The sequence below is a fragment of the Triticum urartu genome, chromosome 6 (assembly GCF_003073215.2).
Source record: "Triticum urartu cultivar G1812 chromosome 6, Tu2.1, whole genome shotgun sequence".
Taxonomy (NCBI): Eukaryota; Viridiplantae; Streptophyta; class Magnoliopsida; order Poales; family Poaceae; genus Triticum; species Triticum urartu.
In genome coordinates this window covers 339,090,838-339,235,016 of record NC_053027.1, presented here as the reverse complement: position 1 = coordinate 339,235,016, position 144,179 = coordinate 339,090,838, and the positions used below count along the sequence as shown (strand labels likewise).

Sequence of the window (144,179 nt, the reverse complement as noted above, 5' to 3'; positions counted from 1 at the left end):
GATGTTGTTGGAGATGGTGGAGTAGTTGCAGGAGGTGGCACTGAAGCTGTTGCTGCTGGTGTAGATGAAGTAGCTCTTGTATCTGACACTGGCACTGCAGCTGACCTCTGACCTCTTGGCACTCGCTGAAAAGCATCCATAGTTGCTTTCCCTCTCTTCTCCTCTGCTTCCTCCTGGAGCTGCTCGACTGTAGTCTGTATCTCAATCACTTTCAGGTCAAGATCATAAAACTTTGTCTCAACGATCCTCTCCAAGCTCTCCTGATTCTGAGTCAGGGTGGCCAAGCCCTTCTCAATCCTCAAAGTTGCTTGAATTAGACAACCTAGCTGATCTTGTTTGCTCTTCAAGTACACCTGATATGCTTCCTCAACACTTGGCATCCTTGCAGCCTTTTCTGCCTTTGCCTTTGCCTTTGCCCTCTTCTCTTGTGCTTGCACCGATGAAGGATCATCCTCATTCATCACAACTGTGTTATCCTTAAATTCTGGGTGCAAAGGTAAGTGCTCCTTGTCCAACAAGTAAGTGCATGTTCCCATCTTGGAGTTGATGAGCACCTGAATGTGTGGAGCATACCCACAAGATCTTTTTTGATCTGCAGCAGTCCTCTTGATTGTCTCAACAATCAGACTCATGACCTTGAATTTTTGAGGAATATCAAGTATCTGCATGTAACACCCTAGATGTGATTTACCTAATATGTACTCCCACTCTTACCGTTTCCGGCGTTAAGTTATTTTATTTCCTCGGGTTCGAGTTTTTGTCTCCGTGTGTTGTTGTCGTTGTCATGCATCTCTTATCATGTCATCATGTGCATTGCATTTGCATATGTGTTCGTCTCATGCATCTGAGATTTTTCTCTGTTGTCTGTTTTGCATTCTGGCGCTCCGTTCTCCTCCGGTGGTCATTTCTACCTTCTTTTCGTGTGTGGGGATTAAACATTTCCGGATTGGACCGAGACTTGCCAAGCGGTCTTGGTTTACTACCGGTAGACCACCTGTCAAGTTTCGTACCATTTGGACTTCGTTTGATGCTCCAACGGTTAACCGAGGGACCAAAAAGGGCTCGTGTGTGTTGCAGCCCAAAACCCCTCCAATTTGGCCCAAAACCCACCAAAACCCTCTCCATCTTCTAGAGCGTTCGATCACTATCGCGTGGCCGAAAACCGCACCTCATTTGGACACTCCTAGCTCCCTCTATGCCTATAAATAGCCCCCCTCCGAAATTCACGTCTCCTTCTTCCCCCGAAACCCTAGATCCACTCCATCCGCCGCCGCCGGACGAAATTCCGCAGGCCGGACGTGTCCGGTTTCACCCCGCCGCCACGTGTCACGCCCCCATTCGCCGCGCCGCCGCCCCACTTCGTCGCCGCCACCGGCCCACGAGGGCCCGAAGCTGGCCCTCCACCGCTCCCGCCTGGGCCAGAGTCGCGCCGCCCGGTTTCTTCCCCGCGCCCGGCCGCCACTCCGCCGCCCGGCGCTGCCCCGCCGCCTCACCACTCCGCCGCGCCGCTCCTTCCGTCGGCCGCCGCCCCTCCATGCCGGCGACCGCGCCGCGGCCACCGCCCTCTCCGGCCACCTCGCCGGCCGGCCTCGTCCCCCTCCTCCTCCGACCGGCTTCTCTCCGGCGAGCTCGAGCTCCAAGTCCGGCGAGCCTCGGTTCCCGCGCATGAACAGTACCCAGATCTAGATCTGAGACGGTTGTTTCTCCTCCCGAAACCCAAATTATTTTGCTATGTTCATCGTGCCGTAACTTTGCATCCGTAGATCCGTTTTGGGCGTGTAGCATATCAAAATGTTTGCCTCAAAGAGCACATCATTTCATCTCATTGCATCATTTTCATTTGAGCTCATCTTGATGCCCGAAATGCTGTTGGAAGAGTGCTATTTGAGTTAATTGTCAGATCTGCTGCACCAAATAGCTTTTTGTCATTTTTGCCATGATTAATGTGTGCATGATATGCCCCTGAGCTCTACATGTGTTTTGTTATATGATTTGCTATCTTTCTAGAGGTGCCATCCATGTATTTTTGTGATGTGTGGGGTGACTAGAACAAGCTTGCAAAGTGGTGCATTCGTTAATGCTGATTTCAGGGACTTAGCAATTCCACTAAGTCCTTGGTTTGTTTTTATCAATATGCCATATGTTCATGTTGTTTCCTAGTGATCCATGCCTCTTTTGAGGATAATCAGTAAGGATGATTTGTTAATCTTGTAGTGCTCTATCCATCCGTGTCTTTGTTTGCAATTATGGAGCACCCTAGCTTGAGTCAATCAAGCTCTACTTTTGCTATTTTGTGAATCTGGGCAGATTGTCTACTTGTTAGCGATTTTGCCGAGGATGTTGTAGTTGATCCGTGCATGCTATGTTGTTGTTCCTACCATGTCTAGCTTATACAATGTGTATTCTTGATGGGTGCATGCTTATATTGTCATGCCTTGCTCTGTAGTGAGTGCATCGAGCTCGTAAACATGCCTACTTGATATCTGATTTGCATGCTCCAGTTTTTCACTAAGTCTGAGATCTGATTATGTTTTTGCCATGTTCACACGCTTGCAATTGTATTTTCGGATCCCTTTTGGCTCAAGGTCACTAAGGGACTTTTGTTAAGCTCTTTGAGTAGCTCCATTCCATGCCTTGCTTTTCCATGTTAAGTCCCTGTAGCATATAGTTTTCTTGCTCCAAAGTGTGCTACCTGATCTGAAATTCCAGACAAGTGTTAATTTCACTAAGTCTAAAACCTGTTTACCAATTGCATTTTTGCCATGCTTGTTTGAACCTGTTAATTGATGAATTGGCCGTAGCTCAGTGTTCATGTTTTGTTAAGCATTATGAGTGGATCCCTGCCATATATTTTGTTGCCATGTTTGAGTACTGTAGCATATTAATCTTGTTGCATTTAGATGGCTACTTGCTGTTTATCGCAGACCGGTGCCATATTTGAATTGCTTGCCATTTCCAAGCCGTGCCTCCGATTCCGGTGATCTTTACATCGATTTCAACCGAAATCACCTCACCTTTCCAGTGGCACTCTTGGATTTCCAAGTTGAGGCCAGGTTCTTTCATCCCTTGTCAAATCTTGCATATGCATCACATATCGCATCCCGCATAGCATACCATGTTGCATCATGTTGTTTGAGCTTTGCACGTGGTTGATTGTGTTCTTGTTGCTTGTTTGTCTTGTTTGGGTAGAGCCGGGAGACGAGTTCGCTAACGAGGAGCCCGTTGAGTTTGCTTTCGAGGATCCAGTCAACTCTGACAACTTTGCAGGCAAGATGATCATACCCTCGAAATCACTTCTATCTTTGCTTTGCTAGATGCTCGCTCTTTTGCTATGCCTATGCTACGATGCCTACCACTTGCTTATCATGCCTCCCAAATTGCCATGTCAAACCTCTAACCCACCATGTCCTAGCAAACCGTTGATTGGCTATATTACCGCTTTGCTCAGCCCTCTTATAGCGTTGCTAGTTGCAGGTGAAGATTGGAGACCGTTCCTTGTTGGAACATTATTTTTCTTGTTGGGATATCATTATATTGCCTTGTTATCTTAATGCATCTATACACTTGGTAAAGGGTGGAAGGCTCGGTCTTTTGCCTAGTGTTTTGTTCCACTCTTGCCGCCCTAGTTTTCCGTCATATCGGTGTTATGTTCCCGGATTTTTGCGTTCCTTACGCGGTTGGGTAATAATGGGAACCCCTTGACAGTTCGCCTTGAATAAAACTCTTCCAGCAATGCCCAACTTTGGTTTTACCATTTGCCACCTAGCCTCTTTTTCCCTTGGGTTTCCGGAGCCCGAGGGTCATCTTATTTAAACCCCCCCTCCCCCCCGGGGCCAGTGCTCCTCTGAGTGTTGGTCCAACCTGTCAGCTGCCGGTGGCCACCAGGGGCAACTCTAGGATGGCCTACCCGTACCTTGGACAATCTGAGTGTGCCCTGAGAACGAGATATGTGCAGCTCCTATCGGGATTTGTCGGCACATTCGGGCGGTGTTGCTGGATTTGTTTTAACTTGTCGAAGTGTCTTGTAGAACCGGGATACCGAGTCTGATCGGAATGTCTCGGGAGAAGGTATATCCTTCGTTGACCGTGAGAGCTTGTCATGGGCTAAGTTGGGACTCCCCTGCAGGGATTTGAACTTTCGAAAGCCGTGCCCGCGGTTATGGGCAGATGGGAATTTGTTAATGTCCGGTTGTAGATAACTTGAACCTTAACTTAATTAAAATGAATCAACTGTGTGTGTTACCGTGATGGTCTCTTCTCGGCGGAGTCCGGGAAGTGAACACGGTGTTGGAGTAATGCTTGCGCAGGTTGTTCTCTAGTTATTCGTTTGTGCTTTGCCTTCTCTTCTCGCTCTCTTTTGCGAACAGGTTAGCCACCATATATGCTAGTCGCTTGCTGCAGCTCCACATAATTACCTTGCCTTACCTATAAGCTTAAATAGTCTTGACCGTGAGGGTGCGAGATTGCTGAGTCCCTGTGGCTCACAGATTACTTCCAAACCAGATGCAGGGCCTGATGACTCTGTTCCAGATGATGCGCTTGAGCTCAAGTGGGAGTTCGACGAGGACTCACGCCGTTACTATGTGTCTTTCCCTGATGATCAATAGTGGTGCCCAGTTGGGGCGATCGGGACCATGTCGCATGTTGGGTTGATCTTTTATTTTGGCACCGTAGTTGGGCCATGAGTGATTGGATGATGTAATGCTATTTATGTACTTTGTTTGACGTGGCGAGTGTAAGCCAACTATGTACCTTCCCTTTTTATTATCTATTTACATGGGATGTTGTGAAGATTGCCTTACTTGCGACATTGCTTTCAATGCGGTTATGCCTCTAAGTCGTGCTTCGACACATGGGAGATATAGCCGCATCGAGGGCGTTACACTACAGCAAGTTGATCAAATGTACTCTTATCATCTTGTGATCTCCAGATTTGGGTAATAGAGTATGCCTCAGGATTGGGTTGATTGTAGGCAGACCTGACAACAAATAATGCATAGATCCAAGCTTGTGTGTCTTCAAAGCTTTGTCTGGGATCTCCTTGTACATGTTTTCCATAGAGTTGTGGTCTTTCTTTTTCTTGGCATACACATCCAAATCATCCTCATGATCTTCTGGGGCATTGATCAACTTGGCCCACTCATCAACAGTTGATTGGTACCTTGTACCCTTAGACATCCATATAATCTACCATCTGGATAGAAATGAGCTGTAGAATAGAACTGCATAATGAGCTGATCATTCCATTTGGTAAGCTTATGTCCCACAAACTTGTCAACACCACAAGCTTTGAAGCTTTCATGCACTCCTGGGAAATAGTCTTCATTCTCATCAATGAATTCCCAATTAACCCATTTCATATCATAGACTATAGGCTTCTTGTCCAGCAGAATGGTCTCATAGAAATCCTGTTGTTCCTTGGTGTGGAACCTATAGTCCACTGCAGTCCTCCTCCTCATAGCATATGGATCAGACAGTCTCCAAAGTCTCAATCCTGCATCCTTCCTGATGTTCATGTCCTCATCCACTGGATGAGTGTCATTGTGTTCTGGAATATTTGGTTTCGGTTTCCTCGACACTTGGGCTTCTGCATCTTCTTCTTCAACTTCAGGCACTGGGGCCTTGTTCTTCCCTTCAGCTGGGATGTTCCTGGTGCTTCTCTTGGGCTTAGAAGCTTTTTGAGCTTGAGTTGTAGCCCTGGGGGTAGTCTTGGGCTTTGAAGTGGCAGCCCCTGACTTAATGGCATCCCCCATAAGCTTCTGGGACTTGGGTACTGGTGCAGCATCCTCTTCCTCTTCCTCTTCTTCTGGATCGCTCATTATAGAGGATTTGCCAATGACTCTGGCAATGGTCTTCTTGACCCTCTCTTTCATTTTCTTTCCCTCTCCAGCAGCCTCTTTAGTTGGCTTAGGGATTTCAGTAGTTGAGGCTCTGGCCTTCAAGGTTGGCACCCTCTTGGCAGGGGTCTTCTTATGTAGTCCAGGCTTTACTATTGAGGCATTGCCATATTCCTTCTTTAGTACTTTCTTTCTGGAGATCACTTCTTCCTCAACAGCCACATAGTTCTCATCTTCAAAATCTAAGGTTTTCTTCTTCCTTGTTCTGGTGGTTGCCTTGGGCAAGTTACTAGGAGTGCTCCTGCTACCCTCATCATAGCTGCTTGAGGGACTAGTGCCCTCACTCATGTGCACTTGCTCTTCTGACTTGTTCTGACTATCACTTTGGTTAGACATCCTGGCAATCAAACAGACAGCAAACCCTGTGAATAGATATAGATGAGGTAGAATAGATGAGCATCACAAAGTGAAGAGTTTTGCAAAACAAATGAGTCAAAAACTTAGTTTTAGTTCTCCACAGAAATCATTTCGGAGCTACCGATTTGTCAAACTCGGTGATAGCGAAGAAACTGTTGGAGGCTAAACTAGTGAACTCGGTCAGACCGAGTCATAGTTTGGTGGCTCCGAGATTGCTAGGGTTTCACAGAGAGTCGAATTCGGTCGCGCTGATTTGCAATTTTCGGTCACACCGAGAAGCGCATGTGCAATGGCCTAAGCCGAATCGGTGGGACCGATTTCTACAACTCGGTCGGTCCGAGATGAGCTCGGCGGAGACCTAAACCTAAATTTTCGAATCAAACCTAACCTAAAGGGAGTTTTCTCTAGATAGATTGATTTCATACGTGGTAATGATCATGGAAAAGCAATGTGCTAAGAATCGGAGTAAGGAATTAGCACACAAGATCAAACTCATACCCTAGTTCGGCAGGAGTTCTCTACGGCGACAACGGCGGGGCAGAATCCCATTGATGGCGATGGAAACCAGTGGCGGGAGGTTGCTAGCGACGAGGAGACGATCCAGAGACCTGAGGCGGCAGAGCAGGACACGCGCGGGCTGAGGAGGTTTGAAGAAATTTCCAAAATATCACCCGTGGCACCGAGATGCAGAATCGCAAGCGGTTATTGCAACTTTGATGCAGAGCATCCTATGGACATCATCATGTCAAGAGTCTGTTTGGTTCACATACATAAAGGTGAATCAACTCCTTTACACGTGCTCACTTGACCCCTTCGAGGATGGTATACTACTTGACACTTCTCCCGTGTGCATGCATAGGTATTGTCGGAGCTTCACGGATGTTGAGGAGGAATGCAAGACAAGGAACAACTACACCATTCACAAGGGAAGCCTAGAAGCAACGATGGAAGAAGACGAAGTTGCTGAAGCTACATCGGCCAGACATCCGGGCCAGAGGCCGGACATCCGGCGCCTGTGCAGCCTCCAAGGAGATGCACCAAAAAACGGCTAAAGCATCAGCGGCCGGACATCTGGCCCGTGTGCCCGGACATCCAGCGCCTCAGCAACGCGCGGACATCCGGCATCCCTCCCGGAAATCCGGCATCCCCTATCTAGAGAAGGACTCAAACTGCAACTTCATCCTGGACATCCGGCCCGTGACCCAGACATCCGGCCTCCCGCGAACGGCCAGACATCCGGACCCCAGCCCGGACATACGGCGCCTGCTTGCGCGCAGAGTCGGGCCAGAGGCCCATGTATCCCTTTCCCACTTACCCCTTCGTGTATTAGACTATATATACTACTCCCCCTCCTCCTAGTTAGGGTTAGCAAAGTAGTAGCTCATTTAGAGATAGAGCTTTGCTCATCCATTACGGATCTACTCCACGAGACAGACCGCGACCCCTCTTTGGAGAAGATCCACCTTGGATTCAAGACCCCTCACGGGAAGATCCCCTCGTGGATTCAAGACCTCCTCATGGAGATGAACCTTACCTTGTATCTTTCCCTTTGTTGTTCATGTACCTTGTGGATCTTGTGTGTTTGATTTTCTAGTGGATGTGTGATTGGGCTTCTTCTTGAGTGTTCCCCCTTGTGATTTCTCTCCGTTCTTCCCCGTGTTCTTCGTGTTCTTAGTTGAGATCCGCTCCTTTTGTGAAAGATCGGTGCTACCTCTTGAGCTTGCGTTGGTTTTCCCTTGAAGAGGGAAGGGTGATGCAGCACAGTAGCGTAAGTATTTCCCTCAGTTTTGAGAACCAAGGTATCAATCAAGTAGGAGATAACACACAAGTCACCTAGTACCTGCACAAACAAACAAGAACCTCGCAACCAACGCGATAAAGGGGTTGTCAATCCCTTCACGGTCACTTACGAGAGTGAGATCTGGTAGAGATAATAAGATAAATATTTTTGGTATTTTTATTGTATAGATTGGAAAATAAATATTGCAAAATAGAAATAACAAATTGATAGGAAAACAATATGATGGAAGATAAACCCGGGGGCATAGGTTTCACTAGTGGCTTCTCTCAAGATAGCAATTTCTACGATGGGTGAACAAATTACTATCGAGCAATTGATAGAAAAGTGCATAGTTATGAGAATATCTAGGCATGATCATGTATATAGGCATCACGTCCGCGACAAGTAGACCGAAACGATTCTGCATCTACTACTATTACTCCACACATCGACCGCTATCCAGCATGCATCTAGAGTATTAAGTTCATAAGAACAGAGTAACGCATTAGGCAAGATGACATGATGTAGAGGGATAAACTCAAGCAATATGATATAAACCCCATCTTTTTATCCTCGATGGCAACAATACAATACGTGCCTTGCTGCCCCTGCTGTCACTGGGAAAGGACACCGCAAGATTGAACCCAAAGCTAAGCACTTCTCCCATTGCAAGAACCATCAATCTAATAGGGCAAACCAAGCTGATAATTCGAAGAGACTTGCAAAGATATTTAAATCATGCATAAAAGATTTCAAAGAAGAATCAAATATTGTTCATAGATAATCTTGATCATAAAGCCAGAATTCATCGGATCTCGACAAACACACCGCAAAAAGAATTACATCGAATAGATATCCAAGAGAATCGAGGAGAACTTTGTATTGAGATCCAAAGAGAGAGAAGAAGCCATCTAGCTAATAACTATGGACCCGAAGGTCTGTGGTCAGCTACTCACACATCATCGCAGAGGCTATTGTGTTGATGTAGAAGCCCTCTGTGATTGATTCCCCCTTCGACGAAGCGCCAGAAAAGGCCCCAAGATGGGATATCACGAGTACAGAAGGTTGCGGGGTGGAAATAGGGTTTTGTGGTGCTCCCGGATGTTTTCAGGGTATATGGACATATATAGGCGAAAGAAGTCGACCAGGGGAGCCATGAGGGGCCCACGAGGGTGGGGGGCGCGCCCAGGGGCAGGCGTGCCTTCCTGCCTTGTGGCCACCTTGAAGCTTCCTTGACTTCAACTCCAAGTTTCCTCGATCATGTTCGTTCCAAAAATCACGCCCCCGAAGGTTTCATTCGGTTTGGACTCATTTGATATTCCTTTTCTGCAAAACACTGAACAAGGAAAAAACAGAAACTGGCACTGGGCTCTGGATTAATAGGTTAGTCCCAAAAATAATAATAGTGTATAATAAAGCCCATAAACATCCAAAACAGATAATATAATAGCATGGAACAATAAAAAATTATAGATACGTTGGAGACGTATCAAGCATCCCCAAGCTTAATTCTTGCTCGTCCTCGAGTAGGTAAATGATAAAAACGGAATTTTTGATGTGGAATGCTACCTAACATATTTATCAATGTAATCTTCTTTATTGTGGCAAGAATATTCAGATCCATAAGATTCAATACAAAAGTTTAATATTGACATAAAAATAATAATACTTCAAGCATACTAACTAAGCAATTATGTCTTCTCAAAATAACATGGCCAAAGAAAGCTATCCCTACAAAATCATACAGTGTGGCTATGCTCTATCTTCATCACACAAAGTATTTAATCATGCACAACCCCGATGACAAGCCAAGCAATTGTTTCATACTTTTGATGTTCTCAAACTTTTTCAATCTTCACGCAATACATGAGATGAGCCATGGATATAGCATTATAGGTGGAATAGAATGGTGGTTATGGAGAAGACAAAAAGGAGAAGATAGTCTCACATCAACTAGGCGTATCAAACGGCTATGGAGATGCCCGTCAATAGATATCAATGTGAGTGAGTAGGAATTGCCATGCAACGGATGCACTAGAGCTATAAGTGTATGAAAGCTCAACAAAAGAAACTAAGTGGGTGTGCATCCAACTCGCTTGCTCATGAAGACCTAGGGCATTTTGAGGAAGCCCATCATTGGAATATACAAGCCAAGTTCTATAATGAAAGATTCCCACTGGTATATGAAAGTGACAACATAGGAGAATCTCTATCATGAAGATCATGGTGCTACTTTGAAGCACAAGTGTGGTAAAAGGATAGTAGCATTGTCCCTTCTCTCTTTTCTCTCATTTTATTATTTTTATTATTTTATTTTTATTTGGGCCTTTTGTCCCTTTTTTTGGCCTCTTTTTTTCTTTTCTTTATTTTATTTTTCGTCGGAGTCTCATCCCGACTTGTGGGGGAATCATAGTCTCCATCATCTTTCCTCACCGGGACAATGCTCTAATAATGATGATCATCACACTTTTATTTACTTACAACTCAAGAATTACAACTCGATACTTAGAACAAAATATGACTCTATGTGAATGCCTCCGGCGGTGTACCGGGATGTGCAATGACTCATGAGACATGTATGAAAGAATTATGAAGGTGGCTTTGCCACAAATACGATGTCAACTACATGATCATGCAAAGCAATATGACAATGATGAAGCATGTCATAATAAATGGAACGGTGGTAGGTTGCATGGCAATATATCTCGGAATGGCTATGGAAATGCCATAATAGGTAGGTATGGTGGCTGTTTTGAGGAAAGTATATGGTGTGAGAGGCTAGCAATGGTGGAAAGGTGAGAGTGTGTATAATCCATGGACTCAACATTAGTCATAAAGAACTCACATACTTATTGCAAAAATCTATTAGTTATTGAAACAAAGTACTATGCGCATGCTCCTAGGGGGATAGATTGGTAGGAAAAGACCATTGCTCGTCCCCGACCGTGACTCATAAGGAAGACAGTCAATAAATAAATCTTGCTCCGACTTCATCACATAACGGTTCACCATACGTGCATGCTACGTGAATCACAAACTTTGACACAAGTATTTCTCAAATTCACAACTACTCAATTAGCATGACTCTAATATCACCATCTTCATATCTCAAAACAATCATCAAGTATCAAACTTCTCATAGTATTCGATGCACTTTTTATGATAGTTTTTATTATACCCATCCTGGATGCCTATCACATTAGGACTAATTTTATAACCAAAGAAAATTACCATGCTGTTCTAAAGTACTCTCAAAATAATATGAGTGAATCATGAGAGAATAATTTCTATAAAATAAAACCACCACCGTGCTCTAAAAAGATATAAGTGAAGCACTAGAGCAAAATTATCTAGCTCAAAAGATATAAGTGAAGCACATAGAGTATTCTAATAAATTCCGATTCATGTGTGTCTCTCCCAAAAGGTGTGTACAGCAAGTATGATTGTCTTAAACTAAAAATCAAAGACTCAAATCATACAAGACGCTCCAAGCAAGACACATATCACGTGGTGAATAAAAATATAGCCTCAAGTAAAGTTACCGATGGACGAAGACGAAAGAGGGGATGCCTTTCGGGGCATCCCCAAGCTTAGGCTTTTGGTTGTCCTTGAATTTTACCTTGGGGTGCCTTGGGAATCCCCAAGCTTAGGCTCTTGCAACTCGCTGTTCCAAAATCCATCAAATCTTTACCCAAAACTTGAAAACTTCACAACAGAAAACTTCAACAGAAAATCTCATGAGCTCCGTTAGTACAAGAAAACAAACCACCACTTCAAGGTACTATAATGAACTCATTCTTTATTTATATTTGTGTTAAACCTACTATATACCAACTTCTCTATGGTTCATACCCCCCGATACTAGCCATAGATTCATCAAAATAAGCAAACAACACACGAAAAACAGAATCTATCAAAAATAGAACGGTCTGTAGTAATCTGTAGGTTTCGAATACTTATGTAACCTCAAAAATTCTGAAATAAATTGGTGGACGTGAGAAATTTGTCTATTAATCATCTTCAAAAAGAATCAACCTAATTGCACTCCCCAGTAAAAAAGGCAGCAAATCTCGTGAGTGCTAAAGTTTCTGTTTTTTACAGCAAGATCACATAAACTTCCCCCAAGTCTTCCCAAATGTTCTACTTGGCACAAACACTAATTAAAAGCATAAAATCACATCTAAACAGAATCTAGATGAATTGTTTATTACTAAACAGAAACAAAAATAAAATTGGGTTGCCTCCCAACAAGCGCTATCATTTAACGCCCCTAGCTAGGCATAAAAACAAGAATAGATCTATGTATTGTCATCTTTGGTATGCAATCCATAAGTGGATCTCATAATAGATTCATAAGGTAATTTAATTTCCTTTCTAGGAAAGTGTTCCATGCCTTTTCTTAATGGAAATTGGAATCTAATATTTCCTTCTTTCATATCAATAATTGCACCAATCATTCTAAGGAAATGTCTACCAAGAATAATGGGACATGTAGGATTGCAATCTATATCAAGAACAATGAAATCTACGGGCACATAATTCCTATTTGCAACAATAAGAACATCATTAATCCTTCCCATAGGTTTCTTAATAGTGGAATCCGTGAGGTGCAAATTTAAAGAACAATCATCAAATTCACGGAAACCTAACACATAACACAAAGTTTTTGGAATCGTGGAAACACTAGAACCCAAATCACATAAAGCATAGCATTCATGATCTTTAATTTTAATTTTAGTAGTAGGTTCCCACTCATCATAAAGTTTTCTAGGGATAGAAACTTCTATTTCAAGCTTTTCTTCATAAGATTTCATTAAAGCATCAACGATATGTTTGGTAAAAGCTTTATTTTGACTATAAGCATGAGGAGAATTTAGCACGGATTGCAACAAGGAAATACAATCTATCAAAGAGCAATTATCATAATTAAATTCCTTGAAATCCAAAATAGTGGGTTCATTGCTATGTTAATTTTTGACCTCATCAATCCCACTTTTACCAATTTTTGCATCAAGATCTAAAAACTCTGAATCATTGGGACGCCTTCTAGCTAAAGTTGACTCATCTCCAGTCCCATCATTATCAAGATTCATATTGCAAAACAAAGATTTAATAGGAGACACATCAATCACTTTTAGATCTTCATCCTTACTATCATGGAAACTAGAAGAACACGCTTTTATAAAGCAATCTTTTTTAGCACGCATCCTAGCGGTTCTTTCTTTGCACTCATCAATGGAAATTCTCATGGCTTTGAGAGACTCGTTGATATCATGCTTAGGTGGAATAGATCTAAGTTTCAAAGAATTGAGATCAAGAGAAATTCTATCCACGTTCCTAGCCAACACATCAATCTTAGGCAATTTTTCTTCAAGCAAAGCATTGAAATTCTTTTGCGAAATCATAAATCCTTTAACACTAGTTTCAAAACCAAAGGGCATCTTATTAAAATTTCTGTAAGAGTTGTTGTAGGAATTACCATAATTATTAGAGGAATTACTAGGAAACGGCCTAGGATTAAAGTTTCCTCTATACACGTTGTTACCAAAATTGTTCCTACCAACAAAATTCATATCCATAGATTCATTATTATTCTAAATCAAGCTAGACAAAGACATATCATTAGGATCATAAGAAACACTCTTATTAGCAAACAATTTCATAAGTTCATCCATCTTTCCACTCAAAACATTAATTTCTTCTATAGCATGAACCTTTTTACTAGTAGATCTTTTGGTGTGCCATTGAGAATAATTAACCATAATATTATCTTGGAGTTTAGTAGCTTCTCCTAAAGTGATTTCCATAGAAGTGCCCCTCGTGGCCGAATCTAAAAGATTTCTAGAAGCAAAATTCAACCCAGCATAAAAAAAATTGTATGGTCATCCACAAATTAAAACCATGTGTAGGGCAATTATGTATCATTAATTTCATACTCTCCCAAGCTTGTGCAACATGCTCATGATCAAGTTGCTTAAAATTCATGATATCGTTTCTAAGAGAGATGATCTTAGTGGGAGGAAAATACTTAGATATAAAAGCATCTTTGCACTTATTCCATGAATCAATACTATTTTTAGGCAAAGACGAAAACCAAGTTTTAGCACGATCTCTAAGCAAAAACGGAAATAGCTTCAATTTAACAATATAATTATCCACATCTTTCTTCTTTTGCGTATCACACAAATCAACAAAGCTGTTTAGATGGGTAGCGGCATCTTCACTAGGAAGGCCAGAAAACGGATCTTTCATGACAAGATTTAGCAAAGCAGTATTAATTTCACAAGATTCAGCATCGGTAATAGGATCAATCGGAGTGCTAATAAAGTTATTATTGTTGGTATTGGAAAAGTCACACAATTTAGTATTATCTTGAGCCATCATGACAAACAATCCAACACACAAGCAAGCAAGAGGCAAGCAAAAAGAGGCGAGCGAAAAAGAGGCGAGCGGAAAAGAGGGCGAATAAAATGGCAAGGGTGAAGTGGGGGAGAGGAAAACGAGAGGCAAATGGCAAATAATGTAATGCGAGGGATAAGAGTTTGTGATGGGTACTTGGTATGTCTTGACTTGTGCATAGATCTTCCCGACAATGGCGCCACAAATCCTTCTTGCTACCTCTTGAGCTTGCGTTGGTTTTCCCTTAAAGAGGAAAGGGTGATGCAGCACAGTAACGTAAGTATTTCTCTCAGTTTTGAGAACCAAGGTATCAATCCAGTAGGAGATAGCACACAAGTTACCTAGTACCTGCACAAACAAACAAGAACCTCGCAACCAACGCGAAAAGGGGTTGTCAATCCCTTCAGGGTCACTTACGAGAGTGAGATCTGATAGAGATAATAAGATAAATATTTTTGGTATTTTTATTGTATCGATTGTAAAATAAAGATTGCAAAATAGAAATAAAAAATTGATAGGAAAATAATATGATGGAAGATAGACCCGGGGGGGCATAGGTTTCACTAGTGGCTTCTCTCAAGATAGCAATTTCTACGGTGGGTGAACAAAATTACTGTCGAGCAATTGATAGAAAAGTGCATAGTTATGAGAATATCTAGGCATGATCATGTATATAGGCATCATGTCCGTGACAAGTAGACCGAAATGATTCTGCATCTACTACTATTACTCCACACATCGACCGCTATCCAGCATGCATCTAGAGTATTAAGTTCATAAGAACAGAGTAACGCATTAGGCAATATGACATGATGTAGAGGGATAAACTCAAGCAATATGATATAAACCCCATCTTTTTATACTCGATGGCAACAGTACAATATGTGCCTTGCTGCCCCTGCTGTCATTGGGAAAGGACACCGCAAGATTGAACCCAAAGCTAAGCACTTCTCCCATTGCAAGAATGATCAATCTAGTAGGCCAAACCAAACTGATAATTCGAAGAGACTTGCAAAGATATTTAAATCATGCATGAAATATTTCAGAGAAGAATCAAATATTGTTCATAGATAATCTTGATCATAAACCCACAATTCATCGGATCTCGACAAACACACCGCAAAAAGAATTACATCGAAAAGATCTCCAAGAGAATCGAGGAGAACTTTGTATTGAGATCTAAAGAGAGAGAGAAGAAGCCATCTAGCTAATAACTATGGACCCGAAGGTCTGTGGTAAACTACTCACCAATCATGGGAGAGGCTATGGTGTTGATGTAGAAGCCCTCCGTGATTGATTCCCCCTCCGGTGGAGCGCCGAAAAAGGCCCCAAGATGGGATCTCACGGGTACAGAAGGTTGTGGCGGTGGAAATAGGGTTTCGTGGTGCTCCCGGATGTTTTCGGGGTATATAGATATATATATAGGAGGAAGAAGTACGTCGGTGGAGCTGCAAGGGGCCCACGAGGGTGGGGGCGTGCCTGCCCCCTGCCTCGTGGCCTCCTCGCTTCTTTCTTGACGACCACTCCAAGTCTCCTAGATCATGTTTTTCCAAAAATAAATCTCCCGAAGGATTTGATATGTCTCCAACGTATCTATAATTTTTGATTGTTCCATGCTATTATATTATCTGTTTTGGGTGTTTATGGGCCTTATTATACACTATTATATTATTTTTGGGACTAACCTATTAACCCAGAGCCCAGTGCTAGTTTCTGTTTTCCCTTGTTTCAGTTTTTCGCAGAAAAGGAATATCAAACGGAGTCCAAACGGAATGAAACCTTCGGGAGCATGATTTTTGGAACGAACGTGATCCAGGAGACTTGGAGTTGAAGTCAAGGAAGCTTCGAGGTGGCCACGAGGCAGGGAAGCGCGCCTGCCCCCCTGGGCGCGTCCCCACCCTCGTGGGCCCCTCGTGGCTCCCCTGACCGACTTCTTTCGCCTATATATGTCCATATACCCTAAAAACATTAGGGAGCAGAATAGATCGGGAGTTCCACCATGAGAAGCCTCTGTAGCCACAGAAAACCAATCGGGGCCCGCCCATGAACCTATGCATAGGGGTTGGCACAGGTTTTCGTCTTGACTCTCCGGTAGAAACTTTGGGGCACTCTTTGAGGTTCTATGTGTTGGTTGAATAGATGAATCTGAGATTGTGGATGCATATCGTATAGTCATACCCACGGATACTTGAGGTGACATTGGAGTATCTAGGTGACATTAGGGTTTTGGTTGATTTGTATCTTAAGGTGTTATTCTAGTACGAACTCTTGAATAGATCGATCCGAAAGAATAACTTTGAGGTGGTTTCGTACCCTACCATAATCTCTTCGTTTGTTCTCCGCTATTAGTGACTTTAGAGTGAATCTTTGTTGCATGTTGAGGGATAGTTATATGATCCGATTATGTTATTATTGTTGAGAGAACTTGCACTAGTGAAAGTATGAACCCTAGGCCTTGTTTCCTAGCATTGCAATACCGTTTGTGCTCACTTTTATCATTAGTTACCTTGCTATTTTATATTTTTCAGATTACAAATACCTTTATCTGCCATCCATATTGCACCTGTATCACCATCTCTTCACTGAACTAGTGCACCTATACAATTTACCATTGTATTGGGTGTGTTGGGGACACAAGAGACTCTTTGCTATTTGGTTGAAGGGTTGTTTGAGAGAGAGAATCTTCATCCTATGGCTCCCACGGATTGATAAACCTTAGGTCATCCACTTGAGGGAAATTTGCTACTGTCCTACAAACCTCTGCACTTGGAGGCCCAACAATGTCTACAAGAAGAAGGTTGTGTAGTAGACATCAATCTCTTTTCTGGCGCCGTTGCCGGGGAGGTGAGTGCTTGAAGGTATATCTTTAGATATTGCAATCGATTCTTTTTGTTTCTTGTTTTATCACTAGTTTAGTCTATAAAAGAAAACTACAAAAAATGGAATTGAGTTTGTCTCATACGCTTCATCTTTTTAATATCTTTCGTGAGAATGATGGAAAGTAAAATTGTGCTCAAGTACTAGGAGAAGAAATCTATAAAATGTTTGGCACTAGATCTCCGAATGATGAGCATGATTACAATGTTGTTAGTATGAACTCTTTGAATATCCATAGTACTAATGATGATTGCACTAGTCATGATGAAAATGTCTCTTATAAGCATGTCAATTTTTGTGGAGTGCATTGGGTTTGCAAGTACACACCAAATAGGGAAGGTAAATATTGCAAGAGGCATAAGCATTTAGAAACTAAATTGTTGCAACAAAGGCTAGATGTTTGTGATGAAAATTTAAATTTTCTTAGCCATACTTGTGAACTTTGCAATGAACGGGGTCATTTAACTATCCGATGCAAATTGTTTCATGATCTAATCGTGTCCAAAAATTGTGATGACTTGATTTCCCTTGCACATTATAATGAACTTAGTTTGCTTATGGGTTACAAAGAAATGAAACGTATAACTAAGCATCTTCCAGAATTGTCCCGTTATAAACTTCTTGATTTTGATCCAGGGAAAATTTATATGTATTGTGCGGTGAATTGCATTGAAAATCCTTATATTACCAATTACATAAAGACAAGAAAACAAATAGAAGATGAAGAGAATACTAATGAAAGGGGAGAGACTTCCCAATATCCTCCTATTATTTCTTATGATGAATCAGGTAACGAGGAGGAGCCTTCTATTCAACCAATCTCATTAATAAGGAGCTCCAAAAAGAGGATTGAACCCACACATGATGTGGTGAAGAAGAAGAAAAGAAAAAGGAAGAGAGGTAAAAAGATATCTCTCCCAAATAATGTTGCTCCTATTATTGTTGTGCCTCATGAAAATGAATCAAAAACAATTGTGGAAGATGATGCACTTGATGCTGATCTCGTTATGCCTATTGCTTGTTGTGATGATTATGATTGGTAAGATAATGATACTTCTTATGATCTTGAAAATCTTTTTGGCACCTGCTTGGAAGAATATGATAATTGCTATACTATTGGTGTTATCCATACTATTAATGATGAGAGTGATTATGCTTATGATATGAAAAGGCCCAAGCTTGGGGATGCTATGTTTGATGAAGATGATGTTTTTGAGAATATATTTGTTGCAATTAATGTTTGTCCCCATCTTGGGGATGCTACGCTTAATGAAGATGATATTTTTAGTCTCCCAAGTTTTGATATGCAAAGTTATAATGATGATAGCATGCCTCTCACTTATGATGATTATATTGATGAAAGTGGGTTTGGAAGAGTGTCAACTTTAGGAAGTAATGATCCCACTATTTTGAAGGATGTTGAATCTTATTGTGATAATTATGAAAGTGGACTTGGAGAGGTCATGACTTTATTTAGTAATGATTCCACTATCTTGGAAGAGGTTTCAATTGATTATGATGAGAACAAAGTTGCTACCTATGATGATTATTGTGATGATACTTATGCTATAAAGAGTAGTGATGATTATATTTACAAAACTTGTCATGATTATGATTACCCTTTTCCTAACATTACTCTTTTAATGTGGAAACAATTTATAGTATTCGAGTCTCTTATGATACTCTGTAACGCCCCGAGACCGTTGTGCCAGGTGTCGTTCAGTTATTCGCTGTTGTTGCCTTGTCATTTGCTTGCGTATTGCATCTTTCCACGTCATCATGTGCATTGCATCATCATATTTTCAAAACTTGCATTAGTTCGGGTCTCCCAGTTCCGTCCATTGTCCGTTCTCAGCCCAGACACACTTGCACGCGTCCGCGACATGTCCGTAATATTATTTTATAAGTGGCCGGAAAATGTTCTCGGTTTGGGTTGAAAGTTGGCGTGCGGTCTTATTATAGTGTGGATATACCGCCTGTCAAGTTTCATCGCATTCGGAGTTCGTTTGATAGCCCAACCGTTAAACTATAGCGGCATTATAGCCGGTCTAACGTCGGACGTTTTTGGTCTCCGGAAACAGTCGTCGGGGCTCTCTCTCTTCTCTTCTCTCATCTCGAGACCGTCTATACAGTCCACTACTCACTGCCAGACCCTACCTAACCTCTCTCCTCAGCCCGCGACCCTCCTCACGCGCGCGCCCGAAAGCTGTCCCGGACCCGACTCAGGCTGTCGCTACCATTGTGTCCGGATCATCCCCGAACATCTACAAAACGTCTCCGTTTTCCTATTTGAACTCCCTACCTTTTTTCAGAACATCCGATTATGATCGGAGGGACCTAACCGCCCTAAACTGGTATGTTTTGCTATATATAGCTCCCCCTAGTCCATTTCTAGACAAACCCTAATTTCTAGGCAGTTTGTCCCATCCCGCCACCGCTAGCATCTCCCACCTCGGGATCCTTCTCCACCCAATCCCACCACCGCCTCCATTTTCCGTGCCCGACCAACCTCCTTTGGTTGCAGTCCCGCGTCTCCACGCTCGTGCCCGAGCAGGAGCCCCTCAAGACGGAGCTCAATCGCAGCAGGACCCTTGCCTCCCTCGATCCACCTCGTCCCCGTGCGCGAGATCCACTCCTCCCGATCCATCCACCATGGTCGTCGCCCCGCTTCTTCGAGACCAGCCGCTGGTGATCTGCATCCATGCCGCCTCCCACCGCCGACTGCAAGCCAAGGAGCCTCCCCGTGCTACTCCACCTTGCCTCATCGTCCGGCAACCGGCGCTGCCGCCGGCGACCCCGAGATAAGCACCGCTGGCCTTCTCCTACTCCTGTTGTGTCCCTGCTTTCCTCGCCTCACCTCCCTGTCTCTCTGTATCTGTTCAAACAGGAGCACCATGGCTATCGGTCCCCATCAAGCACCGCGCCCGGACCTCCTCGTTGAACCTCGCCGGAGTTCCTCCATGATGCCAGTAGGAGACCCCTATCTCGTCGTCTCTCTCTTCTTCCTTCCCCTATTCCCTCTCTGAATCTCTCTCTCCTTTCTTCAGGCAACAGCAGCAGCCACTGCAGCCTCTCGCCGGCGAGCCGCCGCCTTCCTCCACGCCTCCTCGTCGGCCTCCTCCACCTTCCCATCGCGCCAGCAGCTCCAGCCGCTCAAGTCCCAACCTCGAGTTGCGCCCCTGCCTCGCCATGGTCGCCGGCCTCGTTGTTTCCTTACTGTGAGAAACTTCCATCTTAACCGAATCTTATTTATTTTCCTAGATCCGTTCTGGCATGTATAGTTTATTTACAATTGCCACTCTGTTTCTCCACGAGCTCAGTAGTAGCCCGACTGGTAAAAGTTCCTTTGTCCCTCCAAGAGGTGTTCGGATCGAGTCCCAGGCGCCTTAGGTTTTTCTTCTATTTTGTTTTTGTCAATGCTGTCACACGCGCTTGGGCCTAATCCGCTGGTGGTCTGCTCTGACCTTCTCAATCCGGCCCAGTTTTGTTATTTTCTCTCCTCAACGGTTTTTCCATTTGTCCAGGAAAACTGTTTTACAGATTAGTCCCTAAAGTCATGCATCTAATAACTTTTCACCCATGCATCGGAATTAAACAAACTATATATGTAAAATGCTTAGAATTTCATCTAGTTTAATAATATGCAACTTTCATCCATGTTAAAAATGTTTAAACTGCTGTTTGTGCCTATGTCATGTTAAAATGCTTTATTTCATAACTAAATAATCGTAGCTCCAAACCTAACAAACTTTATATGTAAATGGGGTAGAAAAATGCCTAGTTTAACATGATGCACTCATCTAGCATGTTTAACAACTCTAAAATTATGTTTAGGGCAGAACAGTACCAAACCTAATATATGCATATGAGGAGTTTTCGGACTTGTTGTTTTGTTGTTCCGGCCTCATTTAAACTTGCCTATATTAGATAGTTTCATCATGCTTCACCTCTTGCCATGCTAACAACACTTAATATTGTTGGGTACATAAACAAGATCGACCTAAATAAGTCATGTGGTGTTTCGTCAATATGCAACGGAGTTGCATATTGAGCTCCACTTAATTTGTAGGGTTGTTTGTGCATTTTGCCATGCCATGCCTCATTAAACCAGACATGCATCATACTTGGTTGTGCATCATGCCATGTTTATGTGGTGGTTGTTTACTATGTTGTTTGCTTCTTTCCGGTGTTGCTTCTTCGGGTTGGTTCCGATAACGTCGTGTGTGTGAGGATCTGTTCGACTACGTTCATTTGTCTTCTTCATGGACTCGTTCTTCTTCCTTGCGGGATCTCAGGCAAGATGACCATACCCTCGAAATCACTTCTATCTTTGCTTGCTAGTTGCTCGCTCTATTGCTATGCCTATGCTGCGATACCTACCACTTGCTTATCATGCCTCCCATATTGCCATGTCAAGCCTCTAACCCACCTTGTCCTAGCAAACCATTGTTTGGCTATGTTACCGCTTTGCTTAGCCCCTCTTATAGCGTTGTTAGTTGCAGGTGAAGATTGGAGCTTGTTCCATGTTTGGAACATGGATATTTGTTGGGATATCATAATATCTCTTATTTAATTAATGCATCTATATACTTGGCAAAGGGTGGAAGGCTCGGCCTTATGCCTAGTGTTTTGTTCCACTCTTGCCGCCCTAGTTTCCATCATATCGGTGTTATGTTCCCGGATTTTGCGTTCCTTACATGGTTGGGTTATAATGGGAACCCCTTGACAGTTCGCTTTGAATAAAACTCCTCCAGCAAGGCCCAACCTTGGTTCTACCATTCGCCACCTAGCCTTTTTCCTTGGGAGTCGCGCATCCCGAGGGTCATCTTTATTTTAACCCCCCCCCCCCGGGGCCAGTGCTTGTCTAAGTGTTGGTCCGAACCAGAGCCACTTGTGGCGCCACCTCGGGGAAACTTGAGGGCTGGTTTTAGCTGTACGTAGTGTTCATCCGGTGTTGCCCTGAGAACGAGATATGTGCAGCTCCTATCAGGATGTCGGCGCATCAGGCGGTCTTGCTGGATTTGTTTTACCATTGTCGAGGATGTCTTGTAACCGGGATGCCGAGTCTGATCGGATTGTCTTGGAAGAAGGAATATCCTTTGTTGACCGTGAGAGCTTGTGATGGGCTAAGTTGGGACACCCCTACAGGGTTTTGAACTTTCAAAGCCGTGCCTGCGGTTATGGGCAGATGGGAATTTGTTAATGTCCGGTTGTAGAAAACCTGAAACTTAACTTAATTAAAATGCATCAACCACGTGTGTTACCATGACGGTCTCTTCTTGGCGGGGTCCGGGAAGTGAACACGGTGTTGGAGTTATGTTTGGACGTAGGTTGTTTTAGGATCACTTCTTGATCATAGTTTGACGACCGTGCTTTTGCCTTCTCTTCTCGCTCTCATTTGCGTATGTTAGCCACCATATAAGCTAGTCGCTTGCTGCAGCTCCACCTCATACCTTTTACCCTACCTATAAGCTTAAATAGTCTTGATCGCGAGGGTGTGAGATTGCTGAGTCCCCGTGACTCACATATACTTCCAAAACTAGTTTGCAGGTGCCGATGATATCGTGCAGGTGACGCAATCGAGCTCAAGGAGGAGCTCGATGAAGATCTCGTTCATTTTGTTGTTTTGTTTCAGTTGATCAGTAGTGGAGCCCAGTTGGGACGATCGGGGATCTGTGTAGCATTTGGGGTAGTCTTCTTTTATTTTGGTTCCGTAGTCGAACCTTGATTGTATCTGGATGATGTAATGCTTTATTCATGTTTTGTGTGAAGTGGCGAATGTAAGCCAACTATGTATCTCTTACCCTTTATGTATTACATGGGTTGTTTGCGAAGATTACCTCACTTGCGACATTGCTTTCAATGCGGTTATGCCTCTAAGTCGTGTTTCGACATGTGGGAGATATAGCCGCATCGAGGGCATTACAAGTTGGTAATCAGAGCCTTCCCCGACTTTAGGAGCCCCCTGCTTGATCGAATCGCTGGCGTTGTTGAGTCCAGAAAAATGTTTTGAGTCATTTAGGAATTATATATATCGGAGAGTAGGACTTCTTTTTACTCCTCAGTCCCTTCGTCGCTCTGGTGAGGCATCCTGACGTAGAGTTTTGACTTTTCTCTTCTTGAATTTCACTAAAAAAATGTAGGATCACGCGGGTATCTTGGAATCGTTCCGATGGTTTTGTGACGAGAACATTGTTCTTGGTGCCTCCTGACATTTAGGGGTTGTGGCAGTGTCCCGGGGAGTTGAGCTCCGAGGTGTTGTCGTCACAATTTTATCGTTGTAGTTCTGGAATACCTGAGTTTCGCAGACATCGAAAATCTCTTTTATGTAGTTGTTGGTGAGATAACCTCGACGCCACCCAGTACTGGGGCGGGAGTTCGGGAGTATTACCATAACTCGTATAACCGATGCTCTTCGAAGGTTGAGGTAAATGATTTCCGTAGGTTTCTTGGTTATGTGTTGAAGGATGGATACAGCTCGATGTAGGATTTGCTAGTTTTGGGTGAGATATTATGCTTCCCCTGTATCCCCAACACCTGATTGCATAACCGGAAAGTTTCGGGAGTTTATAAGTGGGAATTCAAGTAGCTCTTAGGATATCTTCCCGACAAATGTATGATATGAAATTGGGGTTCGACGTCTAGTGGTCCGCCTATTCATGGTTGGTTTTACAGTGGTCTCGTTGTGTCTTAAAGAGTCCTTGGCTATGCCGACTCGGGGACGCTTCAGATGTCATGTGCACTGCCTTGTACATGATGGTATTGTACAATCGAGCCCGTGTAGGCCCCACCACAAAAACTTCGGAGAAATCTCTATCATATGTTTGTTCCGGCTTATTCTGCAAGCCAATCCTTTGTTTTGTTTTGAGTTGTGGTATTCGAGTTGCTTCGAAGTCAAATGTTGATTCCATATTTTCCCTAAGCGGTGTTCTCATACTCCGATGTGAACACTAATCCTTCATGATAATCAAGATTGCCATGTCAATCCTTTTTCAACCGACGTGTCTCTCTTCAAGTGGATCCGATCATTTCAACATTCACAAGATCCAATCTCAGTTTTTCATCAATGTTGTTCGTTTCATCCGTCTTCAAGTTGACTTTGTTTTCCCTCCCACCCTTTTTCTTCAAGGACTCATATATCTTAATAAAGTATCCATTTTATTCATGTGAAGACTCTTCATTCATGTCTTTGAATGTTCTTATTCGGTGATTCTCATGAAGATTCTAACAGAGCCTCAAGTTCATCTTTCTTCATTCTTTTCATCTCTGGTGGTTTCAAGTCAAGCTTTGTTGATCATATCCTTTTTCCTTGTTTCAAATACCTTCTCATGCTGGTGCACCTCTTAATCATCCACTTCTCACTATTCAATTGTTCCGGAGTGCTCAAGATATCTCAAGATTCGTGTTTCCACTCTACATTCGTTCAAGCTACTTCGAGATTGTTATCGCATTCAAGCCATTTAATTCAACCGGTGCAACCTCTATTTTAAATATTGTAACGGTGTATCTTTTGAGTGGGCCCTAACCCACAGGTCTTTTCCCAGGATCTTACCTGACTCTTCTTATTTTCCCGGAGCTGTCCTCAAATTTCTTTTCGAAGTTTGACGTAAGAGCGATTTATCATCAGTCAAATGCCTTTCTCCAAGATCTTTCAATTCTTTTCATCGTTGGTTCAACTTTTCCATTCTTCTTTATTCCGGAGTGTCTCAACAATTTGGTGGTGTGTCTCATCGTCATTCTCGACATTTGAAGACCGAAGAAGAATTTTCCTCCATATCTTGCTCCATTCTCTTCAAAATTCGTGATTCTAGCTGGATGCCATCCTCTCATAGTTATTTTCGATTGTGGGAATTCTTTTCACCTATCCGGAGCAATTCAAGATTCTGTTCAGTTTGATTATCCGGAGCCCATCATCTAAGATTTATTCATTCTTAGCTTTCAGCTATGGTTCTCCAAATCTTACCGGTGCTTCGTTCAAGTGATCTCTAATCAGTTCGTGATCCCTTCGTTCTCGTGTATCTAGATTGTCTCAAGTATCTTCGTTCATTTCACAATTCTTACCCGGTGATTCATCCCTTTACTTCGTTCATTTTCAATTCTACCGGTGGTTCGTTCAAGATTTCTCTTCCTTTGTTATCGTATCAATTCATTCGTTGTTCACAAATCCTAAGGGTGGTTCGTTGAAGACCTTCCCAAGTTTGCGCTATATCTATCTAAATCATTTCTACGAGAATAAGTAGTGTGCCAAATCCATTGCTTGTCATCAATTTAATTGGTGAAGGATACGCATAACATAATTCTTATTCTTGTTCATCCAAGTAAATTCAATTCCTGCTTTCCGGAGTGGTTCATCATATCACATTCTCGGTTCGAGGTGCTTTATCTTTTCCTTCCCGGAGTTCCAAGATCACAAAATTATATAATCACGAAGATCCATCTAATCATTGCAAGTCTCCACCTTGTGTTTTCAACTTCTCTTTCTTTTTGTTATCCTTTTGTTTACCGGAGTTCTTCATGGAGGCTCTACATGATGGTTCATCAAGAATTTAATTCCTTCTCCAAGTTTTCATCGAGATTCTTTTCAGAGGGGATCAAATATTCTTCATCTTGCTATCCAGAGTGCAATTCTTTTTACCTTATATTTTGAGGTGGTGTTATGTCATGGTTGACAATTTCCCTTCATGTTTCATGATTCAAAAGTTGCCAGGAATGAGATATTTAAACCCATCAATCTCTTCTTTGGAATTATCTTGGGTTATTTTTCACCTAAAGCTTTCCCTAAGGATTGTTGCTAATTATGGTGCTTATTAACGACCCTAGTTCTTCATTTATCCTCCCGGTGAAATAAGTTTCTCGTCTTCTTGTTGATATCAATCCAATCTATTGTTTCCGTTAGTGGCAGAATTTCACCTCAAGTTCTTGAGATGTTTTCCATAAGCCCTCAACAAGCCTGTTCTTTTCGTTGTTGATTTCCCAACAACTCCGTTAAATCCTTCTTTTTAAGGATGCTCTCTCAAATTCATTTGAGGTAGAACATGTTGTTTTCTTCTCCGTTCTTTTCATTGCATTATTTCATTTGTTCCGGAGGCATTGTGATGCTGCTCTCTTCGACCCATCATCTTGTTTTGTCAAGATCATGTCCAATTCCTTCCATTTACAGGCGGAGTGCTGTCCAAATTATATCATTCTTATTCCTTCCCTATCTTGTTTTAACCGTAGTATTGTGCCCCTTTGCTCAAGTTCTTTTCGCCTTATCAAGCTTTGCATCTCTTTTCAACCGGAGTGTTGTCCGAATTTGTTTCTTCCTTATTACTCTTCCCTACCGGAGTGCTTTCAACATTGTTCTTCCTCGTTCCTCTTTCCTAACGGAGTGCTTTCAACTTCGCTCATCTCCGTTGTATTTTTTTCTCAAAATGGCTTAACCTTTTCAAGGTTCTTTGGTTTCACTCATTTGTCAAAGAAGCAACTTAGTTTTACCTCTTCTCGTTCTCTTCCGTTTTTCCCTCCGGTGTCATTCTAGATCTCAGGACGAGATCCTCTCATAGTGGTGGAGTGTTGTAACGCCCCGAGACCGTTGCGCCAGGTGTCGTCCAGTTATTCGCTGTTGTTGCCTTGTCATTTGCTTGCGTGTTGCATCTTGCCACGTCATCATGTGCATTGCATCATCATATTTTCAAAACTTGCATTAGTCCGGGCCTCCCAGTTCCGTCCATTGTCCGTTCTCAGCTCAAACACACTTGCACGCGCCCGCGACATGTCCGTAATATTATTTTATAAGTGGCCGGAAAATGTTCTCGGTTTGGGTTGAAAGTTGGCGTGCGGTCTTATTATAGTGTAGATAGACCGCCTGTCAAGTTTCATCGTATTCGGGTTCGTTTGATAGCCCAACCGTTAAACTATAGCGGCATTATAGCCGGTCTAACGTCGGACGTTTTCGGTCTCCGGAAACAGTCGACGGGGCGCTCTCTCTTCTCTTCTCTCAGCTCAAGACCGTCTATACAGTCCACTACTCACTGCCAAACCCTACCTAACCTCTCTCGTCAGCCCGCGACCCTCCTCGCGCGCGCGCCCGAAAGCTGTCCTGGACCCGACTTGGGCTGTCACTACCGTTGTGTCCGGATCATCCCCGAACATCTACAAAACGTCTCCGTTTTCCTATTTGAACTCCCTACCTTTTTTCGGAACGTCCGATTATGATCGGAGGGACCTAACCGCCCTAAACTGGTATGTTTTGCTATATATAGCTCCCCTAGTCCATTTCTAGATAAACCCTAATTTCTAGGCAGTTTGTCCCATCCCGCTGCCGCCAGCATCTCCCACCTCGGGATCTGTCTCCACCCAATCCCACCGCCGCCTCCATTTTCCGTGCCCGACCAACCTCCTTTGGTCGCAGCCCCGCGTCTCCACGCTCGTGCCCGAGCAGGAGCCCCTCAAGACGGAACTCAATCGCAGCAGGACCCTTGCCTCCCTCGATCCACCTCGTCCCCGTGCGCGAGATCCACTCCTCCCGATCCATCCACCATGGTCATCGCCCCGCTTCTTCGAGACCAGCCGCTGGTGATCTGCATCCATGCCGCCTCCCACCGTCGACAGCAAGCCAAGGATCCTCCCCGTGCTCCTCCACCTCGCCTCATCGTCCAGGAACCGGCACTGCCGCTGGCGACCCCAAGATAAGCACCGGTGGCCTTCTCCTGCTCCTGTTGTGTCCCTGCTTTCCTCGCCTCACCTCCATGTCTCTCTTTCTCTGTTCAAACAGGAGCACCATGGCTATCGGTCCCCATCAAGCTCCACGCCCGGACCTCCTCGTTGAACCTCGTTGGAGTTCCTCCATGATGCCAGAAGGAGACCCCTATCCCGTTGTCTCTCTCTTCTTCCTTCCCCTGTTCCCTCTCTGAATCTCTCTCTCCTTTCTTCAGGCAATAGTAGCAGCCGCTGCAGCCTCTCGCCGGCAAGCCGCTGCCTTCCTCCACGCCTCCTCGTCGGCCTCCTCCACCTTCCCATCGCGCCAGCAGCTCCAGCCGCTCAAGTCCCAACCTCGAGTTGCGCCCCTGCCTCGCCATGGTCGCCGGCCTCGTTGTTTCCTTGCTGTGAGAAACTTCCATCTTAACCGAATCTTCTTTATTTTCCTACTAGATCCGTTCTGGCGTGTATAGTTTGTTTACAATTGCCACTCTGTTTCTCCACGAGCTCAGTAGTAGCCCGACTGGTAAAAGTTCCTTTGTCCCTCCAAGAGGTGTTGGGATCGAGTCCCAAGCGCCTTAGGTTTTTCTTCTATTTTGTTTTTGTCAACGCTGTCACACGCACTTGGGCCTAATCCGCCAGTGGTCTGCTCTGACCTTCTCAATCCGGCCCAGTTTTGTTTTTTTCTCTGCTCAACGGTTTTTCCATTTGTCCAGGAAAACTGTTTTACAGATTAGTCCCTAAAGTCATGCATCTGATAACTTTTCACCCATGCATCGGAATTAAACAAACTATATATGTAAAATGCTTAGAATTTCATCTAGTTTAATAATATGCAACTTTCATCCATGTTAAAAATGTTTAAACTGCTGTTTGTGCCTATGTCATGTTAAAATGCTTTATTTCATAACTAAATAACCGTAGCTCCAAACCTAACAAACTTTATATGTAAATGGGGTAGAAAAATGCCTAGTTTAACATGATGCACTCATCTAGCATGTTTAACAACTCTAAAATTATGTTTAGGGCAGAACAGTACCAAACCTAATATATGCATATGAGGAGTTTCCGGACTTGTTGTTTTGTTGTTCCGGCCTCATTTAAACTTGCCTATATTTGATAGTTTCATCATGCTTCACCTCTTGCCATGCTAACAACACTTAATATTGTTGGGTACATAAACAAGATCGACCTAAATAAGTCATGTGGTGTTTCGTCAATATGCAACGGAGTTGCATATTGAGCTCCACTTAATTTGTAGGGTTGTTTGTGCATTTTGCCATGCCATGCCTCATTAAACCGGACATGCATCATACTTGGTTGTGCATCATGCCATGTTTATGTGGTGGTTGTTTACTATGTTGTTTGCTTCTTTCCGGTGTTGCTTCTTCGGGTTGGTTCCGATAACGCGTGTGTGTGAGGATCTGTTCGACTACGTTCATTTGTCTTCTTCATGGACTCGTTCTTCTTCCTTGCGGGATCTCAGGCAAGATGACCATACCCTCGAAATCACTTCTATCTTTGCTTGCTAGTTGCTCGCTCTATTGCTATGCCTATGCTGCGATACCTACCACTTGCTTATCATGCCTCCCATATTGCCATGTCAAGCCTCTAACCCACCTTGTCCTAGCAAACCATTGTTTGGCTATGTTACCGCTTTGCTTAGCCCCTCTTATAGCGTTGTTAGTTGCAGGTGAAGATTGGAGCTTGTTCCATGTTTGGAACATGGATATTTGTTGGGATATCATAATATCTCTTATTTAATTAATGCATCTATATACTTGGCAAAGGGTGGAAGGCTCGGCCTTATGCCTAGTGTTTTGTTCCACTCTTGCCGCCCTAGTTTCCGTCATATCGGTGTTATGTTCCCGGATTTTGCGTTCCTTACACGGTTGGGTTATAATGGGAACCCCTTGACAGTTCGCTTTGAATAAAACTCCTCCAGCAAGGCCCAACATTGGTTTTACCATTCGCCACCTAGCCTTTTTCCCTTGGGAGTCACGCATCTCGAGGGTCATCTTTATTTTAACCCCCCCGGGCCAGTGCTTGTCTAAGTGTTGGTCCGAACCAGAGCCACTTGCGACGCCACCTTGGGGAAACTTGAGGGCTGGTTTTAGCTGTACGTAGTGTTCATCCGGTGTTGCCTTGAGAACGAGATATGTGCAGCTCCTATCAGGATGTCGGCGCATCGGGCGATCTTGCTGGATTTGTTTTACCATTGTCGAGGATGTCTTGTAACCGGGATGCCGAGTCTGATCGGATTGTCTTGGGAGAAGGAATATCCTTAGTTGACCGTGAGAGCTTGTGATGGGCTAAGTTGGGACACCCCTGCAGGGTTTTGAACTTTCGAAAGCCGTGCCCGCAGTTATGGGCAGATGGGAATTTGTTAATGTCCGGTTGTAGAAAACCTGAAACTTAACTTAATTAAAATGCATCAACCGCGTGTGTTACCGTGACGGTCTCTTCTCGGCGGGGTCCGGGAAGTGAACATGGTGTTGGAGTTATGTTTGGACGTAGGTTGTTTTAGGATCACTTCTTGATCATAGTTTGACGACCGTGCTTTTGCCTTCTCTTCTCGCTCTCATTTGCTTATGTTAGCCACCATATAAGCTAGTCGCTTGCTGCAGCTCCACCTCATACCTTTTACCCTACCTATAAGCTTAAATAGTCTTGATCGCGAGGGTGTGAGATTGCTGAGTCCCCGTGACTCACATATACTTCCAGAACCAGTTTGCAGGTGCCGATGATATCGTGCAGGTGACGCAACCAAGCTCAAGGAGGAGCTCGATGAAGATCTCGTTCATTTTGTTGTTTCGTTTCAGTTGATCAGTAGTGGAGCCCAGTTGGGACCATCGGGGATCTGTGTAGCATTTGGGGTAGTCTTCTTTTATTTTGGTTCCGTAGTCGGACCTTGATTGTATCTGGATGATGTAATGCTTTATTCATGTTTTGTGTGAAGTGGCGAATGTAAGCCAACTATGTATCTCTTACCCTTTATGTATTAAATGGGTTGTCTGCGAAGATTACCTCACTTGCGACATTGCTTTCAATGTGGTTATGCCTCTAAGTCGTGCTTCGACACGTGGGAGATATAGCCGCATCGAGGGCGTTACATACTCCCACTATTCTGAATGAGAAGAATTTTGCTTACGTGGAGAGTAATAAAATTTATATGCTTGTAGGTCATGAAAATAATGCTTTAGGTGCTGGCTATATTGTTGAATTCATTCATGATGCTACTGAAAATTATTATGAGGTAGGAACATATGCTTGTAGCAATTGCAATAATATCAAGTTTCCTCTCTATGTGCGTAAAATCTTGAAGTTGTGCTTGTTTTGCCCTCCTATGCTAGTTGATTATTGTTCCCATGTTGTTTGCTCACAAAATCCCTATGGATAGGAAGTGGGTTAGACTTAAATGTGCTAATCATATTCTTCATGATGCTTTCTTTATGTTTTAATTCTATTCTTTTATGTGAGCATCATTGAAATCATCATGCCTAGCTAGGGGCGTTAAACGTTAGCGCTTGTTGGGAGGCAACCCAATTTTATTTTTGTTCCTTGCTTTTTGTTCCTGTTTAGTAATAAATAATTCATCTAGCCTCTGGTTAGATGTGATTTTATGTTTTAATTACTGTTTGTGTCAAGTAGAACCTTTGGGAAGACTTGGGGAAAGTCTTTGCGATCATGCTGTAAAAAACAGAAACTTTAGCGCTCACGACATTAGCCACAACTTTTTTCTGGAGAGTGCTATTTAGTTGATCGTTTTTGAAGATGATTAATAGATAAATTCCTCGCGTCCATCAATTTATTTTAGAATTTTTGGGGTTCCAGAAGTATACGTTTGATACAGATTACTACAGACTGTTCTGTTTTTGACATATTCTGTTTTCTATGTGTTGTTTCCTTATTTTGATGAATATATGAGTAGTATCGGAAGGTATGAACCATAGAGAAGTTGGAATACAGTAGATATTACATAAAGATAAATAAAGAATGAGTTCATTACAGTACCTTATGATGGTGATTTGCTTTCTTACACTAACAGAGCTTACGAGTTTTCTGTTAAGTTTTGTGTTGTGAAGTTTTCAAGTTTTGGGTAAAGATTCGATGGGCTATGGAATAAGGAGTGGCAAGAGCCTAAGATTGGGGATGCCCATGGCACCCCCAAGGTAATATTCAAGGACAACCAAAAGCCTAAGCTTGGGGATGCCCCGGAAGGCATCCCCTCTTCCGTCTCCGTTCATCGGTAACTTTACTTGGAGCTATATTTTTATTCACCACATGACATGTGTTTTGCTTGGAGCGTCATTTTATTTTTTTTGTTTTGCTTGTTGTTTGAATATTATACCAAGATCTTAAATTCTTGAATGTTAGAGAGTCTTCACATAGTTACACAATTATTTAGCTACTCATTGATCTTCACTTATATCTTTCGGAGTAGTTTGTTGTTTGCTCTAGTACTTCACTTATATCTTTTGAGAGCACGGCGGTGGTTTTATTTTGAAGAAATAGATGAACTCTCGTGCTTCACTTATATTATTTTGAGAGTCTTTAGAACAGCATGGTAGTTTGCTTTGGTCATGAAACTAGTCCTAATATGATGGGCATCCAAGATGGGTATAATAAAAACTTTCATATAAAGTGCATTGAATACTATGAGAAGTTTGATACTTGATGATTGTTTTGAGATATGGAGATGGTGATATTAGAGTCATGCTAGTTGAGTAGTTGTGAATATGAGAGATACTTGTGTTGAAGTTTGTGATTCCCATAGCATGCACGTATGGCGAACCGTTATGTGATGAAGTCGGAGCATGATTTATTTATTGATTGCCTTCCTTATGAGTGGCGGTCGGGGATGAGCGATGGTCTTTTCCTACCAATCTATCCCCCTAGGAGCATGCACGTAGTACTTTGTTTCGATAACTAATAGATTTTTGCAATAAGTATGTGAGTTCTTTATGACTAATGTTGAGTCCATGGATTATACACACTCTCATCCTTCCACCATTGCTAGCCTCTCTAGTACCGCGCAACTTTCGCCGGTACCATAAACCACCATATATCTTACTCAAAACAGCCACCATACCTACCTATTATGGCATTTCCATAGCCATTCCGAGATATATTGCCATGCAACTTTCCACCGTTCCATTATTATGACACGCTTCATCATTGTCATATTGCTATGCATGATCATGTAGTTGACATTGTATTTGTGGCAAAGCCTCCGTTCATAATTCTTCCATACATGTCACTCTTGAGTCATTGCACATCCCGGTACACTGCCAGAGGCATTCATATAGATTCATATTTTGTTCTAAGAATCGAGTTGTAATTCTTGAGTTGTAACTAAATAAAAGTGTGATGATCATCATTATTAGAGCATTGTCCCGGTGAGGAAAGGATGATGGAGACTATGATTCCCCCACAAGTCGGGATGAGACTCCGGACGAAAAATAAAATAAAGAAAAGAAAAAAAGAGGCCAAAAAAAGGGACAAAAGGCCCAAATAAAAAATAAAATAATAAAAATAATAAAATGAGAGAAAAAGAGAGAAGGGACAATGCTACTATCCTTTTACCACACTTGTGCTTCAAAGTAGCACCATGATCTTCATGATAGAGATTCTCCTATGTTGTCACTTTCATATACCAGTGGGAATCTTTCATTATAGAACTTGGCTTGTATATTCCAATGATGGGCTTCCTCAAAATGCCCTAGGTCTTCATGAGCAAGCGAGTTGGATGCACACCCACTTAGTTTCTTTTGTTGAGCTTTCATACACTTATAGCTCTAGTGCATCCGTTGCATGGCAATTCCTACTCACTCACATTGATATCTATTGACGGGCATCTCCATAGCCGTTTGATACGCCTAGTTGATGTGAGACTATCTTCTCCTTTTTGTCTTCTCCATAACCACCATTCTATTCCACCTATAATGCTATATCCATGGCTCATCTCATGTATTGCGTGAAGATTGAAAAAGTTTGAGAACATCAAAAGTATGAAACAATTGCTTGGCTTGTCATCGGGGTTGTGCATGATTAAATACTTTGTGTGATGAAGATAGAGCATAGCCACACTGTATGATTTTGTAGGGATAGCTTTCTTTGGCCATGTTATTTTGAGAAGACATAATTGCTTAGTTAGTATGCTTGAAGTATTATTATTTTTATGTCAATATTAAACTTTTGTATTGAATCTTATGGATCTGAATATTCTTGCCACAATAAAGAAGATTACATTGATAAATATGTTAGGTAGCATTCCACATCAAAAATTCCGTTTTTATCATTTACCTACTCGAGGACGAGCAAGAATTAAGCTTGGGGATGCTGATACGTCTCCAACGTATCTATAATTTTTTATTGTTCCATGCTATTATATTATCTGTTTTGGATGTTTATGGGCTTTATTATACACTATTATATTATTTTTGGGACTAACCTATTAATCCAGAGCCCAGTGCCAGTTTCTGTTTTTTCCTTGTTTCAGTGTTTTGCAGAAAAGGAATATCAAATGGAGTCCAAACCGAATGAAACCTTCGGGGGCGTGATTTTTGGAACGAACATGATCGAGGAAACTTGGAGTTGAAGTCAAGGAAGCTTCAAGGTGGCCACAAGGCAGGAAGGCACGCCTGCCCCCCTGGGCGCGCCCCCCACCCTCGTGGGCCCCTCATGGCTCCCCTGGTCGACTTCTTTCGCCTATATATGTCCATATACCCTAAAAACATCAGGGAGCAGAATAGATCGGGAGTTCCGCCGCCAGAAGCCTCCATAGCCACAGAAAACCAATTGGGACCCTATTCCGGCACCCTGCCGAAGCGGGGATCCCTCACCGGTGGCCATCTTCATCATCCCGGCGCTCTCCATGACGAGGAGGGAGTAGTCCACCCTCGGGGTTGAGGGTATGTACCAGTAGCTATGTGTTTGATCTCTCTCTCGTGTTCTTGAGGTGATACGATCTTGATGTATCGCGAGCTTTGCTATTATAGTTGGATCTTATGATGTTTCTCCCCCTCTACTCTCTTGTAATGGATTGAGTTTTCCCTTTGAAGTTATCTTATCGGATTGAGTCTTTAAGGATTTGAGAACACTTGATGTATGTCTTGTCGTGCTTATCTATGGTAACAATGGGATATTCATGTGATCCACTCCATGTATATTTTGGTGATCAACTTGCGGGTTCCGCCCATGAACCTATGCATAGGGGTTGGCATAGGTTTTCGTCTTGACTCTCCGGTAGAAACTTTGGGGCACTCTTTGAGGTTCTATGTGTTGGTTGAATAGATGAATCTGAGATTCTGTGATGCATATCGTATAATCATACCCACAGATACTTGAGGTGACATTGGAGTATCTAGGTGACATTAGGGTTTTGGTTGATTTGTATCTTAAGGTGTTATTCTAGTACTAACTCTTGAATAGATCGATCCGAAAGAATAACTTTGAGGTGGTTTCATACCCTACCATAATCTCTTCGTTTGTTCTCCGCTATTAGTGACTTTGGAGTGAATCTTTGTTGCATGTTGAGGGATAGTTATATGATCCGATTATGTTATTATTGTTGAGAGAACTTGCACTAGTGAAAGTATGAACCCTAGGCCTTGTTTCCTAGCATTGCAATACCGTTTGTGCTCACTTTTATCATTAGTTACCTTTCTGTTTTTATATTTTCAGATTACAAATACCTTTATCTACCATCCATATTGCACATGTATCACCATCTCTTCGCCGAACTAGTGCACCTATACAATTTACCATTGTATTGGGTGTGTTGGGGACACAAGAGACTCTTTGCTATTTGGTTGCAGGGTTGTTTGAGAGAGACCATCTTCATCCTACGCCTCCCACGGATTGATAAAGCTTAGCTCATCCACTTGAGGGAAATTTTCTACTGTCCTACAAACCTCTGCACTTGGAGGCCCAACAATGTCTACAAGAAGAAGGTTGTGTAGTAGACATCAGGATTCATTCTGTTTGGATTCCATTTGATATTCCTTTTCTGCGAAACACTGAAATAGGCAAAAAAACAGCACTTTGCACTGGGCCTTTGGTTAGTAGGTTAGTCCCAAAAATAATATAAAAAGGTAAATTAAAGCCAATTAAACATCCAAAATAGATAATATAATAGCATGGAACAATCGAAAATTATAGATACGTTGGAGACGTATCAATCGGCCGTATAGGGTTCCATCCTACATCATCTTGGTATCATGAGCCACGTTGATCACGATTTCGGAGCCTCCCCTCTTTCTTTTCTAGCCTAATTTTGTTGATTTCGTCCTAAATCTGAAAATTCCCCACCAAAAATAGCCCCAATTTTTTTGTGATTTGTTGGTTTTGATGATATTTTGTTGATTTTGGTCCATGGATTCATTGTATCTTGAGTAGATCTATCTTTTCCCAAGTTTCCCCACTTCCCATCCACAAAATCCGTTAAATTTTGCCCTTGGAATCATCAATTTCCGCCCCCAATTCGAAAATTTCCGCCCCAAACGAGATCTGGAATCGTCAGGCCGGACATCCGGGCCCCAAGCCGGACATCCGACTCTTGGAGCACCAAATCTGCACGGTTCTGGACACTGACCCCCGGATATCCGGCCCCTGGCATTTTAGCCTTTCCCATTTCACCGTTTTGACCATAACTAATTCATCCGGAGTCCAATTTTCGCGTTCTTTAGCTCGTTTTGCCTAGGGCTTCCACCACATCCCCCGCTACACCACCACCAACTTCTGCAACCTAACCCATGTTGATCCCCATAGCATTTGAGGTTGTTTGAGTTGTGATTTGAGTCTCCTAAGGTGTTTAGGCTACTTAGGGACGATTGCTTCTTCATCAACCATCACCATAACTTCTGCATAGGCTTACCCACCATACACTTCCGCCACCCCAACTTAACCCAATTTGGTTTATGTTGTGAGTTGTGTCTCCTAAGGTGTTTCGGCTACTTAGGGATCGTGCTTCCAACTACGACACCGTGTATAGTCCACCACCTTACCCTCCACTTCCGCATTGCATCTCAAAACCCACCATTGCATTCCCCAATCCCATTTAGCTTCCGCAAAACCACCACCGCTTTCCCGCTACCACCATTTGACATTTGAGATTTTGAGTTCGCGGTTTTTCCATTTCCTAAGGTGTTTCGGCTACTTAGGGATGAGTCACCGTCATCCTGGTATCTCCATCAAGATCACCGCCACTCATCATCGCCTCGAGTTCGTCATCAACATTAACCACTTCACCACCATCCGTCCGTGGCTTACAAACGACAAAGCCTTGACGGTAACCTCCATATCATCTCGGTATCGTGGTATCCATCCATTGTATATTCTCCGTGCCATTACATTGTTAACCCCTAGCCCATTTTGCATCACTTGCCTATCGAGACTAGCCATTTGAGTATTGCTGGCAACGTTACTTGTGCACATTAGTGATCTACACCTTCCATTGCATACATACCATATCATATTAGTATCATATCATCCCTTGTGTCACAAGATTGTTCCCATATATACACAATTGCTATCTTGGTTTGTGCATTTCGCTTTGTGGCCATACCAAAAAAAGGAATAAGCTTTTAAGCAAAGAAAAAGAGAGAGCAAAGAAGCTTGTAAGCAATAGCCATAGCATCATACCACATTGCATATAAGATTCTCATATCCGATCATCTTGGATCATACCACCGAAAACATCATACACATAGCATACTTGGGATAGAAAGTTTATCTATTTTGCATCTTATAGGTTGTGCACAAGTGTCATATCCGCCTATTGAGCAATCATGCTAGCATCTCTCTAGAGTTGTGCAACAAGAGCATTTTCTGTGGATTCCACATTTTGAGCTCATTCCTTGGTTGCACGACCCAATTTATCTATCCGTGTGTGTGTGTGTGTTTACGTGTGCCACATATTGCTATTGGTCTACTTGTTTTACTTGCGAATTTCTGAATCTCTTTCAACATTATTGACTCTTGTTAACATTTTACATTAAATTTGTGTGCCACTATCCTCACCGAGCTACTCCATAAGCTTTAGTTTGTAGGTGTGAGTGAACAAGTCCGGTACCAATTCCACTATTCTTTCATCTCACATTGAGTGAAATGGGATACGTCCTCAACTTTGGGAAAAGGTAACTTGATATTGTTTATCTTATTTCCTACTCACCTCTACTTGAGTCTTGTGATGGATAGGCAAGGCATTTCACCTTCGGTCTACAACAAAAACGACGAGTTCGATGCCACGAATAACTCTACCGACACCAAGATGCAAGCTCAAATGGAGAGGACGCTCAAGTACACATGCTTCCAAGCTACCATCTCCGGCAAGGTCACATCGGCATCGACACCATCACCACCACGAATGTGAAGGTCAAGAGCTCAACACCAACAACCGCTCAACGACTTCACCATCTCCCTTGGCATCTTCGCCAAGTGACTTCAAGGCATCTTTTCCTTCGGATATACGGCATCTTCACAAACAAGCACCTCAAGACTACGCTCAAGAGAAGCTCCCCGAGCTCAAGTCCGCGACTTCCACAAGCTACCAAGACCTCGACATTGACCATGAGATTCCTTTCTATGGAACTCTGAACTTGAGGAGTATCTCGAGTGGGAACGTTTGATGGACGACTACCTCAAGCTACATCAAGTTCCTCCGAAGATCAAGTGAAGTGCGCCACAAGAAACTTCCACGGCTACACGTACACATGGTGGCTTCACACACCTTCAAAAAGCTACGACATGAGTTGGCCCAAGACGAAGAGAGCTTTGGATCGAGAGTTCGTGCCTCCAACCTACACGGAACAACTTCAAAGCCAATTGGAGAACACCATCCAAAGATCTAAGTCCATCGGCGAGTACTTCAAGGAGATGAAGATTGCCTTGCGACGAGCCGGCATGGAAGACCCCATTTCAATGAAGTTCCACTTAATGATGGGATTGCACAACGACATCTCCAAGACGATCTTCCTCAAGAAATACAAGTCCCTCGACTACAACTACATTGGTGCTCTCAAGGCGAACAAGAACTCATGAAGGCCAAAGCTTCTCCACCCCAAACTCACTTCGCGGCGACCAAGCTCCATGAGAATGAGCATGAGGCTAGTACCACCACGATGTCCAAGCCCGACAAGCTCCAAGACGATGCTCCCAAGTTCGACTTCACCGCCATCCCTCTTTGTGGCATTAATGATGCCGAGTCTACTTCGACTCTTTTTCAAGATGGTGCGGCGATGACTACAACTACGGAGACCATCAAGGACCAAGCTTTGGAGGCGAGCGACATGGTGACGAGCAAGGATGATGCTTCCATCTTAGGAGGCGAGAGTGATGATGTGCCATCTTCGGCCTTCATCCATGGCGACGACGATGAGATGGTTGAGCATGAGATTTTCCCTTAGACCACGGCGACGTATGATGACTTGATTGACTTTTGCCACCATATTGAGAGTGAGAGTGACTTCACCACTAGCCCCATATATGATGTGTTGCCCCAATTCCTATGTGAGGAGAGCCACAACCCCCACCACTTGAGTGAGATGAGTGACTCCACCATACGTGAGATTGAGCGCATCTACCTTGAGGGAGTGAGTGAACCACCACATAGAGAGAGTGTGATAGTTGATAGGGCATGTGAGGTCATTTGCATTTCTAACGACTTGACCTCTACCTCTATTGTGTCTTCTCATTTGGTGCTAGGTCCCATATATGATGATGTGCCGATTCGCGGCGACTATGTCCTACCTTTGGACAAGACGATGGCCATGGTGGAATATGATGCACCCCCCACATGGTTCCATCACGATGAAGATGAACACCATTTGGTCTTTGCCACCTCACCTACACCACATGAGTGGAATGAAAATGGTAACATAGGTGGCGGTGATGCTCTAGTCCCACTAGTGGACATTCTTGACATTGATTGCTTGCATGATGTTGATCAACCTATTACCATGCTTCATGCTAGTGCGACTTCCCCATGCGATGATTTACCCATTTATGATGAGTATGATGATTGCCATGTGGAGTCTATTAGTTGTGATGCCACGTTACATAGGATTTCTTATGACAATTCTTTAGGTCACATCATGTTTGACAATCCGCTTGACTTGTCATATGCTATGCATGAGATTAATCATATGTCATATTTGCAATCTCATCGTAGTGACTATGCATATGTCATTAAAATAAACCCAATTTGCACTTATGGCATAGATGACAAGCCCATGTTATTGGCATTTGTCTTGTGATGATATTGATATGCTCCCTTTGCATCATTTATCTCATATGCCATGCCATGACCACCTAGCATCGGACATGCATTGTTTTGGATGTTGTCCATTTTCTCCATGTGATGTTTCCAATATTGCTCATGAGGAGACCCCCATAGTTTCCTCATACATTTTAGGAGATTTTGATTCATCCCATTCATTGCATGATCCCAACACTTGTGTGCACCATATGCTCCCCATGAATAAAAATGCTATTGTTGTGCCTTATACTTGTATGCTCAATTTGCATCCCCATCGTGTTATACACAATAACTATTATTTCATGATGGATGACATGTTCCTATACCATGCATCAAATTTCTTTGAGCGATGCTTATCTTGTGCTAACTCTCATGTGCACATACACATCATGATGGATGATGTGTACATTTACCACACACACAATTTCTTTCACTTGTGTCTCTTTTGTGTAGGTACCCATGAATACTTGTCAACCTCACAATCCCATGAGTTGACAAAACGTGCTCTAAAGAGCAACAATGACTTGGGATTCCATGGATTGTCTTTCCCACCGCTCTCTTCGCGCAAAGACTTCGCGCATTCATTCTACATGGTCCTCACATGGTTATGGGTTATTGTCCATTACATATTATATGCCCATCTTGCCATGTTCACTTTGCATGATATGCTCATTACTATGCCTTTGCCATGCATTCGTAACCCATGCTTTGCATTACACATGATGATTGATTCTCATACTTGTATGTGTATTTGCAAGCTTGGTGGAGATATCACTTGTTATTGCCATATTTGCTTTGTGCCCCATGCCTATGATGATACTACGATCTTGCTTTGTGTCGTGCTTGCGATATGTCATGTGCATTGTCTATGCCTATTATTTGCTCACATGACATGATTGCCATGATTTCCTCTAGTATGTTGCATCTTCGCACTACTAGCTTGCATGACTTGATTACTATGATTGCTTGGCTTGTTGCATCACCGATGATTCATACTTGCTCCTTTCACGCGGTTGATGACAACCACCTACATGCTTTGTACATGATTTTTATTGCTTCTTGTCATATATCTCCATGTGTTGCCTCTCTCATGCTAGATGATTTTCCATGTATTGAGTGCAACTATGCCTTTAGTCTTGATAATGAGTTTGCCCCCATAACATTCTCGCATATATTTGGAGATTTTGACATATTTCTTGTGAAGCATGCTTGTCTTGCCTCTTTGCACCATATACCTAGTGCCATGAATATAGCCATTATTGCATCATATTCATGCACTTGTGCTACTAATGGTTATGTGCAAGAGCGGAGAACCATCATGATGGATGATGTGTTTATCTACCATGCACATACGTTCTTTGTTTTGTTGTGTGCATGTGTAGGATACTTGGACTTCGTCTCGACTTCCACTTCACGTGAGTTGACCGTTCGAGCTCTTGAGAGCGAACCACCTTCTACCACGACGATTCTACATTGCACTTGCTTGTGCTTCGGCATTGTGAAGAATGCACAAGGACATGCCTTCAAGGTGACATCTTTCTTGAGCATGGATATTGAGGATCATACTACTTGTGTTGCTTGCACCATGAGACTTATTGTTCATCTTGGACCACTTGATTGCACACATGTTAGAGATCTTGCTTCGACTTGTCACTTTAGCCATTCCATGCATCATGATATATATGCCTTGTGTGTTGCATCCAATTCTTGGATTACTTGCTCCTCTCATATGTTTGGTTGCAACAATGTCATCACTTAACATATGCCATGACCCATTGATTGCTACATGCTTGCCTTGATTGCCTCACACATGATGAACAATTGCTCTTTCCATTGTGTTGAGTGCCACACGATATTCACTACACCCCATGCACATTATGCTTGGATTTTCTTGCACTTGACCAATGTGTTTAGACACTTCATTTTATTTGGTGTTGTGAATGTTTCCTATGCCTACCATAGACCTTTCATTGAGCAATTTGTGAATGCTTGCTATGAACTTGAGGTAGATGCTTCTTCTCTTGTCACACATATTTGCATCACTGCCTCACATTCACATGCTTGTCCCCATGATTTCTTTGCTTGTGCTCGATTGATATGCTTACCTGCCATGTCACAATCCTTTGTCACACCATATGCTTTGCGTGATGACGACACTTGTTTGGTGAATAACCTCTTGAATGCTTGGTTTTGCACTAACTCTAACCACATTTGTTTTTCCAAGTGTTTGTTGTCCTTACTCCTTTTGAAGGAATCACAAGACGGTGCGACATTGGAGAGTGCCCATTTCGAGCTTCAAGATGACAAGTACTTGGTGAACATCCACTTCTACACGGTGAAGCCATCTCTTTCACATGGTGATTTGGTTTTCGATCCGAGGTCGGATCTTTCCCAAGGGAGGGGAGATGATGCGAAGCATCCTATGGACATCACCATGTCAAGAGTCCGTTTTGCAAGTGACACGTGCGACATCTACTTCACATACATAAAGGTGAATCATCTCCTTTACACGTGCTCACTTGACCCCTTCGAGGATGGTATACTACTTGACACTTCTCCCGTGTGCATGCATATGTATTATCAGAGCTTCACAGATGTTGAGGAGGAGTGCAAGCGCCAAGGAACAACTACACCATCCGCGAGGGAAGCCTGGAAGCGACGACGAAAGAAGACGGGGCTGCTGAAGCTACAGCGGCCGGACATCCAGGCCAGAGGCCGGACATCCGGCGCCTGTGCAGCTTCCAAGGAGCTGCACCAACAGACGGCCGAAGCATCAGCGGCCAGACATCCGGCCCGTGTGCCCGGGCATCCAGCATCCCTCCCGAAAACCCGGCATCCCCTATCCAGAGAAGGACTCGAACTGCCACTTTAGCCCGGACATACGGCCCATGCCCCGGACATCCAGCCTCCCGCGAACGGCCGAACATCCGGCCCCTAGCCTGGACATCCGGCGCCTGCCTGCGGGCAGAGTTGGGCCAGAGGCTCATCTATCCCTTTCCCACTTACCCATTCGTGGCTTAGACTATATATACTACTCCCCCTCATCATAGTTAGGGTTAGCAAAGTTGTAGCTCATTTAGAGATAGAGCTTTGCTCATCCATTACAGATCTACTCCACGAGAGAGACCGTGGCCCCTCTTCGGAGAAGATCCACCTTGGATTCAAGACCCCTCACGGGAAGATCCCTCGTGGATTCAAGACCTCCTCATCGAGATGAACCTTACCTTGTATCTTTCCCTTTGTTGTTCATGTACCTTGTGGATCTTGTGTGTTTGATTGTCTAGTGGATGTGTGATTGGACTTGTTCTTGAGTCTTTCCCCTTGTGATTTCTCTCCGTTCTTCCCCATGTTCTTCGTGTTCTTAGTTGGGATCCACTCCTTTCGTGAAAGATCGGCCGTATAGGGTTCCACCCTACATCAAACTCGGTGTGATCGAAAAGTTCAAATCGGTTGCACCGAGATTGAAAACCAAGATCAACTCAGTGAACTCAGTGTGACCGAAATGGATGGATCGATCAGACCGAAATGCACAGAGAGGTTTTGGAAGTTTAAGTCTATGACGAATCGGGGACTCCGAGTGCTCCTCACACAGAGTGGTTCGAATCTGACTTGATCAAACTTTGTGATGTAGCATGAATATAGTTTGAGACGAGAAAAGCATAGATAGCTAGAGGAGGTTCTTAGGCATTCTTGTCCATCCACTTGGCAAAAGAGAAAGTGTCAAACAATCAAAACAACAAGTGGATGTCCTCTAATGAGTAAAATATGCAATCAACATGCTCACACAATAAAACGGCAAATGAAATATGTGGCAAAGCATGCACAAACACTCTAGCATCTATCAAGCAATTGGCGATGACTAGGTCATCTATATATGAGTATATTAACTTAGGAGTCAAATGTGAACATTTGATCATAGGTCATACTCATCGTTTAAGCACAAGCGGGGTTACCACTTTTACATAAAGCATTGTTGTGTTCACACCATTAGAGTTGCTTTAGCTCAATTGATTAGAGTAAAGCTCCCCCTAGATGTGATATCCCCCCTAAGAGGGATGAACTAACCTTGGGTTTTGTCGATGATGACTTCATGTAGGTGTTGAAGATGTGGATGCTCAATGTTGATGTAGATCATTTGGAGCAATCCATTGGAGTGAGTTGCACTTTCAATACCTACACGGGTTAGTCCCACAAGGAACAAACAAGGATATCCATAAACATAGAGTGATGTTCACACAAGATGATGTCCATGAAGGCAATAGGTTACCTTGTCCCTTGTCTTACCAATAAGAGGGTTTGTGACTCCTTGAAGTAGTGCAAGATGTGGAAGTTGTTTGCACTTGTCCTTGCCAAAATGATGAGTGAAGTATGTTGGCGGAGTCACCCTCAAGAACTCTCTAGTTCTTCTTCTTCGGGATCCACATCGTCTTGATGGGAATCCTTGGATTTGTAGTCGTACTTGATGAAGTAGAACTTGATGTAGTCTTAGGAACCCACTTGACCAAGGCCTTAGGAGCTTCTTCAAATGCATCAATCTCCTCTTGAAGCTTGTCCTTGCCTTTTTATTTGTGGTCTTGTGGTGGAAGATCATCTTGAGCTTGTGTCCCTTGGAAAGAAGTAGGATCATACTTCTCTTGTTGAGGAACAAACTTTGTCTTGGGGTATTGATCTTCTTCCCACTCAACTCAATTGGCATTGAACTTTCATTTAAAACCAATACCTTGATTCTTCCGGTGCCTTCCTTGCTTGCGTACAATTTCCTCAAATTGCTTACTCCCGGCAAGGCTCTTGTAAACACCTTTCTCTATAATTCCCTTCAATAAGCTATTTTCTTGCTCAAGTGTAACTTGGCTAAGAGAATCATTAGTGGAATCAAGAGAACTACTAGAAGCAACAACATTGGATTTAACATGATTATTGTTACTACTAGAAGAAGAATCTTTCTTACTCTTGTTGCTAGATTTAACTTGTGGCATGTAAGTAGACAAGAGTAAACGCTTGGCAATGTAAGAAGAACTTTTCTTGCGAAGATCACCATTGATTACTTTTAAGAACCCATGCTCTTGCTCAAGGTTGAGCTTTTCAAAGCGTAACTTCTCATGAGTCTTTAAAAGCTCTCGATGATTTTCCAAGGTAGTTTCATGAGCTAACTTAAGAGTGTTTAGCTCTTTAGTTAGACGCTCAATCTCCTTCTTATCATCATCATTCGTTTTATCTTGATTAGCATGATTAATAGCAAGTCCATCATAGTTTTCATCACTAGAGTTGTCAACAAGTAAATCATCGTCACCTAGCAAATCATCTTCATCACTATTGAAATCAACATACTCGGAGTGTGATACCTTTGGGCCTTTAGCCATGAAGCATCTTCCATTTTCTTCATTTGGTGAGTCAAATATGTCGTAGGAGTTGGTTGGCACAAGTGCTAGACTGACAACACCATCATCTTGAGTATATTCGGAGTCGGAGTGATAACTTCTCCCGGAGTGATTGTCAGAGTCGGAGCCGGATACCCATTCACCAACATGAGCTTGATGTCTTCGTTTTGTGTAGCTCCTTGATGACTTGTCCTTCCTTTATGAATCCTTACTTCTCCGTGATGTTCTTCGTTCATAATGATCATCTCTACTCCTTCTCTCTCTTGGTGGTGATTCTTCTCTTCTACTTCTCCTCTTGGGTGAATCTTCTCTTCTTTTGTAGGGGGTCGTACACTCATTGGAGTAGTGTCCGGGTCTTCCACAATTGTAGCAATTTTGTTCACGACTCAAAGATCTTTTGTCATTATAGGACCTTGATTTGGAACTTCTTTCATTGCTTCTACTCTTGTAGAACTTGTTGAAGTTCTTCACCGTTAGGCTCAATTCTTCATTGAAGGCTTGTTTATCACTTGATGATGTAGGAGCATCACATGAGGCTTTGTAAGCACCACTTGACTTGTTGTGAAGCTCTTCCTTATCCTTGAGTGACATCTCATGAGCAACAATTATTCCAATGACTTCCGTTGGCTTGAGATCTTTGTAGTTGGGCATCATTTGAATCAATGTGCACACTATATCATATTTTCCATCCAAGGCTCTCAGGATCTTCTTGATGATGAATCTGTCAGTCATCTCTTCACTGTTGGGAACATAGTAATTTCAAAAAAATCCTACGCACACGCAAGATCATGGTGATGCATAGCAACGAGATGGAAGAGTATCGTCCACGTACCCTCGTATACCGTAAGCGGAAGCGTTATGAGAACGCGGTTGATGTAGTCAAACGTCTTCACGGTCCGACCGATCCAAGTACCGAACGCACGACACCTCCGAGTTTAGCACATGTTCAGCTCGATGACGTCCCACGAACTCCGATCTAGCAGAGCTTCATGGGAGAGTTCCGTCAGCACGACGGCGTGTTGACAGTGATGATGTTGCTACCGACGCAGGGCTTCGCCTAAGCACCGCTACGATATGATCGAGGTGGATTATGGTGGAGGGGGGCACCGCACACGACTAAGGGATCAATGATCAACTTGTGTGTCTAGAGGTGCCCCCTGCCCTCGTATATAAAGGAGCAAGGGGGAGGCCGGCCGGCCCTCTATGGCGCGCCAGGAGGAGGAGGAGTCCTCCTAGTAGGAGTAGGACTCCCCTCTTTCCTACTCCTACTAGGAGGGGGAAAGGAAGGGGGGAGGGAGAAGGAAAGGGGGCGCCGCCCCCCCTCTCCTAGTCCAATTCGGACCAGAGGGGGAGGGGCACGCGGCCTGCCCTAGGCCAGCCCTCTCTCTCTCTCCACTAAGGCCCATAAGGCCCATTATTTCGCCCGGGGAGGGGGGGTCCGGTAACCCTCCAGCACTCTGGTTTTCTCCGAAATCACCCGAAACACTTCCGGTGTCCGAATATAGTCGTCCAATATATCAATCTTTACGTCTCAACCATTTGGAGGTTACCACCCTTGGAGATTCTTGCCGGGATGGTCTGCGAAGCCCCAGCAAGGCTACCACCCTTGGAGGTTGAGAGCTCTGACACCATCGACAATGTCAAGACCAAGATCCAAGGGTGTCTGTGTGGTGGCATGCAGATCTTTGTGAAGACTAGAAGGCAAAGTTCCCAGCAAGGTTCTTGCCAGGGACGTTTGCGAGGCCGCGGCAAGGCTCGCACACGACAAGGTTCCGCCGCCCTGCCACCGCTCCAGCACAACGACTAGCCTGCCAGCCTGGCAAGCACCTGCATGGTGGCATGCAGATCTTCGTGAAGATCCCGCCATCGCTCCAGTGCAACGGCTAGCTAGTCAGCTTGGCATTGCATGCCTTGTCATCTTGGGTGCGTGTCAAGACGGGGTGATGCGGCGACGGACGGGACGGGCTCTATTTCCACCCCGATAAAGTTAGGGGCACGCAAATATCGCATTTAATGTGTTTGTCCTAAGACGTCAGTGATAAGCATGTACAGTGTAGCTACTTTACACCTCATGTATGCCTGTACGCCACTATGGTAGCCCCTTTGGTATAAAAGGAGGCCCAAGGCAATGCAGGAGGGGACTTTTGGACTTTCCGGCCCAGTTTGCATGTGTAGCAGCTAGCCGAAGCTCAAGAACACTCAATACACTAAAAGCAGGACTAGGGTTTTACGCTTCTCAGTGGCTCGAACATGGGTAAAAATCCCTCTTGTTGATCGTTAGGTCTACTCTTTGCGCACTCCTCTTCCCTGCCAAACCGTAGAAGGGATCCACGTGATCCCATATGTGTCATTTCCCCGACATGAACTGCTTCTGATAAAGTATGCATCGTAAACGCTGCATCACAGAATACCGTGTGCGGTAGTTGTCGTGTACGACGATGTTACGATGGTCCGATGTTTCGTAATCCTATCCAACACTCATACGACGATTAGCTAATCTTCTTAATTAGTTATCGCATACGGTTTAGGAAAAGCGAATGTGTGTGATTGTCTGCTTATCATACACGTTCTATAATAGTGAACCGTTTGTGATGGACTGCGCATCGTAAACGTAGCACCACAGAATACCGACTGCGATGGCAATGCGAGCACAAACAAGTAGGAGTACTATATCTGCATCTTGGCTCCCTATCCTCGACGGTTTCTGGGTCGTGTGGGACCCCCCTATCGCCCACACTCACTTGACGACAGTTTCAAATGTCGTCGCGGAAAGGGGTTAAAAACCGTTTGTATAGCACTAACGCGTACCAGTGGTGTCTCCTTCACCACCATCGCAGTTGCCGGTAGCCCCTCTAGCGATCAACCATATCTTTCTCACCCTCAACAAAGAGATCGCAGCTGATGCCGTCATGCGTCCAGGTCATGGAGCACCTTGCTTAATGGATAGAACGCAACGCCGACCTAAGAAAATTGTTAGCCGCTTATCAGGTGTTAATGCTAAATCGGAAGGTACAAATTTCTTTTATCTATGGGTTATCAACTGCCATTATTTTGTGCCTTTTCTTCCTCTTTTTTATGCAAATAGTGTTGTAGATCAACTACTATGTGACTTTCAATCCCGGTCTTCCAACTGCTAGCTTGGACCGTAGTTGAACTTAAGATCCTTAAAAAGGTAACATCTGAACCTCTTCTCAGCTAAACCATGCCTTCTCCTATTTTAAAACTTCTAATTAGGGTTACAAAAATTCAGCTAAATGAATATGGTTATATGCTATTGTCACAAGAGCACTGCTATATGCACGACACTGTGTGCACGATTTAGAGACGACAAGCTAATCAGTCCGTTGATGCATGGGGACAGACAGCAGCACATCCACAGATGGGCGATCGTGCAATGGTCGTGCGTAGTCTTTATCGTGTGTAGAGCACTTCCGTTGTCACAAATAGATGAAAATGAAGCCTTTGAGGATATACTGCAAGTAGTATACGGGATTGGTGATTCTCACTTCTTGACGCGGATTATAAACCTCTGTTCTTACCATTTCCATTGGTGTGAAATTAAGCTATGCTAATAAAGAATTTTGGGTGACCCCTATATGCGAAACAAGGTTAATATGATTTTGAGTAAAAATGATATCGTGCACAGTATTGTTGAAGCAGGTTTCTTCAACTTCTACTTTAGAAGTACATACTTAGAATTAAAGTCTTGGATCCAGTCATAGTTAAGATTGTTCCCTTCAACTTGAATGAGCCTTTATGTCTATGGTCGTTCAATATAGTTTTCAGTTAAATTTACAGGTTCCATGAACTTCTACCTTATAGTATATTTATAAAATCCCTAAAAAAGAAGTATATTTATAATTGAAGTCTTGGAATCAGTCATAGCTAAGTGTGTTTTCGCCGACTTCGAATCATTTCCGTTGTAGCATGCTTAGATATTAGTACAAGCTTAATGGGTGTTCTATTGTGTACATCATGCATTTAGTTTTATAGTTATCCGAATGGCCATTATGCTTGAAGGGTCAGTAACCCATATTTGCTTGTTTCGTGTTTGGTTGTATGGTTTTCATAAGATCTTTGTTGTGTGATTATCAGTAACCTAACATGTTTATCAATTTTGAAATAAGAAGCATTCCAAGTTTTGAGAAGGAATCTTTTTATCTAACTAATCAGTTTTTATTATTGACCACTATATGGATGAGTTATGCAGATTTGATTCCATTTTATTGCGTATGTATATTTACAAACATCCTGTTATTCCATCAAATAAATGGATGGGGGTGATAGTACACTCATCATAGAAATCTTGGACAAATAATCCAAGTAAAGAAACTACGAAAAATATTCTTATATAAACTTATTTTTCAATTCTTATTCTATTTGGTGTATCTTTGTTTTAGAAACCAATACAATGTCAATGGAGATAGAAGTATATCGCTTAAATTACAAAATGATGTGAGAAATGCATTATACTAAACAAATTGGAACATGTTTCTTTTCATTCTTAAATAACAATTAAACTATTGAGACAAAATGGGCGCAGCAACGCGCGCCAACAATGATCTAGTACCGTATATAATTTGGACTCAACGACCAATCACGCGGATGAACTAACGAACGAACCGAGGCAGGATGACGTAACGAGGACAGGAGGATTGCTCAATTGAATCTCGGTCGTCATGGCATCCATCTTTTATTATTAGGTAAAAATGATATGAATGAGACAAATATTACTGTGCAAGATTTTTGCATGGTTGACAATCAAATACCACCTCTGGACTTCGGACCGTCGTGCGAGGCACGGGCTTCAGGACGAACCCTTGCCCTGTTTCCTTTGCTTGCAGGAAGAGGACAACGCGGACCACATTCTTGGACACTGTGTCTACGCAAGGGAGGGTTGGCATGGGTGTTGGGACAGGCTACAGGTCAATGCTGACATCCCTAACACCATGGGCAGGTTCCAAGATTGGTGTTTCGCCAAAAAACCAAATTCTCACACAAGGCTCGACGAGGTTTCGTCTCCTTCGTGATTGATACCGCTTGGCTGACATGGAAACAACAGAATGCTAGGGTCTTCAATAGGCAACAGCAACAGCGGACGACGAGGCAATTGGTAGACTTAGTCTTAGACGAGATCAAAGAGTGGAGCGAAGCAGGACTTGGTGTTGGTGGTTTAGACCCCTTTATGAGAGAATGACTTTTTTTTTGGTGTAAGGTGGCTTCGAGCCTTTGTAGATGTTCGCATCTTCAATAGACCACTCTTATAATTAACATTCTATTTTTTATGAAAATATGGTACGCCAGTGGGGTATTGTAGAAAAAGAACAAAGTCTAAGGACATCTCCGACAGCTGTAAGATAGGTGTTGGTAAATTTGCCATTTAGGACATAACGATGATATGTCATGTAGTAAATGTAAAGAGAGAGCAAAATTGTATGTAGAATAACCAACAACCTTTGCACAAACTCCAAGGTGCAATAGAGAGAAATCACATTTATTTTCTCATCATCTATTGAATAGCTTAGATACAACCTATTGAAATAGTTGTATGATAGATTGTTGGTCGATGATATGAACATTTTATCAACAAAATTAACGTACAATCCATCGAAGATGCCTATGAGACTCCAAATCTATATGGCGACTGTTCTGGTAACGCTGGGGCAGTCTGGTAAATTCCTGCGCCGGTGGCGGCCGATGACGGTTTTGGTCTTGGTGGTCTTGGGAGCCTCGTACTCCCGTTTCTTCTTCCTCTCGCACGCGGTCGCTGCATATTCTCCCACACCCCAATTTCTGCATCTTCGTGTCCTCCGATCGCACCCAACTTCAGCAAGTTAAAGCCGTGCGTTGTCTCTACCCTACGGCCACAAACAGAGGCCTCGTCACCGGAGGGAGGCGGTGAGATCTCCCGGCGGCATGTCGTTGGATTCGGACTCCTCTTCGCAGGGCGGCGACCGCCGGAGCTTCCGGCAGATCACACGAGACCGTAACCACTCCTTTTGCTCCCCCCCCCCTCCCCCCCGCCTCTTCTGATTTTGATTTGCTTGCCTAATGTTGTCACTGGAACTGGGCCGCTGGATCTAGCTGCTTGTGGAGTTGAGAAATTGGCATGGTCGTGTAAACTTGTTGTTTAGGGCTCATAGCGGAGTAGGTTATTGTACACGTTTGTTGCCTTTAACTTTAGGTCTTCAAAATGCTTCATTACCGTTGAACTGTGAGTTGTAGTCGTATCAGCCAGTCGGGTAGCCATTTGTTTCGTTATATTTGTTGCTCGAGCATGTGCTTCTCAATATACGGAGATCATGTCTAATGGATTATGGGGCAAGCTAACACACTGGACAATCGGGACATCACATCTCTTTTTTCCCCAAGGAAACACAAAAGCTTCGCGTCTAGATGCATTGATAGAAGAAAAAGTTGACAATCCCGAGATAGGGCAATACCCTGATTATTTATAAGGTGTCCTGCTTTAGACGCGACAAGGCGCTCTGTCAGTGCCTTAGAAATATGCTCGCTTTAGGTGCCTAAGTGCCCGCTTTAGGCACGTAGGCATCAGAGCGGGTGGTGCTCGCCTTAGGTTGCTTTACCGCCTTATAAACGACGCTGATTACAATGCCACGCCCCTGCTCCTAAGTGCGAGGTGTCGATGGAAGAAGCGTCGCGAGCCACCGCCCTTGCCAACGCACCGAGACTCAGCTCGGGTAGCATTGGGCAGGCCGGTGATGTTGGGCTGCTCGCTATCAAAGATGCCCGCGTTTCTCTGCTTGAGGAGGTCTTTTTGAGTAGTAGGCAAACCATATTTCCAAATTAGAGTATTTACTTCATGTGTAATGAGGATATTATTTATGAAGAAATAGTGAGAAAATGTTTGAGCTAATATAGGTATCGAAACCCACACATTATGGGGTATGGGGAAGGAATTTCTAGGCAGCCCTTCCTAGGCAGCGCCAATACAGGTGCCGAAATCCACACATTATGGTGCACTTGGTACATATGACAGTATGGAGGAGGATCCTTCATCTGATGGTGATGAGAACAAAGCACAGATGCAGACATGGATGATAAAGACCCTAACAGGAAACGAGGTGCAGTGTCCGAGAAGCCTACCACCCTGGACGGTGTGCAGGGTGGGGCAGCATATGAAGTGGGTAATTTAGTGCATCAAGTTCAGTCCTTGGGGAATGCAGCTGCTGTTGTGCCGCCGAGCCCATCTGCAAAAAGAGATCCAAAGCATACCAACTCATCATCATCTGGAGAAACAAAGGATGACAACACATCAACCAACTCATCATCGGTGGGGCACCGCCGAGAGCAATGAGATTCTTCAGTTGGAACTGTCACGGCCCGGGCTTGCCCGCGACAGCCCCAACCGTGCTGTGTATTTTGTAAACTCAGGTGCACAAGACGCGGGTCGAAAGTTGATCTCGTGCTTTAGGTTTTGGTAATTGTTTTGTAGCCAGTAGTTCTTGTAGAAGTGGTGGATTAGGTGTGTTCTGGAACCATGATATTTAATTTAGTTTCAGTTTTTGAAGTATCACATTGACTCTTATGTTACTCTGCTGGGAATGAATACTTGGCACATGACTTGTGTGTAGGAGAGACTCAACTCGGGAGAGATATAAAACAGGGGATACTCTTCGTGACATTCAGGCGGAAAGTGACCTCCCTTTGTCATGTTGGGGAGACTTTAATGAAGTTCTCAGGCAAGATGAGCATGTTGAAGTAGGGCAAAGAACTCAGGCTCAAATAAGGGGTTTTAGGGAGGCTGTAGATGAGTGCAGCTCGTGTGATCTTGGGTATGTTGGCAGAAGCTGGACTTTTGAGAAAAAAGTTGCAGGAGGTGGCTATACGCGAGTCAGGCTGGACAGGTCCCTAGCTACTGTTGACTGCAGAAACATCTGTCGGCTGCTTCAGACCATGGTCCTATTCTGCTGTCTTTGGACCATCCCCAACACAATCAGGGACGAGCTACTCGGTAGTTCAGATTTGAGTTTATGTGGGAATCAATTGAGAATTTTAAACAGCCGTAGATAGAGCGCGGAAGGACCAGGCTACATGTTCTTCGGTTCGTGAGGGAAAAGCTTAATGGCATGGCTATGGCACTTCATTTGTGGGGCAGCACCACCTTTGGGAGTGTTAAGACAGAGATTTGGAATCTGAAAAAAATGCTTGGAAGAACTCAGAAACATTCCAATTCGCGTTGGCCGTCAAGGGAGGAGACGAAGGCCCTGAACAGGTTGATGTAATTTTATCATCGCGAGGAGACTATGTGGCGACAAGGGTCTAGAATTCAATGGTCAGCTGAAGGTGTTGTTCATGGCCAAGAGAGTCGGAGGAAATTAATAAAACGGTTTTAGTCCTGACCTCGAAGGTACATAACCAAAAGCTTCTCTCTCGGTTCCGCCCCATTAGTTAGTATAACATGTTATACTCCCTTTGGATGGGAATATAATCTCACACATGAATTTAGGTCGTCAATTTAACCAGCAAAACATGTGGCTGACTTATATTTTATGACATACAATACATTTTTGCTAATCAAATTGAAGACCTAAAAACCCGTGGCTGACTTATATCCCCATCCGGAGGGAGTAGCTAATCACATTAGGTTAATTCCACTGATTATTTCCGAGGAACAACGAGCATTTGTGCCTGGCCGGTTAATAACTGACAACATCATCACGACACGAGTGCTTACATTTTATGAAGGGTAACAAATCAGCAAAACAGCATTGTGCTTTCAAATTGGACATGATGAAAGACTGATAGAGTTGAACGACAATATGTGGAAGCTATGATAATTAAATTGGGTTTCTCTCAACAATTGGTAGGTACTGTTATGAACATGGTTTCTTCCGTATCTTTTTCAATGCTCTTTGATGGCAATAAGCTTGATGAATTTAAACCGATTCGTGGCATTTGCCAGGGGGATCCGATCTCCACACTTGTTTTTGTTAGCAGCAGAGGGCCTCACGTGCTCGTTATGAAGTCAGAATCAGTCATCACACCATGGTATTAAAGTGGCCCCTTCGGCACTTCCGGTGAATCACTTGCTCTTTGCGATGACAGCCTAGTGTTTTTCAAAGCTAGCGGTGGAGCAGCTACTTTGGTTTCCTAAGCTCTAGACAGGTATTGTCAAGCATCGGGACAAATAATAAACTTGGATAAATCCTCGATTTTGTTCAGTAAAGGGTGCCCTCAACCTATACAGGAAGAAATTAAACAAATCTGGGAAGCAAGTAATGAGTCCCTTCCTGACAAATATCTAGGAATGCCTACCAGTGTTGGTCATTCAAAGAATGGTGCCTTATCTGAAGGAAAGAGTGTGGAATAAGGTTCATGGTTGAATGGAAAAAAAATCCTTTCTTTTGGTGGCAAAGAGATTTTGATTAATTCCGTGGCACAAGCTGTCCCAATGTTTTCTATGCCATGCTGTAAGCTCCACCATGGTTTATGCCTACACATCTGAGTCTCCTGTCATATGAGGACAAGGCCAAAACACTTGGGGGTTCTCGGATTTAGAGACATTGAACTTTTTCATTTGTCTTTTTTCCCCTTGCCAAGCTGGAGACTCGTTCAAGATCCAACTGCATTAAGTGCTCACATTCTAAAGCAGTCTACTACCCTGATCATGACATTATGCCTGCAGAGGTAATCATCTGTCTCAAATTTGGCGTGCTATTATTGAGGGAAGGGCTGCATACAAAGACCCAAAGTGGTCGGACCCTTCCCCGGACCCTGCGCAAGCAGGAGCTATGTGCACCGGGCTGCCCCTTTATTATTATTGAGGGAAAGAATGTCCTTGCACAAGGGCTTATTCGAAGAACGGGAATGGTGAAAGTTCATTGGTATGGCTGCATAATTGACTTGGGATATAAGAAAGGAAATATAGCCTAACACAGACAGACTCCTAGACCAATACTAATACTCGTTAACAACGTCGATATATTTTACATTAATTGTATGTTTATTTCAGGGGTTTCCACCTTCACCGTTTATTATATTTGTGTTGCTATGGAAAAAAGGAGAATGCATTCATGATTTGTCAGAATGACAAATTATGATTCTTTCTGCTTTATCATGAATTTCCTCATGGGGGCGAGCATTCTGCATAGGAGCATTGGTAGTATGTGGAGGAAAGGATCAGCAGGGAAGGAAACACCCAATATTGGGGTGGGGGTGGGGATTACCATTCTTGCTCAGTTGCCATGGATACGGTGTTGCGACCCCCCCCCCCCCCCCCCCCCCACACACACACACACCCAACACACGCAGACAAACACTTGTTTACTGTTGATTAGGATTAGGCGAGCCTTGGTAGAATATATCTGTCAGGTGATGGTGCCCACTTTGTGCCTAGGTGGGCTACATGGCCAGCCTATTATCTCTATCCTAACCCCTGATTCCATGTCCACCTCCACCTCTGTTTGTAAGCTGCTCACATCTGCTTCTTGCCGCTCGCCTCTTCTTGTCGCTTGATTCTGCTTCCTTTTCTATTCTCTTCTTGCTGTTCTCTGCTTCAGTCGAGCGTCTAACAGAGATGATTATGGCTTCAAATGCCTAACCGGCTGCCTAGGTTGATGTTTAATACACAGATCTTGTCATTTTCCTGTGGGTGTCACGACAATAAAGGAATCATCCTCTCACGCTGTTAATAGTTGTGGGAGCCTGCAATTTTCCTGTGGATGATCACCGCTTAAATTTTTGCTATATCTTACTTTTTCTTAACTCTGATTGCTATTGCCCACAGCACACTGTATTATTTATTATTTTATCCTGATTTTGCAATTGCTGGTGCAATTTTAGAACCTGGTGCTGTGGTTCAGTTTATTTTTGTATTTATTCAAACGGTTCAAATTTCTTGATCATGCAGGATTATTATTTGAAATGCTCAGGTCGACTAGGAAGGATTCAAAATCAGCATGGAAGGTATCCTTTTCCATTGGACATGTTAACCGATCTCTGCTATGGTTTTCCTGCTATATCAAGAACTCATCCTTAGATATTTTTTCCTGATATTACAGTAGCTATACCTTACTATTTTTACTGATCATTGTAATTTGTGTACGGCTATTGTGTTAATTATGAGAAATGATTATCAGGTTTCTGATATTAGCTTGTTATGTCAAACTTTGGCCATTACTTCTTTAAATGGACGACTTCGATATAAATAATCCATTGGCAAGTTATTCTCTTATTGTGATTTAAATAGGAAAACAATAGTTAGCGCTGTCAGTTTATTAATGTCTTTGTGTGCATCAACCTCACTAGGTCTAGCCAGCTTTGCTTTAAATCCAAGGAACAGACTCTGATGAGTACGGGAAACTACACGTACAAATTTTCTATGTTGCATATCTAATGTTATATACACCTAAATGTCAAATATTGCATCGTGCAGTATTCATATGCAGTGCATGTACTGCTTATCATTTGACATTGATAATTTGCAGGTAGACAGGTGCCACATCTATGATTCCATCATATAGTCTTAGGAAACTACACATCATGCAATTTTCATAAACAGGGCATGGGCGCCATTGGCACCAAAATCATATTCCGTTGCAATTATTGATTGGCTATATACTAATTATCTTATATATATTGGTGCATATATATGAACCTTTCTAATAAGATTAAAGACACTACAAATACACTTTTAACACTTGGTTATGATCTTGAGAACATCTAATTGCTGTACCATATTTTTAATATTCACTCTAGCAAATAACCTTATAAAATTTGTATACTTTCTTTTACATAAATAATAAATATTTATGACCTCTTATAGGTTCTTATCATGGATAAGTTTACGGTCAAGATAATGTCCTACTCATGTAAGATGGCAGACATCACAGAAGAAGGGGTTTCATGTAAGTAGCCATATCTCTTTTTGGCCGTGAATTTATTTTGTGTGCAAAGACAAACATTTCTTGTACAAGTATTTCATTTTTGTGTGGAAGATCGTCATGGCTAGCTTTATTAAAATCGAGACACTGATACATCGTGTACGAGCTTACTGACGATACAGTTAGGAGGCTCATCCAACCAACTAAAAGTACGCTTATTAGAATAACTGAAATTTGCTAGCAAATGAGCTGCTTGATTATAGGAACGAAAATAATGCTTTAAAATGACCTTCTGATGTAGGTTGGAATCCTAATTGATGATCTTTTCACACTTGGAGGGGGAAAAGGAAGAAACAACAAGAATAAGAGGAATCACTCAAACAAAACCCAAGTCACACATCCACTAGAATAGTAGACATGAGATCCACAAGCATAACATGAACAATCAAGGGAAAATAGCACAAGGGTAAAGTTCTTTCCACTCCAAAGGAGATGAGGTCTTGATGATCTAGAGAGATCCTTCCCCCTTAGGAGGTCTTGATGATCCTATGATGGGGATCCTTCTCCCTTAGGAGGTCTTGATTCCCCAAGGAGGTACAAGGAGCAAAGCTCTCTCTAATGTCTCAATATACTTTGCTAGGAGGAGGGGAGGCCCTATTTATAGTCTTGGGCGAATACGAGAGGAGAGGGGCCCATGGGCCTCATGCCCGACTGTTCACGACGCGCCGGATGTCCGGGGCAAGGGCCGGATGTCCGGCCTGGATCTGCCCAACTTCTGTTGCTCTCGGACCGGATTTTTGCGTGGCGTCCGGATGTTCGGGCTGGTCGGGCCGGATGTCCGGGGCGGGGCCGGATGTCTAGCTCCTGGAGCTCTTCCAGCGCAACCTTGCTGCTGGACTTGGGCGTAGGATATCCAGGCCAGGGGCTGGATGTCTGTCCGCTGTAGCATTTCAGCGGTCTCCTTCGTCGTGCTTCTTCAACCGTGTTCTTGGGGATTTGGTCTTCATTCTGAGCGTCTCCGAGGTGGCCTTCTTCATACCTAAGCACACATAGCATTTTTGATTGAGGTAGTAGCCATGTCTCACGTGGTTCGTACGGAAGCTCGTTAAGGAGAGAAGTCACCTTTGTTTCGATAGCTCTTGCACGTGCTCGTGTCATTGGTCCAGTTGGCACTTGGAGAGACGAAGGTAGGTCGATGGGGATGACCGTAGGGTGCTCCGCATCATCTGCCCCCTTGGGAAAGATCCGTCCTCGGATCATAACTTCATCACCATGGAAGGGAGATAGATCCTTGACGTTGAAGATGTCGCTCATGTTGTACTTGTCTCGCGGGAAGTCGATCTTGTATGCATTGTTGTTGTAGCGTGCTAGCACCTTGAATGGTCCATTGGCTCGAGGTAGGAGTTTGGACTTGCGCTCATTGGGGAAGCGGTCTTTGCGTAGGTGTAGCCACACAAGATCTCCGGGGTTGAACACCATGGGGTACTTATTGATGTTGCGCTTGGTAGCGAGGCGGTGCACTTGGTACTCGATCATGCAACATGTATCTTCATGCATCTTCTTGAGGTAACTTGCTCGTGCACTCGCGTCCATGTTGAGGCGCTCTTGTAGTGGTAGCGGTACAATGTCCAATGGGGACAACGGGTTGAAGCCATAGACGACCTCGAAGGGAGACTTCTTAGAATGTCTTGCGTGATTGTAGGCGTAATCGGCGATGGGCAAGCATTCCTCCCACTCCTTGATATTCTTCTTGATCAACACTCGGAGAAGTATAGAGAGGTTCGGTTGGTGATCTCCGTTTGGCCGTCGGTTTGTGGATGGTACGATCAGAAGAGTAACTTGATGCCGAGCTTGGTGCATAACGTCTTCCAAAATTAGTTAAGGAACTTGACGTCGTGGTCCGACACAATCATCTTGGGCACTCCCTACAAAAGAGATTTGCAAGATGTGAAACATCGTCTATCTTGTTGCATAGAATAAAATGTGCCATCTTAGAGAAACGGTCCACAACGACAAATACCGAATCTTTTTCAGTTTGAGTTCTAGGCAAACCAAGAACAAAGTCCATACTAATATCTTCCCATGGTTGATACAAAATAGGAAGTGGCATATATATGCCATGGGATTGAGCGGTAGACTTAGCTTTGCGGCATATGGAGCACTGGTTGGTGTAGCGTGAGACATCGCGAAACATCTTTGGCCAAAAGTAGTTTTTGGAGAGCGTGGCGAAGGTCTTGTCGTGGTCGAAGTGTCCTGTAAGTCCTCCACCATGAGCTTCTTGCAAAAGAAACAAACGAAGAGAAGACTCGGGTATCGCAAAGTTTGTTAGTCCGCATAAGATAGCCATTCTTGAGATAATATCGCTCCCAAAAATTGTTAGCTTGACATTTGTCATAAGGAATTGCAAACGAAGTATCATGCGCATACAAGTTTTTAATGTGCTCAAATCTAATAAGATTCAATTCAAGTTGCGTAACTAACATGCACTTGCAGGAAAGAGCATCCGCTACTACATTTTCTTTACCTGAATGTACTTGATAACATAAGGAAAAGACTCAATGAATTCACTCCATTTGGCATGACGTTTATTCAACTTGGTTTGACCTTTTAAGGTACTTGTAAGCGTTTCATGATCCGTATGTAGGACAAATTCATGGGGTCGAAGATAATGTTCCCAACTATGCAAAACTCTCACCAAAGCATACAACTCTTTGTCATATATGGTATAATTAAGTTGTGCGCCGGAAAGTTTTTCACTAAAATAAGCAATGAGTCGCTTCTCTTGCATTAAGACACCACCTATGCCATTACCACTAGCGTCGCAATGCACTTCAAAAGTTTTAGGTAAGGCAAATAATGAAGCATTCGTAAGCAAATTCTTAAGCTCATCACATGCGGTAGCTTGGGAGGGTCCCCATATGAAGGATGCATTCTTCTTACTCAAAGCATGTAATGGTGATGCAATAGTGCTAAAATCTTTAACAAATCGATGATAGAAACTGGCTAGGCCAAGGAAACTATGCACTTGTTGCAAATTGGTTGGTTGTGGCCAAGTTTTAATAGCATCAATCAACTCATGAACTTGAACACCCTTAGAAGAGACAACAAAGCCCAAGAAAACAAGCTTATCAATACCAAAAGTGCATTTTTTCCATGTTAGCGTAAAGTCGCTTGTTTCTAAGAACTTGCAAGACATCTCTAAGATGTTTGACATGATCTTCAAGAGATTGACTAAACACAAGTATATCATCAAAGTATACCACAACGTAAATGCCAATATATTTGCAAAGAACATAGTGCATCACACACATAAAAGTGCTAGGTGCTTGAGATAAGCCCATAGACATGACTAACCATTCATATAGAACAATTTGGTTTTAAAAGCCGTTTCCATTCGTCACCCTCTTGCATGCGAATTTGATAGTAGCCACTTTTAAGGTTAATTTTTGAGAAAATGGTGGCACCACTAAGTTCATCTAGCATGTCATCAAGGCGTGGAATGGGGTGTCTATACCGAACGGTGATAGCATTCATGGGACGACAATCGGAACACATGCGAAAACTGCCGTCTTTCTTAGGCACAAGAATAACCGGAACAACACATGGACTTAAGCTCTCGCGTACATACCCGTTTTCCATGAGATGTTGGACTTGCCTTTGGATCTCTTTTGTCTCGTCGGGGTTGACGCGGTATGGTGCCTTAGTAGAGGTGTGTCGGAAACGAGGTCGATGCGGTGTTCGATTTCGCGAAGTGGGGGAAGTCCTGGACGTAGCTCATCGGGGAACACATCCGCGAACTCCTGCAACAAATGAGACAAACACCGAAGGTAGATGTTGTGAAGTATTAGTTCTCACCGCTTCATATTTGCACGCAATTACAAAGTGAAGAACACTCGACGGGCTCTCACTCGCATCCCTCATGTCTCTTTTCGTGGCTAAAAGCACTAAGTTTTTCTTGTTGCTCATTGTGGAGTCACTCAGTTTTTTGCTTGTGGCGCTCACTCTCTTTTTGTGGTTCATCACTCACTATTCTCTCCATGACGGGTTGAAGCTTGCTTGTCGGTGATGACTTGACTTGGCGACATGGGTCGAAGCACGTACTCCTTGCCCTTCATCTTGAAGCTATAGTGATTGGTTCGTCTATTGTGGATGATGCCGCAGTCGAATTGCCAAGGTCTTCCAAGGAGGAGATGGCATACAGACATGGGAACCACATCACACTCCAATGTGTCTTCATATACGCCAATCTTGAAGGAGACTTGAATGGTGCCGGAGTCACTTAGCCATTGGACCTTGTAGGGGCGAGGGTGCTTCTTGACCAACTGTAGCTTGGAGCATAACTCGTCGCTTGCCAAATTGTGGCAACTTCCGCCGTCGATGATGACCTTGACGGAACGTCCATTGATGCCCGCTTTGGTGTGGAAGATATGGCAACGTTGGTCTTCATCTTGTTGGTGTTGAAGTGTCAAGACCTTGGAGACAACGAGAGCGGGGCTCGAATCATTGTCACAAAAGACTTGAGCGCCTTCATCTTCATTCACTTGACGGTGATGGCCACATGCTCAAGTGCTTCCATTTCTTCTTTGCTCATGGAGTTGTAGGTGCCGTCATCATTGGCGATCATGGTGCGCCGTGTGGGACATTGTTATGTCTTGTGGCCACGGTCTTGGCAAGTGAAACATGTTGGCACAGCCCTAGCAAGTTCTAGACTACAGTGGAGAAAGAACGGAGGCAGAAGAAGCAGTAGAGAGACAGACTTTTTCCCTTGGCGACGAACGCCACCGGCTGCTCGTACAGCCCCTGGTTTTACTCAGCTCCAACTGCCTCACTACAAACATGATTACAGCCGGCTTAATAGCCCTCGGCGGCGACGCAACGCCCACGCACGCACCCTCGCTAACGGCCCCCACGTTCGGCCATGCAAACTAACTCCACCATGCACTAACAACCACGCATGGCTAGCCGAAAGCACTGGCTCTTACGCCTGCCCAGCGACACGCACGTATGCCACAGCCTAGCTATTGCCATGAGCCCACACACCCACGCCACACACGCCACGTTCCCATTGCGCCCCGCACGTCCCGCGCGCATCCGTCACGCCCGACGAGCCCGACTGCACCAGTGCGTCCCGCACGTCCCGCGCGAATCCGTCGGGCGCGCCACAGCCTAGCTATTGCCATGAGCCCACACACCCACGCCACACACGCCACGTTCCCATTGCGCCCCGCACGTCCCGCGCGCATCCGTCACGCCCGACGAGCCCGACTGCACCAGTGCGTCCCGCACGTCCCGCGCGAATCCGTCGCGCCCGACGATCCCGACCACATACGCCGTGGCTTATTCCAACACCCCCCCCCTAAGCCACGGCCTAGAGGAGTCCGTCGTCGTCGACGTTGGCGCCGGCCAAGAGAGCTTGCTCCGCCGCCGGTCCCTTTCCGCACCGAAGCTCTGTATACCAATTGTTGGCACAGCCCTAGCAAGTTCTAGACTATAGTGGAGAAAGAACAGAGGTAGAAGAAGCAGTACAGGGACAAACTTTTTCCCTTGGCGATGAACGCCACCGGCTGCTCGTACAGCCCCTGGTTTTACTCAGCTCCAACTGCCTCACTACAAACATGATTACAGCCGGCTTAATAGCCCTTGGCGGCGACGCAGCGCCCATGCTTCTAACGCCCACGTACGCACCCTCGCTAACGGCCTCCACGTTCGGCCATGCTAACTAACTCCACCATGCACTAACAACCACGCATGGCTAGCCGAAAGCACTGGCTCTTACGCCTGCCCAGTGACACACACATACGCCACAACCTAGCTATTGCCACGAGCCCACACACCCACGCCACACACGCCACGTTTCCATTGCGCCCCGCACGTCCCGCGCGCATCCGTCACGCCTGACGAGCCCGACTGCACCAGTGCGCCCTGCACGTCCCGCGCGAATCCGTCGCGCCCGACGAGCCCGACCACATACGCCGTGGCTTATTCCAACAAAACATTGAATGAAACTTGTCTTGGCAGTAGTATCTGTTGGAGTAGTTGATGATGAAGCTCTTGGCTTGTAGTTGCTTGTGGTAGGACGACTCGAAGAAGTCATTGGTTGCTTGGAACTTGACTTGTCGCATTGCTTGGTGAAGCTCGAGTATTAGTTGTTGGAGGTGCCGGGGTTGTGGAAGCTTGAGTATATGAACCATAGGTCTTGGAAGAGTACTTGAAGTTCTTGAAGTAATCTTGCACTTGTTGCTCCGCCTTGGTCGCTTGGTGCACTAGCTCGAGGAGGTTGGAGTATGGTTGGAAATCTGCAATTTTCATGATTGGATGGTTGGGTCCATTCAAGAAACGCACCATAGTGTGCTCGTCATCTTCCTTGACATTGTCTCAAATCATGGCAATCTGACTTTGTGCCTTGCTTGAGGAGTTGTAGCTTCTTGAAGAGATCACAGCTATAATGGGTAGGCACAAAACGGGCTCTCATGACATCCTTCATTTGTGTCCAAGTTGTGACGGGTTGCTCGCCTTTCTCTTGGCATCGCTCGATGACTTGCTCCCACCAAATGAGAATATAATCTTGGAATTCAAGTGATGCCATGGCTACCTTCTCTTCCTCGTCGTAGTTATGAAGACGGAATATCTTGTCCATTTTTAATGCCCAAGAGAGGTAGTCTTCGGGATCGGTGCCTCCGGAGAAGTTAGGCATGTTGAACTTGCGCTTGGCATAGCATTGCTCGTCATCATGTCGATGGTGTCGTCGCTCGTGTCTTGGAGGTGGGTCTTCAGCCTCTTGCTCTTCTTGATTAGCGTGATGCTAAGAGCAAGGGATTCGTGCTCGGTTCCTCCTTTCTTGGCGTTCCTCAACGCGAGCGGCTTCATCTTGTTGCTCTTGCCGGAGCGCTTCCTCTTGCTCACACACTTGACGGTTGTTCTCTTCGACGACGCGGTTGGCTTCTCGGAGAGCAGTTGTGCCTCAAGTGCTCGTTCCTCATGGCATTGTTGCTCTTGCTGCAGTGCGTTGCTGTCTTGGTTTTCTTGGCGTTGGCGTTGTTGAGCTTCCTCTTGGTCCATGGCATCTTGTTCTTGGCGACGATGTCGTTCGCGCTCTCGAAGGCAGTCGTGCAAACCATTGCCATGAAAGGGATTTTGTGGAGCTTGATGAGCTTGATGGTCATCGCGACGATGAGAACGAACTCATGGAAGATTTGTGTCGGAAGATGAGTTCGAAGAGTGTCGACTTGAGTGGCGCCTCTTGAAGACGAAGATGTTGAAGACGCGCAATTGACCATCATGTGTCGAAATTCTTCCATTTGGGTGGATAGCTTGGCGTCAAGATAGTCCCGATTCCTTGCTTCTGATTGGCGTAAGTCGGTGGCGAGTTGCTCGATGCGGTCACCTAAAGCTTCACTCTCTTGATGTAGAGCTCATTGAACACCGAAAAGTCGTCCTTTAGTGACGTAGTCGTGCGCTTCGTCTTGCTCCTTGAAGAGCGGGTTCGATGTGCTTGGCCTATCCATGATGATCAAGTGGAGGTAAGTAAGACATGAGAGAACAATACCAATGTTATCTTTCCTCAAGATTGTAGATGTGTCGAGTATCACTCAATATAATGCTATAACAGGAGAATTGGTACCTGGTTTGTTTCTCACACCTACAAAAGTAAAGTTTATGAAGTAGCTTGGTGAGGATAAGTGGCACAAAATTTATGTAATTGTTAGCAAGATTCAATAATTGTGAGGCGCCGGATGTCCGGGGTATCGGGCCGGATGTCCGGGGACGGCAATCTGTGGATGAATTTTGAAGATGAACTTGGGGAAAGAGAAATTTTGTGGATGTAAATGGGGAGAAATATGTGCAGAAGCTAGATCCACCCGCAACACTTCAAATTCATGGATCAAAATCAACAAAACATCATCAAACCAACAAATCACAATTTTTTTTGGTATGATTATTAATGATCTGTTCACACTTGTTGGGGGGGGGGGAAGAAACAACAAGAACAAGAAGAGGAATCACTCAAACAAAACCCAAGTCACACATCCATTAGAAGCACATATGAGACCCACAAGCATAACATGAACAATCAAGGGAAAATAGCACAAGGGTAAAGTTCTTCGCACTCCAAAGGAGGTGAGGTCTTGATGATCTAGAGAGATCCTTCTTCCTTAGCAGGTCTTGATGATCCTATGATGGGGATCCTTCTCCCTTAGGAGGCCTTGATTCCCCAAGAAGGAGGTACAAGGAGCAAAGCTCTCTCTAATGTCTCAATATACTTTGCTAACCCTAGCTAGGAGGGGAGGCCTATTTATAGTCTTGGGCGAATAAGAGAGGAGAGGGGTACATGGGCCTCATGCCCGGCTGTTCACGCATAGGTGCCGGATGTCCGGGCTGGGGCCTAGACGTCTTGTGGTTCACGACGCGCCGTATATCCGGTCTGGATCTGCCCAACTTTTGTTGCTCTCGGGTGTCCTTGGGCCGGATTTCCGAGCGGGGTCCGGATGTCCGATTTGGTATGGTCAATTTCGTCCATTCTTGCGTCGTTCTCTTGCTTGTGATTGTCGAGCTTGTGGTTGAAGTAGTCTCGTGTACGTTGCTCGGATAGTCGCAAGTCGGTGGCGAGATTGTCGATGTGTTCACCCATTGCTTGTTGCTCTTGATGCAAAGCACGTTGTGCATCAAAGAGGTGGCTGGCTCTGTGACGTAGGAGTTCATGTCGTCATCTTGCCCGATGAAGAGTGGGTTGGTAGAAATACTTGGCCTATCCATCATTCCAAGAGAAAATATGTGAGTGGAAGAAAGAGAAGAACGTATACCAAATGTACCTTGACCGAAGTTGAAGGTGGATCAATGATCACTCCAGTGTGGAACAAGGAAATAGCACAATTGGTACCAATTCTTGTCGGTTTCTCACACCTACACAAGTAAAAGCTTATGGTGGAGCTTGGTTAGGATGGTGGCACAAAATTTGATGTGAAAGTAAGCAAGACTCAATAATGTTGAAAAAGATTCACAAATTCGCAAATGTAACAAGTAGACCAATAGCAATATGTGGCACACGGGAACACAACACACGGAGAGATAAATGGGGTCGTGCAATCAAGGAATGAGCCAAAATGTGGAATCCACGAAAATGCTCTTGTTGCACAACTCTAGAGAGACGCTAGCACGATTGCACAAAAGGCGGATACGGACTTGTGCACAACCTACTAAGCAAAAATGCAACGACTTCTATCCCAAGTATGATCTATGTATGATGTGCCGATGATATGATCCAAGATGATCGAGTATGACAATCTTAATGTTGTATGATGCTATGGTTCTTGCTTATAAGCTCTTTGCTTATCCTTCCTCTTTTTGCTTAAAAGCTTGTTTGGCTCTTTTCCTTTCTGAGCTCTTTTCTCATGCAATGCTTCACGAACCAAGATAGCAATTGTGTATGCGATGACAACTTTGGGACACAAGAGATGATACCAAGATATGCACCAATAATATGTATGTATGCTATGGGAAGTATGATCACTAATGTGCACAAGTCACGTTGCCGACAATACTCACAGGCTAGTCTCGAGGGGTAAGCTACGCAAAAAGATAAGGCTATGGAGGTTGTCAATGTAATGGCAAGGGGTGGACAAAGATGTCGTCGAAGTTACCGTCCTTGCTTACGGTTGAGTGTGTCACGAAACTAAGATGAGGTTGCCGTGAAGGTCGTTGTTGACGACGCGTCCGTGGCGAAGATGAGCAGCGGTGATGTCGAAGTCGAACCGTTCCTAGTTAGCCGAAACACCCTAGGAAACGATGAACCACAACTCAAACTCTCAAAACCAAATGCGGCAAAATGTGTCGGAGTTGGTAGCGGTCAAGTGGTGGTAGTGTTGGATGTATCGAAAGGGTTGGCGGAAGTTAGGTGGTGGTGGTCGAGGGGGGTATGCGGAGGCGTAGGCGGCGGTGTATAAAACTGCAGGAATTGCAGTTTCGGCAGAGGAAGTCGGATGATCCGGGCCAGGAGCCGGATGATCCGGGCGGATCCGGATGATCCGGGTCAGGTTCCGGATGATCCAGGCGGGTCAACTCGCTCGGGGAAAGCTCGGGATGAACTTGAAAATGGGGGCAAATTCGATGATTTCGCGGATTTTTGGATGGACCGCGAGGTGGAGATGATGGGGAAAGGTAAGATCCACTTGCAACACAACAAATTCACGGATCAAAACCAACAAAACATCATCAAAACTCACAAATCACAAGAAAAATTTTTGGGGCTATTTTTGTGGGGATTTTCGAGTTAGGACGAAAAACAACAAAATCAAGCTAGAAACACAACGGGGAGGCTCCGAAATCGTGATCAACGTGGCTCTAGATACCAAGATGATGTAGGGTAGGAATCCTAGGGGCCGATCTTTCACGGAAGGAGCAGATCCCGCGATGAACACGAAGAACACAAGGGGAAACACAAGGGGAAACACGAGAGAATCACTAAACCAACAAGAAATAGTCACACATATGCTAGATCCTTGAGTACACAAGAGATCACACGATCCATGGTCAACTAAGGACGATACAAGTAGCACGATCTTCTCCGTGAGGAGGTCTTGAGGTTCTTCCCGTGAAGGGGTCTTGAATCCGCTTGGGGGATCTTCTCCGAGGAGGCGCTATCTCCGAGGAGAAGGTAACCAAGTGGATGAGCAAAGCTCACACACGAAATATGAGCTAATCCTTTGCTAACCCTAGAAAGAGGTGGTGGAGTCGTATATATAGGAGTTGGGGGGCGAAGGGTTACATGGACCTCGGCCCAACATCATGCACGCAGGCACTGTCCGGATGATCCGGATGTTGGTCCGGATTATCCGGGCTTCGGGGGTCCGGATGATCTGGGTCGGCGTCCGGATGGTCCGGCTGTGTCGTGGGCGCCGCGGGGAGGTCCGGATGTCCGGGTCCTGGTCCGGACGTCCGGGTGTGGCCGGATGATCCGGGACCGGGGCCGGATGATCCGGCTTCGTGGTGAAGCTTCGGGTGTCCTCGGGCGGGATAGCCGGATCGTCCGGGCCGTGGTCCGGATCGTCCGGGCTGGGGCCGGATTGTCCGGACGGCGGTCCGGATCGTCCGGGCTTCTGCTGACTTTGCCCTTCTTCTTCTCTGTCTTCACGTCCATCTTCCTCTTCGGATCCTCCTTGTTCCTTAGCGTCTCCATGGCTAACTCCTTGATACCTGAGTATGCACAACGTCTCCGTTTGAGGTAGTAGCCATGTCTCATGTGCATCAACGTGGAATTGTGAGAGGAGAGATGTCACCTCGGTTTCGAGAGCTCTTGCACGTGCTCGTGTCATGGGTCTTCTAGGCACTTGGTGAGGCGATGATAGGTCCATGGGGATGACCTTGGGATGCTCCGCATCACCTTCCCAATCAAAGCACCTAAGTCCACACATTCTGCAAAAATTGCTGCTGTCCCACCGTCACACTCACCCCTGCATCCACATTCAGTTTTGTGAATCTAGGGTCCGGCCTACTCCATTTATTTTCAGATATAACAGGCGTTGGGAATGAAGACTCCTGAAAATTGCTTGCAATCGATAAAACTGAAAGTGGCCACCTCCATGCTGGTGGAACAACTCCATTATGAGTAATTTGCCGCGAATCCACCACAAGAACCAGCTGCCAACTTAAAAAAGTTGCTTGAAGTTCAAAGTCGGATGCAACCTTAGCTGATTATCTGGCATAGTTAAATATGTTCCAAGTATAACCGAACCTGATCTCGGTCCTGGTCAACCATCTATATCATGACGAGACGTGTCCAGAGGTCCCTCGCATGCATGCATTGGAACAATAAATGCCGTATGTCCTCTGCTCCTGGTGGCAAACTGGACAAGCTCCATTGGACCCGACATGCCTGTTAGTTAGGATTTCTAAATGACATACGGATGTTGGACATGTAGGTACATTTTCGAACGTTCTGGGTCAAACTTAATCATGTGACCCAGACAACAATGGGTTTGATATATATTTGTCAAAAGTGGGATTAATATATATGTTATCCTGAACCTTCCAAATGACGGAACATATATGACATTTGGATGATACATTTTATATAACTTTTACCATCCTGGAAGTTGTTTTTTCAAATTTTGTGACATTCCAGATGCCACAACCGGCAGATAGCACTCTCATTGTAGATTATCCGCTTTACATGCGATATGCCTACTGTTTTCTTTCTAGAAGTTTTTCTTACCTCATACATGTCTTGCATTGAAAAGCCCTTTTGACGTTATTGTCATCATTTGCAAATCTATTTTGATGGAGCGTATCTTTGAGTGAAGATCCTATGATTTGATTCAAGGAATTTCATCATGTCATCACATAAAATTATGGGTGTTGGTTTTCGGTGGCAACTGTTGGATTATGATATCTCTTGCGAGGGCTATATAACTACCTTATATGCACTTGAGGGTGACGAATCTTCAATAGATCCAATGGTAGCTTGAAAAATTCCTGCCTCTGTAGGTGTGCCCTCAAAATTTATTAAAATGCCATCTATGTTATCTAAAAGAACTGCCTTTGGTCTATAATTGTGTGACAACCGTGCCTGACTGGAAGTTGCGTCGATGCACCATAACAGGTTTCTATAGTAGTTTTGCCTTAACTGCCCTTATCTATTGCTAACCTTCTATGGTACTTAGCATCTTGCTGCCGTGCCTATCGATCCTGAACTGTTACATTCCCGTTGTTATTAAATATTTTTATTGAATTACATGCACCTAACCAGTTCACCCAAAAGTTTAAGCTAATGGGGGAAGGATGGCTAATATATTTCAACAATTCTGAGCTTGCATCTTGAACCTTTTGATTCCATCAAAACGTGATTTCTTGTAACATTGTACATGATTCTTCCATTAGATGCAGCTTTTGTCACCTATATTAAGTCTAAGCAATTATAGTCATTTTCCAGTGGTTGAAGATCTATACAAACGGAGACAGCCATTGCCTTCACTGGATGCTATATATTTCATCCAACCAACTAAAGAAAAGTAAGTTCTTGTTTGTATGGCTATTTGTTTAGCTTGAAGTAATTTTTGTTGGATACAATCTCTATATATATTCAAACTCTGCACCATATTGCTGTTATATTCAGAAATGCTGACAAGTTAGTATTAGGGTCTAATAAGGTGAGTTTATCATCTAGTTCAGTCCGAGCATGTACTCTTTTATGGGTCTATGTTGGACATCGGTTGGAATCTTTATTTTCTGAAAGTTGACTTGTAATAGGGTATTCACATATTTGTTTTCTTGCGGGTGACATATTTGTTGCATCACCTACAGTATCAATGTTAGAGTTGTACTCCCTAACTGTATAAACTACGTATGTAGTCCATATTGAAATCTCTAAAAGACTTATATTTAGGAACGGAGGGAGTATATATTAGCCGTGTAACATCCTAACTGTATAAGTTTTTTTTTTTGCATACTTATCACTCCTGCGTACATCGCATCTATCGGCCTATGGCCTCATAGAAATACAAGTCAGCATATTTTCTCACATGTTGTTAGGGCCTAGTTCCTCCCCTCCCCCATACTAATCGATTTGCCATGAATCCCCCCCACACCCCTCTCGATCTGTCAACAATTGGTTCCCTACACAGTCGAGATCGATTTCCCCATGCAACAACTCAACCCCGACCTGATCGATCCCACAGCAGCACCTCCACGTCTGCAGCCTCTATCGAGGTCAGCACTGCAGGCTGCCTTGCCGCCCGCCGCTTTTGCCGCCCTCTTGACACCCTCGCCAGGGGCTGCTCTTCCAATTCTGTGCAGGCTGCTGCCGGCCGTCCCTGTCTGGAGCCGCAGCTCTCTAACGGCTCCTCTCCTGGCCGCTAGCGCCCCCGGCTCTCCCCCGTGGCTCGGTGCCTTGTCTGACCCTCGTCTGCAGCCGGTTCGTTGGCTGCTGCTGCCTCTGCTCCCACTTTGGTTCAGTACGGTTACTTCCTTCTCGCTTTACGATATCTTTGTTGGACTCTCTCATTGTCTTTTCTTCCCCAAGTCAGTTTGTTATAGCTTCAGGCCTGTTCTGATGCTACTTGGGCTAGCGATCCTTCGGACCGCTGGCCCCTTTCTGCTTACTGTGATTTTCTTGGTGGTTCTCTCATTGCCTGGAAGATGAAGAAACATCCAACAATATCCTGCTTGAGTGCAGAGGCTGAGCTTAGAGCTATGGCTCTTTTGACAATAGAGGTGACTTGGCTACGATGGATGCTTGAGGATTTTTGGTATTTCTGTCATCACACCCACTCCCTTCTTCTCTGACAATACATGTGCTATGAGTATTGTGTGAGACCCCGTGAAGCATGAGCTCACCAAGCATATTGGTGTCGATACTTTCTTTGTGCGCTCCCATGTGCAGGATCAGGTGATTGCTCTTCAGTATGTGCCTTCAGAGTTGCAGTTGGTGGATTTCTTCACGGAGGCCCATATTATAGCATATTCTGGCTTGTACCTCTCCAAACTCAGTGTTGTTAATCCACCATGAGTCTGAGGGGTTCGGGGTTGTTTTTGGTGGTTGTTAGAGTTGTATATATTAGCCGTGCAGTATCCCAATTCTACAAGGGGTTTTCAGCATATTTACCACACCAGTACATATATATATTTCGGCCTATGGCCTCATGAAAATACAAGTTGCATATTTCCTCAGTCACAACCATAAGATGAATGTCAAATAAAAGGCAAACTATCAGATTTACAATCCATTCAGAGGGTTCTATATTCTTGATTAAATGTACATATGGTTTATTGAAGTCATCTTCATAGCTCCATGGGGCTTCTTGTTAGACCCGAGCTACTGAAATTACTATCACTCCTCACATTCAGACAATCATCAGAACAGCGAGGAAATTGGGGGAATTTTACTTAGGATTTTGACACCAACAGAGGTGCGAGATAGAGCCAGTCGGGTCATGGCGGCTAGGGTTTAACCCTTTACAAAATGAGATACCTCCACTACCTACAGATCCTTGGCTTTATAGCCATTACAGCAGCTGTAAAGTAAAACAGAAAGGAGGGGAGCAGGTGAAGTTGTCGGATGGTAAACAGCGGCAAGAAGAGAGCTGGTCGCCATCCGATCGAATTTTAACGTCGAATCTGAGCTCACTCTGGTGCGAAGCGGTAAGTGAGGTCTTGGACCGTTGGATGCAGATTGGGCGGATGAATTTGAACTTTAGGCGAAGCGGTAAGTTATGTGTTAACTGAAGAATCGTTCTGGTATTGATTTCTCCAGTTAGGGCCTGACACTTCTGTCCTCCTATTGGCGCACCTGCTAGCATAAAAAGAAACAAAATAGTACCTCCATTACCTGCTATGACAGTGTGGCACTCCCGAAGAGGGGCTTGGCAGTGTGATTTGGTGCTCCTGCTCTCCTGCCCCAGCAGCCACAGTGGATATAACTTGAGAAACTCCAAGCTATTCCTTCATCTCACCGGAAAAGCTCCCAAGGAAAAAAACTCTTTCATCTCCATCCCATTCTCGATTTCATCCAGAAAATGTCAAACCCGTTTACTCTTACAAATTTTGAACTCCTTCATATCTGTACAAAGGCTGTACCTTTTTATGCCACTGCAAAATGATTTTGAACCCTTGTATACCTCTTGTCCATTAGACAGACCATTAGAGCTGTAAAAAGACAATTTTGCTCTTGGCCACTTAGACATTGCAAGTATCTCTCTGTTAGTTCTTCGTCATTCCTTCTCTGATTCTCCGCCTAGGGTTCTTATAGCAGATTGCCCCAAACATAAAATCATCTCTCCTTATCCTTGACGCACCTTAGATCTTCTCCACTTTTCCTTTTAAGATACGCAGATCAATAACACAATGAACCAATATAATATAGAAGTAAAAGAGAAAAATCTTTGCCTGATAGACACCCTCATCACGTAGGCCCCAGAACCGCAACGCCTATGGCCAAACTCCTTCCCGGAACCCTCGTTTGTTGCTCCCCACCACCCCCACCCCACCCCCTCACCGGCTCTTCTGCATGAAGGCTGCTGTTGTGCACCCTGCTCGGGACCATGCAAAGGGCCAAACCTCCGCATGGTGGCATGTGGAGTCGAATGCTGGACCTGGTTCCTCTTCAATACACGCCTTCCGAGTCAAAGTTGGCTGATTTCTTCATGAAGGTCCAGACTACGACGTATCACAGCTTTTATACTGGCCCATGGCCTCATGGGAATACAAGTTGCATATTCCTAACAAATTTCACTCTGATATTTTTTCATGCATCATTGTCGATTTTGTTCATTAACCATCATATGGTGGTGATTGCAGTGTTGTTATGTTCCTCTCTGACATGTCAGGAAGAAGCCCGTTATACAAGAAGTACGCCTGAATAAACATGAACTACCACCCACATCTTTTATGCACAGTTGCTTTTGTGGTTAATTTATTGACACACTGTTGCTCGTGTTGTAGGGCGTATGTGTTTTTCAGTTCTCCCATACAGAAAGACTTAGTTGCTCAAATAAAAAGGGATTCAAGTATATTACCTCGTATTGGTGCACTTAGTGAGGTTACCTTAGCTTTTTCGTTCCTTTCTATTTTATACTTGAGTATTGTTAAAATGAAAAAGTGTTCTGTTGGCTATTCACTATTTGTTCTCCATGTCATTTCCAGATGAATTTGGAGTACTTCCCTATTGATTCCCAGGTATCCTAGTTCTTTGAAAGATTATTTGTTCAGATACAGTATGTTGCTTCATACATGTTCCGCAATTGTTATTTTTGACACATATTTCCCAATAAAAGGGGGAAGATATTGCTGTTTAGATTACAGTGAAATTCAACTAGCAGTATAGGATTCTTCGTGCCTTTTCCTTTTGATTTTTTGGTCCTGCTTTGTCAGATTCTCACAAATAAAAGGGGGAAGATATTGCTGTTTAGATTACAGTGAAATTCAATTAGCAGTATAGGATTCTTCGTGCCTTTTCCTTTTGATTTTTTGGTCCTGCTTTGTCATTGTATAGAGCATGTAACTGATGCTCCATTGTGAAAAGATCCATAAGCATATCTCTAGACGGGTTTATGTGTTTTCTGTATTTGTCCTAGCACTAGATGTTGCTACGGTAAGGTTATCACTCGTCAGTTTTGATATTTTCAATTAAATTGGAGATGCTCCGATAGAATCACTAGCATCAAACCACAGAATCTAGTTGTCCTACTTGATTCTACCAACGATAAACTTTCTATAGTTTTCCATGTACTTAGAAAATGATACAATTTAATGTGTACTCCTAAAGCCTTGATTTGAAAACTATAATCCAATGAAATTGTTGTTTATGCAAATTTATGAATAAGTTTAGACTTAATCTAAATAGATGGAAGGTGATTTTGAACATAAAAAGGCATATGCATTAATTATTTATATTTTAAAAACTAAGATCATAGCAAATTACATAAGTAATCTTACAATTTTTTGCTAGAATTGTAAGTGTTGCCGCCAGGTATTGGAGGCAGCACTGTAACCGCAAGCCCAAACATGCAGCGCAGTCCGTAACCACAATACCAACAGTTGGGCCTTAGGTAGGCACATGGCTAATCCTTGGCGGCCAATAAGTCCAAGTTTAACCCTAGGGAAATATATCTCTATTAGGAAGTTATCTTTACTTTCCAAACTGTTAAGATTTGGTTTGCTTTCCAAGTTATGTGATCTCTCTAATCTATATAAAAAAAGTAAAAAAAAAGGTACGATGCTTTTGTCGGGTACGCATCTCCCTTGTTGCCTGCTGACTCTTGACGGTGCTCCCTACATTGATCCCGTCTTGCACATGCGCCGTCTCTCGATGCTTGGTGCTCGTCCGCCTGTGATGTCGTCACCTCCGGCGTCTTTTGCATGCTGTGTTGTACCCTCTCTAGTGACTTTTCTCATGAGTTCCGCCGGTGGTGATGCTCGCTAACACCGACTTTTACAGATGGTCGCTCTTCTGCGACTTCTTGCATGGCCTCTCACATGGCTGTAGTGGTCGCTCTTCAGCCACTCCTCTCGTGATCTCCGCCCATGGTGATTCTACACCGACTCGTGTCGTGACTTTCACTGGCCATGCCGGTGCATCTGACTCCATTGACTGCGCTTTGCACACACATCTTCCCTTGGCGCTTGGTGCTTGTCTGCATGCGGCTTCGTCTCCCCCATTGGCCTCTGCAGATGATACTGGTCATGGTACACTGCCTCCCCTAGCGGCATCCACAGGCGGTGGTGGCCGCTCCTCTTTCGGTGTTACTACATTGACTACTTAAGCCGTGTCCTTCACCGAGCAGGAGATTGTGCGACTTCGTGACCTGCTTATTGCCTTCGATTCTTCCTTGCCGGGCGCACCTATGTCGACCTCTTCAATTGACTGAGTAGGAGATTAAGCACTTCGGCCTGCTAGCTGCGTCCTCTAGTTCTCCACTGACAGATTCTGTTGCTTCTGCTACCGCCTCTTTTGGCATTTTGAGACCGCCTTCTACACAAGCAGGTATATCTCCGTGGATTCTTGATGCTGGAGCATCTTTTCATATTACTCATGATTCATCCACTCTGTCTTCTTTTTGACCTCTCAATTGTTCTGTTCATATTCTTACGGTTGATGGTAACTCCCCCCGGTTAATGTCCGAGGCATACTTAGCACCTCATCTTTTCATGGATGTTGCTCATGTTCCTTGACTTACCATGCAACTCATGTTCTGTCTGAACCATCACATCGGTGCTCTCCTTGGTGCTAGCCGCCAGCGCCGTGACTCTGAGGGTCTCTCGGAGCTTGACTAGCTTCATGTTCCCACCGGTGCCAGTACCTCCAGTTTCTCCACCTCTGTTGCCTTGTCTACTAGCTCTTTTTAGTAGTGGTATCATCGCCTTGGTCACTTGTGTGGCCATGGGCGGAGCCAGGATTTGACCATAGGGGGGCCAAGAGACGACGCTCGCTATAATGCTACATGTTTATATTTTGTCTTGCACATATAAGCACACAAATATATATGTGCTTTGGCGACAATGCGGCACCTGATCCTAGAATGCCTGTTTGCGCGGCAAACCTGGCACGATGTCCTGGGCTGGGCGAGGATACCTTCACAGCCGTCGAACAACGAGCCCACCCTTACGGACTGGTGGCAGCGAACGAAAGGGCAGACCCCACATGCGCTACGGAAAGGCCTGCAATCTATCGCCATGCTAGTTCCTTGGATGATCTGGAAGCAGCGGAATGAGTGCGTCTTCGAGAACGCTCGACCCTCGGTTAACACACTCGTAAATAGGATTAAGGCCGAAGCCAAATGTTGGGCACAAGCCGGCGCTATGGGCCTCAGGGTAGTCCTTCCCACTGACTGGGATGTTCACTGATAGGGTGCTAGCCCATGTAACCCCCACCTCCTAGGAGGACTGTACCTTCTCTTCTTTTCAATGAAATGAAACGCAAAGACTATTTTGCGTTTTCTTGAAAATTATTGATTTAAATTTAGCTAACTACAAGAAGAGTAGGATTTAGCAATCTCATCAAAGTTGAATCCAAATTTTCAACGCCGTGGTTAAGGATTATATTGAAACAAGTGGTTTAGTAAGAAATTTATTCTATCCTTCTCTTCATTTTTTCAATAGGAAAATATAGCTAATATAAAAATATATAATATATGTTTTTCTCATCTGCTCACAGTTACTAAGGCATGAACACATCAAAAGAAGTAGATTACCAGAATAGAATATACCTTGAAAAATTGTTTGGTGGCAAGTTCACTGGATTATGAACGTGATTGCCCTAGTTGATCAACAATGTGAGTGCCCAAGTTGATCAGCAGCTTGAGTGCTTGATTAGCCACCAACCACAATCAGCAGTGGCTGTCCAAGCATCTCTGTGAGCCCTAGTTGAAACGAGTAGCAAAGGAACCACCGACTTCTTCGATCTAGATCTAGGAGAAATGAAGGCTGGAGGCAGGAGGACGGCCGTCTGAATCTTTTAGGGTAAGATGGAAGCGGCAAGTTTTTTTTGCATCACTATAATCATGGAGATGACAATTAACGCCAAAAGCTGGGAGCGAATGAGGCCTTGGCTGGGCTTTCCTATGGGCTTTCTTTATTTTGGCAGAGTTTACGCATCACTCAGGGAGCCTAAAACAACACATGAGTCAGGGGGCAATCACGTAAGTGCCACCGCTAATACGGAGTATTTATCGTTGTCAACAAGATCGATTGGGGGGGAGGGGGGGGGACCCCTGCTCGCCCCCCTTGTCTACCCCACTGTGTGGCTCTCGTTTCTCATCCTTAGTTTGACGTGGTCTTCTTGAATCCATCTCCGGTGGTGTGTTTTTATACTGTTAAGGTTGTCAGCTTGGTAAACAGGTCCGGTTGCCTTATCCTCAAAGCAGTGGAGGCCATCACTACTATATTATCTTTATAGATGATTTCTCTCAACACACATGGATATATTTTATGTCTTCTCGTAGTGAGGTCTTATCTATCTATAAGCGTTTTGCTGCCATGGTTGACACTCAGTTCTCTACGCCTATTCATGTGTTCTGTGTTGACTCCGCCAGAGAGTATATCTCCAACATGTTGCATGGAGTCCTTGCTGAGCAGGGTAACCTTGCTCATTTCTCTTGTCCTGGTGCTCATGCTCAGAATGGCGTGGCTGAGCGCAAGCATCGTCACCTTGAGACAACTCGTGCATTGACGATCGCCACCTCTCTTCTGCCTCACTTTTGGGCTGAAGCTGTCTCCACTTCCACCATCTCATCAACCTTCAGCCATCCACTGCTTTGCAGGTTGGCGTTCCTTTTGACATCTCTTTGATCTTCCTCCTGATTATTCGGCGATTCATTTGTTTGGTTGTGTTTGCTATGTCCTTTCAGGCCCCCGTGAATGCACCAAACCGATCGCCCAATCTGTTGATTGTGTCTTCTTAGGATAGAGTGACGAGCATAAGGGATATTGTTGTTGGGATCCTGTCGGTCATCGAATGCGTATTTCTTGGGATGTAACTTTTGACGAGTCTTGTTTATTCTACCCTTGTCCATCTTCCTTGACCTTTTTCCTGGAGGATATCCCTTTTCATTTTCCCCAACACTCCTATCACTGCTGTCGAGCCCTTGTCCATCTGTCCTACTGCTCCTGTTTTTCTGACTATTGCAGATCCGCCGCTGCTATCTCCTATGGTTTCCTTACCTCGTTTACCATGGAATTCTACACCTTCATCCCCGGTGGCTTTCCCGGCTCCATCACCCGAATCTATCCCGGTGATTCCTCGTATTCTCACTTTTATACTCGTCGTTCACGTGTTGTGGATGCGTCTACTGATGCGCCATCTACTTCTGATGTGTCATCTTCCTCGTCTCAGCCTAGTTATGGCTTATGTCCTCGTCCACTTCCGCTTGTTCATTGCCTTGGTTTTCCATGCGTTGGTGCTACTGTTTCTTGAGCTGACCTCTTATTGTGATGCTGTTGTTCATCCCGAGTGGCAGCTTGCGATGGAAGAGGAGATTGTTGCTCTTGAGCACATTGACACGTGGGATCTTCTTTATCTTCCTCCTGTGTTCGTCCCAACACTTGTAAGTGGGTCTACAAGGTTAAGACTTGCTCCGATGGTTCTCTTGAGCACTACAAAGCTCGTCTTGTGGCTCGTGTCTTTCAGCAAGAGCATGGTCATGATTATTATGGAACTTTTCTCACGTGGCCCTATGACCATTGTTCGCACACTTGTTGTGGCCTCTGTCCGCCATTGGTTTGTATCTCAGCTTGATGGTAAGAACACCTTTCTTAATGGTGAGTTGCGTGAGGAGGTTTACATGCATCTACCACCTGGGTATTCTATTTCAGATGGCATGGTCTGTCATCTTCATCGCTCTATCTATGGCCTTAAGAAAGCTCCTCGTGCCCGGTTTGAGTGTGTTGCCTCTGTGGTGACTGCCATTGGTTTTCCGGCGAGCACTCATGATCCTGCATTGTTTGTTCACCTTTCACCTTGTGGTCAGACTCTTCTTCTCTATGTTGATGACATGATCATCATTGGCGACGACCCTGAGTACATTGCCTTTGGTAAGGCACGTCTTAGGGAGCAGTTTAGTTTCTAGCCGGGTACTCCTTTGTATTTTGCATATTGTACCATACCAGCACATGTATATATACTGGCCTATGACCACCTGGGAAACAAGTTGCATATTTCCTAATATATGGTAGCTTGGCGATGGCTGGCGTGGTGGCAGTGGCCTGTGGGCCTCATGTGGCCTGTGGCAGTTGTTGGCGGCGGCAATGGCATGTGGCGCAGCGTGCGCCTTTGATGGTGACGGTGCGGGTGTGCTAGAACCTCGGGTGGAAACACAACTCACCTGGTTGCCACTGCTGATGCGGCGCCCGTGGGCCTCATTCCCCTCATTGGAGGCGTCACTGTGGGTGCTCCAACCCATTTCCCGCAGTCAAGGGTGTTTGCTACTCTCCATGATGCGCGAGCTCCCTGTCACTTGCTCCTTCGAGGCATCATCTTAGGAGTCCATGGCCTACCCATATGAGCTTCTGTCGCGTGGAGAGTTGCCATGTCAGCGCCGGTCGTGTGGGTGACTGAGCCATCGACTTAGGTGGTGCGTGCCTTGGAGCAGGTGTGGAAGTCAGATCGATGGCTTCGGATATCGTCATCTTGTTTAGAGTGTCGGCTCTGGTCGCTTGGGTGGCAGAGCTATCGGCTGGCTTGGTTTGTGGCCTCGGGGCCGTTGTGGAAGTTGTACTGGCGGCACTGGATATGGTTGTAGGGTGTCTACTCTAGCCACACCGCAAGTGACTCACTTGGGGCGCTACCTCGGGGCTACTGTGGATGCAGGCGCGGCGGCTCCGAAATCCACCGGTACATTGTAGGGTGTCGTCTCCTCCGAAATCCACCGTTGCATTGTAGGGTGTTGTCTCTGGCCACTTGGGTGGTGGAGTCGCCCGCTTGGCTGGTACGCAACCTTGGGGTTGGTGTGTGCGCATCACAACTGTATCGTTTTTAGCCAAATTTTCTCATTAATTGGTCAATTCTCTTAATGAAAAGGCAGAGCTCCGGTCAATTGCTCGATTTTTTGAGTATATACTAGTGTAAAGCCTGCGATTTGATTGCATGGGTGTCCCGGCCCGGCAGGATTGTCCCAAAGCCCAGCATCCAGGCCGGGCTCGGGCCTCTCTCACCCATGGCCCGGCCTGAAGCCTGGGAAAACATGATTTTTGGGATATTACAGGAAAAACAGGTATAATCCCAGAAAACGTGAATTTTGATATATTACATTATCTAATCCCGAAAATAGGTTTTTTGTTGTTTTTTTAATCCGAAAATAGATATTTTTTTGGGCCTCGGGCCGTGCCGAGTTGGGTCCATTCTTGGGATTTAGAGGCCAGGCTTTGTGAAGCCCAGCCCGAAACCCGGCCCGGCCTGGTCAATGCCCAGGTTTAGCTGTGGGTATTATTAGATGTTTTCACCGAGTTTATTTTTGAAATGTTTATATATAAAATTTAAGCATAAAGTTGCAAAGTTGAATGTTGTTGAAGTGCATAAACAAATAGACATGTTAAATTTTGGTACATTTATTTTTCTCACACGGTTAAGGCAATTCAATGGTTGCATCTTTTGGGATGTTACAAACTGAATTTTGCATCGTGTTAGTCTAACAATTATTGTGCTTCTTGTCTAATGTCTTTCCACGAAGAGACATCATTTCACCAAGGGCATGTCTTTTCACGAAGCAATATCATTGACCAAGGGACCTATCTTTCCATGAAGAGACATCATTTCACGAAAGGATGTGTATTTTAACCAAAGGACATGACTGTTCTTAGGCCCCAAGTGCCAAGACCTAACGGACTTGATTTATCCTTGATGTAACACTTTTTTTATGGCGATGTGGTTTAACGTGAATGCTGCATTAGGAATCAGTTTAAAAATAAAGAGGACTTATATTCTTACTGGGAGAGCATGGATGTACCTAAGCTGGCAGCAATTTTATAGTAATTCCTTTTGTCTGGCATAGTGTACTCATGGTGATTGTGTGCAGGGTTTCATAACTGACCATGAAAGGGCATTGGAAGAGCTTTTCTGTGAGAGTGCAGAGGGCTTCAACAAATACAATGCTTGTTTAAATGCAATGGCTACTCGTATATCTACAGTATTTGCATCAATGAGGGTATGTATGTTCATTCCCCTTCAAGTCCTACCCGAATTAGGATTGTTGGTACAGCAGCAAAAAGGTGCCTTATCTCTGTTAGGAAGTATTAGTACTGGTCTAGGAGTCCTTATTGGTCTATGTTTACTTTCCTTGCATCTCAAGTATTGTGTAATATATATATGCCCATTCAACTTTGCATGCCTATTTGTTTATGCACACAACTCGCCCTCCCGATCCAATCTCTCACGTCGCTGATGCTTTTTTCCTGCTAAACATCGCTGCCGCCCCGGTCAACGTTGCCCCGCCCGATCCGCTTGTGCAGGTCTCCTGAGCCCACCTATGCTTCCTGCTGGCTTCTTTCCAAGTGTGTACGCAGCCATGCAGGCTTGCTGCTCTCCTACTACTGCACCCCCCCCCTCCCTCACGCGCATGTGCTGGTTCTCGCTGCTGCTTCTGCCTACCAGCGTGGCTTTGTCTGCTGCCCTCCATCCAGATCGAGCATCTCTTCCTTCAATTCGCAACGCACACATCTGCCTACTGCGTGCGCCCGCCGCTGCCTCTGCTCCGCACATGCTACTTACTGCTTGCTGATGTGTGTTACCTTGGCTGCAGCTTGTGCTGCTCTGCTTCCGATTGCATGCTCTGCTCCTGCATGTCCATCTGCGTGCTACTCCCGCGTCTTCCGCAGGCTCTGTTGGTCGCCCTACTGTGGCTCTTCTTGTGACCTTCACACATGATGATTGCCGTTCTACACCGACTCCTGTCATTGTCCGGTGATTTTCGACGGTGGTCGTTTCGTCGACTCGGTCTCGCACATGCACCTTCCTTCGGTGTTGCGTGCTCTTTCACTGTCATTGCATTTTGTATAATATGTGATTTTTAGTTTTCTATATTTTCTGCCGCGTCCACCAAATCCGTTGATATTTTGTGTTTCTCATGCCATGCGAGTCCACCATACCTTTGTCTGTCAGCCTTTCTTTCGTCCTGATCCTTTCTATACAACTTTTCTGGCCTAATTACCCTTGTTATTTCTATAGGATTTTCATGGACTGTTTGTGCATTGTCGATCTACGCCCATTGTGCCTTAACTGTCGAGCTTCTTTCGATGTCGGTTCTCGTGGGTTATGATTTTCTACACAATGTTTTATTCTCTTGATGTGCCATCTTCTTTTGACAACTCATCTTCTACTGATACTTCTCTTGTATCTTCTATTGATGCGGTGTCTTCCTCTCATGTGTCATCTCTTCGTTATCCCCTTTGGCGACTCGACAGGTTTTGAAGACTCTTCATGCTACGACGACACTCTCAAGACGTGGATTTGGATTATCATTTCTTCTTCTTCTAGTATTACACTCCAAATGCAATGCTATCACATATGCTTTTGCATTTGAGGGGGCGGGGGGGGGGGGGGGGGGGGGGGTTAGGAAGTATTAGTATTGGTCCAGGAGTCCTTATTAGTCTATGTTTACTTTCCTCGCACCTCAAGTCTTGTGTAATATATATATGCCCCTTGGGCCTTCAATGAAGATAAGTTGCTTCCTTAACAATCTCATCTAAGTTGGTGGCGTAAAATTAGGAATGCTATGTGTCAGGGAGCTCAATGAAGACCCTGCCTTGCCCACATGGCCCCCCTCTCACGTGTGGCTCGATAAGGCCTAAATGTGGATCGAAAGAGGACAAGAAATGCTTCTTATTTAAAGGGCGAAAGCCAACACTTGATTTTATTTTGAAAGAATAAGAACCCAAAATTCACACCTGTGAGGACTGGAACCTGGGTGGCTGGGTTGTGAATCCTCTCAACTAACCAAGTGAGCTAAGGTCACTTCTTACTATTAGCTTATTGTTGACATGTATTGTTCTATAAACTATAGGAATTTCCCCGTGTGCACTACCGCATTGCCAAGACCATTGATGCTTCTACAATGACAACACTAAGGGACATGGTGCCCACAAAGATTGCTGCTGGTGTATGGAATTACCTTTCCAAATATAAAACGTCAATTCCTGAATTCCCGCAGACAGAAACTTGTGAACTTCTCATAGTAGACCGTTCAGTAGATCAGGTACGTGGTGAACATACCTGTATATCTGGGTTCAACTTCTATACTGGTGCTATTTATTCTGCTGGTTCACTTTTCTAGTATACTTCAGATCGCACCAATAATTCATGAATGGACTTATGATGCCATGTGCCATGATCTGCTATGCATGGATGGTAACAAGTACATACATGAGGTGAGCATGCCATTGGTCTTTTTTCTTAATGGTGGAATTATGGTCTGTTGTTTCCCTGGATGGTTACGGATCCTTATATGTGATTGAATAAAAGGTTTCAAGTAAAAACGGTTCAGCCTCAGAAAAAAAGGAGGTCCTGTTAGAGGACCATGATCCAGTTTGGCTTGAACTTCGACATTCCCATATAGCAGATGTGAGAGCACTTCTCAGTCCATCTTTCTTATGTGGTTCCACTTTCAGCAGCTATACAATTAACCATTATAATTTCAGGCAAGTGAAAGACTTCATGATAAGATGACACATTTTGTCTCGAAGAACAAAGCTGCCCAACTACAGCAAGCAAGGTTCGTTCACTTTTTCAAACCAAGTACATAGTTAGGTGTGGTGGCTCATTGTTACATTAAATATGTTCATATTCGTGTTGTTCTTCGCATGTCTTTTTGTGACTATTTCATTTCTGTCTCGTGAACAAAATAGCAATTTAAATGAAATGCACCTGTATTGCATTCTGAGAAAGCGTGACTTCGACTAAATTCGGTTGAATAGCAGCAACTCATAACTACATGTACTGTTCTCATAACTGAAAAATAAGCAAGCACAATAGTTGCAATATGATGTGCCTAGCTACATAGTGGAGGACTCAGAGTTATTTTTTTAGTTAATTTAACTACCTAAGTCCAAGTGAAAACTCAACTTCCAAAACAAACTTAAATCTGTCCTTGTCAACCTAATTCTAATTATCTATTCACTTCTATTTTCTTATGCTTAGTTGAATGAATCATTATTTGTTTGTTATGTTTTGGGCTTCTTTTACTAGTGCTCTTTGCCTCTTGTTTAATTTTTTAGAACTGGAGGAGAGCTATCAACTAGAGACCTACAAAAAATGGTTCAAGCTCTTCCACAGTACACTGATCAAATTGACAAGCTTTCGCTGCATGTCGAGGTTGGTTGTTATGTTGTCCGTGATGGTTCAAAGTTTTAAGATCGGTACTTGCCCTGTTGCATTTCTTTTCTATACACAGAACTATACATGTGGACGTATTAGCTCTAGATTTTCCAACGTAATTGGTATTTTGTGGACCTACTTGAAAATGGTGTAAGGTGGAACTTGCTCCTAATTTTATAAATTCCATCTAAATATGGTATCTTTAAACCCAACATTCTCAACTCCCTTATTCACTAACTGGTTAGCACAAAAGAAGGATGCTACTTGGCGAGGCACATTATTCTGTGTGGGCCTGTGGGGGGTCATTGGAGCACTACTTTTCATAAATCCCTTGAATAAGATAAGTTAACAAGGCCACTAAAAAACCCACGAAGGCTGAATTGAGCAGATCTATGTCACAAGACTACAAGAGGGTAAATGCTTTTATGCCTATTCGAGGTAACCTAAAAAAGGCCTGGACACATGAGGCGTCATGATATGTGGCAAACCCGTAGGGGTGGCCCAATCACGAACTGGAGGTGGATTTAAGGAAGAGCATGAAGAACATGGGGGGAAAACACGAAGAACAAAGGGAGATATACAAGCCAACATACACATCTCGTATCCAAGAGTCAATACACAAGGTGCAATTGGATCCAACAACATCCAAAGGAAAAGAAGTAACAAAGAAAGAATGTTCATCCCCAATCCTAAGATATGGAGGTCTTGATATTCCAAGAGGAATCATCTCCACTAGGAAGTTCTTGTAGTCCTCAAGAGTCTTCACCTCCCAAGGTGGCCTTCTCCACAAGGGACATCCCACAAGGGGAGAGGTGGTGAGGAAGCTCTATGGTTTTAGTTCTACTTTGCTAACCCTAGAGTGGAAGAGAGGGGGGGGGGGAGTATAGGTAAGTGGGGGAAGGGAGGATACGTGGGCTCTGCCCAACTCTGCACGCAGACAACACGTCTAGATAGTCCGTGAGTTGGCACCAGGTGATGTTGACATAGCTCCCATGTATAGTCAGGTAGGCTGAATCTGATCCAATAGCCGCAGGGTGGGCCTGGCTAGTGACTAGGAGTCGTCCTGCAATTCGGGGCGCACCATCACCTTGGAATACAAGACATGTATAGTAGGTAGATCAAATTGTAAATCAATGGGATCTCTACCGTGTAAACCTACTTCGGCCCGTGTAACCATACTGCTCACCCAACTCTATGCTTACGCATACACACCATACGTGCAAACACACAAACCCTAGCTCTCATACAAGGCGGCCATCAATACAATTCACAAAGGTAGAAAGTAGGGTGTTGCCTCTCTCTGAGGGCCTAAAATGGGGAAAATCATGTCTCATGTGCACCCTCTAGATTCTCAATACATACACCGCCCTATGTATATTATTTTTGGCTCTTTACACTGATGTTTGGCGCGCCATGTAGGGGATGTGCGCATAGATTTGTCAGATTGGATCCAGATGGGTTCCTTCATCGGTTCCGGCGTCTTCACTTTGGGCTAAGGCACCCACCTTGGCTCCCTAGACTTCGCCGCCGATCTGGTGGGGCGTCTGACCCCAACTACTGCCTTCACTGTAGGAAAGACTCTTCGCTTCAGCAGTCTGGACTTCATCGCCGACAAGATCGATAAGCTTCACTTCCGTGTTTGGGCGCCCAACCAGTCGGCGGAAACTTTAGTCAGGCGATCCCTCGAGTCTATATCTACCATGGGTATTGACTACGACGAGTCGCCCTTTTACCCATCCTACTCGACTCACAGTTTGATCTCCTACGCTCCTAATTTTTGGCCTAATTCTTCTTCTGATGATCGATTCAACCTCTGATCAAAAAGATAGACCTTGGTTCTATTTCATCTCTTCAACAAGTTTAGTAATAACATAACGGCCCTATTGTACCGATGGAGAAAAGAAAAATTGTGCCCAAGGGATGGAAAGGAAGGTAGATCAACTAGTTCTGCAAGAGATTCATGGATCAAAACCTACCAAATCCCATGAAATCAAACAATTCACTTGAAACTGACTTTGGGCTATTTGTTTTGGAAATTTTCGAGTTAGGCAAGAAAACCATAAAAAGAGGCTAGAAACGGAGGGGGTAGGGGACCCAATTTGTGACAACGCCATGGATGCATCGTCACGGGTGTCGACCTGCTGGCTCTGCCGTACTTGCCGAGGAGGGGAATGCACCATTGGCGCAACACCCGCGATTCGCTCCCTAGCCCCTTGTACTGGCGCCGTTGGCTGCCACTGAGAGGGCCACGCCGGCCGCGCCGCATCGTTGTTGGCGTAGCCCATGAGGCTCTGGATGGCGGCACCCCACTCATCTATCTTCTCCGGAGCCGGAGGAAAGTTCAGCAACAGCTCCACCTGCGCTAGCACTTCTGCTGGTGACTTGGGCATGACTGGGCGCAAGCACTGAGATGTGGCTCGACTTCTGTGCGAGCCAGAAGGAGCTCCATCTCTGTCCTGCTGCCGCGGTCGATGCTCGCCAACAATTTGACGTGGTGGCAGGCCCTGCGCACCATGAGAACGGTGCACATGCTCCTTGCCTGGTCGTTGGCCAGGGTCGATGCCGTTGCGGGGAAGCATCTCGTGCCCATCTTGCGATGGCCTCGGCACGCGCCCCGCAGCTCCGTTGGTCTTGGATCCTATGGTGTCGTCCTTGGACGTAGCCGCGCGACCCCATGGGCCGTAGCGCCGCCTCTTGATGTAGCGATGCACGGGTGTAGGATCGAAAGTATGTCTAGAGGGGGGTGATTAGACTAAGACCAAATGAAACCTAACCTTTTCCCAATTTTAGTTGTAGGCAGATTTTAGCAATTCTAGCAAGTCAAGTATCACCCTACATATGCAAATCTAAGAATGTAGCAGCGGAAAGTAAAACATCATGTAAGTAAAGGAAGGGTTTGGAGATTTCAAACGCAATGAAGACACGATGATTTTGGCGTGGTTCCGATAGGTGGTGCTATCATACGTCCATGTTGATGGAGACTTCAATCCACAGAGGGTAACGGTTGCGCGAGTCCATGGAGGGCTCCACCCACGAAGGGTCCACGAAGAAGCAACCTTGTCTACTCCACCATGGCTTTCGTCCACGAAGGACTAGCCTCACTCGGGTAGATCTTCACGAAGTAGGCGATCTCCTTGCCCTTACAAATTCCTTGATTCAACTCCAGATGATCTTGGAGGCTCCTGACACATAACCAATCTAGGAGACGCCACTCTCCAAAAGGTAATAGATGTTGTGTTGGTGATGAACTCCTTGCTTTTGTGCTTCAAATGATAGTCTCCTCAACACTCAACCTCTCTCACACAGTTTGGCTTGGGTAGGAGAAGGATTGGAGTGGAAAGCAACTTGAAGAGGCTAGAAATCAAGGTTCAAATGGTAGGAATGGAATGTTGACCCAACTCGGTGGCACCGATATGAAAATCTCGGTAAGACCGAATAGTGCAAAAGACATGACCGTTAGTGTTTTTGCTGAGACTGATTATACCATCTCGGTGAGACTAAAGTGCAATGGCTAGGGCAGAGCTGCGTTTTGGTAATTCCGATCGTTTTGTCTCACTGATTCCGAAACGAAGCGATTTCATCACAAAAACTTGGCAAGGCCTTCTCGGTGGGACCGAGAACCAATTCGGTCAGACCAAAATGTTAAGGTTTTGGCTGTGGCAGTAGAATGATCTTCTTGGTGGGTCAGGGGTAGATAGTATCGGTGGGACCGAAATGATGATTTAGGGTTTGGACAAATGTGATTGTGGGAAATTGATTGAGGATTTTTGGAGCAATATCACTGAGCACTTTGAGCAAACAACCTCATCAACAATACCTCATCCCCTTTTAATAGTATTGGCTTTTCTAAGGGACTCAATGTGATCTTGAATCACTAAACAAAAAATGTAGTCTTAGGGTAGCCAAATTTGTTCTTCACATTTTGAGGGGTCCACACTCCATTAGTCCATGCCATGCCAATCGTTGATCTTTTTTGAAATCTATCATCAATGTTCATTAGATCAATGACATATATGTTGTTATTAATTACCAAAACCACTCGGGGATTAGTTGCACTTTCAGCGGGTCTTGGCTTCCGGCAGAGTGAGTACGACTCTTGTCGCTGGAAGGGTGTGGAGAGCGCTCGCCACCGGCCCCTCCCGCCGGAGTCGTCTGGGTCGGCAGCTTAGAGGCAGACGGTGCACCCACTGCCGTGCTCTTCTTGGGCGCCATGGATGAAGAAGATGGCGAAACTTGCACGAGAACTGCTGGAGTAGATCCGCACAAGCGACCCCCCTACCCGGCGTGCCAAAGATGTCGGTGTACGACAATCTATGGGGCCAGCGTGGTCCCTTTGCAGTTCGGTTTGGGAGATCGATGAGCATGGAGAGCAAATCCAAGAGTTCACACACGAGGTTTTCTCAGGTCGGGCCGCCGCGGAGGCGTAAAACCCTACTCCTGCTTGTTTGGTGGATTGACTTGGGGCTCAAGTTACAAGCGCAGCTTGCCGGAAAAGCGTGAGCAAGGTGCAGCTACTGTGTAAGCATGAGCAAAGTGTCGACCCGTGCCCAGGTAGCCATGGGCCTCCTTTTATAGACAAAAAGGGGTCACCACAGTGGCAACATGGTCATTACATCTTGTGAATAGTGGCCTCGATGCTATCCAACCTAATCCTGCCGGACTAGGACAAGGGCATTTAATGCACCGTGAACTGATAGCAATCCTTTGTCAAAAGGCGTCTCTCCTTTTGTGCCTTCGGCCTGGATAAGCCTATCTTGTTGACACGTCCATAAGAGGGTGTCAATAAAGTTGATCTGCACGCGACGTGCTGACGCGCGTCCTGATGATCCTCCCCAAGTCGCTCGCCCGCTCGACACCTAATCTTGACAAGCCATTAGCTGGTCGATGTGGTGGAGTGATCGAGAAGCAGGAAGGGAGAAACTTCCCGACAAGGAGCTTGCCGGGTCTTGGCTTGCCGCTATGGAGCTTGCCGGCAATTGGAATCTTGACCTTCAGTACTAACTTGGTACTTCTCGATGACCTGCTGGGAATTCTTCTTCACGGTCTTGTATGTTGAATCTTGAGTTTTGGGTTGAGTTGTCCTCCGGCAAGCCCTTGTCGTCTGAAGGGCTGCAACTGCCTGTGCACAAGTCTGGGGTACTAAGGGACCCCTAATTTAGTACACCGACAGGAGATGTCGGCGGTGTGGCACCAATTGAACTCTCCGGGAGGTGATCTTTGTCGCACATGTCAGTGTTGTGTGCAGCGACAAGCTAACTGGAGGTTCATTGCCTCTACGACTTGCTCACTTGACTCCAATTGGAGTTTGAGCATAGTCGTGCTCAGCTGTTGGCACGCCATCCTCGGCTCTCTACTCTGGAGGCCCATGCTGAGGTGCACTATGAGGAGTTGCGTCTACGCATCACGGCCTTGTTGTCGTCCTCTTCAGCAGTTCGGGCTGCCCGCACTTCACCACCACTACAAGGTGTGCCTTCTCCTACACCGGTGGTAGTAGCCTCCACTAGAGCTTTCTGCACCTACTTCTCGAAATAGGCTTTCACCCCGCTTTATAAATAAAGCAATGATCCGTACAACCAACATCCAAATCCGCGACAGAACAACGGCTGGGGCAACAACACAATCATGCCCAAAAACATAAGAGAAATAAAAAAGCCACCTAGTGGCCGCCGACAAGCGGCCCTATGATGACGATAATCGGCGTGCTGTAGCCAGGAGCGCATCCAACATGAGGCCAAGACGATCGCGGTCGCGCTGCCTAGAAAGCGTTGCCTAGAAAGCGGGTGCCAGTGCTGTAGAAAAGCAAGGAGTTTGAAGGAGTCAGACGGTCGAGTCGGAAACACCCGCTCAATCACCATTTTATCACGCGTTGTCCAAAGAGTCCACGACATGGCCGCAAAATAAGCCAAAATAAGCGGCGATGCCGCCCAGGTTGGGTAGCCCTTGTTTGGAGGAACTCCGTGAGGTCCAGGGCCACCCAGTCGGGCCCTAGTGCCTCACAGATGAACGTCCACAAGACTCAAGCCGTGGTACATGAGAATAGGATGCGAGTCCCATTCTTAGGCATCATGCATAAGGTGCACAAGCCATCACCCGGGTCTTGCTGCTTAAGCACCTCGGTCCCCGAAGGGAGACGATCTCTAAGGAGTTGCCAAACAAAGATCTTGATCTTCAAGGGCAAAGGGCCTTCCACAAGGGAGAAAGCCAAGGAATGGTAGGGGACCGACATAATGCCTGGTATGCGCAGTTGACGGAGAACTCTCCCACGGTGAGAGCCACCAGGACACGGTGTCCGGATAATCCGACAATACCGGCGGTAGGGCTGCCCGCAACCTAGACCACTCGATATTCTCCGCCTGCCCAAACAACCGGCGAAACCGTATATCCCAGTGCCCAGAGCGTGCAGCCGCGGAGATGAGGAGTAACGCCTCCGCGCAGATAGAAAACAGGACAGGGAATCCTACCCTGAGGGGCTTGATACCCATCTATGGGTCCAGCCAAAATTGGGTCCCATCCCCATTACCTATAGAGAAGGAGATTCCTAGACGAATGCCCTCCTTGATCCTTTGGATGGATCGCCAAAACTGGGATCCTCCTGAGCGGGAACATGCCAACAGGGGTTCACCCCTTAGGTATTTTGCTTGGATGATCTGGAACCAAAGCCCCCATCGCCTTGCATGATCCACCATACCCATCGTAACATGAGCTCAACGTTCATGCGACGGGAGGCCATAATACCTAGGCCTCCCCGGTCCTTGGGCATGCAAGTGTCCGCCCACTTGACCATGTGATACTTCTGGTGGCCATTGGCTGCCTGCCAGAAGAACTAGCGAGCTCCTTATCGAACGAGCAGTGTACGCCCTTCGGTAAGATATACATCCCCATCATATACATGGGGAGGCTCGCAAGGTTAGAGCTAATAAGGACAGATTTACTCCCCTTAGAGGTAAACCGTCCGCGCCACGGCTCAGCCCGTCACGCCACACGCCCTACCATCGGGTCAAATGCACTCATCAAAATCTTCGTATCAGCTATTGGCATCCCCATGTATGTGATGGGGAACGTGGCCAGTCTACAGTTTAGGTTATTCGCAATGCGTTGTTGCTCTTCGCGGAGAATCCTAGGACTACGATTCCGCTCTTATCAAAATTGATCTTCAATCCCGACATAGCCTCGAAATAAAGGAGGAGGAACTTGAGATTCACGATGTCAAGGTCCGTCCCTTCCACCATGATCATGGTGTCATCCGCATATTGGAGGTGGGTGACCCCTCCCCACGGGATCAGGTGGCCAACTACCCCCAACAGGTGGCCAGACACCCTAGCTTTATCTAGGTTGCCAGCAAAGCATCAACGACGAGGTTGAAGAGGAGGGGGGAGATCAGGTCCCTTTGCTTCACTCCTGCAGAGGACGTAAAGAATGGTCCCACATCGCCATTAATATTAATCGCCGTCCTTACGGACCGAAAGAACTGCATGATCCATGAACACCATCTGTCATCAAAGCCCCTTCGCTGAAGCGCCAACCGAATATGGTACCTATCTTAGACACTGACTCACTATGTGAATATGGTAACTGAATCTGCTTGCCAAGATGACAACCCTGACACTCTAAAGAGACATCTCCTGAGACAGACCCCAGAAGGCCTCGACGAACTAAAGAAGACAACCGAGAACCACACAGATGACCAAGTCGATGATGCCACTGCTGGAAGGAACCAGTGACGGAGGCGACAGAAGCGGAAGAACTGGCGATGGTGGTGGCAGCAGAAGGAACATGAAGCCAGTCCAACTCCCAAAGACCCTGAGAATCACGGCGGCGAGGGCCAGCCCCAACCAGAGTGTGCGTGTGACGGTCCTGGACAGAACAAGAATCAACGTCGAGGATGACGCGACAACCAGAATCCGTAAGTTGACCAGCAGAAAACAAATTCATGGTAAGTCGAGGAACATGAGCAGCATCAGGAACAGAATAAGTAGTAAGATTGTCTCTACTAGCAACAGAAAGTGGAGTACCATCAGCAGTGAAGACATGAATAGGAGAATCCAGTGATCGAAGAGAGGACAAAGTGGAAGAATGAGAAGACATATGAAAAGAAGCTCCAGAGTCCAGAACCCATGGGGATGTACCTGACTGTGTAGAGGGTGAGTGCTCAGTGCGGGAAGCATCAGTCACAGAACCGGCAGTACCTGTCGAGGAAGAACCTGAAGCCGCGAGCAGACGCTTAAGTCTCAGAATATCCTGCTCAGTCAAAGCAATGGCTGAAGCTGTCGAGGTAGATGACGAAGTCCCTGAAGATGATGATCGAGCCTTGCGCAGGTGTTTCTTCTTCGTGTAGCACTGAGACTCAAGATGACCATCATTGTTGCAATAGGCGCAATGTGGACGGGGGCGACTTGAGCCTCCAGAAGGAGTGGGCAAGAGCGGCGGAGCACTCGAGCGAGAAGGGGTCGATGGAGCAGGTGGCGTAGGAGCACGAGTAGCGAGCACAGAGGGAACCTCCAGCAAACCAGCACCACGTAAGTGAGTCTCCTCAGCACGAATCTCAGAAAGCGCCTCCATGAGAGAAATACGGCCATGAGCAAACAACTGAGCACGCCGGGGCTCAAACTCCTTACGGAGCCGAGACAGGAACTCATAGACGCGATGAAACTCCAAATTGGCCTGGACAGCCTGGCAACAAGGGCAGGTACGGCACCCAGCACTACGGAGAGAATCAAGCTGGCGCCAGAAAGCAGAACTCTGTGCATAGAAGTCATCAACAGTAGAGTCACCCTGCTGAAGAGCATGCTCCTGACGGATCACAGAGAGGTATAAGGCATCACCAGAGGGCTGATAGCGCTCACGAAGATGGGTCCACATCTCAAAGACAGTAGAAAGACCCAGAAATTCAGAAGCAAACTGAGGCAGAACACTAGCAGTGAGAACAGCTGCAGCACGAGCATCATCATCAAGCCACTGGGTGTAAACAGACAGAGCACCATGATATGTCTGAAGAGCCTCCTCATAAGCCAAAACCCTCTCATCTTAAGCACGATCAGCAGCCTCATCAGCAACCTTAGCCGCATCCTTGGCGGCCTGATTAGCATCCGTAGGAAGAACCGATGGAGTTGGCGGAGTAGGGGCCACCGGAGGAACTGGACGTGGCGGACAGCAGACCTCGCCAGAAAGAACACCCCAAAGACGGATGCCACGCATGTGAATGCGCATGAAGCCAGTGAACTCGGTGTAGTTAGTACCATCAAAGATCACCGGACAGCGAGGGACAGCAACATAGCCCGATGCAGCAGACATTTTTTTTGGATCCGACGAGAGCGACCAGATCGGGATCAGGCGCTGGCTGGGGACGGAAGCAGCGTCGAGCGGAAGATCGGGGCGATCGGATCGGGACGGGCCGGCAGCGGGAGGCGCTGGCGACTGGAGCAGCGGAAGCCAAGCACACACGCAGACTCAGGCGATTCGAGGCGAGGATCTAAGAGAGCTTGAGATCGGCGATGGCAGCGGCGATTCGGCAGGCAGCGAGGAGGTTGGCTGGAGAGGAGATCGGGGGCGCCTGCTGAACAAGCCCCCTGGGCCGATCGGACGGCGGCTGGACGACTCCGAGCAGGACGGGCCGGCAGCGGGAGCCCTGCGAGCGGCCGGCTGGAGAGGAGATCGGAGGCGCCTGCGGGACAATCCCCCTGCTTCGATCGAGCAGACGGATCAAACGCACGAGTTGCAGCGTGCAAAAAATTGACCTAGCTCTAATACCATGTTAGGAATATGCAACTTGTATTCCCATGAGGCCATAGGCCGATATATATATATACATGTACAGGTGTGGAACATATGCAGGAAACCCCCCATACAACGGGATAAATACAAAGGGGTACATGACTTATATTATAACTCTAACACATCATCATCTTCACCATTTGTCGGTGTAAATCCGATGTAAAATTCGGCAGATCCCTCGATGGGGTACCGCAACTAGTGCGATGACCCAGAGAGAAATAATCATGGGGTGGCATGCATAGAGGATCAGATTGGGTGTACACGAGATGAATGATTTACCAAGTTCAAGTTTAGGCCCGTGAGGTGAGGTAATACCCTACTCTTGCATGTCTAGAGAGAGAGAGAGGGGAGGGAGGGAGGGAGAGAGAGAGCTTATATAGGTGGACGAGGGGTAGGGTTAAGAGTCCAAGTCGGTTTACAAGGGTTGCAGCACAAGTAGAATACATGTCTTGCTTTATAAGTTGATGATGCTCCCTATGGGCTATGGGGCCAACTCCCGACCTCTTGGTCTGACTTCATGCGGCTCACGGTACCCCTGGTAAGGGACACCATCAGTGGCCCTTGATCCTTCGGCTTGCTCACGAAGTCTGATGGAGGGTCTTCATTAACTTCTGAGAGATAGAGCAAACCACACGCCGAGTCGACTGCAGGGCGGGAGACAATGTGATATGCCGGGTTTGGATGCCTAAAGGGGAAGGCGGAGCAGGCTACGCGAGGCGCGTGCGGCATCCGACCTCCTGGTCTTGGATTGTTGCTGAAGATGACCAGCTTCCAAAGAGCTAGCTTCGGTGACGCCTGCAAAGCTTCATGATTTCTTCGTCTTCTGCAGAGACTAGGGGCACGATTAGTGCACCCGGTGGGTGTGTAGCCTTCGAGGGACTAGGAGAGTTGGAGGGTCTTGTGATGGCAGTGGTTGAAGAAGAATACCATAACCGACATCACCGACGTCGAGGCCATCACAACTTTCAAGAACGGCTAGAATGAAGAGTGGCTCACCCTCGAGATGGGCCGGACTCCCATCTGGACCATGACCGAGAGTCCCCAGCGAGTTCGCTTCCGGCGACGAGGCTTGGCAAGCCAAGCAGACAACACGGAAGTCCTCAAACTCTTGGGGCGACCCCGGCACGCACGGAGTGAAAGATGGGTGGAGCCGACCTTGCCACAACAACAACCGAAACTGCAAGCGCAAGGAGCCCAAGCTCGAATACCACGTGAACACTGAGTTCGGGGCCCAACGCAACAGCGGCAGCAAGGGCGCGAAGAAGCGCCAATGGCAGCAAAAGGAAAAGGGCAGAGGCCCGACCTACGACAAAATTATGAACATGCCCTGCCACTACCACTCCTTGAAGGATGGCCCGACGACCACGCACACCAATAGGCAGAAAGCAGGCCAATGGATAGCCAACGGTGGAGAGGACGACAACCATGACGAAAGGCCGAATCTGCTCAACGACGGCAGACACGGGGGCGACGCAGGTGGCGCCGCCCTAGCAGCCCAGAGCAACACCCTTGCCGGCCGACATACATATCAGATGATCTTCTCTAGCGCATAGTCAAAGAGGACCCAGAAGGTGTCAACCCGGGAAGTTTACGCAGAGATGCACACGATAACACAGTTCCCGGGCTGGTTCGAGTCGCAGATCTCTTTTGATCAGTCCGACCATTCGGAACATATTCCTCACCCTGGGAAGGCCGCCCTGGTGCTCGACCCCATAATTGAGGGTTGCTACCTCAACATGGTTCTGATGGACGACGACAACAGTATCGACCTGCCATACTTGGACACGATGAAGAAGATGGCAATCCCGCCCTCCCGCCTCTAGCTAATCAAAACCAGGTTGCACGGGCATCATTCGCGGCAAGGAGGCCAGCGGGCTTGGCCAGATCACCCTTGATGTGGTCTTTGGCACGCTGCAGAACTACCGCCTCGAGACACTGTTGTTCGACGTGTCCCCTTCAGGAGCGGTTACCACGCCCTCCGAGGCCGGTTGGCTTTTGCCAATTCATGGCAATGCCGAATTACGTTTATCTCAAGCTAAACATGTCGTGGCCTAACAGAGTTATCACGGTGTCGGGTGACCATTCAGATCCATCCAGTGACACGTCGAAGGCGGCGCAGATCGGGGCCAACATGGACCCCAAATAGGAAAGTGCACTCTGCGAGTTCCTTCGTGAGAACTGGGACATTTTCGTGTGGCAGCCTTCTAATACGCGCGGTTAACATCAAGGACGGGACCCGGCGAGATCCGGCGACAGCGGGAAGCCGGGGTCGGCAGTAGCCGAAACAGCAGCGGTGGGGAAGAGGCAGGATGGGAGGTGTGGGAGAGCAGTGATGACAGGAGGTCAGCATAGCTGGCAAGGAGAAAGATGGTGGCGCAAGATTAGATTGGGAAGGCGAGTTGCGACGCCCAAAAAATCCCTAAACCTGGGCACATGATACCATGTTATGGATGCAACCTATCTCTATTGCATAGCCCATGGGGCGTATATATATTACATCAGACTTGAGGTACAAGGAAATGAAACATAGTCTAATAGGACTCCTAGACCAATACTAACACACCTTAACATCTTTATCCTTGGCTTCCCGAGTTCATTTCAGTCTTGCAATAAATCTAACCTACTAGAATTAAGATACTGAGCTCATGCCTTAACTTGCGAAACTTAGCTTCATCTAGTCGCTTGGTAAAGATATAGCTAATTGTTGATCCGTTCCAACATGAGATAAGACTATATCACCTTGATAACATGATCCCTAAGAGGAAGATGGTTGATGTCCTATTACGGTGGTTACTTGATTTGCCACAGGGCTTTCTGCATATTTCCCAGACCTGTATGTTTATATATATTGACCATTGGCCTCATGGAAATACAAGTTGCATATTTCCTCACAGCATAGATAGTTGAACATTCTTCGTTTTTGTAATGAGATGAAGACTTTGGAGAAATAGGCACAGCCACCTGGTAGATTTGACGTCCGACGGCAGGTAAATAGTGAGATGGTGTGGCAGTCTCTCGAGTACTCCTTAGTAGGCACTTCATACGAGTTAACGATAACTTGTCATGCACTTGCTGTAACAGGTAGCACTTACATTTTGTAGCAATGCATATTTTCGGGAAAACGCAAAGGACTTGCATTTCATTGCATTGGAAAGATAGAAGGTTATTTACAATCCTCCTGAGAGGCGAAGTTCATGCCGGATCAGTAAAAAACTAGTGTACATCCCAGGTGGTGGGTAAGATGACCCGCGAGCCACGAGCACCAGCTCGTGCCCATTGCTCGGCTTCGTCCTTGATCCTAGAGACCAGGACTGGGACAAGAGGTTGGGCGCTGTCGAATATGCATTCGTTGCGCTGCTTCCAAATCATCCACGGCGTCAGGAGGGCAATGGAGGCGAGACCCTTGCGCATCGGTGTAGGCGTGTTTTGCTTGGCATGGAGCCACCAGTCCATGAGAGTATCCTCCTGGTTTGGCCCTGCGATTGTCATCCTTAGCCAAGCTAGGATCTCATGCCAGGTTTGCTTGGCGAAAGCGCACTCCAGGAGCAGGTGTCGCATCGTCTCTGGCGCCTGGTCGCATAGCGGGCACCGGGGCTGCTGCTGGAGGCCACGACGAGCAACGCGGTTAGCAGTCCAGCACCTATCAAGGTTGGCTAGCCAGTGGAAAAATTTGACACGTGGCGGCACCCAGCTTTTCCAGATGAGCTTCCAGGAGAAACAAGTTGTGGATCCTTGGAAAGTGGCAAGGTAGCAGGAGCGTGCTGTATAGGTGCCAGAGGTAGTCCACTTCCAGACAAGCTGGTCGGGGGCATCCGAGAGTAAGAAGTGCTCGATCGCCTGCCAGACTTGCACATATTGGCCAATCTCGTTGATCCCTACAGTCCCATGTATGTCGCTCGCCCAGCTGTTGCCCTGTATACCTTGAGCGACGGTTCGAGTCTTGCGGCGGAGCTTGGGGATGCAGTTGTACAGGGCTGGGGCTATTTCACTGATGGACTGTCCATTTATCCAGCGGTCCTCCCAGAAAAGTGCAGTCTGGCCATCTCCAATGGTCATAGTGGTGGAGGCAAAGAAGAGTGCCCTCTCCTCGGCAGAGAACTGCAGGTCCAGGCCATGCCATGGGCTCTCATGATCAGTGCGAGAGTACCAAAGCCATCGTAGTCTCAGGGCGAGGCCAGCGCGCTCGAGGTCCTGGACTCCGAGACCACCAAGCGAGATGGGCCGGCAGATGCGTCGCCAGTTGACATGACAGTGACCGCCGTTAGCCGTAGCACGGCCGGCCCATAGGAAGCCACGCTGGATCTTCTCAATTTGGCGCAGAGTCTTTTTTGGCGGTGCAAAGGCGAGGAGCTGGTGCACTGGAATGGCTCCCAGGACAGATTTCACTAGTGCGAGGCGCCCAGGTTTGGACATCAGACCAGCCTTCCAGGCAGGGAGCCGGCCAGCGATCCCATCAACTAGTGGCTGCAGCTGGGCAGCAGTAGGCCGTCGTATCGTGAGGGGGATCCCGAGATAGGTGATCGGTAGCTCAACAATGGGCAGCCGAGGTGTGCGAGCACGTCCGTTGCCTCATCCATGTCACAGTGCAGCAGCGAGGCAGACCTCTTAGTGTAGTTCACACGTAGGCCAGAGGCGTGGCCGAAGAGCTCCAAGATCTCCCGCACAGCCACGATGTCGCTCGACGTACAGTGGCAGAAGAGCACCACGTCGCCCGCATATAGGGATATTGCAATGCATATTACCACTGCCTCCCATAATACCACTAAATTGATAACACTTGAATATATGACACTAGCATGCACATACACATACAGTTTTCATACTGGAACGCATGACTATCCTGGTACCATGTATTTGTGGATTACGGATAAATAGTAAGGAACTGTGAATGAGCATGTTCCAATGTTATTTTATTGCACATGATTGAAAAAGGTTTTGTTATCATTGTTGTATTCCTTGGGTGCCCCTTTAAATCTTACTGTCAAGCAAAACTATTTCAGAACCACATTGCTGGTAGCACCTATAAGTGACAATGAAGTGGTATCAAGTATCAACTTGCTGCATGAGAGGTCTATAACTTGCATTTATTCTTCTGTACAAGCCTGTAGTCCTCAAGTGATCCCATGCTGATTCTATCTGTGATCATTGGCACGAAACTTTAAGATATTATGTTTGTTGACAGTTGGCAGGATTATCTGCTGATGACATGATCGCTGTGAATAATATGCGCTGCTTATGCACTGACACAAAAAAGTCCTCAGGAGGAGGTTTTACACTGAAATTTGATGTTCAGAAGGTAAAAGTTATAGGTTCCAGCTTAGCTTGTATGTATACAAAATTTGAATGTCAGAGTTTGCTCATTTGTTCGTATTGAAAACAGAAAAAACATGCACATAGAAAAGAGCGAACAACGGAACAATCAGCATGGGCACTGTCCCGATTTTATCCGGTTCTGGAGGTATCTACTTGAAACTACATCTATGTATCTGCCCAACCATGTCAATTATGATTCTTTGCATGGTCTTTTATGTATTTTTCCCTTCATGTAGAAGTTCTTGTTTATGCACTTCCTTACCTCTAGTGCTGGTTTCATGTAGTGTGGGTATTACGCCGAAGCCTTGGACCCCTGCGGTGCGACTCCAGCCAGGGAGGGGTTGTCGCACAGCATAGGCAAGGGAAGAATTATCAGATGGGAGATAATTTGATTCTTTGTTGCTAGCCTGATCTGACTAGGAGGTGGGCACTATAAAGTGCATACGGAAGACTTGAGGCCTAAGGCTAGGATCCTAGCAAACGTGGAAAGGATTATACAAACTAGGAAACAATTTCTAGAGATAAGACCCTACCAAACTTCAAGATGCAGATTTGTTTCCTAATGTGAACTGCTACCAGTTGCACCAGCTAAGCCCACATGTGACAGCTGGTTTCACCCCAATCTGCTAAGCTATCTCTGACAACTGCAGCAACAGCAACAACAATTTTAGTCGCAAACAAGTTGGGGTAGACTAGAGCTGAAACTCATAAGATCTCGAAACTGACTCATGGTTCTGGCACGTGGATAACTAACTTCCATGCACCCCTGTCCATGGCTAGTTCTTTAGTGATATTCCAGACCTTCAGATCTTTCTTTATGGACTCCTCCCATGTCAAGTTTGGTCTACCTTGCCCTCTCTTGACATTATCAGCATGCATTAGCCATTAGCTATGCACTGGAGCTTCTGGAGGCCTGCGCTGAATATGGCCGAACCATCTCAGGCGATGTTGGACAAGTTTCTCTTCAATCGGTGCTACCCCAACTCTATCACATATATCATCATTTAGGACCCGATTCTTTCTTTTGTGGCCGCACATCCATCTCAACATGCGCATCTCCGCTACACCTAACCGGTGAATATGTCGCCTTTTCATCAGCCAACGCAAAGCCATACAATATTGCGGGTCAAATCGTCGTCCGGTAGAACCTACCTTTTAGCTTTTGTGGCACTCTCTTGTCACGGAGAACGCCAGAAGCTTGAGGCCACTTCATCCATCTGGTTTTGATACGATGGCTCACATCCTCATCGATATCACCATCCTTCTGCAACATTGACCTCAAATGTCGAAAGGTGTCCTGTTGAGGTATCACCTGCCCATCAAGGCTAACCTCCTCATGCTTAGTAGTACTGAAACCGCACCTCATGTACTCCGTTTTAGTTTTACCAAGTCTAAAACCTTTTGATTCCATGGTTTGTCTCCATAGCTCTTAACTTTCTATTAACCCCCACCCAACTATCATCGACTAGCACCACATCATCCGCAAAGAGCATACACCACGGGATATCTCCTTGTATATCCCTTGGGACCTCATCCCTCACCAAAGCAAAAGGTTAAGGGCTCAAAGCGGACCCTTGGTGCAGTCCTATTTTAATCGGGAAGTCATCAGTGTCGCCATCATTTGTTCGAACACTTGTCACAACATTATCGTACATGTCCTTGATGAGGGTAATGTACTTTGTTGGGACTTTGTGTTTCTTCAAGGCCCACCACATGCCATTCCGCGATATTTTATAGTAGGGACTTTGTTGGGACTTTGTTTTGGCAGGCAGGTCAAGTGCCAGCATTGCGTGCACCGGCATTGCTGTCAAGGTGTTTTTTGCCAACACCAATCTGCCACTCCGGTGTAGTAGAGAGGCTCGCCAACTTGGTAACTTGTCGGTCACCCTATCCACCGAATGCTGCAGTTGAGCTGGGGACGGTTTGCGTAGCCCAAGCGGTAGGCCAAGGTATGTGCATGGGAATGGGAGGGTTTGGCATTTGAGCTCCTCCGGAACTATATCCACCTGCTTCGGACTGCATCTGATGAGATGTGCAGAGCACTTGGCCAGGTTTGTGCAAAAGCCGGATGCCTTCCCAAAGTCGTCTATCATTCTGACACAGGCTCTCAGCCCCTCTGTGTCTGGCGCCACAATGTCATGACGTCGTCCGCATATATGGACATACGGTGGTGAAGTCCCACAGTGGCTAGGGGAGGCAGAATACCCTGCTCAGCAGCAGGTGGTGAAGTCCCACAGTGGCTAGGGGAGGCAGAATACTGTAACGCCCTCGATGCGGCTATATCTCCCACGTGTCGAAGCACGACTTAGAGGCATAACCGCATTGAAAGCAATGTCGCAAGTGAGGTAATCTTCACACAACCCATGTAATACATAAGGGAAAAAGATACATAGTTGGCTTACAATCGCCACTTCACACAATTACATGAATAAAGCATTACATCATCCAAATACACACAAGGTCCGACTACGGAACCAAAATAAAAGAAGACTACCCCAAATGCTACATAGATCCCCGATCGACCCCAACTGGGCTCCACTACTGATCAACTAGAACGAAACAACATAAAAGACAAGATCTTCTTCGAGCTCCTCCTTGAGCTCGGTTGCGTCATCTGCACGGTATCCTCGGCACCTGCAAGCTGGTTTTGGAAGTATCTGTGAGTCACAGGGACTCAGCAACCTCACACCCTCGCGATCAAGACTATTTAAGCTTATAGGTAAGGTGAAAGGTATGAGGTGGAGCTGCAGCAAGCGACTGGCATATATGGTGGCTAGCATACGCAAATGAGAGCGAGAAGAGAAGGCAAAAGCACGGTCGAACAACTATGATCAAGAAGTGATCCTAGAACAACCTACGTCAAACATAACTCCAACACCGTGTTCACTTCCCGGACTCCGCCGAGAAGAGACCATCACGGTTACACACACGGTTGATGCATTTTAAATTAAGGTCAACTTCAGGTTTTCTACAACCGGATATTAACAAATTCCCCATCTGCCCATAACCGCGGGCACGGCTTTCGAAAGTTCAAATCCCTGCAGGGGTGTCCCAACTTAGCCCATCACAAGCTCTCACGGTCAACGAAGGATATTCCTTCTAGCGGGAAGACCCGATCAGGCTCGGAATCCCGGTTACAAGACATTTCGACAATGGTAAAACAAGACCAGCAAAGCCACCCAGATGTGCCGACAAATCCCGATAGGAGCTGCACATATCTCGTTCTCAGGGCACACCGGATGAGCAAGACGTCGGGTAAGCCAGCCCAGAGTTGCCCCTGGTAGCCTCGGACATCGCTCAGTTGGACCAACATTTAGAGAAGCACTGGCCCGGGGGGGGGGGGTTAAAATAAGATGACCCTTGAGCCGGCTGACTCAAGGGAAAGAAAAAGGCTAGGTGGCAAATGGTAAAACCAATGTTGGGCCTTGCTGGAGGAGTTTTATTCAAGGCGAACTGTCAAGGGGTTCTCATTATAACCCAACCGCGTAAGGAACGCAAAATCCGGGAACATAACACCGATATGACAGAAACTAGGGCGGCAAGAGTGGAACAAAACACCAGGCATAAGGCCGAGCCTTCCACCGTTTACCAAGTATATAGATGCATTAATTAAATAAGAGGAATTGTGATATCCCAACAAGTAAACATGTTCCAACAAGGAATAACATCTCCATGTTCCAACAAGGATCAAACTTCAATCTTCACCTGCAACTAACAACGCTATAAGAGGGGCTAAGCAAAGCGGTAACATAGCCAAACAACGGTTTGCTAGGACAGGGTGGGTTAGCGGCTTGGTTCAATAATATGGGAGGCATGATAAGCAAGTGGTAGGTATCGCAGCATAGGCATAGCAAAAGAGCGAGCAACTAGCAAGCAAAGATAGAAGTGATTTCGAGGGTATGGTCATCTTGCCTGAAATCCCGCAAGGAAGAAGAACGAGTCCATGAAGAAGACAAACGGACGTAGTCGAACGAATCCTCACAACACGACGTTAACGGAACCAACCCGAAGAAGCAACACCGGAAAGAAAGCAAACAACATAGTAAACAAACAACACATGGACATGGCATGATGCACAACCAAGTATGATGCATGTCCGGTTTAAAGATACATGGCTTGGCAAAGTGCACAAACAACCCTACAAATTAAGTGGAGCTCAATATGCAACGGAGTTGCATATTGACGAAACACCACGTGACTTATTTAGTTCGATCTTGTTTATGTATCCAACAATATTAAATGTTGTTAAACATAGCAAGAGGGTGAAGCAAAGTAAAACTACCTATCTAGTCAAGTTTAAATGAGGCCGGAAACAACAACAACAATTCCGGTAAATCCCCACATGTATATAGCAATTTAAAGCAAACAACAATTTTAAACATTCTAATTGTTGTTATCATGATGCGGATGACATGAACAAGTTTATGCAATTTTTATTAAAAGTTGACAAGAGCATTAAGAAGCATTTGTCATCGTGGCGGAAACGAAAAGGGTGCCACGGCGACGATAACGAAACGGTGCCACGGCAATGTTCCGGTTCCGACAACTCATTGAGACGTCGGTGCAAAAGAAAATGTGACGGGAGCGTGCAAAAGATGGTGGGGTGATCCCGGTAACCGGGTTCCCACGGGTTAGGGGCATGGAAACGAGTGGCAAAACGGACACGGTGGAGACAAAGGGTGCGTCTCATACAACACAAGTATTCGTTCTCGGACGCCGATCTCGGTGGTTATACCTTTGTAGCGTGCAAAGGGGACGGTTCTTGTTCGTAGAGGGAAGTAGGCATTCTCGCGACGGCGGTAGTGGAAGTAGTCGATCTCGCATGCTCTAGAGTCGACGGTAGAGGTTCACGTTTCGTAGTCGTTCAGGGTCGCCGATAGTTGTACCCATTCGTGGTTGGACTTGACGGATCCGATACCTCCGGACGTAGTGGTACATGTTCGTTTTTCGGAGAGGTACTTGGCGTACAATGGTCGCCGTGGTACTCGTCGGTCCACGAAGTCGTTCTCGTCGGTCTTTGCGAATCGTTCGGTACTCGTTCGGGCATCCGTGTGGTCTTGCCGGTGGGGTACTTGGCGCTTGCGGTCCAACTCCGAGGTCTTAGCCGTGTAGTCGAACTTGACGAAAACGGGTCTCGCTGGGGATTTGGCGCATCCATCAGGAACTTGTGGTACTTGGCGAGTTCCACGCTCGGTGATCGTTGGACTTGGCGTCCACTGCAACAGGGCGTGATGCAGGGACTTGGCGCGATGCAGGAGCAACGGCCGCGGAACTTGCAGCAGCAGCGGCAGCGGCGGGAACTTGGCACGTTGGTCTCGCGAGGCATGGGGAGGCTCGAGGCGACAACGTCAAGGAGGAAGACCGGCGATGCAGCTGCGGGCACCGGGAGGCGTGGCTCCGACGGGCAGGGCCGGAGACGAGGTGCAGAAGGGCAGAGAGGGACTCGGCGATGGGGACGGCTTGAAACTGCTGCTGGTGGCGCTCGTGGCCATGGGACGCGAAATCCGAGGTCGAAGGCGAGGCGCGGTGGAGGAGCTTGGCGGCGCGGCGGCCGGACGAAGTAGGGAGGCGCACGAGGAGACTCCGGCGCGGCAGGGCAGCGGGTGCCAACGGCAGCGGTGGCTCGTCGGCCGACGGGGCGCCATGGTCGCCTGAAGAGACCGCGACAGGGGGGTCGGGCGAGGCCTGGGCAGCGCTCGTGAGAACTGGACGAGGGGAGAGAGGAAGATGGGATCGGGCACGGGAGAATGAGAGTGAGAGGAGTGGGATCGAGGGAGATGAGATCGGGAGCGCTCTCCCTGGCGGTGCTGGGTGGAAGGGGTACGAGAGGGAGAGGTGCGCGAGGGATCGAAGGAGATGGTGGTCTCGGTCGGGCCTAGTGGCTGCTAGGGTTAGGTCCGGTGCGGGTTGGGCCTGACCGGCTAGAGTGGGGAGGCCCAAGTGGGCTGCGGCTGGGCCTGTGGAAAGGGAAAAGGCCTGGCTGCTGGGCTCTCTCTCCCCTCTCCAACTCTTTTTTAACTATATAAAAGAAAAGAAACTTGGAAGAAAAGCCGAGAGGGATTTGCAGTGGAGTTTGGACATGAAGTAAATTTTCTCAGAGTCACAAAAATGAGCTTGATCCACGAAAAATGGAAATGATCACGTGGGTGAAGTTTGAAACGAACTCATTTGAATTTAATTCAAATGGTTTTGCATAGGAAGTAGGTGATAGGGAGGTCCAAAAATGTTGAGGTTTTTTGGTGGAGCTCCGGAATATGATGAAAGAATATATGGCAAGATTGAAGACCAAGAATTAAGATAACAAAGGCATTGGGATAATTTGCAAGTGTGTTATGGTGAATTCCAAAAGAATGGAATATTTATTATAGCTCCCTAATATTGAAAGGATATGTTATAAAGAGAAGTCACTCTTCCCTCGATTTAAATGGATCGAAGATCCACACAATTTATTTAGTTGAGATGCAAAAGAATTATGAGATGATGGCATGATGCAATGCACATGATGCAAAGATGACTGCAACAAGCAGAAACAAATCACACAACGAAAACCCGGAAACCCTGGAAGGCATCTGAAGCTCCGGCCTTGGGGCGTTACAAATACCCTGCGCAGCAACAGCTCGCAGCATGAAGTGTAACCCGTCCATCAGTAGGACAAATAGCGGCGGGGATAGGGGATCCCCCTGCCGCAACCCCTTCCGGTTGTAGATCACCTCGCCGGGTATGCCATTCACCAGCGCGCGAGTAGATGAGGTGCATAGCAGCCCAGGATCCAAGCTCGCCAACGATGACCAAAACCAAGCTTGTGCAGAACCTCAAGTAAGAAGGCCCAATCCACAATATCGAAAGCCATCATAATGTCCAGCTTTAGCATCACTGCCGCTTTCTTGGAGCTGTGAAGTTTTTGGGCCATCCCTTGCACCATCATGTAATTATCATGTAAGCATCTGCCACAATGAATGCACTTTGATGCGATCCAACAAGTGTGGTCATCTTGGAGCCATCCTAGTGGCAAGCACCTTGGCCACTAGCTCCGGGAAACTATGTATGAGACTTATCGGCCGGTAGTCTCTGATCTCCACGGCCTCTCCACGCCTATCCGGACAGGAACCAACAAGTTGAAGAACTCGTCCATCGCATCTGCCTTATCCTCATGATCCGAGACCAGAGTGCCTTCCACATTTAACGATGTGATGGACCTTCTCCTCCTATGACTCGCTTGGGCATGGAAAAACTGTGTGCATGCGTCACCTTCCTTGAGCCACGTGATCCTTGATCTTTGCCTCACAATCGTCCTCTCAAGTGAGGCCAACCAGAGTAGTTTCTTCTTGAGCAGCCGCCTAAGCGCTTGTTCCTCTACCGATAGCTCTCTGGATTCCATAGCCACGTCCAATCTCTTGATAACCTCATTGGCAATGAGGATTTGTAGCTTAATGTTGCCGACAAAACGATCACTCCAGCTTGCCAGCTTGCAACCGTAGCCTTGAGCTTAGCCGCCAGCCTCTTGAAAGGGTTTTGCTCCGGAGTGACTGAGTTCCATGCTTGCTGGACCACCTCATGGAAGCCATCAATTCTTGTCCAGAAACTCTCAATATGAAACCGTGTCCGCCTTCTGTGATCTGGGTCCAAGCTGAGGAGCAGAGGGCAATGGTCAGAGACACTAGTGCTCAACGCCGTGGGGAAAGATGATAGGTATAATGGCTCCCACTCCCCAGAGGCGAGGCATCGATCCAGCTTCTCCAAGGTTGGCTGGCGACATTCGTTAGACCATGTATATCTGCGACCATTAAGATAAAAGTCGCGCAACTCCAAGTCTGAGATCGGGACGCTTCACTAAAATCTAGATCAGGCCGCCCCGTTGACTTCTGCTGGCTGCTGTTCCTGGGCGCGATGCTTCGCACGTCCGCCCCTACCCAGCTCGCCTGCCGGCCCTGCAGGTCCACGGCTGCTGGATTCCGCTGGACTGCTGCCTCTTGTCTGCCTGCGGGTCTTGCGCTGCCCACCTACCCAGCTTCCCGCCGTCGTCTACCCCACCAGGCAGACCAAATCGAGGTTGCCTCGTTCAGCTCAGGGCCAATGCTACCTCCACCTCCCTGGCCAGGACGTAGGCCGCTGCTCCGTTCGCGTGTGCTCCTGGCCGTTATGATAGTCTTCAGAGTCAAGCCAAAGGGGGTTGCTCCGTTCGCGTGTGCTGCTGGCCGTTATGATAGTCTTCAGAGTCAAGCCAAAGGGGGTAACGAGATGGTACATCAGAGAAACACACCACATCAGTAGAAGATACAAGATAAGTATTAAGAGAAGATGGATTGTCAAAGGAAGATGGCACATCAAGAGAATTAAACATTGTGCAGAAAATCATAGCCCAGGACAACCGATGGGAAAAAAAGCTGAACGGCTAAGACAATGGGCATAGATCGACAATGCAAAAAGAGTCCACGAAAATCGTATAGAAAACAACAAGGACTAGTAGGCAACAAAAGTTGTATATAAAGGATCAAGACCAGAGAAAGGATGACAGACAAAGGTATGGTGGACTTGCATGGCATGAGAAACACGAAAAAAAGAGCAATGGACTTGGTGAACACAGCGGAAAACATAGAACTAGAAGCTAGGAAGCACACACTAGACTAGTAGACTAGACTAGCGGCGGTGGCAGCAGAGGAAACATGAAGCTTTTTTTTTCATGGATTGGTATTACAAAATATAGTACTAGGTAGTAGCAGCCGATCAGGAACTGTACACGTGAATAGACTCAGAGGTATGGCTCAAGAAGCTTAACATGGTATCAAGGCCTAAGCTCTCGAGTTCAAGTTCTGGCTTTCGCTATTTATGAAAAAATTGCTGCGCCCCCCTCAGTGTCCATGTATAGGCCTCTTGAGCCATACCTCTGAGTATTCACGTGTTGACTTCCCGCGTCACACGTGAGATGGGGTGTTGAAGTGATGTGGATTGCCTAGCCCTTTCCATCAGTTTGGACTTTTGGTTGCGTTGGCTAGTGCATTAAGTTTAACAACTATAAGGCCTCAAATCCTTTTGGAAGAGGGCATCTCTACATAATCGTGTTGAAACCCTAACTGTCATGCTCCAGCTGGCCCAAATACAAGTATCTGCTTGCTGTGCAAACCGAAGCTTTTCTCTCTCAAACTCTGCTACTTTTGTCATTTCTGAAGAAATAGCACTCTTCTTAATTTCAGTTAGTCAGGGGCTAACAATTGGTATCTAGAGCTAGCAATTCTTCGAGGCGTTGGAGATCTGGAGAGGTCAAGGTTGGCTTCCTATAAATCCCCTTCCCTCCTGATCTACGGTGGTGGTGTGGCTCATCGGTGAAGCATAGCGGCGGTAGATAGTTCGGCTTCAGGAAGTGGGTTGGATTGTGGTTTCTGAAGAATACTTCTTTGATCTCCCACCCACCCTCCCTTCTGGTGCATTTGGCGGCGGGGCGCAGGCGGTGGTGTGGCGGTGGAAGGACCTGCTCTCTCAAGCCCAGTTTGCAAGTTCATCGCTAGTTCATCTTGCTGTGACAAGATTTCTCCCTAGTTCATCTTGTTAGATAGGTTGCAAGTTCTACCTGCATTGGTTCCACTGCTACTGCTGATCTTGAAATGGAGTCCCTGCTGTTAGAGGAGCAACTTTGTTGTATTGCATAGGCCATGGGGCATTTATATATTACAAATGACTTGGGGTATAGGTAAGAACGTCTAGACTAATTTGGACAAATACTAATACTCCTTAACCCCCGGCCCTCTCTCCCCTGAAATGCAAAGCATATGCAATAGCATTGCATTTGAAGAAGTATAACACTGAAAGAAAGGGATAATCCAAACTCCACATCTTGGGAGTGTCGTCTTGGCATGGAGTCTTTAAAACTTGTTGAGTCAACCCAAAAGGGTAAAACGGGAAGATGGCACATCAGAGGAAGACAACTTTAGGAGAAGATACAAGATTAGTGTCAAGAGAAGATGGCACATCAAGAGAATGATGCATAGCGCAAAAATCGTAGCCCATTGAAACCGGTGGCGAAAGAACCCCGGTGGCAAGAGAATGGGCGTCGATCAATGATACTGCAAAAGAAGGCGATAAAAATCCTATAGAAACCAACAAGGACCAAAAAGGCCCAGAAGTTGTATAGAAAGGACCAGGACCAGAAAAGAAGGCTGGCAGATAAATGGTTTGGTGGACTCGCATGGCATGATAAACACAAAAGAGCAACGGACTTGCTGGACGCAACAGAACATAGAAAGCTAGAAGCTTGGAAGCAGAAACCAGACAATGATGCAGGATCCATCATGTCTGCAGTGAATGTTGTGGAGGAGGTCGAGCATGTGAGATGCCGACGAGGAGCAGCCCCCGGCAGAGAATAGTAATTGGCGGATGAGACAGAGCTGAAGTGGTTGACGTAGCACCACAAGGAGAAAAGCAGGCACGGCCATCAAGATTAAGGAATACAGCCAGAAGAGGTGATGCCACAGGCTGATGCGCACCAACACCAATGAAAAGCTGCGTATACGAGACAGAGTCCGATGCCACACCAGCAAAAAGCACGAGACAGCCAGGGAGGGAAACCATGCCCGATGACATTGTACCTGCTCTTTTTTTCTTCCAAACCGGTTGTTCACGTGAACGAGAAAACGCCCCAAAACAGAGGGTTCCCAGAGTGCACATGGAGCTGTGGACACATGAAAGTTTGCAAAATGTCATATGAAAGGCAAGTTCAAGGTATGCAGGCACAAATCCTTGCCAATGCTGAGCAAAATGTCATATGAAAGGCAAGTTCAAGGTATGCAGGCACAGATCCCTGCCAATGCTGAAATAATATATTTCATTGAGAATGACAATGACAGTGATGATCAAGAAAGGACCACTGAGCAGTAGCTCCAAATATCCATGCATCGTCTCATGAGCCTCAGCAACAAGAAGCACAAATTCACTGCCACAGTTTCTTTTAATATCTCTGCTACTGAACTAATTGATAGTGTTTAGCACATCAAGCTCAGTGTGTACTTACACCAACAAATAGTACAAAAGTTCTAGTAGCAAAAAATGGGAGGCAACATTGGGCTGAGTTCATCTCTAAGAATTGCAAGTACACCATCCAAAATCAAGTCCTCCGTTCTCATTTCAGGGTGCTCAAACCACAAGGATATAACATAACACACCAGCCACTCCCGCACTGGACCTCTATGCTCTAGACTGGCCCACAAACAAACACTAGTCTTTCCAACACACTTTGTACTTGTGTGCAGCAAGGGAAACCTCCCGATCAACCACCCATCCCCGAATTGCTCCAAGCCAAGCACACTTAACCGAGAGTATAGGCGATGAGCTTCCAGCAAAGAAGATGCATCTTATTGATATGAGTAGCACTATCAACCCTTTTAAGCTAGGATGCCACATATAACATTATCCTTGGGGCTGACAGTCTCTGTTTCAATGCAATCCGGTCCAAATGGCCTATGGACTTATGGGAATTCATGATGAAACACTTCCGTCTTCAGAAACTATACATCAGGATACCAATTTGCAGAAACTTCTACACATGAGCACTTCTTACCACTCCCAGACAGACGGCCAAACAGATGACACCTTTCAAGGCAGTCTATGGTAGAGCACCAACTAAGATTGCTGAATCTGCTCACCTGAAGAGATGGCTATTCAGATAAAGCATAACCTTTAGAAGGTCCAGCAAAGTATGAAAACTTATGGTGACAAAAACTGATCAGAGAGGACCTTCCAAGTTGGATATATGGTCTATTTAAAGCTCCAACCCTACAGCCCCCCCCCCCCCCCCCCCCTCAGTATTTCATCACAGCCTGAAGTTACACTCGAAATTCTATGGGATGCAAGATTCACTCCGCTTTCCATGTCAGTCAACTGAAAAAGCACCTTGGTCCTAAAGCAGTACCTAATGCTACTCTTCCACTGCTAAACCCTGACGGCACAATGCTCACTGAACCTGAAGAATTGCTGGACAGAAAATTAATTCCTAGAATACATGGGGAGCATCAGCATTCATGTGGTGCTGTCTCTAATCAAGTGAAAGAATATGTCAGCAGACATGGCTGCCTGGGAGGACTCTACCTTCACACAGAAAATTTTCCCTGCATTTCATCCTTTGGACAAGTCTGATCTCGCCACTAGGGCCTTATCGGGCCCTAACCTGAAGAATGAGACACTCGTTCACATTCAGTTAACTGTTGTGCTGTACTGCTTCGCTAGAGATTCAGAGACAGCTGTGCATCGCCAATCCAACGGACCTCGGTACTTACCGCTTTGCGCCAAGAAGAGCTCGTAACCGACTTGTTCTGCGATTGGACGGTCCTTATTCACTCAAGGGTTGTGGTTCACTTTCCGGCAAAGCCCACCTGCTTCCTTTCTAGTTTCTGCTTTCCTCTCTCAAGTTGTAATGGCTATAAAGCCTCGAATCCTTATGGAAGAGGGCATCTGCGATTGGACGGTCCTTATTCACTCAAAGGTCGCTGTTCACTTTCTGGTAGTGCTCACCTGCTCCCTTTCTACTTTTCTGCTTTTCTCTCCCTATGGAAGAGGGCATCTCTATGTAAATTGGTTGAAACCCTAGCCTCCGTTTTCTGGCTGGGCCTAATACGAGTATCTGTTGGCGGTGCAAACCCTAGCTTCTCTCCCTCGAACTCTGCTACTTTTCATTTCATTTATGAGAAATAGCGCTGTTCTTAGTTTCAATTAGTTGGGGCCTAACAACCTGGTTGTGCTGTACCTCCGGCCGCCCACATCTGCAGGCCTGCTCACCTGTTGCCCCATGCTTGGCTCTCTGTACCGCTGCAAATGCCTTGCTTGCTTGGCTTCCTGTTGCCCCACGTGTTGCTCTCCACCTTCTAGCTTGCATTGCTTGCTTTGCTACCTGCTGCCCTGCATCTTGCTTTCCTCAACAGCTGCTCACATTGCTAGGTACTCTGTGCGGGTGCTTGTCCCAGGGTAGATTTGTTTACTCAATTAAAAAAAATATGTTGCCGTCATCGGGCATAGTATCTCTCTTGCTGTCCGGTGGCGTTCTCCATGTGTGGCCTTCCATCGCTCGCTCTCGTCGCCGGTGGCACTCTCCGCGTGTGGCCATCCGTTGCACATGCTCCTCGCCTGTTGCGCTGTCTGCACATGCTCTCCTTCGAGAGCCAGTTACTCGCCGGTCGCTGCCTTCGTCCGATCATTCCCGCCTCCGCAGCTGGCTTCCCGTCGCCCGCTGCTGGTCTTAATATGCCAGGCCAGTCTAATGGCTTTTTGAGCGGTGGTCGTTTCACCGGCACCGTCTCACACATACACCTTCCGCCGGTGTTGGGTGCTCATCTGCTAGTTGCAATTCTCCGCTGCTCTCCCTCCTCCACAGCCTCCTGCAGACATGATGGCTCCTGTATCATTGTCTCGTGTCTGCTTCATAGCTTCTAGCTTTCTATTTTCCACTGCGTCCAGCAAGTCAATTGCTCTTCTATGTTTCTCATGTCATGCGAGTCCACCAAACCCTTATCTGCCGGCCTTTTTTTCTGGCCCTTTCTGTACAACTTTTGTGGCCTTTCTGGTCGTTGTTGTTTTCTATAGAATTTTCGTGGCCTCCTGATATAGGGCCAAGCCCTTTCTAGTGATCTTTAATGAATTGGAGGGGAAAACTTTGAAGAACACGAAGAACACGGGGAAGAACATGGAGAAATCACAAGAGGAACACTCAAGAACAAGTCCAATCACACGTCCACTAGACTCACATCCACATAAGATCCACAAGGTACATGAACAACAAAGGGAAACAAGGATACATGGTAAGGTTCATCCCAAATCCCGTGGGGAGATGAGATCTTGAATCCAAGATGGATCTTCCCTAGATAGGGGTCTTGATACCTACTAGGGGTCTTCTCACATGGAGGCCTTGATCTCCATGGGAGAGGTGGTAGATATAAGCAAAGCTCTCTAGATCCGAGTACTTTGCTAACCCTAACAAGAGGAAGGCGAAGGTCTATTTATAGTCTAGGCGAAGTGGGGGGGGGGGGTGAGAGAGGGAGGTTACATGGCCCTTTGGCCGCGGCTGCGCAAGCGCCGTATGTCCGGGGACATGCCGGATGTCCGGCCTGACTTGGGGCGCGGGATGTCCGAGGCTGGGCTGGATGTTTGGCCGGGTGGTGGCTCACATCTTCGCAGCTTCTGGACTCCTCTAGCCGGATTACAGGGGCGGTGCTGGATGCTCGGCGGTTCGGTGGACGTCGGATGTCCAGGGTGTCGGCCGAATCCGGCCACTGTAGAGTCGGTTGGCGCCCGTTTGTTCTGGTCTTCCACTGTTCGGTGGCGCCGGATATCCGGGCTTCGGCCGTATGTCCGGCCGATGTAGCTTCGTGGCGACTCCACTTGAGGCACTTCTTGTTACATATCCGTGGTGGCTTGTCATATGCTCCGAGCTCCTCCATGGTCGTGTCCTTGGTTCCTATGCACACATAGTGTCTTTGTCTTAGGTAGCAACCATGTTTCGCTTGAATGGAAAGGGGAAGCACTTAGGAGTGAGTTCACCTTATCTCCAATGGCACATGCTCGAGCTCTCGTTGTAGGTCCACTTGGGGCTTGGGGAGTAGTTGAAGTGTACATGGGATGACCGTAGGATGCTCCGCATCACCTCCTTTTGCATTGCTTGTGCAATGATCTTTGCAACATTCTTCTTCTATCTCTCTTTTGCTTGACTCAACAGGTTTTTCAAGACTCCATGCTACCATGACACTCTCAAGACGTGGATTTTGGATCTCCATTTTCTGTAGTGTTACACTTATTCAAATGCAATGCTATTGGACACGGTTTGCATTTGAGTTAAGGGGTATTAATATTGGTCTAGGTGTCCGTTATGTAGTTGCATTAGTTTAGATTTCCTTCCTTGTACTCCAAGTTCATTGTAATATATATTTGCCCCTTGGGCTATGCAATACATCCAAGTTGCTCCTCTAACACTCTGCAACAGCATTGACATGTGATGGCCATTTTAGCACAGTGTGAAGGATCAACTCAATAAGCCAAACAATCTGAAACCCGATTTACTGAGAAATCACTGCAAATTAAGATTCTTTTCAGTTGTGTTTGATGGAATTCCAAAAAAGTGTTTGCCCCATTAAGTTCAGAATATTTAATATAAAGCCACACCCCCAGTTTGTTCTTATGGGACTTATTTTACAAATCTCAGCTATTTTATAAGTTTTGTGGGGTTCATCTCGATAGCCCTTGGCGCACACATTGTATGTCTACTTTATGCAGTTTTGTTTCCATTTTTTGGCATGTAAAATAACATTCCTTTTGTTCAGGAATTGATTGAGCAGCTCAGCAAGGGTGAATTACCAAAAGATGAATATAACTGCATGAACGACCCTAGTCCCAGTTTCCATGTAGGACCTACCACTACCAGTACCTCAGCCCGCACAAGCCCAGCTCACTCGATGAGATCTAGGAGGACTGGTGGATCATGGGCTAGGCCTCGTGGTTCTGATGATGGTTATTCAAGGTCAGTGGTGGATACTGTCCAGTACAGTATTTCTAGAATTATCTAGAACAATGATACCTGTGGTTTTCTCCATGTATGGGCCACTGTTTATGTTGCCATGAATAGCCAGGAGTTCTCTTTATCTATCTGCACCGGCTGTAGAGTTTAAAGATGCCTCTTGGACATTGATATCGCTAAATAATGTCTGCCATTGTGAAAAATTCACATGCAACTAGTAAGGTGTCTAAAATAGTCAAAACTGCACATCCGATCCCTGTACCTCCATAAAAGGGAGAACTGGGCAGCAGTCAGTTGGTTAGAGCACGTGCCCTTGTTCTAGGGGTAGCCTCCGTAGGGTGCCTCATTTCTACCTAAACAACATACAGTTACGGGACGAAACTTCCCCTGTAACCATATTTTTTTACCTCCATAAAGGGAGTATCGAGGTGACTAGGTCCCTTTACTTCCAAAAGTCGGACTTAAATCCTTGTGCCAGTAAATATATGGCCCTTAGGTTCTTCTAGCTAGTGAACATATACATTTTGATTTTATATGCTTTTCAGTTTTTAACAATTAAAATCCTGTTTGAAAGTAGCAGGTAATGTTGTATGTAATTATCAGCATGCATTGAGGACTTGACATTTCTTTGCAGTGATTCTGTATTGAAGCATGCATCGAGTGATTTCCAAAAGCATGGCCAGCGTATATTTGTTTTTGTCATTGGTGGTGCTACTCGATCAGAGGTTTGTTCAGTATGTTGAACACCCACAGTTCACTAAGGCCATACTAATATGCATGCTGTAACCAATAATATGCGTTTTCCAGTTACGTGCTGCACACAAGCTTTCATCGAAGCTGAAGCGTGAGGTCATCCTTGGTTCGTCCAGCCTTGATGATCCACCCCAGTTCATCACAGTAAGTAGTTTCTATTTTTGTTCATCTCGTGTTGAATATGCAATGGCCTAGCAGGTTTGATCAAGTATATTGTTTGCAGAAACTGAAGATGATGTCCGCCGAAGAGCTAACACTGGACGATCTTCACATATAAAAAACATTATGCACATGTACTTCAGGGCTCCATCGGGAATTCTCCTTTATTTTGGTATTTTCTTTGTGATCGTTTGGTTTGTTACACACTAGTTGCATCAAAACCACAGGCTATCAATACGTTAAGCTGCATAATATTCATTCTGTAAGGAGCGACTTCCCAAAACCCGCTACTCATAATTGAATGAATGTACATAACAGTCGCCAGAAACTGTAACTATGTGAGTTTTATTTATTTGGCTGACGGTTCATTTTTCTCTCTAGTGGATGAGAAAATATTCTCTGTTTGAGTATCGAGTAATGTGCAATGCGTACCTGATCTATCTATTTCTTTGGGTAAATTTGGGTTTATTCGATAAATGCCACTGCAATTTTTGCCAAATCGAGAAATGTCACTGGAACTTTCACATGCTTCTTTTTTGTTGATATAGCCATTTGAACCCATGTTTTGTCAAATAGATCGCCCATATGCATCCTTTATTTTTATGTGGACAGGGAGTGCTCCTGCCCCATTTGGTACCAGCCATGGTCAGCTCAGCCCGGTCACCTTCTTCCTCGCTTCATCCTGACAGGGTGCCGCAGCAGCGTGTCGCTTGATAGAGGCGAAGATGTCATGATGTTTTGATGAGATAGTTATCGTTTTGTGTGAGAGTCGACTTTGATGATCTGACTACGAACGTGCGAAGACGTCGTGCATTAGCAATCGCTAAGCCAACTTCCGAGGGTTATTGACCATGCCGGAGCACGATTAACCTGACCACGAAGGTCTATTTCCTGCGAGCAAACGAAGAATAAGCAAGAAACTGAGATTGCAATCTGGATATTGTGAATAAAAGAGGAAAGCTTTATTAATGAAGGCGGGGTTTTCTGACGTCTTTGTCTGGTCGTTGAACACAAACGAACTACGTGAAGTTGCAACTATGACGAATTTTTAATCTAAACAAAATTCAAAGTCTAAACGACGCCCTAAGGGCTATATATATGGAGGAAGGGAGGAGGGGGAATTTCATGGCCTTTGGAGGAGGGGTCCGAAACCAACCTGAACTCTTGTTTCCACGTTCTTTCTTCTTTACAATTCTGCATTACATTTTTAAAATCAACATCATGCATATATTGATCTTTGATGGTCTCCAAACCAAATATTTTGAAGTCAAGTTGTGAAAGCGTAGTATAGCGACGAGACAATGCATCAGCAATAACATTTTCTTTACCCTTCTTGTGTTTAATGACATAAGGAAAAGTCTCAATGAATTCAACCCATTTAGCATGTCTACGGTTCAATTTTGCTTGACTTTTAATGTGTTTCAAAGATTCATGATCATAATGTATAACAAATTCCTTGGACCATAAATAATGTTGTCATGTTTCTAAGGTCCGAACAAGAGCATATAATTCTTTATCATAAGTAGAATAGTTCAGACTAGGCCCACTCAATTTTTCAGAAAAGTATGCAACAAGTTTGCCATCTTGTAATAACACACCTCCTAATCCAATGCCACTAGCATCACATTCAAGCTCAAAAGTCCTATTAAAATCAAGAAATTGGAGTAAAGGAGCATGTGTCAACTTATCTTTCAATACCGTGAAGACTTCTTCCTGTGCGGTACCCCAAACAAAAGGCACATCCTTTTTTGTAAGCTCATTGAGACGTGCATCAATGGTGCTGAAATCTCACAAAATGCCTATAGAATCCAGCGAGGCCAAGAAAACTCCTCACTTGTTTGACCGTTTTGGTTGCGGCCAACTCTCAATAGCTTCAATCTTGGCTTTATCAACTTCAATTCCCTGTGAAGTAACAACATAGCCAAGAAAAGATACTCGGTCGGTGCAAAAGGTGCATTTCCCAAGGTTACCAAACAAACGTGCATCACGTAGAGCAATAAAAACAACACATAAATGTTCTAAATGTTCCTCCAAAGATCTGCTATAAATCAGTATATCATCAAAATAGACTACCACAAATCATCCAATGAAAGCACGTAAAATTTCGTTCATTAATCTCATGAAAGTACTAGGTGCATTAGTTAACCCAAAAGGCATGACTAACCACTCATATAAACCGAACTTAGTTTTAAATGCTGTTTTGCATTCATCTCCCAATTTCATACGAATTTGATGGTATCCACTACGCAAATCAACTTTGGAGAAAATTGTAGAGCCACTCAATTCATCAAGCATATCATCTAGCCTAGGAATAGGATGACGATAACGAATAGTAATATTATTAATGCCTCTACAATCAACACACATACGCGATGTATCATCCTTTTTAGGCACTAGTATAATAGGAACAACACAAGGACTAAGAGATTCGCGTATGTAACCTTTGTCGAGCAGCTCCTATACTTGACGCATAATCTCCTTCGTCTCCTCTGGATTGGTACGGTATGGTGCATGGTTGGGTAGCGATGCACCGGGAATTAAGTCAATCTGATGCTCAATCCCTCGAATAGGTGGTAATCCCGGTGGCACGTCTTGTGGGAAGACGTCGGCGAACTCCTGCAAAATGTTAGTGACAGCAGGGGCAAAGAGGAAGGAATGTCCTCGAATGAAAATAATGCCTCTTTGCACACAAAAGTATAGCAAATAGATTTGCTGAAATCTAGCTCATCAATATCAGATTTTGTGGCAAGTAAACATGCACTTTTGAATTTAATTTCAGAAGCAACATTAGATGGTTCATTATTAGGTTTCATTTGTTGCTCAAATTCTTTTGCCACAATCTGATTTTCACTCTTATTTTTCTCCTGTTTTGCTTTATTAACTCTATTAATATCATCTTTCAAAATGGATTCAGGAGTCATAGGAAGCAAAGTAATATGGCTATCCTTATGAACAAGAGTATACTGATTGTTTCTACCATGGTGTAAAGAATTTTTATCAAATTGCCATGGTCTACCAAGTAATAAGGAACATGCTTGCATGGGTACCACATCACAATCAACATAATCAACATATGTAGAGATACTAAAATGCACACGAACAGTATGTGTTACCTTAACCTTGCCGCTGTTGTTGAACCATTGGATGTAGTAAGGATGTGGATGCAGTCTTGTGGTGAGAAATAGCTTCTCCACCATCTCCATGCTAGCCAAGTTGTTGCAACTCCCTCCATCTATGATGACGCGAACAGAACGTTCCTTCACAACTCCCTTTGTATGGAACAAATTATGCCTCTGATTTTCATCAGCTTGTGTAACCTGCACACTCAAAACACGTTGAGTAACTAAACATTCATACCTTTCAGCATCTTCAGCATCCATGTATTGCGTCTCATGATCAGAATCCTCTCCACCGTGTTCTTCATGTGTAATAAGAGCCAAAGTCTCCTCATCATAGTCACTAGCGGACTCATATCCACCATCCTCAGTAGCAATCATCACACGCTGAGATTTGCATTCTCTCGCAAAATGTCCTTTTCCCTTACAACGACGACAAATAATATCACTTGTGTGCCCTGTTGATGCCATGAAAGAAGAAGAGCTCTGCGCAGGCCCGGCAGGTGTGCTCTTGGCAGATAGTGGTGGCTGTGCCTGCTTTCTTGTATCACGGCTGGAGGTGGCACCTGATGGAGTTGCTGGTGTAGTGGAAGCAGAGGATGCACGTGGTGTCCATGATGAAGATCGACCTGCAGAAAAGTTAGTTCGCGCCAATGCCCGTCGATCCTGTGCTTCACGTTCAGCTTTACAAGTAAGATGGAATAAACGAGTGATATTATTATACTCCTTATACTCTAGAATGGTCTGAATCTCGCTATTTAATCCACCCATAAAACGTGCAAGTATAGCTTCATTCTTCTCAATAATACCACATATAATCATGCCAGTTTGTAATTCGTGATAATATTCTTCTACATAATTTTTTCCTTGTCTTAAACGCTGCAATTTTTGAATTAATTCACCTTGATAATATGGTGGAACTCAACGAGTACGCATAGCAGTTTTCAAAGCAGCCCAAGTAGCTAGAATAGGATATAATCTACAATGTTCAGACCACCAAACACATGCGAAGCTAGTGAAAGCACAAACAGCAACAGGAACACGTCTCTCCTCAGGATATTGTAAACATGTAAAACGTTGTTTAGTTTCTAACTCCCAAGTAAGATATATATCAGGAACATATCTACCCTCAAATGGTGGAATATTCAATTTCAGTTTATTAAGATGGTCATGATCTTGTACCTCATGTGGTGGTGCAGCCCTACCGTTGCGATGATATACCTGAGGACGACCTGGTGGTGGTGGTGCTAGTGGTTGCACGTAGTTCTGATTTTAACCAACCTCATCCCCGTAATGTTCCTCCACCTCTGCAGTAGGAACAGGAGCTATGGAAGCATCAACAACGGCACTGGAATTTTGCCCAGGGTCAATGGGAACGTGCTGTGCTCGTCCCACTCAATGGGAACGCGTTGTAGGTGCAGCCGGTGGTGGTGGTGGAAGACGCGGGAGCAATTCATTAAACTTGTTATCGAGCTTTGTTTCGAACGTCTTCTCCATGCCATCTATCTTCTCCATGGCCTCTTCAAATTTGTTTAGCACATCTTGCACCTGTCCACTCATCATTTGCTGAAATTTATCATGCAACTCCTTATTCGTCATGTTCTCCCAGTCAGTGTCATCGGCTTGTGATCCTGCCATGGTTAGCAGCAATAGAAACACACAAGAATATGATCCTACAGACTACTAACAAGAGGTGGTGGTGGGTGTCACAAATCCGTCAAGCAAATCTCAAATTCTTACCAGTTCTTACCCAACAGCAAGCGGTGATCGGCAACCATCGTAGTCAAAACTCTCAAAGCTTGGATAGAGCGATTACCAGGGAGAGTCAAACGCACGACGTAGATGTATGTGGAGCTGAGAAGGCTTATAATATGGTAGCAAAAAGAATCAGCAATAATCAATTCAGAGATGCAAAGTTGAATAAACGCTCAACGACGGTACTGTGCTGGTCCTAGGCTAGACCGTGCTAGAGACGCGAGCCTAGAACACTAACAAAATCACGACGCTGCATGTAAACAAGGGAGGAGCACACTCATATTTTTTTTTCATTTTTTCACTTTGTTTGCACTTTTTTTCCTCTTTTTTTTGCTCCGTAACATTTTTTTTCAAAATAGTCTACAAATGGTCTAAAAACTGCCTAGCCAGAATTTTCCAGACTTAGTTTCTTTTGAAAATGGAACTATTTTTCTTGTACGGGTGGCACTGATGTTGGGAAGTCCTACTCTGTCACGACTCGGAGTATGGCGTGATCTAGAAATACTGGATTCAGACTAGGACTAGTGGCAGAGATGTATGTAGGGCGGTTGAACATGGACTGGTGGCGAATCTGTGATGGAGGTGGACTCGGGTTATCGTGATGGTGGTGGATATGTGGTATATGGCAGCGGCGACGACGATGGTGGTATATGGCAGCGGTGAGGACGATGGTGGTATATGACAGCAGTGATGATGATGGTGGTATATGGCAGCAGTGACGATGATGATGGTATATGGCAGCGGTGATGATGATGATGCGGCGGCGGCGTGACTACTTGTGAACAGAACTCGAAAATCTAGAGGACTAGACACTAAGACCAGCAACTAGACACGACGATGCAACCGCAAATTCAACAATGCAAAACCCTAAAAAGATTATGCAAAGGCTTAGATTGGTTCGGATATGATGAACTAACCCTAATATTTTTTTTGGCTTTTTCGTGGACCGTAGGTATGAAGAACAGACTCGATCTAAACTACGAAAAACTATAAAATCGCACCGAGCAACCTGGACATCTGATACCACTTGATAGAGGCGAAGGTGTCCCGATGTTTCGATGAGATAGTTATCGTTTTCTGTGGGAGTCGACTTTGACGATCCGACTACGAAAGTGCGAAGACGTCGCGCCTTAGCAATCGCTAAACCAACTTTCGAGTGTTATTGACCACACCGGAGCACGATCAACCTGACCACGAGGGTCTATTTCCTGCGAGCAAATGAAGAACAAGGAAGAAACTGAGATTGCAATCTGGATATTGCGAATAAAAGAGGAAAGCTTTATTAATGAAGGTGGGGTTCTGTGACGCCTTTGTTTGGTTGTTGAACACAAACGAAGTACATGAAGTTGCAACTATGGCGAACTTTTAATCTAAATAAAACCCAAACTCTAAACGACGCCCTAAGGGCTGTATATATGGAGGAAGAGGGGGGGATTTCGTGGCCCTCGGAGGGGTCCGAAACCAACCCTAACTCTTGTTTCCCCACACATACGGACTCTAAAAACAGCCTATACTTAAGTATTTCGAAAATACATGGGCCTGGCCCAATAATAAGGTGACGCATCACCTAGAATAGCCTCTGGACGAAATTTATGTAGTGGCATCTTATATATTTCGTCCAAGGCTTCATGCACTCCTTATGGTGGCTTCAAAGTCCTGAAATCATCACTTGTAACTCCGTTCTTGATCCCCTTGTGCATGCCATCATCTCCATGCTTGGTCTTACTCCAGTGTTCATCCCTCTTATCCATGCCAGGCCCTTCATTTGTAAGCAAAACAAATGTATCCAATTTAGGCAGCATCATATTCTCATGAACATTAGAATCATTATCAAGAAACGGAAGTACCTGATAATTTAATTGGCGGGCGCGAGCTCTAGTAATTGGTTCAGTATGTATAGCAGCAGGGGCTATGGGTGTAACAATGGTATTGGTGTCCTCATCAGCGCTGCTCCCGTTGCTTCATACTTACTGGACAAGGAAGGGCAATGATGATCAGTATGGGAGAGAGTGATTTAAGAAGGGAAATTTTATTTGATTCCGGCAAGTATTTCTGGAGGGAGGGAGTACAATCAAGGCAATTATTTAGTGAAAACACTGAGGCTAATGCGCGCTCGCTTTCCGACATGAAGGAGTAGGGGTGGGGGGCGATTAGGTGTAATATTGGATGGGCTGGGCTGTACTCTAGATGAGGGAAGGAGCGCTTCTACCGTTGGAAGAGTCTTTTCTAAAAAATAGATTCATTTATTAACCCAATAAAAATAAATAATTAGTGTCATTTCTTTGAAGAAAAACTTAGAATAGCGAGAGGTTTTAATAAAGGGTTCATAAACAATCAAGGCCTTGCACAACTTTTGCCGGTGCCACGTCCTCCTAGGCACGGCAATGTGACCCCATTGTAGAGGAAGAACGCAAGCTCTTCGACACAAGAAGACCACTAGCCCCTGTCAAGCCAACCGGCGAAAGACGGCAAGGGTCCCAAACCCTGGCCACCCTGCCGGAGACCGACACAGGGCTACGCCAACCCATCGCCCCGCAGCCCAAAGTTTGGATGGACAGTCCGAGCCTCTGTTGGGGGTGGGGGTGAGGGGGATTAGGTGTATATTACCCCATGCATGTATGGATGGGCTGTATTCTAGATGATTGGGGACAGAAGGAGCGCTTCTACCATTGGAACGAGTGATCGCCGGCAAGGGTCCCAAACCCTGGCCACCATGTCAGAGCCCAACATAGGGCTATGCCATCGCCCTGCAGCCCAAAGTCCGGACGGACGGTTTGAGCCTCTCTTGGGGGGGGGGAGCAACGCGCCACTGCCCTACAACCCGAAGTCCAGGCGGACGGTTCGAGCATCTCTTGGGGGGGGCATGCATGGATGGATGGGTTGTATTCCAGATGATTGGGGACGGAAGGAGCGCTTCTACCGTTGGAACGAGCGATCGTGAAAGTGTCTTTTCTAGAAAATAGATTCATTTATCTATACCTACTATTAAAGGGAATAGATATTCTTGGTTCGGTTTAGTCATTTTCGTTTGGTTCACACGCTAAGTGATTTGGGCCAGATACTTGTACGTTGAGGGGCCTTTTATGGGCTTTATAAAAACCATGAAAAATAATTGGGTCAAAATAAATCAACATTGAGGAAATTAAACACATGATCTCATGTCTAGCTCTTCGATATAACAACCAACGACCTATGCGCCTTTCACATTTACTAATCCCAACTCGCTCTAAATATACGAGTGGCAGTCATCATATTTAGGGCGAGCTAATTAAGCAAATGAGCTAATAAAGGAAGAATTGTGGGCTTGAATAGAATATTCAAACGGATGTGGCTAATTAAAGAAAGAATTATGGGTAAACCCGTGGAATCACTAAAAGAAAGATTGTGATCTTAATAAATTTTACATGAAGGATTTGAGGCAAAAAGGTAGGATAATTAAAAGAAAGATTTATAGGCTTCAATGTGTTGGGCTACTAAATTAGAAAAGGAAGGATCTGATTCCCGACTAAAACAGATGAGGACGTCATGGTAATTAATAAAAGGATTATACTTAATACTATTAAAAAGGATTATACTTAAATGAAATCAGTTGGAGATTATGCCCTACAAAGAAAATATGAACACAACTAAATTGCAACATATTTTTTATGTTCATTTTGTAGAAAGATGTTGCATTGCAGCATGTTCTTCATAGTGAATCCGATGTTTTGGGACATTATGCTTGCACAAAATATCAATTTTTCCGTTTGCAACGCACGGGCATATGTGCTAGTTAACCCAATAAATTTAATGTCATTTCTTTGAAAAAAAACTTAGAATAGCGAGACATTTTAATAAAGGGTCCATAGGCCAGCAACGATCAAGGCCTTGCACAGCTTTTGTCGGTGCACGTCGTAGAGGAAGAGCACAAGCTCTTCGTCGCAAGAAGACCACCAGCCCCTATCAAGCCAATAGGCGAAAGCTGGCAAGGGTCCCGGACCCTGGCCACCCTGTCGGAGCCCGACATAGGGCTATGCCAACCCACCGCCTTGCAACCCGAACTCCGGACGGACGGTCCGCGCCTCTCTTAGTATGGTGCTGGCCCGCTATGTGCTCTCCTATCCCAGCTTTTTTACATGCAGTTATTGTTTGTCCCATCTTATTGCACTTCGGTCTAATGTGTGTGCGTACAAAGCATGTTTGATTCGTTGCATATTTACACATAATGAATTGATTGCACTTATGCAATTTGAGATAAATTTGATGGGTTGTTGCTTAAAATATCATAAACAGTTCTTGTTAGTTGAGCACCCTTTTCAAGAAGGTAGAGAATAGCTGGAACATTTATAAACAAGCTTGATTCTTTATCAGATCATAAAAATCTAGCATCACTAGGGATCAGACTACTGATCCCTAGCCTCGCATTAGACCAGCCCAATGCCGTAGGATGAGATTGCTTCAACCGTTGGATTAGTAGGAGAGTGGGTCTTTTTCTTGGTAGTTTCCTTGTAATCAGCTGCTTCATAGAATTAATTGCTTCCAAAAATCACGCTTGGTCAGAATTTGAACATGGGTCCACACTTGTTTCCATATAATTTTGTTCCTCGAGTTAATCACACCCAAAAACCAAGCAAAGATGTTAACCCGTGCACCTGCAAAAGTTTGTTCCCATAATAGAAAATATGCTTCCATAATATTCGTAAACATTCTATAATACGCTGCTTCCATATATGCTTCCGATATTCGCTTCATGTCCATATAATCATAGGTGCTTCCACATATGCATGATGCTTCCTTGTATTTCATACTTTTTTCAGATGTTTATGCTAAATATATGCTTTCAACAGTACAAGGCATGCTTCATACTTTATGGTCACATTTTCTCCAACCATTATCATTATTTCTTTTATGCTATGACTGTGAAGCACGCATGGTTGTGTTGCAAAGCACAATTTTGTTAGGTTGAAGCACGAGAAATGTAGTACCAAGTTCCACATACTATCGTAACTAACGAAGCACACATTATTTTCCAGGAAACATATCATGTCAAATGTATACAGATGCATTTTATGTCGCAGTGAACCATCGAAAACATGGTTTGACAAATGCTGAAGCATGAACAAAATAGTTCCGAAGCATTAATAATTTACCATGGTTGTGTAAACAACAAACCAAACATGTACATACTTGGAAACCATGCCACATATGATACAGAAGCAAATATCTGATACTAAATTGATAGAAGCATATACATAGGTAGTATGAAACTTAATACAAAAATCTGAAGCATTGCGTCTATGACAATGAAGCACATCATTCCAACTATGTAGAGCCAGCAACGTCGAGGAACCAGAGGCATCGAGGGTAGGAAGCATGAGAGACGATGCCGGCCTGAACAAAGGAACCCATCGACTGGGAGCACCATTTGATGCATCGACGCCGAAGAAGATGCCAACACGGTGGCATGATAATAGTGCCACCCCAGCGACCTTACCGTCGTCGTCTCGCTATGGTAAGTGGATTCTCCAACCTGTAATGGCAGCCTAACATGCGCTGGTGGTATTTGGAAGAAGCGTCAATTTCATGCTATCTCAAGATAACACAAATAGTATAGAAAAATAGAAGCATGTCTAGTTGGCGCAAACTCTATGCAACAAAGAAGCACGCGAATGATGCATAAGAAGCATGGATATTTGGAAGCATCATATTTGTGTCGTGTTGATACAAAATTCACAGATATTTGTCTCTGATTTGGTGATAAACTACACACAGGACATAACAAAATCGAACCAAGTGTATGGACACAGTAACACACGGATGTTAAAACAATACTTGCAACATAAAAAAATAGGAATTAACTAGCACTGTTTTCAGATGAGATCGTGAGAGGACTCAATACCTATCCAGATTGATTCATTCCCCTCACTCCCCAATTGAGACGGCCCTTCGGCATGGTGTGCTACAGGTTGCGAGACCAGAACCTGGTGGGAGCACCGGACGCCGAGGGGGTTTGCGAGCTTGCTCATGCGCCGTCACGTATAATGGTGGGCGCAGCCACCGCACGACGCCATGGAACGGTGGATCGCACCGCCACCTTGGAGAAGGCCTTGTTCCCGGCGGAGGAAGCTGGGGAGGGGAGGGCATCGAGAGATTGGCGGCATGCGGGAGATGGGAACGGGTTCAGCTGCGTCAGGAAGGTGTGATTAATTCAGGAAAGAGAAACTGATGAGGAGTTATTAGGGGAGAGAAAATAGGCTTTTTTCGTGGGTGTTAGGCGACTAATTTTGGAGGAATCTGAACCGTGAGATGAAAACGTATCGACGTCGCACGACCGGTCTAACAAAAGCATCCTGCCAGACTACTGATGAGAAGCGTTTCTAAAAATCTACTCCCTCCGCCCCGTAGTGTAACACTGGTGTTAAAAACGTTTCATTATGAAACAGAGAGAGTACTTTACTAGATCCTTAGCAATTCATGCGAGAATTGATCACTTGTGGGGATCCATAGAGTCCGCTTTATGAAATATATGTGAGAAAGCAAAACAAAAGAGGAACAGGTAACAGCTACCCAATATTCAGGGTACCCCTTTCTCCAGCCCATATGTGTTTTCATGGGTCTTAGTGTAATCAGTTTGTCAGAAAATATATGTGCCCATATTTTTCCACCACGACGTGCATATCATGTTAAAATTAAATTTGGTTAAAATTTGTTAACCTGATAAAAAAGAAATAATAAAGGCAATTTCTTTCAAAAAATAGAATAGAGATCGACGCAAGGAGGTGGTAATCGACAAAACCACCTGGACAGATGGTAGACCGGAGTAGTTTGATAGATAGCACGACGACGGAAACTGTCGGAGCTCGCCGGAACAGACCGCCGAGGTCGTCGGGGAGAAAGGGGATTGTTGGGGACATAACTATTGGGTATGACCCGCCTAGGAGGGGCCGGGTCATACCACTGGTGACTTAAAGATGAAGATGGCGAATCATGAAGCAAGCCTATTGACGGCCCAAGACCGAGAGGTGACTTGAGGCCCAAGAGGATGAACCGTCATATGTCTGACTTGTATTGTAAAGCAAGCTTAATTAGATACCAAGCCGGACACGTTTTGTATGAGCCGCCTGGGACTTTGTAAGCCGCCGGGCATCAACTGGTGTATATAAAGGGGTGACCCGACGGCGGGTTAGGACAAGAAACAACTGATCAAAAACTAGGTCAAGCGTATTCGCTCCCTGGTAATCGGAACCCAAGTAATACAACCAAAAGCAGGAGTAGACTTTTACCTCGTTGAGAGGGGCTGAATCTGGGTAAACTCTTTGTGTCCTTTGTCCCGTTTTAACCTCTTCAAGCTAACCTAGATGTGATGGCTCCACACCTAAGTCCTTTCGCTAGGGCATCTGCCGTGTTAAGTCCACGACGGTTGGCGCCCACCGTGGGGCCAGCGCACAGTGGTTTCGAGTTCTTGAAGGGTGACTTCGCAGGGATTAAGGGATACGCCATGGGCCGGATGACCAAGAGTCATCGCGGCAAGCTCTACATCGACGACGCTGGCTGGGGCCCCGAGGCCAGCTCAATTGAGTACGGGTACCGGGTCCCCTTTGACGGAATCCATGTCTTCATCAGCAAGATCGGCGAGTCGGAGCCTGAGCTGGACACCTGCACCGACATCATCGAGACGGCTCAGCGCGCACGACCCGCCAAGGTTCAAGCTATCGTGAAGCATGCCTTTGTTGGTTTCATCCATGGGGCGGATCTTGAGGAAGGATCTGAGTCCAGGGAAGAGACGGTAATCTGCTCTGATGGTGAGCCTTCAACTGGTGAGACCAATTCAATGTATCAACTTCAGGATGGTAGGCTTGGGGGCTGTTTCGATGGTGACAGTATTCCGGATCCCTATGAGCCGCCGAACAGGGTTGTGATCTTCATGGCCGGTACAGAACCGGTGCTCGGTTCGACGACCGCTGTGGCTATGACCTCCAGCTCAACGGCTGCAGCGACGGCTGGTGCTAGCGGCTCTACGCGCCCACTGGCTCAGGTTTTGACCGAGCTGTTGGATGCTTTGGCGACTTTAATGGGGACATGGGTAACACCAGAGACTCAAGAACAACATAAGGTGGATGTCGCGAAGCTATGAGGTGAGATAGCGCAAGCCAAGGAAGAACTTGCTGCTGAGAACGCTATTATGACAACGGAGCGAGCCGCTTTGGACGCACAATCACAGCGGATTCAGGCAGAGTTGTTCCGGCTCACTTTGGATCAGAACGCTTCAAACGCTATTATGAGGAGGAGGCACCAGACCCGTCTACCTACAGAGTTTGAGGCTAGGAACCTTTTCAACATGCCCGGGGCAGGGACCAGTGATCCACCCGTGGTGAACTGGGCCGTTGAGACACCCGTGACCGGAGCACCGGTTCAGTCACGTGCTGATGACCCGCCTCGTTTGAATTTGACTCTGCCTTAGCATGTTCCGACACCGCCGGGTCATTATTGCTAACCCTCTAAACAACATGATTGCGGCGGCTACATGATTGGCGGCTCTCCCTGTTGAAGGCGAGTCACCAGCCGCGATGGAGATACGGAGGGCTGGACAGCTTCTTCAGACAACAGTGGCTCAACAGGCGGCTTATTCATATAGCCATGAACGGATTCATTCTACCCATCGTCCAAGCCGGAGTTACAGCAGGCATATTGACTCGCCAGCAGTTTCAAGCAGTGAGCGGCACCATAACCAGCCTCGCAGGCATGACCCGCCGCGTGTCGGTAACGATGCTCAGGCTTTGGTGGATTAGGGCAGGGCGCGTCGGGTCGGGAGGCAGAGCTGGTGGCTCATCAACAATCCCCAGTTTACCCGTCGGCGTCTGTGGAGGCAGGAGTGACCTCTACAACCCTTGGTGTGCCATGTTTAGTGTTGGCTCTTCGTAACGAGCGCTTACCCAAGGATTTTAAGGGCCCCCGCAAGGTGCCTAATTACACAGCGGATCAGCCCCCAGAGGCCTGGATTGAGAGCTATGAGATGGCCATGGAGATGTTGGATGTCAGCAATGCTGCATGTGCTAAATACTTCACCATGATGTTGGATGGGCCAGCACGTACTTGGCTGAAGGGATTGCCCGCTAACTCCATCAGATCATGGGCTGAATTGAAGGCGCGTTTTATTCAAAATTTTAAAGACACATGCAAGCAGCCTATGCCCATTCTTGAAGGTGAGAGCGAGTCAATGACCAATTGAGTGCGCCGGATCTCGGCAGTTATCCACTCATCAGACAATATCAATGCCGGTTCAGTCGTCCTGATGTTGGAGAAGAATTGCCGGTTCCTTCCCTTAAACAGAAGCTGGGGCGGCTTAAGCGCAACTGCAATGGGGGAGCTCATGGTGGCTCTTGTTAAGTACGTCGACTCTGATAGTACTAAAGACCCCGAGTCTGATGAAGAGAAGGCTGGCAAGGGGAAGAAGAGTAGTAATACAAAAGGGCAACAACATAATACGGCGGGTCAAGGTGGCAACGGTAAGCGCAAAGCCAACGGCGGTTTAGACTTTGTGGCTAACACCAATGCACAGAATAACAATTAGCATCGTAAGGGCAAGTCGTCAGTATCCCGGTTTGGCGGGCCAAAGTTCAACCTTGAGGCAATGATGAATCAGCCTTGCCCGAAACACGGAACGAAAGAGAAGCCGGCCAGCCATCTATGGAAGGATTGCTTCATCATGAGGGAGTACAGGAATTACAATTTTTTTCAGAATAATCATGGCCCGAATGGCGGTTCAGGATCCGGCTCTCACGGACCTGGCTTCGGGGGTGGCGGCTCAAACTCCAGTTTTCAGGGCCAACGCAATCAAGGTGGTTTTAGTCAACAATCTAATCAAGGAAATCAACAGGAGCAGTCACGAAAAGCCACAAAAAATTAGGTTTAGTTCATCATATTTGAACCAATCTGAGCCTTTGCATAATCTTTTTAGGGTTTTTGCTTTGTTAAATTTGCGGTTGCATCGTCATGTCTAGTTGCTGGTCTCAGCGTCTAGTCTTTTAGAGTTTCTAGTTCTGGTCATAAGTTGTCACGCCGCCGCCGCACCATCATCATCGCCCCTGCCATCTACCACCACCGCTTATCCGCCACCAATCCGTATCCATATACCACCACCACTGCTGCCATATCTTACCATCATATATCCACCACCAATCCGGATTCTTTTCATATTAGGTTAGTTTTCGGGATCCATCTATTTTCCAATTCGTGTTTCCTTGCCTGAGTAGGTCTCGGAAAAAAACGAGTCTGGAGACCCTCGGGCAGTTTTTATGCCAAAATTTCGGCAGCCGAAAATATTTTTTCCCTATCCTGTTTTAGGCTTTTCTGAGTCTTTTGAGACACTCGCTACCATAGTGATTTTTTTTCGCACTTTTTCGGCGTCGCTGCCCTAATTTCCAAAAAAAGATTGTCAAAAAAATTTCGTGCCTATCCTGTTAGTTTGACTTGGGAAGAGTTTTGAGACACTCGCCATTATAGTGATTTTTCGCAAAAAAGAGGAGCGCAAAAAAAGAGCAATTTTTTTTCAGAGTGTGCTTTCCCCTTGTTTACGTGTTGCGCCGTGATTTTGTTCGTGTTCTAGGCTCGTGTCTCTAGTACGGTCTAGCCTAGGACCAGCACAGTACCGTCGTTGAGCGTTTATTCAACTTTGCATCTCTGAATTGATTATTGCTGACCCTTTTTGCTACCATATTATAAGCCTTCCTAGCTCCACATACATCTACGTCACGCGTTTGACTCTCCCTGGTAATCGCTCTATCCAAGCTTTGAGAGTTTTGACTACAATGGTTGCCAATCGCCGCCTGTTGCTGGGTAAGAACTGGTAAGAATTTTAGATTTGCTTGACGGATTTGTGACACCCACCACCACCACTTGTTGGTAGTCTGTAGGATCATATTCTTGTGTGTTTCTATTGTTGCTGACTATGGCAGGATCAGAAGCCGACGAGATTGATTGGGAGAACTTGACGAACAAGGAGCTTCATGATAAGTTTCAGCAAATGATGAGTGGATAGGTGCAAGATGTGTTCAACAGATTTGAAGAGACCATGGAGAAGACGTTCAAAACAAAGCTCGACAACAAGTTTAAGGAATTGCTCACGTGTCTTTCACAAGCACCGCCGGCTGCACCTGTGGCACCTCTACAACAAAAACAACAACAACAATGTCACCTTCCAAATCATGTGGGACAAGCACTATGCGTTCCCCTTGAGCCTAGTCAAAATTCTGGTGCCGCTGTACCTACTGTTGATGCTTCTGTAGCTCCTGCTGCTACTGAAAAGGTGGAGGACCATTACGAGGATGAGGTTGATCAAAATCAGAACTACGTGCAACCACCAGCACCACCACCACCACCAGGTCGTCCTCATGCATATCATCACAACGGTAGGGCTGCACCACCACCTAAGGTACGAGATTATGACCATCTTCCTAAATTAAAATTCAATATTCCATCATTTGAGGGTAGATATGTTCCTGATATATATCTTACTTGGGAGTTAGAAACTGAACAACGTTTTACATGTTTACAATATCCTGAGGAGAGAAGTGTTCCTGCTGCTGTTTGTGCTTTCACTAGTTTTGCATGTGTTTGGTGGTCTGAACATTGTATATCATATCATATTCCAGCTACTTGGGCTGCTTTAAAAACTGCTATGCGTACTCGTTGGGTTCCACCATATTATCAACGTGAATTCCTTCAAAAATTGCAGCGTTTAAGACAAGGAAAAAATTCTGTAGAAGAATATTATCAGAAATTACAAACTGGCATGATTAGATGTGGTATTGTTGAGGATAATGAAGCTATGCTTGCATGTTTTATGGGTGGATTAAGTAAAGAGATTCAGACCATTCTAGAGTATAAGGAATATAATAATATCACTCGCTTATTCCATCTTGCTTGCAAAGATGAACGTGAAGTGCAGGATCGACAGGCATTGACGCGAACTAACTTTTCTGCAGGCCGACCTTCATCATGGACACCGCATGCATCCTCTACTTCTACACGTTCTGCTGCACCGACACCTCCGTCAGCTGCCACCTCCAACTGTGATACAAGAAAGCTATGCTCTTCTTCATCCATGTCATCAACAGGGCAAACACATGATATTATTTGTCGTCGTTGCAAGGGTGGAGGTCATTATGCGAGAGAATGCCCATCTAAGCGTGTGAGGATTGTTACTAAGGATGGTGGGTATGAGTCCGCTAGTGACTATGATGATAAGACTTTGGCTCTTATTACAAGTGAAGAACATGGTGGAGATGATTCTGATCATGATACGCAATACATGGCTGCTGAAGATGCTGACAGGTATTAATGTTTAGTTGCTCAACGTGTTTTGAGTGTGCAGGTTACACAAGCCGAGAAAAATCAGAGGCATAATTTGTTCCATACAAATGGAGTTGTGAAGTAACGTTCTGTTCGCATCATCATAGATGGAGGGAGCTGTAACAAGTTTGCTAGCATGGAGATGGTGGAGAAGCTATCTCTCAACACAAGACCACATCCACATCCTTACTACATCCAATGGTTCAACAACAGCGGCATGGTTAAGGTAACACGTACTGTTCGTGTGCATTTTAGTATCTCTACATATGCTGATTATGTTGATTGTGATGTGGTACCCATGCAAGCGTGTTCCTTATTACTTGGTAGGCCATGGCAATTTAACAAAAATTTTGTACACCATGGTAGAAACAATCAGTATACTCTTGATCATAAGGATAAACATATTACTTTGCTTCCTATGTCTCCTGATTCCATTTTGAAAGATGATATTAATAGAGCTAATAAAGCAAAACAGGAGAAAAATAAGAGTGAAAATCAGATTGTGGCAAAAGAATTTGAGCAACACATGAAGCCTAATAATAAACCATCTAGTGTTGCTTCTGAAATTAAATTGAAAAGTGCATGTTTACTTGCCACCAAATCTGATATTGATGAGCTCAATTTTAGCAAATCTGTTTGCTATACTTTTGTGTGCAAAGAGGCATTATTTTCATTCGAGGATGTGCCTTCGTCTTTGCCTCCTGTTGTTACTAACATTTTGCAGGAGTTCGCTGACGTCTTTCCACAAGACGTGCCACTGGGATTACCACCTATTCAAGGGATTGAGCAACAAATTGACTTAATTCCCGGTGCATCGCTACCCAACCGTGCACCATACCATACCAATCCAGAGGAGATGAAGGAGATTATGCGCCAAGTCCAGGAGCTGCTCGACAAAGGTTATATACGCAAATCCCTTAGTCCTTGTGTTGTTCCTATTATTCTAGTGCCAAAAAAGGATGGTACATCGCGTATGTGTGTTGATTGTAGAGGCATTAATAATATTACTATTCGTTATCATCACCTATTCCTAGGCTAGATGATATGCTTGATGAATTGAGTGGCTCTACAATATTCTCCAAAGTTGATTTGCGTAGTGGATACCATCAAATTCGTATGAAATTGGGGGATGAATGGAAAAAAGCATTTAAAACTAAGTTTGGATTATATGAGTGGTTAGTCATGCCTTTTGGGTTAACTAATGCACCTAGTACTTTCATGAGATTAATGAACGAAATTTTACGTGCTTTCATTGCACGATTTGTGGTAGTCTATTTTGATGATATACTGATTTATAGCAGATCTTTGGAGGAACATATGGAACATTTACGTGTTGTTTTTATTGCTTTACGTGATGCACGTTTGTTTGGTAACCTTGGGAAGTGCACCTTTTGCACCGGCTGAGTATCTTTTCTTGGCTATGTTGTTACTCCACAGGGAATTGAAGTTGATAAAGCCAAGATTGAAGCTATTGAGAGTTGGTCGCAGCCCAAAACGATCACACAAATGAGGAGTTTTCTTGGCCTCGCTGGTTTCTATAGGCGTTTTGTGAGAGATTTCAGCACCATTGTTGCACCTCTCAATGAGCTTACAAAGAAGAATGTGCCTTTTGTTTCGGGTACCGCACAGAAAGAAGCCTTCACGGTATTGAAAGATAAGTTGACACATGCTCCTTTACTCCAACTTCCTGATTTTAATAAGACTTTTGAGCCTGAATGTGATGCTAGTGGAATTGTCTTAGGAGGTGTGTTATTACAAGATGACAAACCTGTTGCATACTTTTCTGAAAAATTGAGTGGGCCTAGTTTGAACTATTCTACTTATGATAAAGAATTATATGCTCTTGTTCGGACCTTAGGAACATGGCAACATTATTTATGGCCCAAAGAATTTTTTATACATTTTGATAATGAATCTTTGAAACACATTAAAAGACAAGCAAAACTGAACCATAGACATGCTAAATGGGTTGAATTCATTGAGACTTTCCCTTATGTCATTTAACACAAGAAGGGTAAAGAAAATGTTATTGCTGATGCATTGTCTCGACGTTATACTATGCTTTCACAACTTGAATTTAACATATTTTGTTTAGAGACCATCAAAGATCAATATGTGCATGATGTTGAATTTAAAGATGCATTGCAGAATTATAAGGAAGGGAGAACATGGAACAAGTTCATCGTTAATGATGGATTTGTGTTTCGTGCTAACAAGCTATGCATTCCAACTAGCTCCGTTCGTATTTTGTTGTCGCGGGAGGCGCATGGAGGAGGATTAATGGGACACTTTGGCATGAAGAAGACGGAGGATATACTTGCTACACATTTCTTTTGGCCAAAGATGAGACGGGATGTTGAGCGTTTTGTTGCTCGCTGCACTACATGTCGAAAAGCTAAGTCACCACTCAATCCTCATGGTTTATATATGCCTTTTCCTGTACCTAGTGTTCCTTGGGAGGATATATTTATGGACTTTGTTTTAGGTTTACCTCGAATAAAGAAGGGAAGGGATAGCATATTTGTTGTTGTGGATATGTTCTCGAAAATGGCACACTTTATACCATGTCATAAAAGCGATGCTGCTGCTAATGTTGCTGGTTTGTTCTTTCATGAAATTATTCGCTTGCATGGTGTGCCAAATACAATTGTTTCAGATCACGATACTAAATTTCTTAGCCACTTTTGGAGATGTTTATGGGCTAAGTTGGGGACTAAACTGCTTTTTAGTACTACATGTCACCCCCAAACTGATGGACAAACTGAAGTAGTCAATAGAACATTGTCTACTATGCTTAGAGCTGTTTTGAAGAATAACAAGAAAATGTGGGAAGAATGCTTGCCACATATTGAATTTGCTTATAATCGTTCATTGCATTCTACTACTAAGATGTGCCCTTTTGAAATTGTGTATGGCTTCCTTCCTCGTGCACCTATTGATTTGTTGCCTCTTCCATCTTCGGAGAAGGTTAATTTTGATCCTAAACAACGTGCTGAATTGATATTAAAAACACATGAGCTAACTAAGGTGAACACTGAGCATATGCATGCTAAATATAAACTTGCGGGAGATAAGGGTTGAAAACATGTTGTCTTTGCACCTGGAGATCTTGCTTGGTTACATTTTGCGTAATAATAGATTTCCTGATTTGCGCAAATCAAAGCTATTGCCACGTGCTGATGGTCCATTGAAGGTGTTAGAGAAAAAAATGATAATGCATATAAACTTGAGCTGCCTGCAGATTTTGGGGTTAGTCCCACTTTTAACATTGCAGATTTGAAGCCTTATTTGGGTGAGGAAGATGAGCTTCCGTCGAGGATGACTTCATTTCAAGAAGGGGAGGATGATGAGGGCATCAATCCATTGTTACACCCACATCCCCTACTGCTACATATACTGGACCAATTACTAGAGCTCGCGCACGCCAATTAAATTATCAGGTACTTTCGTTTCTTGGTAATGATTCTAATATTCATGAGAATATGATGTTGCCTAAATTGGATACATTTGTTTTGCTTACAAATGAAGGACCTGGCATGGATAAGTGGGATGGACACTGGAGAAAGACCAAGCATGGAGATGATGGCATGTGCAAGGGGAACAAGAATAGAGTTACAAGTGATGATTTCAGGACTTTGAAGCCACCATAAGGAGTGCATGAAGCCTTGGACGAAATATACAAGATGCCACTTTATAAATTTCATCCAAAGGCTATTCTAGGTGCTGCATCACCTTATTATTGTGCCAGGCCCATGTAATTTCGAAATACTTAAGTATAGGTTGTTTTTAGAGTCCGTATGTGTGGGGAAACAAGAGTTAGGGTTGGTTTCGGACCCCTCCTCCAAGGGCCAAGAAATCTCCCCTCCTCCTCCATATATAACCCTTAGGGCGTCGTTTAGATTTTGGGTTTTGTTTAGATTAAAAGTTTGCCATAGCTGCAACTTCGCGTACTTTGTTTGTGTTCAACGACTAGACCAAGACGTCACATAACCCCACCTTCATTAATAAAGATTTCCTCTTATATTCGCAATATCCAGATTGCAATTTCAGTTTCTTGCTTGTTCTTTGTTTGCTTGCAGGAAATAGACCTTCATGGTCAGGTTGATCGTGCTCCGGCATGGTCAATAACCCCTCGGAGTTGGTTTAGCAATTGCTAAGGTGCGAAGTCCTCGCACGTTCATAGTCGGATCGTCAAAGTCTACTCCACCAAAAGCGATAGCCACCATCTCACCGAAAGATCGGGCCCCTCGCCTCTATCAATGTTAGTAGCAAGAACATATGTTTTTCTATATCTTTGCTTTTGGAGCTACATATTTGTATATGATCTGTGAATCATTGAGATGCATTAACATGTTGATCTTATGTATGGGAATTGTACTAGTTGGTTGTGAATTTGGGCTACTAACATGAACATATTACAATGCTAGGCCTGTGAGTCTCGTGTGAACATTTTGAACGGATCGACTCTTACTACTGTGCACAGCATGATCCTTATTTCTGTGTGCTTAGTGTTTACAAGTTACTAGCAGTTCCTTATTTCTGTTCGCTCGGTGTTTACAAGTTATTGATCGATCACTAGCTAGCCTATTCCCTTTATGTTCGGCATTAAGCTTGCTGGCCTATTTAAAGACCCAACAATTTCTTTTGGTATGATTGGCAGGCTTATCAAGGGTGTCGTGAATCTGGCAAGGCCGGTCGAGTATTCTGTCCAAACTAGATGGACCATCTCTGTTTCCTTTGAATGGCTTGTTCCGTTGACCAGATTTAGAGCCGCTGAATCTAGCGTTGATGTCTTCGGTACTTTTGTTGTTGATTCAACGCTTGTGCTTCTTGCATCGTGGTTTGCCATTGCCGTCCCTGGCTTCAGAGGTGCCGGGGTCGCTGGTGCTATTGGTCCTGCGGGCTAGCCAGCTGTCTTCTCCCGCACAAAAGCGGGTCATTAGTGCGTTAAATACGCTCCTGGTAGTTTTAGTTGCGACGCAAGATCCGAAGGTGGCAGTTTTTTGAATAAAAATGACTACCTCTGAAGAAACTGACATGCTGTTTTGAAGAAAATACCATGCGAATCTGAAGAAGCTGCCAGCAAAAACGTTCGTAAATGCCTTATCTCCCAGCAAATGTTCATCAGCTATTGCGACCCTACACGTACACTATCCAACCGACTCAATCCTACGCGATTAACCAGCAGATCACGCACGTGCCTCATATGGATGAATCGAGTGCACTCGTTTGACCGTCATGCCGACGTGCGACCCAGCACGGACGGGACGAGACGAGACGACACATTCATAATTTTAGTTTTCTAGTTTTCTATAGCAAACTAGCGCGCTAAGCCATGCCTGCTTATACATTGTATTCTGATGACTGCAATGATCGTCGTGTTACCCGTGACACGCTGGTTCACCTACCTTCTGCCTACAATTACTGGTTTCCGGCGTTCTTTGGTGGCACCGTCACCCAACTCTCCCTATCCTCATAAGCCCTCACCGGCCTGACGTCGCTCGCCACTTGCCCTTGCTCTCGCCACATCCGTCATGCCCCCGCCCATCCGCAATAGGCGACGCCAGAGGCGGTCACCACCGGAACTAGTGTTCGGTTTTTCACCGGAAGGCAGACGGAGGGAGGAGGCATTCTATCGGTCTTTAGATGGCAATGTGGAGTATGAGGAGTTGTTGGAGCACGACCGCCTGGCGAAGGAGCAGCGTATCGCCGGTTTGCGCCGCCAGCGGGGCACGAAGCAGTAGTGCAACGACGCTCTGAGTTGCGAGTAGAGTGCCTGCAATTGGGCCGACTACATGGAGGCCGATGTCCGGCAAATAGCCCTGGAGGCTGTTGGGCACGCACGCATTCGCGACGCCGAATTTTACTACCAGCTCATCAAGTGGGTTTCCCGCTTACAAGCTGAAGCTTCGGTGGACCACGCCGGCATGGAAAGGGCCAACGCGTGTGAGCAACGCGCCCTATCGCACCTCTGGCAAGTCTGATGCGAGTAGGAGGACATCGGTGCCGGTGTTTAGCGTGTACCGCAGATGGCTGTCGGCATCGTCTAATTAGCTAAGAATAAGTTAGTACTTGTACACTACTAGAGTATTTGTGGGAGTAGATAGTTAACTTGGCTATGATGGTTGTCAACGTGGAAGTTCAGTACTCTATATCTGGATCAGACCTGTTACTTTGCTCTGAATGTCGAACTTTCTGTTTGAACGTATGGAATGGCTGTTAGTTTTTTAAATAGGCAGTATTTGTCTACCATGGGTTTAGAGGCTGACTTGCGGGCCTACTAGGTTGAGGCGTACACAATCAGGAGATGATTGTACGTGGAGAGGATGATAGTAGGGACCCACCAGGTCAGCAGTACGCAAGCAAGTGCCTCCTCAAGCCAAAAAAATGGTTCCTCCTAATGGATTTCTGACATCTGGGTTCCATGCCATTGTCAACGTAGTCAATAAACAAGAGAATTGCACAACGAGTGCCTGACACTAGGGACCCAACAGCTCACCTAGTTCTTTTTGTTTTTGAGACAGAAGCAGGGTGTCAATTGGGCTGTGCGGGGCACTCTGGCCTGTCTAACCAGCCTTTTATTTTATGTTTACCACAAGACCAACCTAGTAGAGTTTTTTTTTTCTAAAAATGGCTAGCCCAGTTTTTTTGTTCTTTTGCAGAATAACCAACCGAAGCCTATTTGCTTTGTCAGCCCTCTTGGGCTGCAAATCTTTCAAGACAAGGAGAGTTTCATTCAGCTTGCAGAAAATATGCTATCAGTAATGAGAAATGGGTTGTACATTTTTAAAACACATCAAACCGGCAATTAGTTTCAAATTTCTTTTTTTTTCATTTCGAGATTTTAAATTTCATCGATTTTTATGCGTGGACAATTATTTGTATTTTATATTGATATAAATTTATTTTTCAAATTAGTTTGAATGTGACTCAAAATTTCGGGATTAAAAACAATTGGGACCACACCGAAATATGCAAAATTTCGTATAATTTTTTAACCGTGGCCACAATATGGACTGTAATGCTAACAAAAATAATATGGGCTCCAAAATAATCCTTAAGAATTGGCAAATGGGCTGTAAATTGTTAGAAATAATGGAAGATGGGTTGTATGCAGTTTTCCATAGATTTGAGGCTGACTTGTGTGCCTGGTATAAGTTGACGCGTAAGCTTTTCTAAAAAAAGGTTGACGCGCACGCAACGCTGTGTCAACTTAGTCAACACACGAGAGCAGTGACTGTCGTGCTTCTTCGATCTCTGCTCTTCCTGCTCCAACCGCTCAAACAAGCGCCCGCGGGACTGCCTGCTCCCTCCTCCCGTGTCCGGCTGTGCTGCCGCACAGGCCTCACCGCCCCACCGTACTCCCATCGCTGGCCTAGCCATCCCTCAACTCACCCAGACCTCCTATTATTCTCCGGCAACGGCAGCCTCACACTACAGCCGAAGCAGTAAACCCTCGTACTCCCCTCCGCGTGGGAAACAACTGCCGAGTCTTCCCCGGCTCCTGGTCATTTCCTTCCTAGGCCTCGCCGTTGTCCCCGCCTTGGTGCTCTTGATGCGGCATGGTGAACATGGTCAAGGAACGACTTCCATCAGAAGAGGACTGCACATGGAGAGGATAACAGCTGGGTCCATAGTCGCGGGAAGGAAGTGTCTCCTTATTAAGCGCAAAATAATGATTCCTCCACCTGACATCGGGGACTCACCGGAAGGGCCTCTGTATTTCGTGAAAAAAACATTCTCCCTGCTGACAGCTCGGAGCCACCAGCTATGTCTTCGCAGCAATGAAGTGCCTCCTTATTATGCACAAAAAATGAATACCCACGCTGCTAGGTGGGACCCACCATATTTGAAGTCTGACTTGTGGGCCTACTAAGCTGACGCAGACGCAGGGCTTTGTCAACTTAGTCAATATAAAGAATTCTAGCTGCGGTGACCGTACGATGTCCATCCAATGGTTTTCGTGCTTCTTCAACCTCTGGTCTTCTTGCTATAGTCGCCCAAACCATCACGGGCCGTGCCGCCTGCTCCTGCCTCCAGTGGTCGGCTATGCTGCCGCGCAGGCCTCACCGCCCCCTCCTACTCCAACCTCTGGCTAGGTCATCCCTCTACTCACCCACAACCCCCGTTATTCTACGGTGACGGCAGCCTCACACCGCAGCCGAACCCGTCAACCCTCGTACTCCTCTCCGCGTGGGCATCCACTGTCGCGTCTTCCCTGGCTCTACATCGTCCCCTTCCTAGGCCTCACCGTCGTCCACCGCCCTGGTGCTCTCGGCGCGGCGTGGTCAATGTGGTCAAGGAACGTCTATCATCGGAAGAGGACTGTACGTGGAGAGGCTCACAGTTGGGTCCACAGCTGCAGCAAGGAAGTGCCTCCTATTATGCATAAAATAATTATTTCTCCACTTGACAGCAGGGACCCACCGGAAGGGACTCTGTATTTGTGAAAAAATGTTTCCCCCCTAACAGCTGGGACCCACCAGCTACATCTTCGCACGCAAGGAAGTGCGCCCATACTATGGGCAAAAAAATGATTCTTCCCCCTGACAGCTAGGACCCACCAGCTATATCTTCACACGCAAGGAACAGATGGGACCCACCTAGTTGAAGCGTACATAGCGTTGTCTATCTGGTCGCGAACGTGTACGCACATACTGGTCGATCGGTCTCTCTGCAACGATGAACTGTGGTCGAGTAAGGAGCGGCACGTGTCGTAGTAGAGGCGCGGACGTAGCATGTCATCGAGTCCCGTCTATATCGTGTACGCGTACGTACAACCACGCTGCAAGAAAGTAAATACGGCTATGTATGTACATACGGGCGGGGTCTCGAACGCGTACATCGAAGTCGTCCTGTTCATTGGCAGCCAACCGACTGGATCGCAATGGAGAAAACAATGTCGTGTTCATTGGGGGGCAACGGAATACGTCATGTTCATTGGGAGCCAACAGACTTGGATGGAACAGCTGAAACGAGGTCTGGCATATCGTAGAACGGAGGAAACAGGCCTTTTGTTCGACCGTGCACGGTCGAAACGGGGTCCTGTTCATCGAGAAGCGTCTAGCGTACTACAAAACAGAGGAAACATACTTCTGTTAGAGTGCCTACGATCGAAACGGGGTCCTATTGATTGGGAGGGGTGTGGCGTACAGCAAAACAGAGGAAACGGACTTCTGTTGGAGCACCTACGGTCGAAACGAGGTCCTGTTCATCCACCGTCCACTGCCTCGCTCGAGCCTCCACGGGATACTGTTCATTCACCGTTGACCTCATCCAGCATCCACCGGCTACTGTTCATCCACGGGCCACCGTTCATCCAGCCTCCACCAACTACTGTTCATAGAGCCTCCACGAGGTCCTATTCATCCAGCCCCAACCGCCTGGGGTGCGGTGCCCTCCTCGGAGTCCTGTTCATCCAGCAGCAACGGCTACTACCACGGGGTCCTGTTCATCCAACCCCCACCGGGAACTATTCATCCACAACCAACCAACCGACTCGACTCACCACGTCTGGACTCGTTCTACATACCGCGCGCACGGTAGCAACAGTCACTATTCATTGAGAGGCAACCAACACCGGCTGGTTACATCTCGCACGGGGGCTCGATCGGCTTCAGTAAGCAGCAGCAGCGAAGGAATCGCTCGGGTTCAATCAGCAGCGAATGGATCGCTCGGGTTCAGTTAACAGCCAAGGGATCGATCGCTCGGGTTCAGTAACGTAGCTAGCAGTGCGATCGCTCGGGTTCAGTTAGAGCCTAACGCCTCGCACACGCGCGCGTACGTGTACGAGAGAAATGCGCAAACCTCCATTCATCGCTCGTCCCCGACCACCCACCGTAACCGGAAACTCCCCAAAATTTTCCTCGCCCTCGCTTCTACCATGATATTTTCCGTCATGGATGGCCCAAAGAATGTCATGCAGGTGCGTCCCCGGCCCGCCCAGGATGAAAAGCCCATTTTCTGTCATGATTTTTTGTCATAGAAGTAGGAGCCCACCACATCTATGATGATACGTGCTTTTGTCACAATTATCGTCATAGAAGTGTCATAAGCATGACAGAAAAAATTCGTTCGGCCCAAAACGTCACGGATGTGTCTTTTTTTGTAGTGAATGCCTTTGGTAAATTGTATCCTCTCCTTTTGTCGACTATGCTATGCTTTCGAGCTTGTGTTAGTTACTCCTGAAGTCTGTGGTATATGTTCCTAAGATGCCCCTATGGGTTGAACCTATGCCTTCCCTAATCCGTGTGAACCCAAGAGTTTTCATGAGTCTTACTCTTCTGGTGTTTTGCCAGATAAAATTCCAACATTACAACTTCTTCAAAAATGATAAGTGAATGAAAGGTTATGCATTGGAGAAGTGGGAGTCGACCTTGAACTTTGTGTTCATGCCCATGGACACGATGCATATCTTATCATGGAAGCTTCTCGTAAAAATAACTACCCCTTGTTATAAGTTCATCTTGTATCTGTGGTTTGGTCCTTTGCAACCATTGTTTCGACCATGTTATTCTTCTTCAATCCCATTTCCCAGACAAGTTAAAGTACTTGTCTTCCACAGAACAATACTGTAACACCCTCGATGCGGCTATATCTCCCACGTGTCGAAGCACGACTTAGAGGCATAACCGCATTGAAAGCAATGTCGCAAGTGATGTAATCTTCACACAACCCATGTAATACATAAGGGAAAAAGATACATAGTTGGCTTACAATCGCCACGTCACACA

General features: G+C 45.5%; 1 protein-coding gene and 1 long non-coding RNA gene across 2 annotated transcripts; one reads left to right on the top strand and one right to left on the bottom strand.

Annotated features, from left to right (window-relative positions):
• Positions 1 to 51,305: 51,305 nt before the first annotated feature.
• On the top strand, positions 51,306 to 116,625 carry LOC125516767 (SNARE-interacting protein KEULE-like). Its single transcript, XM_048682087.1, has 19 exons — positions 51,306 to 51,613; positions 56,501 to 56,556; positions 57,416 to 57,497; positions 70,399 to 70,477; positions 73,761 to 73,811; positions 73,905 to 74,001; positions 74,106 to 74,138; positions 81,470 to 81,598; positions 83,453 to 83,644; positions 83,733 to 83,816; positions 83,911 to 84,009; positions 84,087 to 84,160; positions 84,663 to 84,795; positions 99,716 to 99,829; positions 99,914 to 99,991; positions 115,140 to 115,336; positions 115,968 to 116,058; positions 116,141 to 116,230; positions 116,310 to 116,625. The coding sequence occupies exons 1-19, from the start codon at positions 51,544 to 51,546 to the stop codon at positions 116,361 to 116,363; spliced, it is 1,803 nt and encodes a 600-aa protein (XP_048538044.1). The 5' UTR covers positions 51,306 to 51,543; the 3' UTR covers positions 116,364 to 116,625.
• Positions 116,626 to 126,220: 9,595 nt separating this feature from the next.
• LOC125517437 lies at positions 126,221 to 127,312 on the bottom strand. The gene is made up of 2 exons (XR_007287602.1): positions 126,995 to 127,312; positions 126,221 to 126,648 (listed from the first exon to the last, which is right to left on the bottom strand). It is a non-coding gene; the product is annotated as an uncharacterized LOC125517437 (long non-coding RNA).
• Positions 127,313 to 144,179: the final 16,867 nt, after the last annotated feature.

What these genes read in the sequence shown, in the direction of transcription:
- LOC125516767 (XM_048682087.1), top strand. Translation starts at nt 51,544, where the DNA reads ATGTCGTTGGATTCGGACTCCTCTTCGCAGGGCGGCGACCGCCGGAGC. An exon ending in GACATTCCCATATAGCAGAT is followed by an intron (nt 84,010 to 84,086) that starts GTGAGAGCACTT and finishes TTATAATTTCAG; the next exon opens with GCAAGTGAAAGACTTCATGA. An exon ending in TCCGTGATGGTTCAAAGTTT is followed by an intron (nt 84,796 to 99,715) that starts TAAGATCGGTAC and finishes GTTTGTTGACAG; the next exon opens with TTGGCAGGATTATCTGCTGA.